Raw genomic sequence first — 136,288 nt, forward strand, 5'->3', positions numbered from 1 at the left:
TTTCTTTAATAGCACCTTGCCTGTTAGTCTCCTCAAAGCAAACCAGTCACCGAGCTCTCCAGGGTAACCTCCAACTCTCGCTGCGACCACAGTCACCTGCTCCCTTCCAGCGGCTCAGATTCCGATTTCTTCCAACCTGGGGCCCTTGACTGACATCACCCCTTATCAGCATGAAGCCGCTAGATGAGCAAAAACCACGCCCTTCTGCACCCCTTAGTCAAAGAGGTCTTCACCAATTGTAAGATTGATGAGCGTGTGTGTCCCCCCAGTCGCATAGAGACACGCGGAGAATCCATAGCAGATATATGAATGCCTTTATTCGTGGGAGATCGGCCTCCAGCCCCCGCGTGGCCGCGGGGGCTGGTGGCGGGGGAGAGCGTGCGTCCCTCCCTCTCGGGCTCCTCTCTGAACTCTCTTCTTCCGGGCCCGGGAGGCCTGGTTCCCTCCCGGAATCGCAGAGCTCCACCTCCTAGCTTCCGGCCCTGCCCCCTGTGGGGCAGGGGCAACTCAGACCTTACACTCATGAGCTGGCCACAGGAGGACAATTAACAAGTTCCACTTGGGGTACTTGGGTCGCTGGGAACCATCTCTCCCTGCACCCTCCACTGCATGCTTGAGATGTGCCTGGAGCTCAGGAGCTCTGGAGCTGGAGGAGGGAGAGGAGTGTGCTGCCTGGGGCCAGGTTGAGTGTGTGCCTGCATGGGGAAGGGGACTCTCTCACCACCCCTGCTCCTCCTGCTGCCCCACCCCTCCCCAAGGGCAAAGTTTGCTTTTCCTTTGTTTTTGCAGAACTGAGTATTAATTCAGAGACTGGCACATTCTAGGCAAGTGTTTTTTTACTTTTTATTTTGAAACTGAAGGACCAAAATGATGCCATAACAGGCTTCAGTTAAAGCTTTAATTACAGTAGGCCTAAGTTTCTGTCCATAGTTCCTGTTCCCCTGTAAACTTTCCCCTATTCCCTGGAAAGAAGCTACTAACTGCAGCTAATCTGATAGGTCTGGAATTAGCAGGTATCCCAGGCAAGGAGACCCCCACCCATCCTGAACATTCCTGAGATAAGCTTCCCAAGGCTTGAAAGCTAAGCCAATGGGGGGGGGGGTGCGACAGCAGACTTATGTGTGTGTTTTGTTTTTTGTTTTTTGTTTTTTGTTTTTGTGGTACTGGGGGTGGGACCCAGAGGCTTTCTACTGTAGGAATGCAGGAAGAAAAGTCTTCCCCAGCTTGAGGTTTTAGTTAAGAAAGCCCTTGCCAATATTAGAGTTAAGGGAATATTATATAAGGTTAGGATAAGAAGGTAGCAATTGGTGTAAGCAATGAATTGAATAAATGGGCAAACTTCTTACTTCTGTTATAACCTGCTTAAGACCCTGGCTGAGGTACTGGAGATAAGTGTCAAGAGATAGCCGTTTGTCCAAGCAGAGGAGATAGCCATTTGTTTCAGACAGGGTGATACGGAAGGAATGTTGGAAGCCATAAAATTTATCTGATGGGAAACATTTGCCAGCTAGGGGCGGCTCCTGAAGCACGGGCGCACATCCCCCATAGGGAAGAAAAAGGAGACCCTTGGCGGGCAATGACTTAGGGAGGCAGCTCTGTGAAACCATTTGCTGTAATTCAAATGGATGTGTGATTGCTTTAAACTTAGTGGTTGTACCTGTTTACCAGTTTAATTGATTGGATGTATCTTTCGCGGGCTTCTCCTTGGCGGGCTCTGGTGTGTGTGCCCACCCCCTACTCCGGCTATAAAGTTAGAGGGAACCAGAGGCTAGGGGCTGCCGGACTGTGACTGACTCCCCCTCCCCACGGGTGAGTGCCGTCGATCCGGGAAGGCCCCTTGCCGGAACACGCTGCAGCAATAAACCCTGCTTGGAATTACATCCCTTGTGTATTCTCCGTTATTTGGGAAAGTGGGCAAATCTCAAACTCTTCATGACCTCCGGGCTATACTCCCAGCCCTTTTTTATATTTTATTTGGAAACAGGGTCTCACTAAGTTGCTGAGAGCCTCACTAAGTAGCTGAGGTTGGCTTCGAACCTGCGCAATCCTCCTGTCTCCGCCTCCCAAGCGCGGAGATTACAAGCGTGCGCCACCATGCCTGGCCAGACTTATGTTTTAAAATATCCAATCAAGCCGGGCGTGGTGGCGCACACTTGTAATCCCCACGCTTGGGAGGCAGAGACAGGAGGATCGCGCAGGTTCGAAGCCAGCCGCGCTGGCGTAAGAGACCCTGTTTCAAAAATATAAAATAGGTCTGGGAGTGTAGCCCGGAGGTAGAAGGGCTTCCAGGAACCCCAGTACCACTATATATATATATATATATATATATATATATATATATATATATATATATATATAGTCTCCAATCAATGCAAAGGTGGGTTGGGAGGCCTTTCTTAGGGGATAAAAGCTTTGTTCTTGGGGGGCAAAGGGCTCTCCTCCGTGCCCACTGCATTGGTCCATGTGGAGAGAGCAAGCTCAAGCTTGAATAAACAGCCCTTATGCCTTCTTGCATCGGACTCGGCTCCTGGTGATCATTGGCAGATAACGGACTGGCATAACAAAACAGGATCTTGTACAGGGCCTAAGACCCTCAACTCTTGGTTGCTGAGGTGTCCTGTAGTTGTCAGCCAACTAAAGGGACTCAACTTGCTTGGAGGGAGACAGCCTGTGACCCCCTCTGCCATGGCTGGAAGACAAAGGATAGCTGACAAGAAGGGACAGCAATGGGAGGTTGTACCTGACACCCTCGCTTAGTTTTCCCTGCAGATGGACAATATGTCATTATTGATTAATAAATAAAGTTCAGCGCGTCCCTCCGGGGGCACAGATATAAGCAGGAGTCCGATATAGATGATATGGATGCCTTTATTGGTCCCCGCTCCTGTGGGAGAGGGCTCCCACGGGAGCGGGTGAGCGAGAGAGAGAGCGCCTGTCTGTATCCTTGTGTGTCTCTCTCCAGCTCTCTCTCTGGGCGGGGCCCCTCTTATAGGAGGAGTCGGTTCCCCCACCCTTGGGAAACAGAACTCTAGCGAGGTAAGGAGGCAGGTCCTTCCTGCCTCCTGGGCTTCCGGCCCTAACCTCCCCATGCACTGGCAGGGGATTCAGACCTTACAATTATTATTGGGATAAACACTGCTATCACCATTTTGGAGTCCAGTCACCATGTTGGGAACCAGCCTGTTTAGCTTTGTTTCCTTAGAAACCAGGGCATTCATTTCGTTTTGTTTTTTGTTTTTTTATTTCTTGTTTTTTTTGTTTTTGGTATGGGAGATGGAACCCAGGGGTGTTCTTCCTTTGAGCTACACCCCCAGCCCTATTTTTATTCTTGGTTTTGAAACAGGGTCACACTGAGTCACAGAAGGCCTCACTAAGTAGCTGAGACTGTCCATGAACCATGATCCTCCTGTCTCAGCCCTGCAAATGCTGGGATTGGGATTACAGGTGTGCACCACCATGCCTGGCTCTATTTTGTTTTCTTAAACATCAAAAGTGACCCTCCCAGAAAACTAATGAATGTGGCAAATCAAACCCGCTCTTCTAGCAAAACCCATTTTGTGTTTGTGTGTGTGTATGGAGTGTGTGTGTGTATGGTGCTGGGGGTTGAGCCTGGGGCATTCTACCTCTAAGATATATCTCAGCCCTATTTTTTATCATTTATTCAAAAACAGGGTCTCATTAAGTAGCTGAGGCTGGCCATGAACCTAGATCCTCCTGTCTCAGTCTCCCAAGTACTAAGATTACAAATTAAACTGCAGTGAATCACATTATCATTGTTTTCCCAAAATTATAATAGAATTTTCTGAAGCCATATCAAATGAAGTACATGTATAAATAAAAAATAAAACTAACTGGCCAGGAATGGTGGCAGAAGCTTGTAATCCCAGCATTCAGGAGGCTGAGACCAGAGGATCCTGGTTTGTGGCCAGCCTCAGCTACTTAGTGAGGATCTTTGCAACTCAATGAGACACTGTTTCAAAGATAAAAGACTATAAAATAGGGCTGGAGGTGTAGCTGGAAGGTAGAATGCCCCTGGGTTCCATCCCCAGTAGCACAAAAAAAAAAGAAAGAAAGAAAGAAAGAAAGAAAGAAAGAAAGAAAGAAAGAAAGAAATGTGCTCTTGACAAATGTCAAAGTCACAAAAATGAGGGACAGTCTCAGGAAGAGCTCCAGGAAAATAAAACTGAATTTGGTGGTACTGGAGGTGGAACCCAGAGGCTTTCTACCTCCAGGCTATACTCCCAGACTTTTTTTTTTTTGAAACAGGGTCTCACTAAGTTGCTGAGAGCCTTACTAAGTAGCTGAGGCTGTCTTCGAACTCGTGAGATCCTCCTGTCTCAGCCTCCCAAGCGCGGAGATTACAAGTGTGCACCACCACTCCCAGCTTAAAATAAAACTGAATTTGAATGGAAAGAAAATTTTCTCCCAGTAAGTCAGGTGGCAAAAGTGAAGGGTCTGCAAATTGGATTCTGTAGAAACCATGTTTTCCTGATTTGGGAGTTATGTGGTGGTTATCTGAGAGTGTCTCTGCTTTAGGTAAAATATACCACAGTGTTTCACATGAAGTTGCAAATCTGGTAAAACAATAACCACTGGGGAATAGAAGAGAAAGAATTAAGAGTGCTTTCCACCACTACATTGTATTATTAGGGGCCATAGTGTGATTTAGTTATCATTAAAGCCACTATATGATTATTAGAGTGGTATTAAACTCCACTGTGTGAATTTGATAAGCCAGAGTGTGGACATTACATTATTATTAAAGCCCACTGGATGGACTTTAATAATTATGTTAAATTATATTATTCATATTATATTCATATTATATTATTGTATTATATTATAAATCATTATATTCATATTATATTCATATTATAAATCCACTGTGTGGATATAATAAGCCACAGTGTGGACATCACATTAGTATTAAAGTTAAGGACACTTTTTTTTGCTTTTTTGTTTGCAGTACTGGGGACGGAACTTAGGGGCATTCTACCTCCAAGCTACACCCCCAGCCCTATTTTTGGTTCTTTATTTTGAAACAGAGTCTCACTGAGTTGCAAATGGCCTCACTAAGTAGCTGAACCTCGATTCTCCTGTCTCAGTCTCCCAAATGCTGGGATTACAGGTGTGTGCCACCATGCTTGGCTAACAGTAACTTTGAATTCACTTTCTACATGAAACCCTTTCTCCCTTGGGTTCTCTGAGTGCTCCCTCCCTGTGCTCAGAATGTGGCTACAAAGTTCTCACTCCCCCTGCACAGCAGGCATGGGACCTCCTCAGTAGTCCTGAGGTGCTTCTGCCTGGAAGCTGAGGGGTTAGGAAAAGCTGTGTGGTGCCCTCTGACAGACCCAGGACTGTGTCTCTCCTCCTTCCAAGTCTACCTGGTGAGGGAAGGTGATGCCCACCCCTCTGGGGAACCCCAAACTCAGTGGACTCAGTGTCTCTCCTCTGAGGCTGCTGGGCCAGGAAATCTGGTGCCGCATCCTCTGGTGGATCCAGGACACAGCTCAGAATGTTACAGTTCCCTAATACATTTGCGCCACCTGCTGGCACGCTTGTAAAATTTATATTAAAAACCATCATTTTGGATGGGGGGAGGAGTTGTTTTGTTTTAATGGTAGAACTGGGGATTGAACCCAGAGGCGATCTACCTCTGAGCTACTACACCCCCAGACCGTGTGTGTGTGTGTGTGTGTGTGTGTGTGTGTGTGTGTGTGCACGCGCGTGCGCACGTAGTACTGGAAATTGAACTCAGGGATGTTCTATCTACAAGCTATATCCCCAACACAATTTTTTTTTTATTTTGAAACAGTCTTGCAGAGTTGCTGAAGCTGATCTCAAACCTGCACTCCTATCTCGGTCTCCCAGATACAAAGATTACAAGTTTGCACCACCATGTACAGCTTTTAGTTGCTTTTTTTAAAAACAGGATCTCAGTAGGTTGCTGAGGCTGTCCTCAAAACTGTGATACTCTTGTCTCAGCCTCCCAAGTACTGGAATTATAGGTGTGTGCCACCATGCCTGGCAATTTTGGAAATTTAAACTGATATTAAGCCCATTGCTCATGTATTTCCAAAATGGAACAAATATTCAGCAACCATATAAAATGCAGATACAAACTGTTAAGTAAAATAAAAATGTGGGTCCGGCAAAGTGTGAAAAACATGAGAGAGGTCTGGTACACGTGGCATTCACTTTAATTGCACGGCTCTCCCGGGGATTAGGGCGAGGTAGTTGCATGGGGCCCGCGTGCCCACCCGAGGCTAGAGGAGGCAGGCTCTCCTTTTTAAGGTATGCATCTCATGAGATGGGGGGGTTTACTCACGGGAACGCCCAATTCTCGCGTGGGTTTTGGGCCCCCCCCCCGCCCGCGCAGAGGTCATGTGATGCAGAGGTAACATGAGGGCAGGACCCGACTTATCACAAACTAAAAAATATATATTTACTTAAAATAATTCACAGTTGAGGCACAATGGAGCACATCTGTAATGCCAGTGAGGAGATAGAAAGGAAATAGGCAGATAGGGAAGAGGCCTCCAACCCCACTCGACTATTAGGAAAAAAAAAAGAGTGTGAGAAGGAACAAGATGAAATTTATATTTAGGCTTGGAGGGACATCGTAGATGAAGCAAGATGGAGTGAAAGCACTTCTGATGGAATGAATATTTTTTTTTTTTTGGTGGTACTGGGGGTGGGGTAGAAAAAGTTAATTTCCTGAGTTTCCTGAGGGGCAACAAATACCTGAAATTCCAAAGGCTCAGAGATAAGAAGGACCAGAGCTTCACAAAAGCCATCGGTTTACTAATCAACAAACCCACCCAACAAGTCTGGCACTGATGAAAGGAGATTCTTCAAGGACTTGCAAATACCCTATGCAAATTCTGAGAGCTGCTTCCCAGAATTCCCAAAGTCACCCTAACCAAAAGAGGTTGCAAAGGGTCAGGCCTTTGCCTTAGTCCAACGGCAAATTGGGGCTTTTTCTTCTCGGGACCCCCTTCCCTTTTGGGAGCTGTTCTCTCTCGCGCGCAGGTCATGTTGGCCCTGAGAGAAGGCAGAGTGCATCTGAGGGCACGTGGCTCGGGCTACTCTTGAGTAGTGACCTGACGGCTTCTGCTGGACATCAAGGCTGATCAGGGCCCCTAGGGGTGACCTGCACCTCTTTTCTGGCAGATTGCGTGGACTCTGGGAGAAAGTAGTTTGCAACTGATGGGCACTTGGCTCAGGCGACACTCGGGTAGTGACCCAAAGGCAACTACAGAACACCAGAAGACCCAACAACCCAAGTGGTGTTCTGCCTCTTTTCCTATTCTCTTCTGGCAGATCGCATGGACTCTGGAAGAAAGCAGCCTGCAACTAAAGGCAATTCGGCTTGGGCTACTCTCAAGTAATGTCCTGAAGGCAGCTGCTGGACCCCAGAGTTCCAGCCCCTTTGGGGGTGTTCAGCCTCCCTTCCCCATTCCCTGCTGCTTCCAATAAACCTTTTACTCCCCTTCCTGAGGTCTGCGGGTCTCATTCTTCACTCACCGTAGACAAGAACCGGGTAAGGAAATGTCGAGCTCCTTCTTAGGAAACTCCTCCATTTCATCTCGAGGAAACGCCGGGTTTCCTCTCAAGAAACCCCCATTTCACCAGCAACTCAAGAGGCCCCCAAAAACATTATAATAAACAGAAATTAATTAAAATAATTTAATATTATCAGGATAATTATCAAACAATTCTCTCAATCAAAAACAAGGTAAAAGCCGGACATGGTGGCTCACGCTTGTAATCCCAAAATTTGGAAGTCTGAGACTGGAGGATCACGCTTCATGGACTGCAGATACCAGCAAAAGCCACGCCCTCTCGGCATCTGCATTATTATTATTCATGCAGTCCATAGGCAGAATCTCAAAGTGAGAAACAGCCCCGAGAGAAGGTGTGGTCGCTGGCCAAAAGTACTCTCCACTTTTAGATATTCTTTCATAACTATTATTCTTCTAGTATTCTTTTAACTCCCCACATGAATTGCTCCGGTGGTGTAAGATCAGGACTGTGAGAGAAACTGAGTCCGTGGAGAATAAAATTTCTAGTAACTTGTCCAAACCTCTAAATGCCTTTGACTTTGTTCAGAAAAGAACTTAAAGATTAGATGCAATAGTAGCATGTCAGTAATGACAAACGCAGATTTCCTCTCAATCTTTGACCCTCAACCTAATCAATAACCAACCTAGAGGGGGAGGCGACCTGATGCCTCCATTTACCTCTCTTTGTGATCCTGACCAGATACGGGAAGACAAACGTTGGGTGTAACATCAAAGCAACCCAGTTTATGAGCAACTAATACTGCCCAATACAATGGAGCTGAAGGCTAGGAAGATTCTTGACCTTTACACCCAGTATGAGCCCTGCCCGAGATGGGAGGGGCGCCACGTGGCCCAGGAAAGGATATTGCAAAGGGTCTGGGACAGGAATATGGATTATTTATAGGATGAATAGTTTTCTAGTAAGACTATCGTTTGGGGAAAAATGTTTCACAGCTAAGGAAGTATATCTGACAACTAAATCTAAATACTACATGGTATTTCTGGTGTTTGTCTGCCAAACTGTGTTGTGAGTTTGCTTAAGAATTCAGATTTTAGAGGGCAAGGCAGCAACACCTGGAAGAACTTTTCATCACATCCACCTGAATCGCCACATCCCCCCATGCCTGCCATATGGACTGAGCCCAAAAGATGGAAAGTTCCAAGAAAGTTAAAGAGGATTCCCCGAGAAGCCTCCAAGCCTTGGGCGTGCTCGTTTCTTCTGGAAGATTGCCCTTTGGAACTGCTTGTCTGCAAGATCAGGGAGAAGATCCGGAGTTAATCTCTTGAAAGCCAAAAGCCAGCTGAAAGCCGGACTAGTTTTTTTACCTTTGTTTACATGTCATTCACTATTGTTTCACAGTGATTGCATTCACTTCCTTTTCTCTTATTATTAACTTTACTGGTGAAGGGTATAAATTTTGGGGGGGTTTTGTAATAAAGTGTCATTGGCTCAAGAAGCCTTTGTCCATGTCAGATTCTTTCTAGAGAGCGCCGTCACTAGGAACTCTTAGTTCCTAGAAGGGAAAAAATCGCTGCAGATAAGAGGCTGCAGTACTTCACTCTCATCCTTCCCCATCTTTGCTGAGACTCTCGACCGCGAGTGGACTCGCGCCCCGATTAGACTGAGCTGGTCCGCGACAATGGATTCAGCTACTTAGTGAATCCCTCCGCAACTCAGTGAGACCCTGTTTTAAAATAAAGAATAAGTCGGGCATGGTGGCGCATGCTTGTAATCCCAGCATTTGGGAGACTGAGACCGGAAGATCGTGGTTGGCAGACAGCCTCAGCTACTTAGTGAGGCCCTTCGCAACTCAATGAGACCCTGTTTCAAAATAAAGAATAAGAAATTGGGCAGGGATTGTAGCTCGGAGGTCAAATGCCTCTGAGTTCCATCCCAGACCTGCAAAAATAAATAAATAAATAAATAAATAAATAAATAAATAATAAACAATAAACAAACAAACAATTAAAAAATAGGGCATGGGGTGTAGCTTGGAGGTAGAATGCCTCTGGGTTCTATCCCCCTCACACACACACACAAGGTAAAGCATTTTGCAAGGTAATCCAGAGACACACCAGACTCCAAAGTGCCAAAGAGGTGGTTTATTACAAAATTAGTAGGAAACAGAGAAGAAAAAGCAGCATGCCCCGAGACACACTGGAGAGCTCGAAAATGGAACTCTGGCCTCCCCTCTCCACCTCCAGCTTTTAAATAGATTTTGTATTGGTATGTCCTTATCAGCATTACCAAGGCAAAGGTGCCTCTTTGCCTCCAGACTGTGCACTAAGTGCAGGGGTCAATAATCCACCTGCTTTCCTCTATTGTAGTAGGCAGTATTGGTTGTTCATCAACTATAGGTGCTTTGAAGCAGCACACAGAATTTACCTTTCCAATATCTAGGCCAGGTCGCAAGAGAGGAGATAAACAGGCACTGATTACCCCTATGTATTTTTAGGGCTAAAAGCTTTCATTGTCGCTAAGGCTTTTAAGGCTAAAGCCTTTCGTTTCCATTACATCCTTACTGTAGATAAACATTAGAACAAAGGGTAGAGAGGAACTCCGCAGTTTAACAGCTACAGCCTCTTTCTGCCTGAGTACCTACACAGCACCCGGGTTCTGACTGCTTTTTACATTTTGGAAATTAATACCAGAACAATTTTCCAATACCAGCACAGCCGGGCATGGTGGCACATGCTTGTAATCCCAGTACTTAGGAGGCAGAGACTGGAGGATCTAAGGCTCACAGCCAGCCTCAGCTACCTAGTGAGATGCTGTTTCAAAATAAAGGATTAAAAAAAAAAAAAAAAAAAAACATAGGGCTTGGGGTGAGACTCAGAGGCAAAATGTCCCTGGGTTCCATCCACAGTACAAAAAAAAAAAAAAAAAAAAAAGGTAAGCTAAACTATGGGATATCTACTTTTGCTGGCTACTCTGCCTATGGGTAACCAGCCACCTTGCTATATTAATCAATGCAATAAAAATTCTTTCTAATCCTCTTTGTTAATGCTGTTTGATTTGTCCTGCAAGGAGCTAGCCTCCGGACATTGACCTCAGGAACCAGAGGCGGACTCACGCCAGGCACTACGCCAGCCACCCGCGTCCCAGCGGGGTCCTTCGGGCGCGCGCAGACAGCCCTCCTGGGGTCCTGGCACGGTTACGTAGCAGCTGCAGGGACGCAACCGGAAGTGGACCGGAAGTGCGGTCTTGGCGCGCAGGCGGTCGGGGCGAGCTGGTACCCCTGCAGTGCCTCGGGCCCTCGTTCGGGCGGTACGTGGGGACGCAGCCTCCCCGCGCTGTTCGACTTCTGCGGTCTGAGTCGCCGACGGTCGGTGGCCCTGGGAGGGCCGGGTCGGGGAAGGACCAAACTGGGTTCGCACGGCATTGCGATGGGTGACCCGCAGTGTTTGTGGAGGGAAGGAATCTGTCCCCTGGGTCGTGAAGACACGGTAGCCATCGAAGGTTTCGACTGTAAAGCGCTGGGCTGAATTTGACCTTTTCCCAGGTCGCTCGGTCTGGGCGGTGGAAGAGTGAATCCCGCGCCGCCCTCCCGCGCTGCACCGAGGCTGAGGGCGCTGCTGGGAGCAAAGGGGCCCTGCCAGTGCAGAGGCACGGCAAGGAAATTGGCCCCTTTGGTGTTTTCTGCTCCTGGCTGCGTGCACCTCCGTTATAGCCCTTAGCGCAGCTGGCGGTCACCATTGTGGCTCACACCCCCGAACCCTGAAGTCCGAGTTACTGCTGCTAGGTCGACATCACAGTATCATCTCTGTGTGCCCACTAGTGCAGAGTCAGGAAGGTGGTACATTCTTAGGAATGTTTGTGAGAGAGTGGAACCCGCTTAGAGATGATGTTGACACTGGATAATGGTGACATGTATAGATGAGAAGGTAGGGTGCAGCATTTGGGGTGGACAGAACTAAAGCTATTTGTGTTTAGCATGTGTTTAGTATGCCCAGCTGTGCTGGTATGGGAAAATTGTTCTGGTATTAAAAAAGCAGTCAGAACCCGGGTGCTGTGTAGGTACTCAGGCAGGAAGAGGCTGTGGCTGTTAAACTGCGGAGTTCCTCTCTGCCCTTGTGTTCTAATGTTTACCTACAGTAAGGATGTAATGGAAATGAAAGGCTTTAGCCTTAAAAGACTTAGCGACAATGAAAGCTTTTAGTCCTAAGAATACGTAGTGGTAATCAGTGCCTGTTTACCTCCTCACTTTTGCCTGTGTGCATTAGTCTCCTATTTACAAAGCTGGCAGGCAGTTACATATGAGTCTGGCACAAAGGGAAGCAGTCTTTATATAGGTCCAGTTGAGCATCATCCTCATTTAGGAGATGCATGCAACCGCTAGAGGAGATTAAAAAAGAATATCCACGTTGAAGGATATAACTGCAGCAGGAGGAAGATTGGAGTGGGGTGAGAGGCACCAGGACAGAGTCAGGAATGGAGGGTTGGCATCTTTGGTTAAGTGATCTGTGTCATTCATTGATGAGAGCTCAGGCTGTTTTTGCCAGACAGTATCTCACACTTACCATGGGACTTGAACACTATTTTTCATTACTCTTACAAGTGAGAAAACTTGTGTGTTGAACTTGGTAAAGCTTCAGCATGACAGGCGGGAGGTATGGCCTGATCATGCCTGCACTAGGGAGATGATATAGGAGAAATCTTGTGGGGACAAGGTTACAGTCTTGAGGCTCAAATCACAGCCAATTTGGTGGTGATGGAGAAGGATATGTACCCTCAGGCTCCTCATCAGCTCTGGTCCAAGAGGAGGAAAAAATAGACTTGGTTGAGGAGACTTCTTATCTCTAACAGCTAACTCTTGTTTACCTTCTCAGACAGTAACAAGACCTCCTGGCTGGGCCTCTCTCTACAGCTAAGAGCCAATGGCAGGGGACAGAACCCCTGAGCTAGACCAAGAAAAATACGATACTGATGACCACGTGAAGATCATCTGCCTGGGGGACAGTGCTGTGGGCAAGTCCAAGTATGTTGTGAAATTAGGGAAGAATGACAAGGCCCAGAATGGGTCTGAGTTGTTAGAAAAGCTTACAGAGGCACAGAGGAGCATGATTTCTATTGGTTGGCAAGGGAGGACTCTTGGCTACAACCCATATGTGCAGGGGAAATGAGGGAATCATCTCACTTGTGTGTGTTAAGGAGGGGATTGGGGAAAAGTCGTAAAGAGAGTGGAATTTGGGGAGGGGAAGAGAGAGACACTGCCTGATAACAGCCTTATGCATTCCTCTTACAGACTCATGGAGAGATTTCTCATGAATGGATTGTATCCTTCAAGGCTCAAGATGCCCCTTATTCCTGTGGCTCTTCCCGTTCACCTGCATCTCCACCTACCGCCCAGCCCAGAGAGGAGCTGTGGGCAAGTGAACCACAGGTTTCCTTCATAGTGGCCTCTCACCAGTCAACCCATGTGACATCACACAATTAATACTCTGTTTGGAATTGCTTTTCTTTTAGGAAGTAAGAATGGCTCACAGCACTCCGTCTTTTTTTTTTTTTTTTTTTTTTTTGCAGGTCTGGGGATGGAACCCAGGGGCATTCAAGCTCCAAGCTACATCCCCTGCCCAATTTTTTTTTATTCTTTAATTTGAAACGGTCTCACTGAGCTGCAGAGGGCTTCACTAAGTAGCTGAGGCTGTCTGTGAACTGCGATCCTCTGGTCTCAGCCTCCCAAATGCTGGGATTACAAGTGTGCGCTACCACGCCCGGCTAGCACTTGGTCTTGATCAAGTACCTGGATTCAAATCCTGCCTCCCCCTTAGCTCTGACCGTGGGCAAGTCACTTAACCTCTGACCTCAAAACTAGAGTCTTATGTTTAATATGTTAATATCTTTAAAAATATTTTAAAAGTTTGATAGGAATGAACTTTATAAAACATAAGCTACCAGCTTCTCCCCTTTCCCATAAATTGTTACACTGTATAGGTGTGGAGTGAAGCTCACCCTACAACTGGGAGGTTTTTAAAAATCTTCCCAGGTGGATCTACCGTGGGCCACAGGTAAGAAAACCTCTCTAACGTGTGTTCTCTGTCCTGGCATCCCAAGGCTGAGCAAGGTAGTCACCCTGGACTCTGAGTCTATTTTGCTCCAAGTCATATCACATGCTCCTGTGCACTCAGCCTACCTCCTTGGTCTTGGCTTTGCCAGTTAAACTATCCAGTATCTTGTGGCTTCAGGCGGCACTACTGCCCAGACTTTTTTTTTTTTTTTTTTTTTTGGCGGGTCTGGGGATGGAACCCAGGGGCATTCAACCTCCGAGCTACACCCCAGCCCTATTTTTTATTTTTTATTTTTTATTTTTTTTTATTGGTGGTACTGGGGATGGAACCCAGAGGCTTTCTACTTCCAGGCTATACTCCCAGACCTTTTTTATATTTTATTTGGAAACAGGGTCTCACTAAGTTGCTGAAAGCCTCACTAAGCAGCTGAGGCTAGCTTTGAACCTGTGCGATCCTCCTGTCTCAGCCTCCCAAGCGTAGGGATTACAAGCGTGCGCCACCACGCCTGGCTTTATTCTTTATTTTGAAACAGGGTCTCACTGAGTTGTGAAGGGCCTCACTAAGTAGCTGAGGCTGTCCACAAACTGCGATCCTCCAGTCTCAGCCTCCCGAATGCTGGGATTATAAGCATGCACCACCACGCCCAGCTCTGCCCAGACTTGTTCAGGTTTCACACATAGGCAGACTCAGTGTATACACAGCCTATTAGTTGTCTGGCTCCTCAGAGCTCTCTGCCATCTTGCTTCTAGAACTAGGGTTTCCTTCAAGCCTATGAGAGGTCTGTCTGCACAGGATTTGAGGCATCCACAGTTGCATTTTCCAGCTTCATGGTGCCACTTATGACAGCTTCTATGTGAATGTTCCAAGTTTCCTCAGACTTAGATGCCCAGGACACACTCCCAGCCCCTGGTGTCCCTGCCCTTCTTTCTAGCTTGTGCCATTGAGAGCCCAATCTTCCAGATGCAAAACCCATTTTATTTAAAATCTAAATAACTCCAAAAAGAAATGGAGGGAGAGGGCCTATTCCATCAAAACCATTCTTCCCATTCCTCACTCCTTCCTTACCTCCTCTTCTACTCATCTTACTCCTTAACCTAAATGCAGCCAGCCACAGCAGCTATCCACGTATGCCCTAACTCTGTATAAGCACACAGCCACAGTGGACGGCAAAACTATCCTCGTGGGTGAGCAGCCCAGGCCCAGCCTTGAGCCTTAATGGGAAGGAGGTGGAAGAGGGGGAGAGGCACCAGGAGACTCGTGGGAGGGACTCAGGGAGAGAGGAAATGGGAAAGCCCACAAGACAGGAGAAGCACAGGACACACAGCTTCTGACCCAGCCCTGGCCAGGACCAGTTTATGGGCTGGGCTTCAGAAGAGCAAATGGAAGATTGTACTTGTGGGAGGAAGAAGCGCACAGAGCACAAGGCAGTAGCTGTCCCCATCAAGGGTTCTCTTTCAGCCAGTATAAGCAATAGTTAACATGGCTTGTACATTACCCCACACACAGGGCTTGGCCGAGGTCACAGCCTCCTCCTTGGCCAGGCCGCTCATCCTACCTGCCTATCCACCATCTGTGCTTACCACACAGGGAAGTTCAGACTTTAGAGGACCCTGCATCTTGAGAATGGAGTGTAATCCACCTACCTTCCCTCTCCTGGGGCCTTCTGTCTGAGTCTTCCTCCTGGCCCTGTGTCCAATGCACACATGTGTACACAGACCCCCCTCCCCCCAGTATATCAAGCACACTGTCCCAAGGACACCTATGAAACTGTGTGATGTCTGTTCCTCCTCATGCTGCACATGTACTCAAACATGGGCTGTTGTTTGTATACCATATGAATGTTGTGTTTCTGCACAGAAGTGCTTGAGACACGGGGTCTTTTTCCCCTTCGGCCCCGTCAGCCAGAACTATGTTCACATTGCAGACTTTTGGGATACAGCAGGCCAGGAGCGGTTCCAGAGCATGCACGCCTCCTACTACCACAAGGCCCACGCCTGCATCATGGTATGAAACTAGGTGGGAGGTGGACAGAGGCACTGGGCAGTTCTGACTTGAGGTGTGCAGGAACAAGGAACTCAGTAGTCCTGTGCCCTCCTAACCAAGCTGGGTGCTGTGAAAGAGGGGGCAGGGCCACCCAGACATATGAAGGCACATGTGCTCCCCAGAGCTGCTAAGTGAGAACAAGCCAGGTAAGCTTGCATTGGGTAGAGATGGGTAAAGGAAAGGTGAAGAGCAGAGGGACAAAGAGCTCAGGGCTTCAGCAGCAGCTGTGACTAAGGCAGGGCCACACCCCCCCTTTGGAGCACACCCCTAGAGAAGCTCCCTGCTGTTTCCTGGGGACCTTTCCCTCTCAGACCAGCCCTCACCTCACTCCCAGCCTCTCGCTGTACAGACTAGGACAGTGGTCAGGATTGCACCCTATAGACAAGGTATAGTAAGTGCCACAAGAATACCTGAAACACAGCTTGAGGAAGGATTGCAAAGTGAGAGAAGGGCCATGAAGACCTGGGTCCTCTAGGAGTTCCTGCTGTGTTCTCTCTTTCCTGGATTGAACCTAGGGCCTCATGCCTGCTTAAGCATATACTCTGATATACTCTGCCACTAAGCTATACCCCCAGCCCAATAAACTGATTTTTTTTTTTTTTTTTTTGCGGATTTGGGGATGGAACCTAAGGGCATTTGACCTCTGAGGTACACCCCCTGCCCTATTTTTTATTCTTTATTTTGAAACAGGGTCTCACTAAGTTGAAGAGGGCCTAAGTAGCTGAGGCTGTCTGAGAACCACGATCCCCCGGTCACACCCAACTAGACTGGTTTTCTTAATTATGAATCCTAGCAATTGTCACCAACGGAAAACCTCAATCACTCAGACTTCTTAGAATAGTATTCAAGGTCTTTTACATAAAGCCCAAAACTTGGTGACACAAAACAACTATTTTCTTTTTTTCTTTCCCACATGTGGAGCTGGGGATAGAACCCAGGCGCTTTCTACCTCCAGGCTACACTACCAGACCTATTTTTATATTTTGTTTGGAAACAATCTCGCTACGTTGTTCAGAGCCTCAATAAGTAGCTGTGGCCGGCCTCGAACTTGCATGATCCTCAGCCTCCCAACCATTGGGATTACAAGCGTGCTCTACCATCCCCAGCTGAAAACAACCAATTTTTTTTTGCTGGGTTGGGAATCCCTAATGTCTGGGTCTCGGTGGGAAGACTCCCCAGGTGGGGTACTAGGCATCTGCGCACACGCTAGCCACTGGCTGGGTTACAGGCAGGTGCTACTGCACGTGTCTTCTGGCTTGGGTCAGTGTGGGCTGATGGCTTGCTTACAGGTGGTAGATTCCAAGCCAGTGCCTGAGAGGAACCAGGAAGTCTGCCTGTTCTTTGTAGCATTTGACACCACTCAGCCTCCCCCGCCCACTTAGCAGTTGTCTTGATTGCAGCCTTACCCTGGCCCCAGTGGGTGTTGCCTCACTCATAAGGAACAGCTACAGAAGGAGCATGTCTGTTTGGCTTTCTGTTGCCCACCCTCTCCTCTAGCTCTCCCACAGTTCACTCCCCTTTACCCTGGTTGGATGCCACCTCCTTCACGCAGCCTCCTCTGGTATCTCATTAGTCAGTCTTTCCTATATGCACCCACAGCGCTCTAACCACTGGTCACATGGACTCTGTGGGGTGCAGGTGGGGTGGGGGCCACACATGCTACCCACAGGAGTTTACCAGCTGGTGGGCACAGTGGTCAGGAGAGAGTTGCCTTCCATCCTGGCTTTTGCAGGTAAGGAAGGGCCCGTTACCTACTCCTCCCACACTACCTTAGGCACAGAAGTAAGGGTTTCCAGAGTTTTATTACTGATAACTAAGGTACTGAACATGCAGGGCATAGTGCACACATCTGTAATCCCAGTCCCTGGGAAACAGACAGGATCGCAGGCTTGAGGCTGGCCTTAGACACTTAGCATGGCCTTCAGCAACTTAACAAGACCCTGTTTCAAAATTCTTTTTAAAAAGGGCTAGGAATGCTGGGTGTGGTGGTACACGTTTGTAATCCCAGCATTTGGGAGGCAGAGACCAGAAGATCACAGTTCATGGACAGCCTCAGCTACTTAGGCCCTTCACAAATCAGTGAGACTGTTTCAAAAATTAAAAGACTAAAATATAGGGCTGGGGGTGTAGCTTGGAGGTGCAATGCCCCTGGGTTCCATTCCCAGTACTGCAAAAAAGGGTGGGGGGCTAGGAGTGTAGCTTCAAGGTAGAACCTCCCTGGGTTTGATCCCCAGTACTTGGGGGGAGGGTAGCAAATGGGGATGGTGTAGAGCCAGAAGTCTGACCCTCAAGTATGGAGGTCAGCCCCAGCCAGTCCAGTTTCAGTCCTGCTCTGGCATTTGTAGTTTGAGCTCACCGCTTTTCCTTCTGCCTGTGACAGTTGTTCATTGGCTCCTCTCGGACCCTCTTCCGAGGGTGCCAGAGTTCCCAGCCTACTCTTATGGGTAGTACCACCCTCACCTGTACCCCACAGACAGAATCCATGTGACCAGTGATCAAAGTGCTGGACACATGCCCAGGCTTGCCTGCTTGGGTATGCGAGTCATCTGGAGGTAGGCTGTGGAGACATGGACACACCTGAACTGTCTTCTCCAACCCTTTGCAGGTATTTGATGTGCAAAGGAAAGTCACCTATAAGAACCTGAGCACCTGGTATGCAGAACTTCGGGAGTTCAGGCCAGAGATCCCATGCGTTGTGGTGGCCAACAAAATTGATGGTAGGCCATCCCTGCACTTGGGTAACAGCATTCTTGGGGACTTGTCACCACGTATTTCTTCCTTTTTTGGGTGGGCAGCCTTTGTCCTCTTTCCCAAGATATTCCCTCCCCAGTAAAGATGCCAGCTGAGCCAACCTTGCCCTCTTGACAAGACACAGACCCTTGTTAACTGAACTCTTGAGAACATCTCTCCTGATTGTTGCTATCCCACTTCTGAAATGAGGCCTCCACTGACCCTCCCTTCAAACCCCTCTCCTTTTCCCTGGATGGACAGGCCAATGTCCTGCTTCTCTCTGCAGCAGACATACACGTGACCCAAAAAAGCTTCAATTTTGCCAGGAAATTCTCTCTGCCCCTGTACTTTGTCTCAGCTGCTGATGGCACCAACGTTGTAAAGGTAATGTGGTAGACTACAGAAGTGATGCGCTGATGTGGGGCCAGGTGGCATTACAGGGAGGGTGTGAAGGGAAGAGCGAAGATGGGTAGGGGAGAGGGTGTGGGCCTAGGCTTGATGAGGCAAAAATCCATTGACAATGCCTGAGTCAGGGGGATGGGGAAAGGTGAATTGAACAATGAGTTTGCTAACTTTAGGGGAGGGTTAGTGCCCCCTGCCCACGGCCACACCTTGCTTCCACAATCTCTGCTTCCCCATTCCTACCACAGCTTTTCAATGATGCAATTCGTTTAGCAGTGTCTTACAAACAGAATTCACAGGATTTCATGGATGAAGTTTTGCAGGAGCTTGAGGTGGGTCAGGTCCAGTTTGGGGTGGGACATAAAAAGCTGGCTTTCTCTTTAGAGATGTGGCTTTTACCAATAGAGTGGCTTTTTTTTTTTTTTTTTTTTTTTTTGCGGGTCTGGGGATGGAACCCAGGGATATTCAACCCCCAAGCTATACCCTCTGCCCTATGTTTTAGTCTTTATTTTGAAACAGGGTCTCACTGAGTTGCAAAGAGCCTCACTAAGTAGCTGAGGCTGTCCACGAACCACAATCCTCCAGTCTCAGCCTCCCAAATGCTGGGATTACAAGGATGCACCACCACGCCCAGCTAGAGTGACTTTTGCCTGCCCTTGCCACCCTAAGCACATCAGAGTTACAGTTGGGCAAATGCAGGGTCAGGTCTCACCTGCAACTTTGTTCACAGAACTTCAAGCTGGAACAGAAAGAAGAGGATGTGCCAGACCAAGAGCAGAGTGGCAAGATGGAGAGCCTGTCCCCCTCCTGATTAGAGGGCAGCCTCTCATGGCTGACTTTGGGGTGTGGTGGGGGAGCCTTTGATTATTCCTACATCCCTGAATGGAGACCCTCCCCAGGCCAACCCTGCTCAGCCTCCTGCAAACCCACCACCCCATAGTATAGGACGAGGCCAGCAGCATCACACACTGAACAGGTCTGAGGATCTGGCAGACCTTGTAGCAGAACTAGGGACCAGCACCTTTCACACCTCCCACCCTACCCCTAGCTGTAAATTAGGAACCACTTATCTCTTGAGTAAATGGTCATTTGGGTGATTGGAGTTTTTTCTTCCTAAAATTGACCTAAGGGACTGTTCCTTGCATTTCTGCCAAGAGAATGATTGCTAAATCCTGATTCCCTGATTCCCCCACTGCAGAATGTATAATGGTTCTGTCCTCTTTCCCCTGTAGTCTCCTGGGCAACTTCTTTAAAATGGTTTTGAGCAGACAGCTCTTCATTCCAGAATTTTGAGCAACTGTTTTAGGAGCTCTTCTAGTTCAGGCCAAGATCAGAGGAACAGGCTTTTTGTTAAAATTACATAAAAGCTGGTGACAAGTCTAGCTGTATTCAGTCATACAAATATGTAGAGAAAAGTAATGGATATTACTGTTGGCAACCAGTGGGTCACAGCCCCACAAGAATACCCATTCAGATTATAGGAAATCCATTTTCAGAACAGCTCCTTTGAAGCCTCTTCATCAGCAGAGGAGGCTTTCCTCCATTGCCTAGAACAAGTTGGACACTGTCTTCTGGGGTGGCTGGTGACTGCTGAGGATTAGCTGTCCTGCGGCCTCTGCTCCCTGCCCCAAATCTGTGGCTTGCTAGAATGCTTTTGTGATCATCTTGAGCATCATTTTCATTGTGGTCATTAATTTATTTTGTTTATATTGTTTCCTTTTTAAAGTAAAGATTCTATTATATAAACATTGGATATACATGTGTGCTTCATGAATGTGAAGTGTGCTGAGGGAAAAAACAAAAAAAGATACAGATCTCCAAAATAGTAATGAGGGAGAATAGCTTTATTTATTTTAAATCATTATTCATTCTAGCCGGGCGTGGTGGCACACGCTTGTAATCCCAGCATTCGGGAGGCTGAGACCGGAGGATCGCGATTCACAGACAACCTCAGCTACTTAGTGAGGCCCTCCACAACTTAGCGAGACCCTGTTTCAACATAAAGAATAACACTTGGGAGACAGAGACAGGAGGATCACACAGGTTCGAAGCCAGACTCGCTGGCTTAAGAGACCCTGTTTTCAAATAAAAATATAAAAATTGGTCTGGGAGTGTAGCCTGGAGGTAGAAGGGTTTCCAGGAACCCCAGTAGCACCAAAATTAAAGAATAAAAAATAGGGCAGGGGTGTAGCTCTGAGGTCAAATGTCCCTGGGTTCCATTCCCAGACCCTCAAAAAAAATTAAATCATTAATAATTGTGCTTTTTGTTTTGCTTTGCTTTGCACTGCTAGAAATCAAACCCAGGCCATGCCAGGAAAGCATTCCACCACTGAGCAACGCCCCTAGCCCAGTGAGAGGTGGTTGTTGTTTTTTTTTTATGCAAACCACTTTGTTTAGACTACACACTAAAATTCACCATTAGTATTGACTTTCAGAGAGTGCGGTAGGCAAGAAGCTAAGCAGTTGCTGGCTCAGCTAGAGGCCGCCTTTAGACGTACCTCCCCACCGCAGGGAGACTGGGGAGCTGGGGACAGATTACCCCAGAGCTGGTCCTCCTGCCTCAAGACCAGGGTCTCTGGTGCCAGTTAGCCGAGGTGGAAGGTGACTCAGCTGCGACACATAGGTCTACAAGTACCCTAGCGTAAGACCACTTCCCTCCACGGCATTTGCAGCCTCTTTCACTGCCTGAAGCTCTTGTGCATTGAATTCCTCTCACCATCTTTCAAGGTCACCCCTGATGGGCAGCAATCCATTTTTGGCAATCATGTACTAAGCTAGCCCAGACCAAGTAAACCTCTAAATTTTACCACTTTAGCAGGACCCAAAATATTTGTATGGCTTACCTTCTACCCTCTGAGGTACATGCATCTTATCAAGGCATCTGGAGTACTTAGATCCCTAGGTCCAGTTAGCATATAATTATCAATATATTGGACAGAAATTTTGTTCTATGAGAGGTCAGAATGGTCCAAATCTGAGAGTAGGAGAATTAACATAGCCTTAAACAGAACCACAAATTATGCAATTATACAGCAGTTGGTCCTGTGTGAAAGAAGTTACTGGTAGGACTGCATTTTTCCAAGTCATAATCACCATGTTTAGAAGGTTCTGTCATTCTGCTTCAGTAAAGACACCAAGTCCTGCATGACAGGTGCAATTAGGCCACTTCTTTAAGTTTTAGAGAATTCACTGTCATCTCTGTGATTTAAGTGGTTTTTGCAGAGGCCAAATGGATAAACTAAGGTAGGGTTATAATGGAGACCACTACTACCCATGAATCTCTTTGTGTGTGTGTGTGTGTGTGTGTGTGTGTGTGTGTTACTAGGGATAGAACCTAGAGGCATTCTACCTCCAAGCTACACCCCCAGCCTATTTTTTTATTCTATAATTTTGAAACAGGGTCTCACTGAGTTGCAAAGGACTTCACTAAGTAACTGAGGCTGTCTGAGAACCTTGATCCTCCGGTCTCAGCCTTCCGATTGCTGGGATTACAAATATGCACCACCATGCCCAGCCCCATGAATCTTTTTTAAATAACTTCTTAAATTCACATAATAATGATAATGAGGCCATCTGCAATTTTATGAGATCTTGTTTCAAAATAAAAGAATAAAATAGGGTTAGAGGTATAGTTTGGAGGAACAATGCCACTGAGTTCCATCCCTAGTACCACAAAAAAATTCACATATTAAGTCAGCCATTGCATGCCTTAACACAGTCATAATATTGTCTACCATCCCTGAAAATGCTTTTGTCACTTTATAGTAAAACCCCTTACTAATTAGTCTACGTTCTGTCTCTGTGGATTGATTCTGGACGTGTGTGTGTGTGTGTGTGTGTGTGTGTGTGTGTGTGTGTGTGTTTTACTGGGGATCGAACCCAGAGGCATTCTACCTTTGAGCTAAACCCCAGCCCAATTTTTAAATTTTTTATTGCAAACAGGGTCTTATTAAGTTGTAGAGGGCCTCACTAAGTAGCTGAGTCTGACTATGAACCTGCGATCCTTCTGTCTCAGCCTCCCAAGTACTAGGATTACAAGTGTGTGCCACCACGCCCTGGCTTTATTCTGGATATTTCATATGAATGAACTCATACAATATGTGACTTTTCGTGTCGGGCTTCTTCCACTTAGCATAATGCTTCCAAGATTCACCCACACATCCCGTGTTACTTCCTGTGTGTGTGTGTGTGTGTGTGTGTGTGTGTGTGCGCGCGCTTACTGGATTGAACCTGGTTGGGGGGGGCATTCTATCACTGAGCCTATATCCCAGTTTCTATGCTTTGTTTTTGTTTTGTTTTGTTTTCCAGTACTGGGGTAAGAACCCAGGGGCATTCTACCTCCAAGCTACACTCCCAGCCCTATTTTTTATTCTTTATTTTTTGAAACAGGGTCTCATTGAGTTGCAAAGGGCCTCACAAAGTAGTAGCTGAGGCTGTCTTCGAACCACGATCCCCGTCTCAGCCTCCCAAGTGCTGGGATTACAAACATGCGCCACCACACCCAGCTCTATTTTTTTTTTTTTAACAAGGTCTGTTACTGTGCGCTGGCCCTGAACCCGCGATCCTCCTCCAGACTTGTGTGTTCCTGCTTATGGCTAAATCAGGTTCCATCATGTGCACACGCAATCTGTTGTCCATTTGTTGGTGAACACTTGATCTTTTTCTAATTATTTTTTAACAGTACTAGGGATTGAACTCAGGGGCATTCTACCTCCAAGCTACAATCCCAGCCTCATTTTTATTTTTTATCTTGAAACAGACTCACTAAGTTGTGGAGTACCTCACTAAGTAGCGAGGCCGGCCGCGAACCTATGATCCTCCTGTCTCAGCTTCCCAAGTACTGGGATTATAAGCGTGTGCCACCATGCCTGGCTTCCAACTTTTATCTATTAAAAATTGTGGTGCTAGCTGGACATGGTGGCACACGCTTGTAATCCCAGTACTTGGGAAGCTGAGACAGGAGGATCTCAGGGTCACAGCTAACCTAAGCTACTTAGGTCTTCTGCAACTTAGACCCTGTTTCAAAAATAAAGAATAGCCGGGCATGGTGGCGCACACTTGTAATCCCAGCATTTGGGAGGCTGAGACCAGAGGATGGTGGTTCACAGACAGCCTCAGCTACTTAGTGAGGCCCTCCACAACTCAGTGAGACCTTGTTTTAAAATAAAGAATAAGCCAGCTGTGGTGGTGCACACTTGTAATCCCCACACTTGGGAGGCAGAGAGGATCGCGCAGGTTCAAAGCCAGCCTCTCTGGCTTAAGAGATCCTGTTTCCAAATAAAAATATAAAATAGGTCTGGGAGTGTAGCCCAGAGGTAGAAGGGTTTCCAGGAACCCAGTACCACCAAAAAATAAAATAATAAAAAAATTGGACAGGGGGTGTAGCTTGGAGGTAGAATGCCTCTGGGTTCTATCCCCAGTACCTCAAAAAACAAAATTAGCATAGAAAAATCCTCAACCTAATAAAGAATATCTGTGGAAGACCCATAGTTAACATACTAAGTGGTAAAAGATTGAATTATTTACCTTTCGACCAGGAACCAATCAAGAATGTCCAATCTCACCAGGTGTGGTAGCACATGCCTATAATCCCAGTTCTTGGGAGGCTGAGATAGGAGGATCACAGGTTCAAGAACAGCTTCAGCAATATAGCGAGACTCTGTTTCAAACAAAATTTTATGTGTGTGGTACTGAGGATTAAACCCAGGGGCATTTTACCTCTTACCCTCCTATTCCTATCTTATTTTTTATTTTGAACAACTTATATGAGCAACTGATTTTCTTGAGGTGTACAGAGCAACTCAGTGGAGAAAGGAGACTCTTTTCAAGCTATGATGCTGTAAATACTGGATGTCCACATACAAAGAAGGGAACTTCAAACCACAGTTCTCCCCACATACAAAAATTAACTCAAAATGTATCATAGCCCTAAATGTAAAGCCTAAAACTCTGAATTTCTAGAAGAAAACATGAAAGAAAATTTCTCTGGTCTCTGGTTAAGCAAAGATGTGTTTGCTCTGACATCAACTGTATGACTTAGTCTGACATGGTGGGACAAGGATCCCAGGTTCAAGGTCAACTTTCAATAACTTTGTGAGGCCCTGATCCAAAATAAAGAATAAAATGGGTCTGGGGATTACCTAAGAGGTAGAATGACCTTGGGTTGACTCCCTGGTACATAAATTATAAATAAATAAATATTGAACCAGTATTGGAATGGCCTAGGAAGATTTGGGAAAGCTCTGATTATTAATATATTTCAAAAGAAAATAATTGGTATATTTCAAAATAGTTGTGTCAAAATGGCGGCAGACATGGGTAAAGAAAGGACTTGATTTCTGCCTAAAACAGGCAGCTATTCCAGTGTAAATTAACCTAGCTCAAAGTAATTAACCAGTCAATAGGAGAGGAGAACTAGGCCTTTTTCTATCTAAAGACAGATCTAGGCCTTTATCTAAAGACAGATCTACATGATGATCTAGGGAGGATAGAGCAGGGTTCGACCTTGCCCTTCAGGAGAGGAGACACTTTGCCACACCTTGCTGGGGGAGGTACCGTACAGGGTTGAGGGGAGGTACCTTACAGGGACATTCACTACATCAGAATCACATAAACAAGATGGAGGTCATGGATATAAGAAGTCTGGTCCACGTGTAATCCCTTTGGTGTATTCATTTTGAGTCACCCCCCCATGCCATTTTGGCATGGGGCTGTATTTCTATTTTCTGTATTTCTATCTTTCTAATAAACTTCTTTAAATCTTCAGCAACTGTCCAAGCTATGCCTATTTATTCTTAGCTTAGGACAAGAACCCGTAGTAATTTTCTGGTTTTTGGTCATTTTGGCTTTTGTTATGGGTTGGGGGAAAGTGTGTCCGGAACCCTCGCAGGGGTCCCCAGGGAACAGTCTCCCCACACCATACTCTCCCTAAATCCGTAACAAATATGACCTATAAAAGAACAAATTGGAGCTGGATGTGGTGTTGTACACTTGTCATCCAGCATGGGAGACAGGAGGTTGCAGGTTTGTGACCAGCCTTAGCAACTTAGTGAGGTCCTCCACAGCTTACTGAGACCCTATTTCAAAATAAAAAATAAAAAACAGAGCTGGGGTTGTAATTTGGGGGTAGAATGCCCCTGGGTTACATCCCCAGTTTAAAAAAAAAAGAAAAAGAAAAAGAAACAAAAAAGAAAAATAATAAATTGGCCAAAAGTAGTGGTGCATGTTTGTAATCTCAGTACTTGGAAGGCTGAGACAGGAGGATTGCAGGTTCATGGCTGGCCTCAGCTACTTAGTAAGGCCTTCCACAACTTAGTAAGACCCTGTTTCAAAATAAAGAATAAAAAATGGCCAGGTGTGGTGGCGCATGCTTGTAATCCCCGCGCTTGGGAGGTGGAGACAGGAGGATCGCGCAGGTTCGAAGCCAGTCGCGCTGGCTTAAGAGACCCTGTTTCCAAAAATAAAATGGGTCTGGGAGTGTAGCCCGAAGGTAGAAGGGCTTCCAGGAACCCCAATACCACCAAAAAAGGGGGGGGGGCTGGGGGTGTAGCTCAGAAGTAGAATGTTTCTGGGTTCAGTCCCCACTACTGCAAAAAGAAAGAAAGAAAAGAAAGCCGGGCGTGGTGGTGCATGCTTGTAATCCCTGCGCTTGGGAGGCTGATACAGGAGGATCGCACAGGTTCAAAGCCAGCCTCAGCTACTTAGTGAGGCTCTCAGCAACTTAGTGAGACCCTGTTTCCAAATAAATTATTTTAAAAATAGGGCTGAGGTGTAGCCCAGAGGTAGAAAGCCCCTGGGTCCCCCCACCCAGTACCACAAAAAGAAACAAGGAAAGGAAAGGAAAGGAAAGGGGAAGGAAGGAAGGAAGGAAGGATGGAAGAATGGAAGAAAGAAAAAGAAAGAATAGAAATAGGGGGCTAGGAGTGTAGCTCTGAGGTAGAATGCCCCTGGGTTCCATCCCTAGTACCAAAAAAAAAAAAAAAAAAAATGTAGAGCTTCTAATCCCAGCATTCAGGAGGCCAAGACAGTTCGCGGACAGCCTCAGCTACTTAGTGAGACCCTCACAACGCAGTGAGACACTATTTTAAAATAATTTGAAAAATAGGGTTGGGAGTGTAGCTCATAGGTAGAATGCCCCTGGTTCCATCCTCATCCCCCCCCCAAAAAAAAAGTAAGCTTCTGTTCCTCAAAAGATACTGTTTAGAGAATTAGAAGGCAAGCCTCTGATAGGAAGAAATGATTTTAAAAGTATGTAAGTGAGCCAGGCATGGTGACACACATACCTGTAATCCCAGTTCTGAGACAGGAAGATCATAGATTTGAACAGCCTCAGCAACTTAGCAAGACTCTTAGCAACCTAGTGTGAGCCTGGCTTCGAACCAGCGTGATCCTCCTGTCTCCGCCTCCCAAGCGCGGGGATTACAAGCGTGTGCCACCACGCCTGGCAGATTTCCTCGTGTGTGTGTGTGTGTGTGTGTGGGTGTGTGTGTGTGTGTGTTACAGGCAGTGGAACCCAAGGACTTCCTACCTCTGGGCTATCCAGCCCTATATATTTTTTTAAATTTGGAAACGATCTTGCTAAATTGCTAAGAGCCTTACTAAGTTGCTGAGGCTGGCTTTGTGCCACCACATTGGGCTTTGCTAATCAAATTTATAGCCAAAGCCTCTTCCTTGAGTCTTTTCATTTGTGTCTGTGGCCCCACCATGACTGCCTTTCTGGACTCAGACTTCTATCCTGTGCAGTTTCATCTGTTGTGAAATCATTTTCTGTAGGCCAGGTATGGTGGCACATGCTTGAAATCCCAGTATTTGGGAGGCTGAGGAAGAAAGATCACAGGTTCGTGGCCAGCCTCAGCTACTTAGTGAGGTCCCTTTGCAACTTAGTGAGACTATTTCTCAAAATAAAGTATAAAAAATATAACCAGGTGTGGTGGCGCATGCTTGTAATCCCAGCATTCAGTAGACTGAGACTGGTTCGTGGACAGCCTCAGCTACTTAGTGAGGGAGGCCTTCCCTTCGCAATTCAGTGAGACCCTGTTTCAAAAATAAAAGACTAAATACTAGGGTTGTGAGTGCATCTTGGAGGTAGAATGCCCCTGGGTTCAATCTTCAGTATGGCAAAAAAAAAAAAAAATTAAATTAAAAGTATCACTTTAGTCGGGCGTGGTGGTGCACACTTGTAATCCCAGCATTTGGGAGGCTGAGGCCGGCAGATCACGGTTCGCGGACAGCCTCAGCTACTTAGTGAGGCTCTCTGCAACTCAGTGAGACCCGGTTTCAAAATAAATTTAAAAAAATAGGGCAGGGGCTGTAGCTCGGAGGTCAAATGCCCCTGGGTTCCATCCCCAGACCCGCAAAAAAAAAAAAAAAAAAAGTAGCACTTTGGCTAACTGGAATGGAAGGACAAAGCAGGGTGCAATAAGGGAAGAGGCCTGGGCCTAGCCCAGTTCAGCTCGCAGTGGCTCTTCCAAGGCACATGTTCCTGAATTGCAGATGCAGAGACTGCCCTTCCCTCCAACATCTGGCAATTTCACTAAGTGAAATAAAGATCAGTCCTGGCCTATGGACCTAGGATGGACCTAGGCCACCTTATTCCATGAATGTACAAGCAATTCCACCTCAATGGAGAGTGAAATAGAGGGGGGTAGATTTGATGGAGGGGGTTTGTGTTGAGTTTGGGCCAGTAGATAGAAATCCAGAAAGCATCTCTTCACATATATATACATATATATATTTATAAATATAGATCTGTTTATTTTATCTCTTTTTCTCAGGAGTGAAGGGTTCGCTGGGTCTGTAGAAAGCAGAGTTGTGTCAGGAGAAGAAGGTGGGTTCTGGGAGCTCCAAGATCTCTGCCTCATAAGAGCTCCTTGCTCCAGAATAAGCCTTCCCCTTTAGGATCTCTATAAGCTGCTGGAGGCGCTTGGCAAAAGAAAGTGCTTGGGGATGTTTGGTGGGAGGTGACGGTAGGGGAGGGGGTGGAGGAGGGGGAGGGGGAGGGGTTGGGGGTAGGGGAGGGAGGAGAGGTGGGGCTGCAGGGGCTTGGGGGCGCTGTGGAAAAGGTTGAGGTGGTCTTGGTTGAGAAGGAGGACGAGGAGAATGTTGGAAATACCAAAGAGGTTTAGCAGTGAGAGGGCGGGAGTTAGGGGGTCGGGCAGGGATTTGTGGCTTAGTTGTGGGAGGAGGACGGGTGGCAGGCTGAATTGAGTGCAGGGCATTAGGACCGATCTTGGAAGCAATCCAGTCCAGATAGTCCCAAGTAGCTGTGTAGATTCCAGGGCGCTTAGCACGGGCACAGCCTACCCCCCAGCTCGTAATCCCCACGATCACAAAGGGGCTCTCCTCGTTGTCTCTGCACATGAGAGGACCGCCGCTGTCCCCCTGCCCAAAGGACACAGAGGTCACTCTCAGCCTGAGTCACTCTCCAGGCCCCGGAGGACAGTTTCTGCAACTACAGGGCTTCTGCGGCCAGGAATGGATGGGAAAGTCTGAAGGGTGCCAGCAGCTTCTGCTGGATTGTGGGGTATGAGCTGTCAGGCTCCTACTGCCTCTGCCTGCACACAAGCACGGGCAGCTTTGGACCCTTCACACACTGGGGAAGAGTGGTACCCTCTCCTTCAGGGCTAGGTTTGGGTGACATGTCCTGTGTGTAAAGATGGGACAGGTACTGAGTGTGGTGACCAGTCCTCTGTGGGGCAGCTGATGGGTATCACCTCCCGTCCTCATTGCTTTTGTTGTTGTTGTGGTGGTGGTGGTGGTGGTTGTACTGGGAATGGAACCCAGGGGCATTCTACCCCCGAGCCACACCCTCAGCCCTATTTTTTATTCTTTATTTTGAAACAGGGTCTCACTGAGTTGCAAAGGGCTTCACTAAGTCGCTGAGGCTGTCTGTGAACTAAGATCTTCCTGTCTCAGCCTCCTAAATGCTGGGATTACAAGTGTGCGCCACCACGCCCAGCTTCCTGTCCTCATTGTGACTGTTGGTGTGGGAGAAGGACCAGGAAGGTGTCACTGGAGCAGGGCTCTGAGCAAGGAGCTGAGCCTGTAGAGCTCGGAGACCCACCCTGAGCTTTCCTCAGGGGCTGGGAAGCCCTGGCATCAGAAGAAGGGTTACCTGGCAGGTGTCGATCTTTCCTTCAGGATACCCTGCACACACATTGGTTGACGTCACGCGCCCATTGTACCACTGGGTGGAGTTACAGAGATCGAGGTCAATCAGATTCACACGGGCCTCCATCAGTATAGGCGAGGGCCTGGAGCCTGCAGCCAGGTCACTCAATGGTCAGTGATCTGGAGGACATGGGTAGGAGGGGGAGCCCACCTCCTCCCATCCCCATCTCTTTAAACACTCCTGAGGGTGAAGGTGGGGACTGTTACCTGGGTGAAGGGAGAGAAAAGGGAGGGAGGACGGGCACATGTGTTGCTGGCAGATGGGGTTAGGTGGAGCATTCACAAAGCAACTCGCAAGTGCCACTCACTCGGAGTCACAGATCCTGCTGGTCCTCTTTTGGGTCAGGGACAGGAGCACCACCCACCTAACGTGAGAAGCTGGCCAGGATTGCCCCCCACAGGCCCAGGTCCAGTGTACAACTCCCACCCCACAGTTTGGACAGCAGTCACATTCCTTGCTGTTGATCCTCATCGGGACTCCTTTGTCCAGTTGTGGACAGGACTTGCTGGGGCCAGATGAGTGAGCCCCTCCCAGTATGCCTCAGATCTGCTTTGAGGAGATTTTAGGAGCAAGAGAGTTGAGTCAGGGCCTCCTTCACAGCTCCAGACCCCGTCATGACAGCATCTCATGTGGTCGGTATGGCCCTGGCTCAGACACAGCCCAGTGTAGGAGCCTTTCCCTCCACCACCACCCCCAAAAAAGAGAGAGAGAAAAGCCATCAAGTTCCCGGAGATTGTAGAACAAAAAGGTCTTGCTTGACATCCAAAGTATATCTCAGAACCTACAGTCCTCTTGAGCAATAGGATAGCAAAGGGGGTAACAGTAGGGATCCTAAGGTCGGCCTTCTAGGGACTATAAGAAACTCTGAGCTTTGGACAGAAGAGTAGACAGAATATCAAATAAGAATAGTGACTATTCTCACTCTGGACACCAGGGTGTCAGCCCCTAAGATGGGGCTGCACCCCCAGTGCAGGAAGTGACAGCCACCTGGAAGCAAAGGCCAGTAAAGAAAAGAGTGGCTGAGACAAGACCCCCTTCTCTGAGGGACAGAACAGGTAGCAAGCCTGTCAGAAACTAGATCAATCTTCAAGAGAAAAAAGCAAGTCTGAAGGAAAATTCTGTTACCAAAAAGGCTGTTTTAAACCCCAAATGCCTACTTTGCCTTGAATAGGAAACCTAAACATTCCATTGTCAGGAGAGAGTGAGAGCTGACTTGCTCCAGTCCCATTTTCCCATCCCTAATGGAACTGGATGAAAACTCACTCGGCCCTGTAAGTAAAGCCAAAAGTGTGGGTCCCCTGTGCCTGCTGGCTAGCAATGCTGTCCTATACTGCCGCCTCAGGGGATCCATGATTGCTGGGCAAGCAGTGCCCCTGGGCTCATGGAGAGCAGCCAGCAGTCACATGGCGCTAGGCCCTCACTCGCGGGCTCTGTGAGCTGGCTCACTGTGGAGGGACTTCCCTGCTCACCACTCACCTGAGACCAAGTGAGCCAGGGGATAGAGGCAGGTAAGAGATCTAGGGCTGGGGAGAGGCAGACAGATTGCCAAGGACAGAGAGGGTTAGAGAGGCAGCTACAGCCCTCTCAAACTGCATGGGACTGCTGGACAGCTCCAAGGGGCCTGACACACTAGAATGTTTAGGACCTGCAGAACCCCACCCTTTGCCAGCCTGCCTCCCAGGCTCTGAGAGAAGGTCCAGTGGCTCAGATGGAAGGGCAGTGGTTGGCGCTATGACTGCCCAAGGACTAGGAGCCCTTGCTGTTGCCGGTAATGAAGGCATCCCAGGGTTGCAGAGAATGGGAACATTTCACTCAGAGGCCATCGGATCCAGCCCTTCTTTGTACAGATGAGAAACACTGGCCTGTGGCCACAAAAACCACATGCTGCCTTAAGAGGACATTCCTAATTTCCAGAACCCAGCAACTGGGACTCCCAGTGCCAGATAGCAACATAGAATGGACTCTAAGACACATGCGAAGTTCTACCTGAGACTGCCACTCAGACTCCCCTTGGCCCCTGGCTGCCCCAGGTGAGAACTCAGGTCCCCTTGCAGTTTCTCCAGCCATGAAAGGATACCGTGATAGGCTCTGTTCATGGCAATGACTGAAAATTGTTCAGCAGCTATCAGCACTAGTCACACCTCGGAGACCCCTACAGAGCGCAGGCAGTGCCTTTCCCAAGCTCACCTTTCTCACTGATGTAACCCCAGCCAGCCACGTAGCAGGTCTGGGGAATTCTGGGAGGGCCTGCCTTAAAGTTGGGCAGGCAGCCCTGCCCAATGAAGCGCGCGCAGGGGACTGGAGGGGTGACCTTCAGAAGAGCGATGTCGTTCCCCTCAGTCACAACGTTGTACTTCTCATGGATGATGACTTTCTCCACGTATCTCTCCTGCAGAGGCGCCCGTACAGGTTTATTGTTCCCATACTCAATTTCTTGAGCTCCAAAAACCAGCCTCCAGTCATAGACTTTTCTGTGGACACAAAGGCCGGCCAGAAGCCTCTCATGAAAACAACCTTCAGAGCCTTCCCCGGCCCAGCCCAGAACCCCGGGGAGCCCCTGCACAGAGCCCCTGGGGAGCAGCCCTCCCAAGGACAGCGTCCAGGCCTCCCACCATGTGTCCCCACATACTTTTTGCTGTCGAAGCAGTGGGCTGCTGTAAGCACCCAGTGGGAGTTCAGCAGGCTGCCTCCACAGGCATGGTACCTGCGGTGGTTGTGGGACATGAAAATCTGGAGGCTGACCATCCAGGGCCAGGCCCCTTGCTCCGCTGCCTGCCCTCCGACGACCCGGAAGCCCCCTTGTGGGTTCTGCCTGAACCGTAACCCACAGGGGCCACTGAGGAGAGACCGGGACACCATTCAAGCCAACAGGAGCACAGCCAGTTTGGGGCCTCTACACCTGGGGGAGGCAGGGACACGGGGTTGGGGAGTGTGGCAAGAGATGCAGGGTCCTATGGAAGGGGAGCCTGGGTGTGCCTGAGGAAGCTAAAGAGTTAGGAAGCGGTTTGGGAGGGCAATTTCTTGGGTCTTGTAGGTATCAACACAAGGTGAGAAAGGGGGGGGGCAGACCTGGGGATGCATGAAGCTTGGAGTTGTGGGGGTCCCTGGGCAGAGCAGGAGGGTAGAGGGGTTATGGGGCTCTGTGGGTCCCGGAAGTGGGAGGAGTCCTGTGTAGAGCAGGAAGGTAGAGAGGTCATGGGGCTATGTGGGCTCTGGAGATGTGGACATCTTGGGTAGAGCAGGAACTAGAAACATAGTTAAAGGTCTGGACAGGGGGACAATGGCTTGTGGTCTTCAGAGCCCATCTTAGGAAAGGCTCATAGGTAAGGTCAGTTTATTGAGGGGGTCTTGGGGCTACAGGGGTTTTTGTGACAGGAGCTTAGAGCAGCTGCAAGCAGGCACAGTGGTCCCCAGGCATGGCGGCACACTAGGAGCAGTGGGGATCCAGAGACGGTGTTCTGGGAACTGTGTCACAGGAGAGGCCTCCAGCATTTGGGGAGTTATTGGCATCATGGAGTCTCAGGGTGAGTCTACAGGTGTATGGTAAAGTCCTCCATGGCCAACTGAGAGACAGGAGGTGCTGAAAATCAGGACTCGATGTCTGAGAGGTAGTGGGGTCAGATCTTGGAAAAGTGGGGAGCACAGACATAGTAGCAGAGGGCTCCCTCTCAGGAGAAACTGCAGAAAGCTGATGGTTCTAAAAGCAGAGACGGTATGAACTGGGGATGCAGGTCACAGGAAGTGAGAGACCCAGAGAATGCTAAGGCCCAAGCTTTCCCCCTCCCCAGCCTTGGACAGGACCTACACACCCTTCCCCCACCAAGGCAGCCGGACACTTACTCACACGTGGAGTTATCTTTGGCAACTGCAGACACTGCCACGGCCAGCAGAATGGCAGTTGGCAGCATCTCTACCATACTCCTACCCCTGCCTGGCCCATAAGCTGTGACCTCACAAAGCCCCATGGCCTCCTGGCCAATCAGCAGGGGTGGCCTTCCCACCCACCCCAGCAGGCCGACCAGACAGGCCTCTGGCTTAACTGATCCATGCCGGCCTAACTTCTCTGGGTGAGGGGCCCCCACGGCCCACCCCTTCACCCCACGGCAAGGTTTCCATTGCCAATGGCTCTTTCTAGGTCCTGCTTTGTTCAGGTTCAGGGTCTGCAGACCCACAGACTGAGGAGCGTCACCCCTGCTGTGGCAAGATGAAGCAGCTCTCTATGGCTAAAAGGAGACTGATTCAGATCAGTGGATCCTCATTATTTGCTGGGGGAAATACTGTCTTTTCTCTGCCAAGTATGTACTCTCAGCATACTTTCCAAAGAGCCATTTTGATTTCCCTGATTTCTGACTACAGAGCACAGTTTCCTGCTCGTTCCAGAGTATCACAAGGTCTCATCCTCTCTGGGATCTAAGTGCAGCAAGGTATTATCTCTTATACTTGAATGTCAGGAGTTCTCATCACAGCTACCTGCCGGTCATGAAGCATCACTTTTTCTATTTGATCATTGGGAGACAGCGCCTTGCCTACCCGTGTGACAAACGCTCCTTGCATCTTCCTGGGTGTGAGAACATTTCTTCTCACCTGCAAGAGTGTCAGATGGTCTTATCTGCCCCAGCCACATGATGGGCAGTCGTTCTCCTCTTTCTCAGTGTAAGTCTTACCAGCCTATCAGAGGGCTTGTCTCCCAGGAGTGCCACGATATTCCATGTCTCCTGCTCATCAGGATGGCTCATCCGCTCTTCCTGAGTGTTCAGGTTTTGGATTATGAGGTGATCTCGACTTCTCTGCTCCTGTCTCTTCTGTAACTGAATGTCATGTTTCTCATTTCATCTTTCAGGAAGTCACATGGCCCTCTGCTGGTATCCGATCAGTCTGGAATATCTCAGCTGAGTATCAGGGAGCTAGCAGCTCCACTCCTATATGTGAGAACATCTTTCTTCCACCTTGGGGCCAGAGGCCTTATCTCCTCCACTCATTGGCTAAGAAGTCTCAACCCAGCACCTGAATGTTAGCTCGTTGATCTTTTTTTTTTTTTTTCTTTCTTTAAGGTACTGGCAATTGAACCCAGGGCACTCTACCTCCGAGCTACACTCCCAGCCCTATTTTTTCCCTTTATTTTGAAACAGGGTCTCACAGAATTGCAAAGGGCCTAAGTAGCTGAGGCTGTCCACGAACCACGATCCTCCTGTCTCAGCCTCCCGAATGCTGGGATTACAAGCGTGCACCACCATGCCTGGCTTCTATTTTTCATTCTTTATTTTTTTGTGGGTCTGGGGATGAAACCCAGGGGCATTTGACCTCTGAGCTACACCCCCTTCCTTATTTATTTTATTATTATTTTTTTATGTGTGTGGTACTGGGGTTCCTGGAAACCCTTCTACCCCCAGGCTACACTCCCAGACCTATTTTTTATATTTTTATTTGGAAACAGGGTCTCTTAAGCCAGCGAGGCTGGCTTTGAACCACCACGATCCTCCTGTCTCCGCCTCCCAAGCACAGGGATTACAAGTGTGAGCCACCACACCCGGCTCCTGCCTTATTTTTTAGTTCTTTCTTTCTTTATTTTTTGGTGGTACTGAGGATGGAACCCAGGGGTCTACTACCTCCGGGTTACACTCCCAGACCTATTTTATATTTTAATTTGGAAACAGGGTCTCTTAAGTCAGTGAGGCTAGCTTTGAACCTGCATGATCCTCCTGTCTCAGCCTCCCAAGCGTGGGGATAACAAGTGTGTGCCACCACGCCCGGCTTTATTCTTTATTTTGAAGCAAGGTCTAACTGGGCTGCAAAAGGCCTCACTAAGTAGCTGAGCCTGGCTTTGAACCTGCGTGATCCTCCTGTCTCTGCCTCCCAAGCGTGGGGATTACAAGCATGCACCATCACTCCCGGCTCATTATTTTATTTATTTATTTGTTTATTTATTTATTTATTATTTATTTATTTATTTATTTATTTTTGTGTGTGGTGTACCAGTATTGGGAACGGTCTAGGAAGATTTGGGAAAGCTCTGATTATTAATATATTTCAAAAGAAAATAATTGGTATATTTCAAAATAGTTGTGTCAAAATGGCGGCAGACATGGGTAAAGAAAGGACTTGATTTCTGCCTAAAACAGGCAGCTATTCCAGTGTAAATTAACCTAGCTCAAAGTAATTAACCAGTCAATAGGAGAGGAGAACTAGGCCTGTCTCTATCTAAAGACAGATCTTAAGAGAACTAGGCCTTTCTCTAAAGACAGATCTACTTGATTGGATAAGCTAGCTAAGATGGTAGGAGGGGTCGACCTTCATGAAAGGAGACACCTCACCACACCTTGCTAGGGGAGGTACCTTACAGGGATGTTCACTACGTCAGAGTCACACAAACAAGATGGAGGTCATGGGTATAAAAGGCCGAGTCCACGTGTAAGCCCTTTGGTGTATTCATTTCGAGTCACCCCCTCATGCCATTTTGGCATGGGGCTGTATTTCTATTTTCTGTATTCCTATCTTTCTAATAAACTTCTTTAAATCTTCAGCAACAGTCCAAGCTATGCATATTTATTCTTAGCTTAGGACAAGAATCCACGGTTTTTTCCTTCTGTTTGGGGTCGTTTTGGGTTTTGTTATGGGTTGGGGGAAAGTGTGCCCGGGACCCTCGCAGGGGTTCCCGGGGAACAGTTTCCTCAAACCATATTCTCCCAATCCATAACATGTGGTACTGGGGGTGAAACCCATGGGCTTTCTACCTCCGGGCTATACTCCCAGACCTATTTTATATTTCTTTTTGAAACGGGGTCTTAGTAAGGTGCAGAGGGCTTCACTAAGTAGTTGAGGCTGGCCATGTACCTGTGATTGTCCTGTCTCAGCCTCCCAAGTACTGGGATTACATGCGTCACCATGCCTGGATCACTTTTTATTTTTTATTTTGAAACAGAGTCTTGCTAGGTTACTGAGGGTCTCACTAAGTTGCTGGGGCTGGCCTCAAACCAATGATCCTCCTGTCTCATCCTCTCAAGTACTGCGATGACAGGCCTGTGTCACCACACCCAGCAGTATATCTCATTTCTTCCAAGGAATGTCCAGAGGTCTCACCTCACATATCTGATTCTTAGGGACTATTATTTTCCCCACAGAGTGTCCCAACACTTACTCTACCTACAGGTCTGAAGTTCTCTGCTATTAACTGGGCCAGAACACCTCATCTTTACCACAGAGTGACAAGACCTATATCTACTGAGTGGCAGGGTGACTTAACTCCCCTATCCGAGGGTTGAGATGTATTATTTCCCTGCCTACTAAGCAAAAGCTCTATTTCCTGAGATAAACGTAAGCAGGTCTCAATCATAGCAATTATCTGAGTATCATGAGGTTTTTTATCCCAGTTACCTGCATATTAGGATGTTTTTGCTCCTCTCCCTGAATGTGAGGATGGGTCTTCCCTTTTTTTTTTTTTTTTTTGTATTTTGTGGTACTGGGGGTGGAACCCAGGGGCTTTCCTACCTCTGGGCTATACTCCCAGACCTATTTTTATACTTTATTTAGAAACAGAGTCTCACTAAGTTGCTGAGAGCCTCACTAAGTAGCTGAGGCTGGCTTCGAACCTGTGCGATCCTCCTGTCTCAGCCTCCCAAGTGCTGGGATTACAAGCGTGTGCCACCACGGCCGGCTTTGGTCTTCCCTTTCTTTGTCTGAGTCTCTGGAGCTTAAGTCACAGGACTTAAGAACGAGTCCAGCGTGTGTCAGAAGGGCTCTTACCCCTGGTAGTGTGAGATCTCTCTCTTTAACCTTGGTCAGGCATCTCATCTTCTCTATCTGAAGTTCATTTCATCAACCTGAGTATGAACAGGTTTTTCCTTACCTACCAAGGGTTTAGAAGCCCCCTTATTTTAACTGGGTGTCAGATTGTACCTGATAAGAGCTGAAAAGTACTCTGGAAATATAGTTCAAGAAATGGCAATAAAATCTGGGTGTGGTGGTGCATGCTTGTAATCCCCGTGCTTGGGAGGCTGAGACAGGAGGATTGCACAGGTTCGAGGCCAGCCTTAGCTACTTAGTGAGGCTCTCAGCAACTTAGTGAGACCATGTTTCTTTTTCTTTTCTTTTTTTTTTTTTTTTTTTTGGTGGTACTAGGGGTGGAACCCAGAAGCTTTCTATCTCCGGGCTATACTCCCAGACCTATTTTCTATTTTATTTGGAAACAGGGTCTCATTAAGTTGCTGAGAGCCTCACCAAGTAGCTGAGGCTGACTTTGAACCTGTGCGATCCTCCTGTTTCAGCCTCCCAAGCGTGGGGATTACAAATGTGCGCCACCACACCCGGCTTGTGAGACCATGTTTCTAAATAAAATATAAAATAGGTCTGGAAGTATAGCCCGGAGGTAGAAAAGCCCCTGGGTTCCACCCCCACTACCACCAAAAAAAAAAAAAAAAAAAAAGAATTCAAGAAGTAAGCCGGGCGTGGTGGCGCACGCTTGTAATCCCAGCATTTGGGAGGCTGAGACCGGAGGATCGCGGTTCACAGACAGCCTCAGCTTCTTAGTGAGGCCCTTCGCAACTCAGACCCTGTTTCAAAATAAAGAATAAAAAATTAGAAAGGGGGTGTAGCTCGGAGGTCAAATGCCTCTGGGTTCCAGCCCAGAAAAAAAAAAAAAAAAAAAAGCAAGAAGTGAAGCCAGGCGTGGTGATTGTCATCTCAGCACTCGGGAGGTTGAGACAGGAAGGACATGGTTCATGACAGCCTCAGCTACTTAGTGAGGCCCTTTGTAGCTCAGTGAGACTCTGTTTCAAAATAAAGAATAAAAAATAGGGCCGGGGTGTAACTTGGAGGTAGAATGTCCCTGGGTTCCATCCCCGATACCGCAAAACAAAACAAACAACAAAAACTCTTGAACTCTTAAAAGAATTCAAGAAGTGATATTAAAGTTTTTACTATTAGGGCTAGGTGTATAAGTGATAAAGCACTGGATTAACGTATGCATATACCTGGGTTCAATACCCAGGACTTAGTGAGGCACTCCACAACTCAGTGAGACCCTGTTTCAAAATAAAGAATAAAGCCGGGCATGGTGGCACATGCTTGTAATCCCTGTGCTTGGGAGGCTGAGACAGGAGGATCGCACAGGTTTGAAGCCAGCTTCAGCTACTTAGTGAGGCTCTCAGCAACTTAGTGAGACCCTTTTTCCAAATAAAGTATAAAATAGGTCTGGGAGTATAGCTCGTAGGTAGAAAGCCTCTGGGTTCCACCCTCAGTACCACAAAAAAGAAAGAAAGAAAGAAAGAAAGAAAGAAAGAAAGAAAGAAGAAAGGAAGGAAGGAAGGAAGGAAGGAAGGAAGGAAGGAAAAAAAAATAGGGCTGGGGGTATAGCTTGGAGGTAGAATGCCCCTGGGTTTCATCCCCAGTACTGCAAAAAAAAAAAAAAAAAGGATTATTCACCTGTTTTTATGTGTGTGTGTGTGTGTGTGTGTGTGTGAGAGAGAGAGAGAGAGAGAGAGAGAGAGAGAGAGAGAGAGAGAGAGAGAGAGAGAGAGAGAGACTGGGATTGAACTGAGGCATTCTATCTCTGAGCTATACCCCCAGCCATATTTTATTCTTTATTTATTTATTGCGGGTCTGGGGATGGAACCCAGGGGCATTCGACCTCCAAGCTACACTCCTTGCCCTATTTTTTATTCTTTATGTTTGAAATAGGGTCTCACTAAGTTGCGTAGGGCCTCACTAAGTAGCTGAGGCTGTCCACGAACCGTGATCCTCCGGTCTCAGCCTCCCAAATGCTGGGATTACAAGCGTGTACCACCACACCCAGATTTATTCTTTATTTGGAAACAGGGCCTCACTAAGTAGCTGAGGCTGGCCAAGAACCTATGATCCTCCTATCTCAGCCTCCCAAGTACTGAAATTACAAGCATGCGCCACCATGCCTGGCTATTTTATTTTTTTATTTGGAAACGGCCTTACTGAGTTTGTACTGGGATTATAGGCATGCACCATGATGCCCAGTGACAGTACCTAGTTTTTTTTTTGTTTGTTTTGTTTTGTTTTTGTTTTTTTGTGGCACTGGGGGTGGAACCCAGGGGCTATTCTACCTCCGGGCTATCCTCCCAGATCTCTTTTTATATTTTATTTGGAAACAGAGTCTCACTAAGCTACTGAGAGTCTAAGTAGCTGAGGCTGGCTTCAAACCTGTGCGATCCTCTGTCTCAGCCTCTCAAGTGCTGGGATTACAAGCGTGCACCACCACGCCCGGCCTTCGACAGTACCTAGTTTTAAAAAATACTTAGAAGTCTGTATACCCAATGTCTAGGTCCTGGAAGATGATTCCTGGTTGCCCCTGCAGAACAAGCCCACTCCAGTTAGAGAGGACACAGGCCTAGCACCTGCCCTGCCTCATTGTGGGATGAGGTATGTAGCCCAGCCAGGCTTGAGAGTCACCTAACCTCAGCACAAACATCTCCACTGAGTGTGACTGACTGCCTCTTATGTGCTGTTCAAGAGGAAAGGAGGCAGGAAGGAAGGAGGGAGGGGTGAACTACAAGACTATCAGGTTTTGGAGAAAAAGAACAGCTTCCTGGCCACCTCTGGGGGCTTGGCTCAGGCAGATGGTGAGCCCCACTCGACCTCAAACCTCTCCCTGTCCCCTGTTCCCATTTGTTCCCCCCAAGGCCCCTCCTGCCTGCCCACTTATCTGTGCAACCCCCTCCCACCCCTTGTTCTGTAGGAAGACCTTTTGCACAGCCCAAACTTCCTCCACTTGGCCTCAGCACCCTGGCTCACTAGAATTATCACAGAACCTTGGGTGGCTGATGGCACGGGGGAGCTGGAGCCACAGATTCCAAAGAGAGTTGGCGCACAAGGAATGTTCTGAAATCCTATGGAGAAAGTGCCCTTGGGCGTTCGGGAGCTGGGCTCTTAGCTTTGCCTCCTTCTGCCATCTCCCCGACACAGGTTTCTGTGGTTCAGGCCTTTAACCTCCTGACACATCTTCTGAGGCTTTTGGCCTAGGGAGATACTCATCTGCTCCCCCCAAATTTCTTAGGAACCAGAGTGGGTGATGTTATTTCCAGGGAAGACAGGCTCCCCCTGCTCTTACTCAGAGGGCAGCCAGCCTGTTCTGTTCCTCCTTCCTGATGGAGGAGCTGCTCTACTCCAGGCATGAATCTCATCAGGAGATATCAAGGGTTGCAGATACAGCTCAGAGAAGGCTCAGGCCCAGGGTGAATCTGGTCCCCTTGGCCCACGGGCCCTCCCACAGCCTCTCTCATTGACTTCCTGGGAGATGACCACAGTTCCTAACCTGAAAACACGACACACAAAAAATTAAATGTTGAACATTTGGAATTATGGGGCCTGCCCCCAGCTCCAAGAGGCCTTCGCCTGCCCCTGAAGCCAGTCTCCAGCACACCTGCTCTCCGGCCATCCCCCCAGCCTCCTCGCCCTCCAGATTTGCACCTGCTTCTAGGGATAAAAGCCCATGGTGCTTCCCGGCCCCGAGCAGGTATAACCTGGGTCAGATCTGTCTTGCGGTGCTCACACTATCCCTCCACCACTGGCGCCGAAGCCCCTCCCCTCAGGCATGTCCCATCGCTGAACTCTTGGTTCCTTCTCAGCTGTTCATCCTCCTCCAAATGCCTCTGCCCGCCTGCGAGCTGGCCACTCCATCAGGTGCCACACAGGCTGCAACTACCTTGCCGTGTTATTGGCCAGAGACAGCTGGCTGCTCACATGCCCATGCTCTCAAAGGACAAAGTCTGTTGGTGGCCCTGGCTCAGGCAGTAGGAAGAGCTAAATCTCACATCCTGAAGCGCTCGTCCCCAGGGGGCAATCTAAGAGGAGCAGCACTAGCCTCCTCTAATTTGAGATGATGCCAGGGCTGTGAGGATACAGAGGGGAGGGCAGGGCAGGAAAGGCTTCATGAAAGAGGGATCCTTTAGCTCAGCCACAAGGATGGTAAAGGGCAGGCAATCCAGGAAGGAGGTGGGAATGGGTGGCAACCAGCTCCAAGAGGATGTGCGCAGTGGGCTTCAGGGCTGCAGGAGTGTAGAGGGCCCTGTGGGCCAGGGAGGAGCAGGCCAGGGGGCTTAGGAGGACCCTCGCTCATTTGCAGAGATAGTCTGGTGTCAGTGAGCACGAGGGTGGACAATGGAACCAGAAAACCACTGCATCAGCTTGGGGTGAAGTGAGGCCCAGTCATCCTCAGCAGCCATGGACAGGACAGCAGGGAAAGACAGGAGACGGCTGGACATCAAGAATTTATAAACAGACACTGGAGGTAAAAGGTGTTTACGCCCTCCTAGGTTTAAAAATGTGATGGGACTGGGGGCTAGGATCAGTGGGACAGTGCATGCTTCAGCATGTGTGAGGCCCTGGGTCCTATCCCCGGCACCTAAAAAAAAAGACGAGGTGACAGATTATGAGACACCACTAGGTTTCAAGCTTGGGCAGCTCCTGGTGAGCTGCTGAAGGGAGAAGCACAGGCAGGAGGCAGCACACTGGGGAACAGCCAGGCACCAGAAGAGGCCAGCAGAGGCTGGCGTCAACAGGGTTGTGAGTTGGCTGCACATGTGGCTAGGGCTGGGGGATAATGCGACCTGTCCCAGGAAGGGAAAGACTGCTCCCACATCCCTCTAACAGGCAACAGAGACGTGGCATCATTTCTTATAAATTTATTACATAATATTATAATAATTATTATCAATAATAATATAAGAAACATAGATCTCTGTGGGGTGTATCACAACGTCAGGGTCAGGAGGCCTCAGGACTGGAGCAGGGGGTGAAAACCCCCGATGGAACTCCATACAAAAGGAGGGGTGAAGCGGAACTGACCCTGTAAAGTTAAAAACCCAAACTGAACGGAACCAAAAACCCACAGGTGAGTGTGAGACTGAGTGTGTGGCAGTCTATTACAGTGACCACTGCTGTGTGACCTGGTCTGTTGGTGGGAGGGTCAGTGGATGTGACTCTGTGCCCAGGGAATGAGGCCGGGGTCTGGGAGGGGCGGGTGGGCACAGACCGGCGTGCCAGGCCCCTGGGCTATGAAAACTTCTGTTTTCTGTCTTTTTTTTTTTTATTAAAAAAAGCTAGAAATATAAACAGAAACTTGTGAGTGACGTGGATGGAGCTTAGTCCAGACTCCAAACCCTAGGTTTAAAAACGCCCCGGGCCCCCCACCCCACAGGTCATTACTGAGTGTGAGGAGTCACAGTAGGGGGGCTGGGGCACCCTCGAGGGTCTCTACTCTTCCCAGGGCCTATTGTGGGCTAGGGGGCCCCATGATTCCCCAAAAGCCCAAAAGGGGGCATTGCCTCCAGGGGCCTTTGAGCCTCCCCAAGCGGCAGGGACTCACAGGAACCCCGCGCAGGCTATGGGGGAGGCTCTTGGAAGGGCAGGCTGGGTGCACAGCAGGGCACGGGGGCAGGGTGGCCTCTGGCTTTCTTTGGAAGAGGAGATGGTGCCCTCACAGGCACACACCCCTGCAGGCTACCCCGCATGCTCCCGAGGCCACGCACCTGCCACAGCAGCCTGGGGCCTTTCCAGGATCAGACACTCACAGGACTCCCACACGCCTGCCGCACCCAGGTGGCACACAGCACACAGGCGTGCACACACACAGGGCAGGAATGGGAGACTCTGGGGTCCCAGGCAGGGAGGCATCTCTGCTGTAGTTGCCCAAGAACGTGGGGAGGAGACTGGACCTCTCCTGGGGGAGGGCCCCTGTGAGGAAGATGGCTGAGGGCAGTGCAGTGCCAGGGCCCAGCCCCAGGCGATGGCCCTGCCACCAGCCCTGCTGATGTCCAGCAGGACACCAAGCCTGTCCCCTGCCCCCACCCCGAGCAGCACCTGAAGGGTGGATGGGGCACACTATAGCTCAGCAAGGGAAGGGGGCTGAGTGGGGCCCCTAGGTAGGCCACCAGGACCCTGGCCAACCCCAGACCAGCTGGAGCGCCCCTGCCCTGTATGGGGTGGCAGTGAGGGGCCAGAGATGGAAGACTGGGCAGCTGCAGCGGGACCAGCAGGAGGGCTAGAGGAGGAGGAGGAGGCGGGAACTACTACGGACAGAGATATTTGTTCCTTTTCTGTTCCAAATATAGAGTGGATTAAGATATGCAAAACAGGGGGCTCCTTGGCCCCCATCGAGAACCCCAATGTCTCCCCCCACCCCCCGAGTCACCAAGGCGTGTCCTGACCTCGCATGCTGGGCTAGGTTCCCCCTTGGGGAGAATGGCCACCAGGAGCCGGGAAGGAGGCAGTCAGGCCAGAGAACCCCGCCCCCGACCCCTCCCGTCCCAGCTTCCCTGGTCCGTGCCCTTCCTGTGTGCTGGGTGGGCTCGGCGGCAGGGGAGGGCACTAAGCAATGTACAGGGCAAGTCTCCGAGCAACAGCAAACAGGACGATTCATGCAACATTCCTGGCCCGGCACCGTCGTAGGGGGCAGGCCGAGCCCGCGGCCCTGGTCGGGGTGGGGGGCCCTGCCGGCAGGGCGCAGCCAGGGCGGGGGTGGGGACGGGGGTCAGCTGCCATCCAGCTGCCTGAGCGCGCGCTCGATGTTCATGCGGTGGCCCACGCGGGTGACTCCCAGCTCCACGAAGTCATCCTTGGTGAGCGCGGGCAGGTGCGCGCCCTCGATCTCATGGTCCTCGAAGCGGTCGCGGTGCTCGCCTAGGTGGATGCTCTCCAGCCAGTCGCCCACGTCGAACTTGCTCCAGAGCTGCAGCGGCTTCTGCTGGAAGGGCCGCCGGGGCCCGGGGGCTCCGGGGCTGGGGCCAGGCGAAGGAGAGGGCAGCGGCGACGGCGAGGGCGAGCGGCTGCGCGCGCTCACGCTGCGCACCACAAAGCGCACCTCCTTGGGCTCATGCGGGATGGAGAGGCTGGACGACTTGAGGATGGTGGGAGGCGTGAGGCCGAAGGGCCGCCCTACACCGCCCGCGCCCGCCCCCAGCCCCTCCACCCGCTCCAGCGACGCGGGCTTCACTGGGCTGGGGGCGCGTCGCGCCACGGGGTAGCGGCCGCTGGGCCGCACTGGGTAGGAGGCCCCGCCGTCAGGGCCCCCAGGGCTCCGCTGCGCTGAGATGGTGCTCAGCTCACTGAGGCTGCTGAAGAGCCTGCGGAGGGAGAGGGGTCAGGGCCAGGTGAGGGGCGCAAAGTAAACCGAGGACAGGCAGAAGGGAGCAAGGCAGGGGCTGCGAGGGTGGGCCGGGAACAAACCCTATAGGCACCCTGCCCCCCCCCCCCCCCGCAAAGCCAGGGTCCTGCCCTGGGGGACCCCTGACTGGCTGGAAAGTGAATAAGGTGGCCTTGCCCCCCCAACACACACACACACACACACACACACACACACACACACACACACACACACAGTGGAGGCTCCAAGGGCATGGGAGGAGTCAGCCTCTCAGGGCAAGGTCTGGCTGCTCCTCCCTACTGGCCTCCAGCATTGACTCTAGGCACAGCCCCTCCAAGGGTGCCTAGGACAGGGACTGGGCAATACCCGCACCACTCCCAAGTTATGCTCTCTTGAGGAGACCCGGAGAAACCTGTCTGGCTTCAGGGACAGCTCAGTCATGGTGAAGGCTGGCAGTGGCAGACACTGAAAAGGTCCATGACACTGGAGACAGATAGCAAGCAGCGCTCACACCCACACTGGGCAGAGTGCATGCAGGTGTGAGGCAGCAGCACCCACAAGGCCGAGGCAGCCTCCCTGCACAGGACGATGATGGCAACGGGCCACATGGATGCAAGCATGCAGCGGCAACGGCAGGGATGCAGCAATTCCCCAGACACGTACACAGGATATCAGGCACCTCATTCCCTCACCTGCGCCTCTGGCCCCGCCTCAGCCTGGCCATGGCAAGAAGCCTGTCTGTGGTCACAGCTCCAGAGCAGGTCCACCCCTGCAGCCCCTCACTCCCATCCCTATCCCAGACTATGGCCAGGGACAGCCTCAAGGGCTACCAGTGGCACCAAAGCCCCACACAGCCATGCAGAGCAGACCCGGGCAGCCAGGCACAGCACGTGGACCGTGAGGCATGGGATGGGCATGCTCACTTACACAGCCGGCGCTCAGGACCACCGCGCAGCTAGACAGAGCAGCCACATGCAGATGGGCGGGAGAGAGCAGTGAGAGAGAGTGTTAGCAGGCCAGGCCACGCAGCCCACACTCACACCACACAAGGGGCGGCCAGGTGAGGCACCCCTGCCAAACACCCTGTGCAGGGGCAGACTCAGGAGGTGGCCCAGCTGCCGTGGAGGTGCTGAGGTGCCTGAAAGTACAGGTGGACTGGCCAACTGGAGTGGGCCCCTGACCTGGCTGCTGAGAGCTGCTGCCTACCTGTGCGCAGTGCAGACCAGTGTTGCTTAGCAGGCACCTGGTGGTGCAGTCCCCCGACACCCTCTCTGCTGTCTGACTGGACTCTCTCCAGCTGTCATCGCCCTCCCTGGGCTGGCCTCAGGACTCCTCTCCTGCATTCCCTGCCCACCCTCAAGCTGTCCTCGCCACACAAAACCACCATGCCTGTCCTGCACCAGCATGCTCCCTCAGCATCGCCCGTTATTGAAGCAGGTTTCATCTTTCATCTACCTGGGCAAGGCTAGCCCCTCCATGGGGATCCATCTTTCCCACTCAACCTCATTCTTGTCCTTTCCACTGGCTGTCCTTCCTCAGCTTGTCCCTACTGCCTCCTCAGCTGCTCAGAACCTGAAAGGTCTAGACGAGGCCCCCAGCAGAAAGGGGGGGGGGTGTCCCAGGAACACCTGAGGTTGGCACAGGGAATGGGCAAACCACCAGGAGAAACGCCTTGCTTCCAGGGAACCTGGCCTCATGGAGACAGCTGCACTCTGGGGCAAAGCGTGAGTCGGGCGGGCAGTTTCCTGGGAGTGGTGCCCAGGGCTGGGGGATGATTGCTGGGAGGGGTGCTGGCTAAGACCATAATGGAATTATAACTGTGAGGCCAGACTGTGGACACCCACAGGGGAGCAGAACCAGGAACATGCATCTTGCTCTCAACCCGCAGATGTACACAATGACCCTGGCCTGGGCATCTGCATCACAGGACAGATGCTGCTCAGGACCCACCCAGAGGTATAAGTTTCCTTGTTGCTCTGAGGTCAGATGTACCTATAGTTTCAGGTGAGACAGGAATGCACTGCCAAGTCGGGGCATAACGGGGCAGTAAAGGCAGAAGGCCCAGTGCAGAGGCTGGGCAGTGCACTGGGGAGGTCCAACCAGACCCTGCTCTGAGCCCAGGAGTTCTGAACTAGGCAGAACACAGCTGTGCCTATCTGGGTGGCCTGAAGCCCTCCTGACTGAGGGGTGACCTGGAGGCCTGGGATGGAGGCAGGCAGTCAAGGTGCCCAGGGGCCAAGAAACAGCAGGCCACCGAGCTGGGAGTGGGAGAAGCCAGTCACATCCACTACCTCCCACATGCGGGAGGTGTCAAGTGGCCCAGAATAAAAGCCCAAGCCAGGCCACCCAGAACCTTCCTCTTAACAGAGTACTGCCCATTACCCTAGCAATGTCTAGATCTGCCTTCCATTCATCTTTGCATCTATCCAATACCATTTGTGGCTGCCTGACCAACTCCCTGGGTAGGTGCCTGCCATTGCACAGCCACCTCTTAATGGCCCTGGACCACCTACCGAGATACAATCCCACCAGGCACTGTCACCCCAAAACCTCAGCAGCCTCCTTCCAGAGGCCAAGTCCAACTCGCTCAGGTGAGCATCCACAGCTCCCAGTGCCTCTTTCCCCCGACGCCTGGATCTTGACTCACTGTCCGCAGTGACCCCTGGCCAGTGGGCCTGGCTCCCCACACCCCCAGCAGTTGCCATGCTGCCAACTGGACCCCACTGCCCTTGGAGGTGCCCTCCTTAGCCTTCTTCCTGGAAAGGTTTTCTACTCCTGGCTCCTGGTCCAGACTTTCTCCTGGGCTATGCTATCTATCCCACCCTTTACTGTAGCTGACATGGCCACAAATGCCAATGTGGGGCCCACTGAGTCTCTCCCAGACCCTCTACTGGGGTCTGCTAACATGCCCCCACCCTGCCTCAGTGACTAGTGTCCATCTTTCCCACTGGAGGAGCCTGGAAAGCACTAGTGGCTTCTCTATCTGTCCATCTCTTCATCCTATGGCCAATGAATCACCGATTCCCGACATTAACCTGAGGCTTCATCACCTCTGGGTCCACACTCTCCATGTCTCAGGGACTTTTTTTAGGTACTCCACCACTGAAGTCCATTCCAGGCCCTCACTTTCTCTCTTCTCCCCGACTCCTGGCACTTGGCACAAAACCAGGATATGATGCACACTGAAAAAATCACCGTCAGATAAAAATAAAAAAGCATTTCCCTCCCCGGGCTGCAACTAGCTGGCAGGGAAAAGTCCACACTCCAGCCCCAACTCCACCTCGGACTGTCTGCCGCGGCACACCCACAGGGCAGGACTCGCCCATGGCCTTTGTGATGTGCGGGCCTCACTTGGGGAAATGGTTCTGAGTGGGAACACTGTCCCAGAAACAGCTCTGAAGTTCTGGGACCGTCCCCTCTGCCGCTGACACCCCGCTCATCTCCCAGGCCTGTCCACAGCTCCAAACTGACATACCCTTCCTCTGGGACCCCTCCTGTTCCCCAGCAGAGTTCAGGGCTCTCCCAACGACACCTGCATGTGCCCAGCCAGGGCATTCTAGCCCCAACGCCTGGAGGCCTCCAGGCATCTGCTGGTACAGGGCTTTGCCCAGACCCCTGTGGACATGCTAACACTCAGGGCCTCTGCCAGCAACCGGGGCAGGCTCTCAGCCATCTTGAAAAAAGTAGATCTCCTACAGGATCCAACTGGTGACCCTAACAGTTCTGGAGAACATGGCATGCTCTGTCCTCCTTGATACAAGCTAACCAAAGGGGCTGGGAAGTACCACAGCAAGGAAACTTCTAATTTGTATTTCCAAAATTACTTCACCATGAACTTTTTCTACAGAAGCAGATATGAAAGTGAGGCCGGTATGGTAGAAAACTGAGAGCCAAGTGCACTGCTGTGGGGGTCTGGATCCCCTGTGAGATTCAAGACCCAGCACAGGCCCTGGAAGACACGTGGAGGTGTGGGGCCAAGACAGCCTTAGTCAGGTGTGAGCTGAGCAGATGAATGGTCTGTTTGGCAGGGCTGGAGTGTGGGTAGGACCAACTGCAGATGGAGAGCCCAGGACCAACATTTCAGAAAGCCACGTTCCTGACCACCCTTGAGGCAACACCAAAATGTCCTGCAGCTGCCACCCAAAAATCAAGGATGGTGCCGTGGACGTAATCTGCAGGTTTTCCTACAAGTCACTGAGCTTTGGCTTCATGATATACAGGGCAACTAACCCAAAAGATCTCGGGCTGCAGAGTACCTAGCAGCTAAAGAATATCGGAGCCAGGGCTAAGGCATTTATGGGGAAGGGCTAGAGAGGGTGTGTTCTTCCCACGCTGTCCACCAAGGGAGGAGAACAGTGGGCTTGGGGCAGGACCTGAGGGTGGCTGTGGCTGATGATCGGGGACTTCTAACAGAATAGGAGCTGGCATGGCCAGGTGTCAGAACTTCCCCCACTTCAGACATTTCCCTAACAGATCACTAGCAGATTCAGCCCTAAAGGAGAGGGACTACCAAACTCCAGGCATCACTGGTTACAGGACAGGAACCAACTTGCAGCTCCGATGACCTGCACCAAAGACCACAGCTGAAATGGAATGGGACACAGATGTGGCCACAAGCATCCTGTGCTTAGCCTCTGCCTGCAGCCAGAAGCAACAGGGCTGTGGTGGGCAGTGGGACTCACTCCAGGGAGCTGTGATTCTGCCCAGGTCTCAGAGAAAGGAGGAGCAGAAGAGCAAGCAGAGGCAAGAAGAGAAGGAAGCCAGGGCAGCGGTGTCCTGATGCAGCAGGGTAAGCAGGTGCAACAGGGTGCTGCGTGTGTTACACATGCCTGCAAGTGCAAGTGTGTGAGTCTGTGCTGCGTGGCGAACATGCCTGCCACCTCTGCGTGAGGAGACTGCTGAGCAGGAACCCAGTGCCTCACACTAGACGGCCCAGGGCAGAGCCCCCAGGTTATGGCAGATGCAGAGGGGCCTGAGCTCAGACCTGCTACCACTTACTCGACGGAATGACTTTCTGGAGTCTCAGTTTGACTGTCTGGAAAATGGAGGTTGGTTATTTTCCATCTATCAAAATGGTTACAAAGATAAAATAAGGTGATGGGAGATTCTCTAGTGTCCTGTCTAGCATGCTTACGTTCCCACAGAGGACTCTTAACACTTGGCCAAGTGGCCTGAGTGCCTGGGTATCACTGACAGTGAAGGCCCTGCTACCTCACACATGTAAGGACCTGTGCCCTGGCCCCATGCTTGCTCGGTGCTTCATGGGTGGTGCTTCCTGACATCCTGGAGGGAGCCCGGAGGTCCCATCACTATAGTATCCATCTTAAGGGAAAGGACAGACAGTCACAGAGGATGATGGCCTGCCCAAGGAAACACTTGAGATGTGGCCTGCTGAGGACTGAAATCTAGGGCCATCTGATGGCACCAGGCAGACCTCAGGCGGAGGTAGGTTCCTGAGCTGATGAGGGGGATGTCAAGAGGCACCTGGTTGGCCCTGGCTTCCATCTAGATCGCCACCTCCCCTACTCTCAGCTAGAGACATGATGCCCACTCTCCCCACCCTGCCATTCACACCTGGCCAAGGACCCCAGTCATTGGTTGGGAAAGCAGGGCCACAGAAAGCCAAGCAGAGGCTGGAACTTTACAGGAAATACCAAGCAAAAAGGCTCACTTTCCAGCAGCCTGCAGACAGATGGAAGGGTTGGCGTTCTAGCTTGCTTGCCTTCCCCACCCATACCCAAGAAAGAAAACACAGGGGCGTGGCAAAGCACGGAGCCACAGGCTGAGAGAACCTTACCCCAACTGAGATGAGCGCCCAAGAGCACAGTGGGAGAATGAATCTAGAGAAGAAGCACGCCGGAAGGTTCCGGCTGAGGAATCACTTGGATCCTGCTCTGCTGCTCAGGCACCCTGTGGGAGCCAGAGCCAGTGATGAGGACCAGGCTCCCCTGAGCCGCACTGTGGACGCTGGGCTCCCAGCAAGCTGAGCCGCTGTGTCTGTTCTTCTATGGAATTTGTCCTAAGCTACTGCCTTGGATCTCAAAAAACCAAACCAAACCAAAAAATAAATTAAAATAAAATAAAAAACCATCCATCCACTTAACAAATGTTTATTGAGGGCCTGCATGGGGCCAGGCACTGTGTATGCATTTTAAGTGGCTTTGACTTTCATCAAGACCAAGGGACAGAGAAGAACAGAGAGGCTGACTGGGAGAGGAGGAGAGAGGGAGGGTCAGGAGGCCCCTGCATTCTCAGGGATCTAGTCTGCAGAGAGGCTGGAACCAGCCCTCATCCTGACTGTTCCCTGCCCAGTGCCCAGCTAAGGGACCTTCTACACTGCACTGGAGAAAGAGGCTTTCAAACTTAGCTAGGAGTTGAAAGAGGTAAAAAGGGGAGAAGGCCCCTGACCAAACCCCAGGATGAAAAGAGTTAGGGGGAGCATTCCTGCACCTCTCAAGCTAGAAGGAAGTAGGAGAGGCAGGCCCGGATGAGTCAGACCTGCAGTCTGTGCTGTGTGCGCCTCAACACTGTGAACTCTGCCTCCCAGGTGACAGGGGCCCCCTGGCCACCAGGCAGTCGGGGCAACAGAGAGACGTCAGAAAGTAGAATCCTGCCCAAACTTGAAGAGGGAAGACCTTGGGCACAGAGGAAAAAGCAACTTGAGAAAGCCAGACAAGAAGCTGGCCAGATGTCACCAGCATGCATGCAGCCCACAGGGAGCTTGGGAAAGAATCCCTGAGGAAGAACCCTGTAGCCTGGGGCTCTGCAGATCCTGTCAGATGAAGAAGTGACAGCCTTGGAGGCACCCAGCACCTAGCTCAGCCCTCCCCAGGCCAGCATCCTCTCAAGTCCCCACAGTGGGAAGCAGGACAGACAGAGAGACAAAAAAGGGAGGGTGAAGGGGAGAGGGCAGACTATATGGTGTCCACCTATCATCATCTTCTTCTTCTTCTTCTTTTTTCTTCTCCTCTTCTTTTTCTTCTTCTTCTTCTTTTCTTCCCTCCTCCTCCTCCTCCTCCTCTTCTTCCCCTCCTCCTCCTCTTCCCCTCCTCCTCCTCCTCCTCCTTCTTCTTCTTCTTCTTTTGTGGTACTGGGGATGGAACCCAGGGGCATTCTACCTCCGAGCTACACCCCAGTCTTATTTTTTATTCTTTATTTTGAAACAGGGTCTCACTGAGTTGCAAAGGGCCTCACTAAGTAGCTGAAGCTGGCTGTGAACCCAGGTCCTCCTGTCTCGGCCTCCTGAATGCTGGGATGACAAGCGTGCACTACCACGCCCGGCTTCCACCTACCTTCTTGATGCACTTTAAAAATTACACACAGGAGTTTAAGGGGCATTAAGAAGCTGCCAGGAGTAAGTGTTTCTGGGGCAGAAAACAGGAAGTTAGTGGCAGGACCCTGAAGGAAAGGGAGCAGTTTGCTCCCGACCTTGAAAGGCAGCAAGGCAGGTGGCAACCAGGAGAGGGCACCAGCCGCGTGGGGAGCGGGCAGGAGTGGAGGCCTGAACAGGCCACACAGGGCCACAGAAAACCAACAGCTCCTGCCCAGGTCTCACAGACCCCAGCCCCACTTCCAGCACCATCAAGAATGTTTAGAACAACAGTCCTAGAAAGCCTTATAACTCAGACAGCAGAGCAAGAGCAAACAAAGAGGTGGATGCTGGGGTGGAGGGCAGGTGTGCCACTGACAGGTGAGAGACAGGACAGGATGAGGGACAGAGGGGAGCCCGAGGGTGAACGAAAGAGACGGATGACGAGGACCAGTCCCGCCCCACACTGCCCTGCTCACCGAGCTGCTGCGATGGGCGACTTCTTGGCAGGGTCCAGCAGACCACCGAGGCCGCCAGCCGGCTCCTCCCCCAGGGAGCGCGTGTCTTTGCTCAGCTGCTGCAGGCGGGAGCTGAGCTCACGGATTACAGTTGGTTTGTCATCCTCAGGCCCGGGGAGCCCCCGGCTCTCTACGGGGTCCCCCCACAGCTTGGACCTTCTCTGGAAGAGGTAGCGAGGGCGAGCAGGCCCGGCGGCAGAGGCCAGCCCAGCAGAGGCGGCGTGGTGCTGCTGGGCCATAAGCTCGCTGTCCGAGGACTGCTTCAGCAGTGGGTCCCTGAAGGTCACCGGCCCCTTCCCCAGCGGGGACTTGAGCTTGGGCTTGGGAGGCACTGGTGGCTTCTCGAGTAGAAAAGTGTGTCCGTCGGCGAAGGAAGTGTGGGTGTCGGTGAGTTCCCCGCTCTCCGAGCTCAGAGTGGACATACTGGACACCGTGGAGATGGTGCTTGTGGTCTCCAGGTGGGGGTCACTGGAACTTCGAGTGTCAGCCTCCTCCACCCCAGAGTCCGCTGCAGACTCAGGGGCAGGGGGCGGCTCGCTGCTGGGCTTTCCTGAGGCCGGGCTGGGCACCGTGGTGGGCAAGGGGCCCGGGCCAGGGGGTGGGGTGGCCAGCAGGATCCCATTGGCAAACTCTTCAGGGGGTGGCACCAACCCGATGCGGGCCAGTTCTTCCCTGGTTTCCTCGTCGCTGGAGGAAAGCTGGGCCGGTGGCAGGTTCACGGCAAACACCAGCTCTGGCTCCTCTTCTGAGCTTCCCTGGCCCGGCCCGGGGTCTGCTGGGGTGCTTCCAGGGGGCTGGGCCCGGGGGCTAGGCAGGGGCTCTGCCACAGCTGCCGTCTGCATGGGGGCTGGGGCCAGCTCCGGGGTGCCCGGGCGCTCCTCTTCAGCCCCCAGCCGGCCGGGCTCCTGCCCATTGCTGGTGGCGTGTACGACGATGAGGCCCGCTGGCCTTTGCAGTGACGTGTCCAAGACGCTGAGGATCATGGACTTCTTGTCTTCGGGGGACTTCCGATCCTCCCGGGGGACTTTCTCGGCCTCCCTGCGTGCAGGCACAGGAATCCAAGCCGGGCTCCGCGGGGAGAAGGCTGGGGAGGCCAGGGCCCCTCGCTCCGCATCCCGGGCCTGTACATCCACGAAGAGGGGTCCAGGCCGGTCGGCATCAGGGCTGTGCACGGGTGTGGGCGATCGGGAGGGCGCCTGGGATGCCAGAGCCCGCTCTCTGGCAGCCAGGGCAAGGGCCAGGGGCGAGCTAGGGTCCAGGGGCTTGCCGGTGAGCGGATGGATGAAGGTGGAGCCCGAGGGCCCAAGGCTTGGACCGCTGACCAATGGCTTCAGAGCAGAGACGGGGGAGGGGAGCAGCAGGTCGCGGCCGGCGGTGGGGCCAGCCCCCAGAAGGCGCTCGTCGATGGAGCGGGACGGCTGCAGGGAGGGCAGCTCGGCGCTGGGCGGGCTGCCCTCGATGGCGCCCACCGACAGGAACACAGTGGAGCGGCGCCGTTCCTCCAGCCGCCGCTCCTTGCCGGGGCCCGGGCCCGGGCCGCCGAACGCGAGCCCCACGTCGCCGGCGCCAAAGTCCAGGCCGCCCAGGCCCTGCCGCGGCCCGCGGTGCGTGGGCGAGGGGTCCCGGGCGAAGCTGCCGCCGCCGGGCCCGGGGCTGCCCACGGCCAGCGCCGCGCGCTCCTGCGCGTCCTCCACCTGCAGCTGCTTCACCAGCGGGCTCTTGCGGCGCTGCGGCTTGGACGGCGCGAAGAGGCTGGCGCTGAAGGCGCCCAGGTTGGCGTAGGGGCTGTCGGCGCCCGCGGCGCGCGGCCTGCGCTTGGGGCGCTCGGGCGGCGTGGCGGCGGGCGCGGGCCGCGGGAGCTCGGCCGCCTCGGGCGCGGAGTCCTGCAGGATGATCATGGAGCGCGCGCGCTTCTGCCGCTCGGGGTAGGGCAGGGGCCCGAGGGCCGCGCCCGGCTCGTACAGGCCGGGGGGCCCGGCGCCCAGGCGCGCCTCCAGGCCGGGCTTGAAGCTGGAGCGCACGGTGTCGTAGGCGCGGCCCGGCGGGGGCGGCGGCGAGAACGCGGGCGGCGGCCCCGAGTCGAAGTAGTAGGGCGCGGGCGGCGGCGGCGGCGCGGTCTGCGGCGGGGGCGGGATGCCGCGGCCCTCGCGCCCCGGGTCCTGCATGGACGAGCTCCGCGGGAAGCGCCCTTCCAGCAGGGACGCCAGCTTCTCGTCCTCCCCTGCAGAGAGAGGGCCCGTGAGCGCGGCCTGGCTGCGGGGTGCTTGTGCTTCCGCAGGCCCCTTTGGACCCTGGCCCCCCTTCCCACAAAGGCTGGTCCTGCCACCCCAGGGCACCCATGGGAGAACGAGCCAGGGCCTGCAGAGGCCCGGGACTGTGCAGAGCCCCCAGATCAGGTACTCTGGGCAAGATACCAGCCTGGGCTTTCCCAGGAACACCCTGTGTACCCACAGGAAAGGCTGCTGTGCAGAGCTCAGGAGTCGGGTCAGAGTGAAGGAGGGCCGGGCTGGTTCTGGAGCCAAACACTCCCTGCCTAGGTTGGGACTAAGGCTTCCCCAAGCCTACAGACATGGAAGAGCCCTGACACTCCATGGAGATATGGTCAGTTTTGTTCCCACCCAAGACAGCAAGCACCTGCTGTCCATCAAACAAGCAGGGGCAGTGGGAGGCCCTGGTGGCAAGCCAATCGGGAGATGGACAGAAAGGAGCAGGTGTGCACTGACTGTGGAGGGCGGCAGACCGGAGCCATGCACTGGGCATCCTGCTTACCCTGGTGGGCGGGGACTGTGAAAGAACCCTGGGGCGATCAGGGAAACCGTGTGGATGGCCCTGAGAGTGTGCCAGGAGGCCACAAGAGTGGCTGAAACAGATCTGAGCGAGGAGGAACTAAAACAGAGCTGTAGGCCAAGCACCACGAGCACGTTTGGGGTTCATTTTTGTGCTAATAAGGATTGAACCCAGGGTCATTCTACCTCCAAACGACACCCCCAGCCCTCCCCCTTTGGTGGTACTAAGGGATGAACTCCAGGGCATTCTACTGCCAAGCTAAATCCTCAGCCTTATTTATTTATTTATTTTTTATTTATTTATGCGGCACTGGGAATGGAACCCAAAGGCATTCTACCTCCAAGCTACACCCGCAGCTCTAGTTTTTGTGTGTGTGTGTGTGGGGGGGGGGTTGGTGGTACTGGGTTTCCTGGAATCCCTTCTACCTCTAGGCTACATTCCCAGACATATTTATTTGGAAACAGGGTCTCCTAAGCTAGCAAGGCTGGCTTCGAACATGCGCGATCCTCCTGTCTCTGCCTCCCAAGCACGGGAATAAAAGCATGCATCGCCATTCCTGGCTCCCAGCTCTATTTTTATTCTTTTTATTTTTGAAACAGGGTCTCACTGATTTGCAAAGGGCCTCACTAATAATTAATTATCTGAGGCTGTCTTTGAATCAAGATCCTCCTGTCTCAGCCTCCCCAAAGCTGGGATTATAAGCATATGCCACCACGCCCGGTTCCCAGCCCTATTTTATAATTTTCACTTTTGAAACAGGGTCTTGCAAGGTTGATGAGTCTATTTGCTAAGGCTGCCCTCAAACCTGCAATCCTCCTGTTTCAGCCTTCTAAGAACTAAGATTACAAGTGTGCACCACCATACCCAGACTTATTTTTTGTTTTGAAATGGTCTCGCTAGGTTGCTAAGAGTTTTACTAAGTTGCCAAGGCTAGTCTCCACCCAGTCATCCTGTCTCAGTATCCCAGATCCTGGGAGGATTACAGGTGTGAGCCACCACCCCAGCTGTTTAAGTCTTACTCCCTAATGGCTGTGTGACTCCACACTAGGCCCTGAATCCTGCTCAGCCTGTCCTCTCAAGAACTATACAGGCTTAACATGAACCTCCTCCTCCTATCTGCAGGTGTCATTAGGGTCCAGTGCTCTGCCCTGGCCTCATCAAGCTCATCAAGAAGTCCCCACAGTACAGGCTGCGTGTTTGACCACATCAGGGCTAGTCCACTGCAGTGCCAGGGAGGCCTCCCGTCCTAGGCTGCCTCCTGCCAGGCATGGTGGCTCAGCTGCCTCAGGCAAGGGTAGGCATTTGAGGCAGACTTAGTCTTGGCCAGCCCTAACAGTCACCTCTAAAAATTTCAGGCTCATTTCAGAAGGGCTGCCTGTTACTGAGTTATTTCAGATGTGCAATACAGGACAAAACAGGTGGCGGCACCCTGGAAAGTAGCTAAGGTTATTTTCATCTGGTTAGGTCTCTCCCTCTCTCCACTGGACACAGAACCTGGCCAGGCTGGTCCTAGGTCCTCTGCGCTCTGTTCCTGCACAGCACATGAACACACACTGAATACCCCCAAGCCTGTGAATTAGAAAGATCTATGCAGGAAGAACTAGTGCACCTCGGGGGTGCAGAGGGCTGGAGTGACATGTGAAGATGAAAAGGGGAAATTTAATGCTAATAGCATGCCGAGCTCTGCCTCAGGATAAAGAGAGTCACTTGCCTCAGCACATAACAGGGCATCTGCTCTGCTGCCTTCTAGGGTGAGGCAGACAGATGAGGATAGCATCTGCAGCACGCATCTCCTGAGCATCCGTGGTCTCAGATGGACACAGGACCTGGTTCTACTATCCTTAGCAGCAGCTGAGTGGCCCCTGTCTGTCCAAGCTCAGGCTGACAAGGCCCACTGAAGAACCTGAGTAGTCCTTGGGGGAGGGTGCCAGGCAGTCGCCACGTTTACTGGTCAGAGTTCTGAGGTCTGAGGGTTGCACTGTGCACCCAGGGCCACACAGCCAGGATGGGGTGTAGGAGCCCCGGGAGCTGATAGCTCAGCCAATGCTCATGTTGGCGACTGGAGGTGTGCCAGGCCGCGGGGGATAAAGATGAGTGCCTGTCGGCTCACTTGTCACGGAGCATGGGAGGGACCAGAGGGAGGAGTTGGCAGGCTCATCAGGAGGCTCCAGGCTTGCAGACCAGCTGCACAGATCTGGACCTGTGATGGGGCAGCACTGAAGGCCAGGCCATCCAGGCAGTGAGGCTAGGTGGAACACAGCAAGTGCTGGAAGACCCAAGTCAGAGGAGGGTGAAGGTAGATGTCCCAGGTGAGGCAGGAGAGGACCAATTTGACCACAGAGGGTCAAACTGGAGGGTATAAAGTAATAATTGTGCTACAGAAAGTCTCCTTGACCAGAGGGATGGACAAGAAGGGCCAGAGGCCTGGATGAGAAAAGCTGTGTCCAGGTACAAGACAATGGGCCTGTGCTGGACAGAGCTTAGGGTATATGGGGAGGCAGCCCACCCCAATTTGTCAGGTGAGGCAGAAGAAGGAAGAAACCACAGAGAATGCCCAGGAGCTCCTCTTGGCTCCAAAGTAGATACAGTCTCACCAGCCTTCTTTCCTATCTTCCCACCTACAGAAATGACCCTTGGCAGTCCATGAAGGATCCTGCCATACACTCATCTCTTTATTTTATCAGGGGGGCAGGGGATACTGAGGATTGAACCAGGGACATTCTACCTCTGAGCTACACCCTCAGCCCAATTTTTCATTCTTTATTTTGAAACAGGGTCTTACTAAGTTGCAGAGGACCTCACAAGTTGCTGAGGCTGTCCGAGAACCTGCAATCTTCCTGTCTCAGCCTCCCAAGCATGGGGATTACAAGTGTGTTCCCCCATGCCTGGCTACCCCCATGTGTTTTATTTATTTATTTATTTATTCATTCATTCATTCATTCATTCATTCATTTATTTTTGTGGTACTAGGGGTAGAACCGAGGGACTTTCTACCTCTGGGCTATACTCCCAGACCTATTTATACTTTATTTGGAAACAGGGTCTCACTAAGTTGCTGAGAGCCTCACTGAGTAGCTGAGGCTGGCTTCGAACCTGTGCGATCCTCCTGTCTCAGCCTCCCAAGTGCAGGGATTATTAGCGTGCACCACTATGCCTGGCTCTCCTCCATGTGTTTATAAACACTGGCCTTTGTCAGAGATTTGCCTCACTGTCCCCTGGATTGTAAGCTATATTTTAAGTCCAAATGCCCTCCAACCAGCATGGTTGGAGGCCTCCCTGTCAGCTCCATGTGCATGTATGCCTTGACATACACATCATATAACTTACAGCTGATCCATTTGCAGATATGTTGCCTTCCCTAGCTAAGCCCCAGACCCAGCCCATGGGGGAAGCAGAGTTCTGGGATAGGTGAGGGACTAGATTTTGGGTAGCTGCTTGGCTTCATGGTGGACAGGAGAGACAGAAAGGACAGCCATGTGACCTTGGACAAGTCATTTTAACTCTGCTTGTTTCAGTAAAATAAATGATATGCCCCTGATATGGTTATTTTAAGTACTAAATGGGCCAGTGTGCACAAATGCTCGGTGTCCGACCTGTAAGTCCTGGTCATGGGTTTGCTCTGATGTGGACAGATGGTGGGTATGGTGGGAGGTCTATAGACAGGCAGATGCCCAAGTCGGCAGGTGGGGGAGATGGAGCCTGTGGGTGTCCACCTGGGACAAGAGAGGAGGCGGCCAAGTGTGGGTTGACAGAGGCTGGGGGCAAAGAGGCCATGAAGTGAGAAAGTACAGAGGGAAGAGGCTGAAGACATGGCCTTGAGGAAGCCCACATTTGTCAGGCTGAGGGCAAGGACTGAACAGGTGCAGCTTGAGGAAGGAAGAACTAGGACTGCCCCAGAACCCTGCGAGGAGAGTTTCAAAGAGAGGCAGAGAAAACCAATGCCAACAAGCGGGACCTGGTGATGCATCCTCTGGGAGACACTTGGGAGACCACTGGAGATCCAACTTTGGATATGGAGAGACCTTGTCTGCCACAGGCTTAGGAGTAGGTGGGGCACAGGGGAGAGACAGCAGGTACAGGTGCCCCGAATATAAAGGGAAGGGACAGACAGCCTGATGGGGGCAGATCCAAGGAGAAGATGGTTTCAGGAGAAGAAACTGGGCATGCACTTAGGCTGCAAAGGAGCAGCTGATCTGGGGGCAGGGACACTGGTGCAGGTGGGAAGCAGAAGAGATAGAGGCTGCCTGGTGGATGGGGAACAGTGGGCAAGGTAGGGATCTCAAGGGCATCTTTCAGCAGCCCATTTCTGGGTGGATGAAGGACTAATACACATCCACAAATTGGATCCTGGAGCTAAGCAGGGAGAGGAGGACTGGGGGCAACTGTAGACCCAAGCTGGGAATAAGGAGAGGGAGCATCCTCCAACCAAGTCTACCCGGCCCAGCCCATCCCTCCCAGCCCCATGCAGCCCCTCAGCCCAGCCATACCTACAGACTTGGTTCGTGGAATCCCCTTCCGCAGAGAGCCCGGCAGCTTCTCTGGGCCCGGGAGGCCCTGGCGCTCAAACAATGACTGTGGGTTAGGGAGGGGGACATGGAGGTTCTAGGGCACTGGCCCCAGTTCTCCATTCAGCCCCACCCACCTTCCCACACGCCACACTTTCTCCAACACACTGGTGCCTGGGCCCAGGAATCAGCTCTGAGCCCCCGTGCTCAGGTGGCAGAGCTGCAGCCAGCGGGTGTGGGTGGTATAGGAGGTGACACTGTGTGGACAGTAGGTGCAGACCCTGGGCATGGTTGGAAGGCATGAGGCAGGGGAGCAGGCAGGGACAGGGACATGCTGCATTGTGGCCCCAGGGACAGGGTCAGGTGGCCCTGGAACAACCAAAAGCTGCCTGGGGTCAGACACTGCAGGCAGCAGCTACAGAAGTGACACCTGGAGGCTGAGATGGTCTGAGGGGTCTCCAGGAGAGCCCTACCCAGGAGGAGCCCTGATGAGGACCATCCCAGAGAGGGGCATGACCCTGCTACCCAGGCCCGCCTGCCCAAGCTCACGCTGATCTCCGCAGGGGTGATCCTCCGGCTGGTGGGCCGCTGCTTGACGGTAGCTGCTCTCGAGTCGGCATCTGCGATGTCGGGCCTCAGCGCTGGCTCTGCAGCAGCTGCCAGGATCTCATCCAGCTTCTCTGCACAGTTGAGGAAAGGCCATGTCAATTTTCTGACCCTCCCAGGCCTGTTTGCCTCATGGTGCTGTGGGGGCCACTGAGACCCACCCATCCCTAGGGACTCCATTGCTAAGGCTCACAACCTGAACCCCAGCAGAAGGCCCCTCATACCCCAGGACTCTGACCCAGGCTAGCCAGTCCCTCTATCCTCAAGCAGACTCGCAGTATCCCCATGAACCCACGCCAGGAGTGGCCATTCTGACGATGAGGGAGGGATCAGGGTAGGGACAGAGTTTAGAGCCACTACTCCCTGAATCCCATGCCTCTCTCCCACTGCACCCAAAGGCAAGCTGTCTCAGTGGAATCAGTCCTGGGATAGAGCTTGATGTATAAGTGAGGTCCACAAGGGCTGACTGAACAGGTGAGTAAGTTAGGAGTCACTGGGGGATACTTCCTAAAAATAGCTTAGGCTGGGAATCTAAAAAATGATACAGAACAAGAGGCCAAAGAATTTTTCTCCCTAATCCTAACCCTCCCCACCCCCAGGGAGTCAGAGGAGCTTAGGTGAGGAGGCCCTTGTGGGCTGGCCCCCAGCAAGGCACCAGGAGGCCTCAGATTTCAAGTCTATTAGAAAAAGAAAGGCTTTGTTTGTGAAAGTAAGCCTGGTATGGTGCCATACACTTGTGATCCCAGTGCTTGGGAGGCTGAGCCAGAGGATCACAGGTTTACCATCCGCCTCAGCAACTTAAGTGAGACCCTGCTTCAAAATAAAAAAAAAAAAAAAAATCAGACTGGGGTTGTAGCTGAGATAGAAAGTCCCTGGGTTCAATTTCCAATACGAAAAAAGTGAAATGTTTTAAATAGTGGTACTACTTTTGTTTATCGAAAGGATTTGGAAATGTTAAACTAATGTGTGTCTGAGGGCTATCAGAAGTATGGCCAGACAACCTCCCCAGAGGTAGTGTCTCTGGCCCTGGAGGGTCCTCTCAGCTCTATCCCTGAACACACACAGGGCCAGTGTGCAGAGTGTGCAAGGGGGGATGGGGATGGGGGTGGTACCCATCTCACCTGGCTGCTCCATCTGCCCTCTCTTGGCAGCCTCATGGAATCCCACCCATGCCCAGGTCCTGCTCACTCAAGGGCTGTGCCCACCCTCAGGGGACACTCATTCCGGCACTCTTTCACTTCAAGTGGTTCAGCCTGGACCCTCCCTGACTCTTCCAGCCCCGCCTGTGGCTGCTACCAGCACCTGCTTGTTCCACTGGCAATCAGCTGAACAGTTGCTGTGGGGAAGTAAATTAAGCCCATAACTGGACCCGACCTGCTTTGTACACTATCCACTCTGGGCACCTAAGAAGAGAGCACCTGCTGAGCTCTGGGGAGAATCATCCAGAGGGGCCTACACTGCTGGCCAGTCAGGGCTGAGCACACCAGAAAGAGTCTGCACTGTCTCCCCAAGCAACTCCTGAGCCCTTCAAGAAGAGGACAATTCTCTGTCCCATAGGTGCCCAAGCCTGTGCCTGAACACCAGGGTGCCACCAGCTCCCCCCATGGCACAGTTCACAGGGCTCTGTGTAGCTCCTGGATGTACCAGGTCCTGGCACAAACCAGGAATTGCTGGGTGAGGGGTCTTCCCATTTGTTTTTGTGTTAAAGTAAATGGTTTCCTTCTGGAAGGTGATATCATCATCGCCATCCGGTGTTAAGTCCTTGCTGATGTTCAGAGTGTGCAGGGCTTTATGCAAATCCCACAGCAACAACACAGAGAAGATCCTATCACCACCCCAGGAGCAAACTGAAGTAGAGAGATAAACTGCCCATATCACAGACTTAATTGCCATGCTATCCAGAAACCATAGAAATAAAGACACGGTGGCGAGGGAACTCCGTGGAACACTGATGGCATGTCTCCTAGTGACACGCTGCCACCTGAGCATGGAGTCAGAGAAGATGCCTCTCCAGGTCAAACAGAGCTTGCTCCCAGAGGCCCACAGCAATATACACAAAGGTCAGCAAGGCTGCTATTCTGGGTCATGAGGCAACAGTACTGGGGCCAAGCAAGAACTTTCAAAAAGGAAAGAATCGAGAATTCTGCAAACAGCCAACAAAATTGGAAAACGTATTCCTAAATGAACTGATTTATATACTGAAAAATGAAATGAAGCCCACTAGGAACCAGGTCCAGGCATTCCCACATGGGCCAGCTGGGTGTGGGGCGGGACACGCTGGGGCTCAAGCAGGCTGACAAATCTGTCACTTCTTCCCCAGCTGTGAGAACTCGGCCATAGCACAGCACCAGGGAGCCCGTTACTGCACTGGACAGCAGAACCAGAATACCCCAGAAACAGCTCGAGACAGGTCCTTGGAGGAGATTTTGTCATCTGTTTGTAATACCTGAAAGGACAACAGGCCTAGGCAACAGGAGGCTGTGGGGAGGGGGACAGAGCTGTAGGCTGTGTACAGGAGAGCCTGTATCAGCCAAAGGAAGCCAATGGACACACTGGTGGACAGAAGGGTACTGGGCGTGTGGCAGACACTGGGCCTGACTTCCATGCACTCCAGAGGCAGAGGAGCCAGAAATCAGGCCCCAAGACCTCAACAGATGCTAGAGCTTAGTACCAGGCCCAGTAACTCTGCCCCACTTGGACCATGTGTCTTCTGTGGCCAGGCTGGACACACAGACATATAGGAAGGACCCTGAAAGGATATAGGGTGGTCAGGCTCTGAATAGGAGTGGCAAAGTCAACAGCCAGGGGATGCTGGACAGGGGAGCTCCGAGCTCCCTTCCCATGCTCCGGGACTCAGATCTCTCCTTCAAAGGGACTCCAGCTTGGGCTTAGCCCAGCAAGTAACCAGAGCAAGAAGGGCCACACCCCGGGCAGAGGCCACCCGTAGAGGACATGCAGAGATGCGGCACAGGCCAGAGCTGAGCACCCCAATACTCCCATGTTACCCAGCTCCCCAAGCTCCACAGGGGGGCCTTAGAGCTTTCCCCCTGCCCCAACCCTAGGCCAGGCACACGCACAGCCTCCACTGTCAATCTCCCCATAACTCCTGCAGACTCACTTAAGCCCCGGCCCACGGCTGTACCTCCCTATCATAATCTCAGATGCCCGCACTCCTGGGAACTCCCCATCCGCCCTTCCCAGCCCTTCACCATGCCCCTACCAGATTCCCAGGGAGAAGGCCGCCAGGACCTGGCTGTGCCTGGGATTCCAGACCACCCAGGCTTGGACCAGAGCCTCCTTACACACCAGTGCCCCAACAGGAGTCAGGCAGAACTGGACTTGGGAACACAAGCAGATGACTTACCCCCTTTCCTTCTCCGAATGGAGGCTTGGAATCAAGAAACAGAGCAATGGGGATAAGAGGCATGCTTCATCCATTGGCACTCAGGCCCATTCTCCATACCCCACCCTATACGTCCAACCCCACAACCAGGCCCTCAAGGATCTGCCCCTGGCCTACATCTCCTCACTGTGGGTACATGAAAATCAAGGAGAAACCTCCAGAGCAGGAGCACACCCCCACACGCCACCTCACACATGCACACACAGGTGCAAACATGGAAACATGCACAACTAAACTACACTTAGTCCAGTTGCATGTGCTCAGAAAAAAGGCAAAACCCCTTAAAAATCAAGTTCAGAGGCCAATGAAAACCAGGATGATCACCCTTGAGCACTCTGTGCGAAGTAGGGGTATTTTTGTGCTGTTGGGGACTGAACCCTGGGCCTTACCACACCAGGCAAACACTACCATTAAGCTGCATCCTAGCCCCTGAAGCTGTTTAACAGAAGGCTGGGAAAGTGTTTAGCAGAGAACCTTTTCCAGACTGAGATCAGTGACAGAGAAACTGAGTATGGCACCTAACTTCTCTTAGTTATACTGGGCATGGTGCCACATGCCTGTAATCCCAGTACTTGGGAGGCTGAGACAGGAAGAGTATAGGTTTAAGGCCAGCCTCAACAATTTAGTGAGGCCCTCAACAACTTGGTGAGACACTGTTTCAAAGCTATTAAATAAAAATAGTGCTGGGGGTATAGCTAAGAGGCAGAATGACCCTGGGTTCAATTCCCAGTACCACAAACAAAAAGACCTAGTTACTATAGGAAACTGGCTTCTCTTAAGAAAGGGAGGAGGGCTTTGGGCCCATCAGGGTCTGCCCTGGCCTGGTCAAGCTGAGCAGAGTAGTGGGGGAAAGCACCACCAGGAAGAAAACAAGGAGTCTCTCTGAACTTCCTCCTCCACCTACCCTCAGGAGGCCCTCATCGGTTACTGCCAGTCACCAACACCTCTGTTCCTGGGACCAGCCCTGCTCACAGGAGCCCTTTCCCCTCTCCCTCCCTGCCCGTGCACACTGTAGGGCTGCCTCCACAGGAGCCTGCCTCCTTTGGCTTTCCCTGGCTCACACCTTCAGCTCTCCAGGTGTTCAGGCCATCTTCTCAGTGGGCCCTGTCAGCTCCTAACAGCACAATGAGAGGACTGACAGGTTTGTGCTGGTGGTAAACCAACACTTCTTCTTTGTACCTCTTGAAACCCCGGAGTGTGGGCCAGCCCCTCAGGCACCCAGCAACCCTGGTACTGGCCTGCTCCCATATCCAGGCATTTCCAGAGGGGACTGGTCAGGTGGTAGGCCAGCCTCCTGGGACAGCTGTGCTCTGGGAGCAGGGCTCCCAGCCCCCTGGCTGCCCAGCCCTTCTCTGAACACAACACCATGAAGATCCTGGGTCCAGCTTTAATAGAAGCTGTGAGGCTGGGGCCCAGAGGTGTGGGTAGAGGTTCCATGCTCAGCTGCTTTCCTGTCCTCCCCCAGACTCCACACAGGGAGAAGCCTAACACCATGAGTGAGCTCCTCTGGACCACCAGCCCCAGCACAGCAGCACAGCAGCCCCTTCCTGAGGCTTCTGGAACAGAGGGGACAATCTGCCTCTTCCACTCACTGTTTCTGCAAGCAGAAACAAGAGCAAGAGCACTCTTTAACCTTCGCAGTGCAGAGTCCCTGCATTACAGCACTCAGGTTGCCAGAAAGTACCTGTGCAGACAAGGAGTTCCCTTCTGCCCAGGCAGCATACCATGGCTCCAAGGAAGCATCTGGCAGGAGATTCAGGGACCCACCCAGCAGTCCCACACACAGGTCAGCTCTTGGTGACTAGCCTTGGACCTCTAGGACCTGGGGCCAGAAGTCTGCTAGCATCTCTGCTCACTCAAGTGAACGGTTTGGGTAAGGGTTAGTCCTCCCATCGTCTCCTTTCTTCCATTACTGCTGACAAGGAGTCAGACCCAAATGCCCTCGTAACTTTTTTTTTTTTTTTTTTTTTTGCGGGTCTGGGGTTAGAAACCAGGGGCATTCTACCTCTGAGCTACACCCCTGCCCTGTTTTTTATTCTTTATTTTGAAACAGGGTCTAAGTTGCAAGGGCCTCACTTAAGTAGCTGAGGCTGCATGAACCTCCATCCTCTGGTCTCAGCCTCCCCAATACTGGGATAACAGACATGCACCACCACACCCGGCTCTCATAACTTTTAGTATTTTTCTTTTTCTTTTTTTCTTCTTTTTCTTTTTTTTCTTTTTTGCAATACTAGGGATGGAACCCAGGGGCACTGCACCTCCAAGCTACACCTCTAGTCTTTTTATTTATTATTTATTTATTTTTGTGGTACTGGGGATGGAACCCAGGGGCCTTCTACCTATGGGCTACACTCCCAGACCTATTTTATATATTTTATTTAGAAACAGGGTCTCTTAAAGCCAGTATTTTTTTATATTTTTATTTTAATTTTTTACGGGTCTGGGGATAGACCTCTGAGATATACCCCCTGCCCTATTTTTTATTCTTTATTTTGAAACAGGAACTCACTGAGTTGCGGAGGGCCTCACTAAGTAGCTGAGACTGTCCGCAAACCCCAATCCTCCGGTCTCAGCCTCCTGATTGCTGGGATTACAAGCGTGCACTACCACACCCGGCTGTCTTTTTATTTTTTGAAATAGGGTCTCACTGAGTTGCAAAGGGTCTCACTAAGTAGCTGAGGCTGTCCGCGAACCTCCATCTCCCGGTCTCCACCTCCCAAATGCTGGGATTCCAAGCGTGCATCATCACACTCAGCCTAGGTTTTTCTTTTTATATAACATTCTAAAATTTTATTCTGATCAAGGTTTAGATTGAGGGGGAGTGGTACCATGGACTGAACGTAGGGGCATTCTACCTTTGAACAACACTCCAAGCCCCTATTTTATTTTTTATTTTGAAATGGGATCTAAGTTGCTGAGGGCCTCGTCATGTCTTCCTGAGCTGGTTCTGGGTAATCTCAGACTTACCTTCTAACTCGCTGCTTCTTTATTTATCTGGGTCTAGTATTCTGTTTATCCCAGTTATAGAATTTTTTTTTTAAATCTGTGTTTTTTGTTTCATTAAGAGTCCACAGCCAGCCAGGCATGGTGGCACACACTTGTAATCCCCGCGCTTGGGAGGCTGAGACAGGAGGATCACACAGGTTTGAAGCCAGCCTCAGCTACTTAGTGAGGCTCTCAGCAACTTAATGAGACTCTGTTTCCAAAATAAAATATAAGTCTAGGAGTATAGCCTAGAGATAGACAGTCTTTGGATTCCACCCCCAGTACCACCAAAAAAAAAAAAAAAAAAAGAGTCCACAGCCACATCTCCTGGCCTTGTGGGGTCCAGAACCTGACCTCTGCCCCTGGAGCCTTGGTCAGGAGCTAAGGGAGCTCAGTTACCCCTGATTTCCTGGCTTTGACATCCCTCCTCATTTCTGAGACCTGGGATTCCTTTTCCTTTGTTTTGAATTGTGTATTATTGTTTTTGCTTTGGGGTTCTTTATTTGGTGGGGGGGGGGTAGTGCTGGGACTGACTCCAAGAGCATTCTACCTCTGAGCTACACCTCCAGCTTTATTTTTTCTTTCTTTCTTTCTTTCTTTCTTTCTTTCTTTCTTTCTTTCTTTCTTCCTATCTATTTACTTATTTATTTTTATCTTGAAACAGTCTCACTAAGTTATGGAGGGCTTAAGTTTCTGAGGCTGTCTCATCCTCTCAAGTACTGAGATTACAAATGTACACCACCATGCCTGGCTATTTTTTTTTATTTTATTCAGAATATTTATGGCAAGGAAAATCCCAACTATGTCATCACAGTTTATCTTTTTTTTTTTTTTTTTTGTGGTACCGGGGATTGAACTTAGGGGCATTCTACCTCCGAGCTAGACCCCTATCCCTATTTTTTATTCTTCATTTATTCTAAAACAGAGTCTCACTAAGTTGTAGAGGGCCTCAATAAGTAGCTGAGGCTGTCTGAGAACCTGATCCTCCTGTCTCAGCCTCCCAAGCACTGGAATTACAAGCATCCAAGTAATCCAATTTGTGGCCAGGATATGGTCAGGACTCAGTCCATAAACAAGGCCAGAGGGAGTTCTGGGGGCCAGAGTTAGGGTTCCTTCTATGACTGCTGCCAAAACAAAGTCTGGGACTGAGTCTGAGCTCTGATTGTGGAAGGAAAGAACATGTCAATTGTCATGTGCACTGGCTACATCTATAGCAGGCTGTCAATGACTGGAATATACCCACAAAGCTCTCAATGGTCATGCTCCCAAGATGAGGATAAAGGCCATAAATATGGGACATGCCCAGGATGAGACCCTTTGTAGTCAATCTGGGACTGTTTCCTCAACATGGCCATCAAAGCTCAACAGTCTTGTTCACCCCCCACAGCTCAGAGGCGCAAGCCCATCATTAAACAGACCTGCTCCCAGAGGCGAGGTCAGCAGGCTCACCTGACCACAGTGCGTAGGCACAATCGCATTGTAAGCACAACCTAGCCCGGGCCTGGTGGAGCGGGAAACAGGCCCCAGATGCCTGACCACTGCTCCTTTCTCACTCCGATGAAACACAGGCACAAGTCAGACTGGAGACATGGATTCAGGGGCAGCAAGCACATGCACACACACATGCACATGCGTGTGAACATGCTCCAGGGGCAGCTACTCCCGAAGTCTGTTCTGACCGCCCACTGAGTGTCCAGCCCCACTGTTCTCAGCCCTCAGGCCACCCTCTGCATGCCACAGAACCGAACCCCCACAGCTCCAGCAACAGCCGACCTTGGCCTGCTCTTCATGCTCTTCCTTTTTTCTTCCCTCCCTCCCTCCCACCTCTGCACCCTTGGCCTCTGCTCAGCCCGTCTACCCTGCCCTGGCCTGCCCATGTGGGCCTGAGGACCACCCACCCTAGGGCAGGGCCTAGTGCTCACCAAGTTCCTCGAGCTCAGCCGTCATGGACTTGGAACGCAGGGTCAGCGTGGTGCTGGGAGCCCTCTTGGGGGGCGGTGGGGCTGCAAAGAAGAGGGAGGCCTTGGACCTCCTGTCCAGCAGCAGGCGGCGCGGTGTGGCCAGGTGCAGATGCCACTTGCGCTCCACCGCCTGGATCTCCTCGTATTCCCGTGAGGACGAGTCACACTGTGCCAGGATCTTGTTCAGGCTGCGGCTGGATGCAAACTTCTTCATGGCGTGGGGAGCTCAGGGGGAATGCTGGATGGGGTGGTGGGGGCCTCTGGGGACCCCCAGAACCCAGCCGCATAAGGTGGTCAACAGCACCAGTAGGGGGCCAGTTTCCAGCTGGTTCTAGTCTGAGCACCCGCCCTGCAGGCTCTGAGGGCCCAGCAAGGGGGCACCGGAGCCATGGAATGGGGGCTGGGAGGGCCTTCTGTCCAGCAAGCTCCCGCAGCTGGGATCTCTCAGGGCCTGGGTGCCCACTGACCCCAGGAGCACCAGGGTGTGGCCAGCCAAGCCACAGGCCTTGACCCTGCTGAGGCAAGGCTGCTGGGCCCAGGCTGTGTCTCTGCAGCGTCGGCGCGGGGAGAAGACGCTTTTCCTCTTCCCTCAGGTGCCGCCTCCCCCTTCCCTCCGACAATAAGCAGCAGCGTCAACCTCACAGTTGCCATGACAACCCCGGCCTCCAGGCAGCTGCTGGTGTTGGGAAGGAGGGCTCTGCCACCCAGGGCTGGGAGACTCCAGGAAGGGAGGAACAGGGATCCAAGAGGGCAATCTGGGGTCAGGGGTCTGAGGCCTGGCAGGGGGCCAGGGGCCTAAGGTCAGAGCCTGGAAGTGACCGAGCTGTTAATGTGGGAATTTCATCCAGGAGCAGAATCTACTGTGAGCAGGGTGGAGTCAGGCGTGGGAAGAGGAACATGGGTCTAAGGTCAAAGGACTAAGGGCAGGAGCCAAGGGGAGAACCCACGAACCTCAGCCTCACCTCTTCGACGAGCCCCATCCTCCTCTGGCTTCCTGGTCACAGATACAACTTTCATGACCAGGCGGTTGCCACCCTGGCGGATCAAGGCCACCACCTGCTTATGCCCGACCTTCACGACGTCCACTCCGTTTACCTAGGACAAGCATAAACAGGCTGCTGGGTGGGCACCCACATCACCTTGGAGTCTGGGCACCAGCAACCACCAGACTGCCCAGGACAGGGCAGACTCACCTCAATGAGGAAGTCCCCCGTGCGCAGCCCAGCCCTCCAGGCCACACCCTCCACATCCACAGACTCCAGGTACTGCAGTGCTGGGAAGGCCGGTGTGGGCGTGAACTCCTCAATGGGGGTCTCTGCTGCAGGGGCAACAGAAAGGTGCCTCACCAGCATGGCTCAGGGAGGGGGGCAGCCCACAGCACCTCCAAGAGCACAGGAAGAGAGGTGCAGGCACCCTGGACGGGGAGGCAGCAGGTGGGGCAGCCCAGCCCAGGAATCCAGCAGCAGTCCATCTGCAAACCCCTCTCACCCCACGGCTAACTCCCTACAGCCAGGAGCAAACAACAGTGAAGGGAGGGCACTGCTGCCTCCTACCAAGACCAAGACCATCACCACCACAGCAGAGGGAGGGTGGGGCACAGAAGACCCTCGGCAGTGGGAGCATCCCTGTAGCCCCCTTACCTTTGGCCCCCCGGAGCACAAAGCCGAAGCCCTCGTGGTCCCGTTTTTGCAGAATAGCCACTTTGTCATCGATGACATAATCACTGACAGGGGAGAGCAGGAGGGTGAGGTAAGTGTGGCCGCCAGGCAGATCCCACAGGGTTCTGCAGGCACAGGCCACCCCAAGGCTGCTCCTGGCCTGATCTGGACAGCGGAAGGCAGAAGCTGCTGGGCACCCCCTCTTCACCCTTCTCTAACTTCCCTCCTCACCAAACATCCCGCCCATGTCCAGTGTCCCTGCATGCCCACACCCACCCCACCTGCTGGTACCTGTGTGACGTGAGGCTGTCATAGGAGCCCACTGTGTAGTGGCGGAAAAGCCTCTTCGTTCGGTCCTCCCGGGTTTCTGGGGGGAGGAGCAGCAGCTGAGGAACAGCATGGTGTCCGACCGGCTGAGGTGCCCTGACTGCTGTTCAGGGGCTATGCCACACACACCCTCAGCCTGGGTATACTCAGATGGAAGTGGGGTCCTGGGCTGAGGTCCTAAGGAAGGATGGCTAAGAAGGGGTCATGCAGCAAACTCTAGCCTGTGGTAGTCAGGACCCAAAGGGCAGCGGCCGTGCTCATCTCTCTTGAGCAACTTAGAGCTAAACACAGTAGGGCTAGGGTTGCGAGTGTGTGGGGCAGGCAAATGTGCATTCGTGCTTGTGTGTCTGTGACCTGTGACATGAGTGTTCACATGTGCGTGACCCACGCCATCTTCACTGAACCCTCACAGCAGTTCCGATACGCCATTCCAGTGTCTCTTACTGCAGACCCTGCCTCGGAATGGGGAAGGGCTCTGGCCTCACTGCATCCCATGGAACTCTACCCCTCTCTGTGATCACTGTTGGGATGGCCAGGTCTACTTCGTGGTTCCTGAAGGCCTGGCCACCCCAGCCCCACTTCTGGTTCTTCACTGGCCACAGGTCTTGCCCTTCTGCGTTCATGCAGCTCACAAGCCTCGAGGCCCCTGAGTGGCACCATCACTGCTCCCTCCAGCCTCTCTCCTACTCTAGCATACTTCTCAAGACACGTTTTCTACTTCAAGTATTTTAAGCCCCTACTATGTACACTGTTTAGGCTCTGGGAATACAGCAGAAAATAAAGCCAAGTCTCTGGCCTTGTGTAGTTAATAAGCTATTCTGGGAGATAGAATAAACAGACAATAAATGCATGACACGTCAAATGCTGGCAAGCACTTAAGAGAGAAGCAAGCAGAGGGGGTATAGAGAGCATAATTCCAAGGGAACTCTGAAGGCCTTGCCGGCGAAGGCCCGGGGTGGAAGAGGGCAGCCCAGAGACATGGAGGGCTTCACACAGCAGGCACCAGCCTGGAGCATTCGAGGGACAGCATGGAGCCCATGAAGCTGGAGCAGAGAAAGTGGGAGGCAATGAGATCAGAAGGAACCTACAAGCTGGATGTGGGGGCACATGCCTGTAATCCCAGCACTTGAGAGGCTGAGACAGGAGGGTCACACAGGTTCAAAGCCAGCTTCAGCTACTTAGTGAGACCTGTTTACAAATAAAATATAAAACAGGTCTGGGAGTATAGTCTGGAGGTAGAAGAGCTTCTGGGTCCCACCACCAGTACCACCAGAAAGAAAAAGAGGAAGAAGGAACCCAGCCTGGCGTGGTGGCGCACGTTTATAATCCCAGCGTTTGGGAGGCTGAGGCCAGGGGATTGCAGTTCGCGGGCAGCCTCAGCTAGTGAGGCACTCCGCCACTTAGTGAGACCCTGTTTCAAAATAAAGAGTAAAAAATAGGGCAGAGGGTGTAGCTTGGAAGTCAAATGGCCCTGGGTTCCACCCTCAAACCCACAAAAGAAAAGAAAAAAAAAGGAACCTATAATCCTTTATGACCTGTCTCCCAGTAACTATGAGCTCAGATATGGAAAGGACCGTATCTTATCATCTCTGGTCCCAGTGCCCAGCATGGCAGCTGGTATGTACCAGGCAGAGGAGACAGTGCACAACTAATCAGAAGAGCAGGTAGATCTATGCTGCACGGACAGAAGGGTGGAGAGAGCATGAGACCAGAAGCAGCTGGGCCTGGTGGCGCACACTTGTAGTCCCGTGCTTGGGAGGCTGACAGGAGGATCCGGGTCCATGGCCAGCCCCAGCTACTTAGTGAGGCCCTCCACAACTTAGTGAGACACTGTTTCAAAATAAAGAATAAAATAGGGCTGGGGTGTAGCTCAGAGGTAGAGTGCCCCTGGGTTCAGCCCCCAGTACTGCAAAAAATAAGAGAAGGAAGGAAAGTAGAAAGAGAGGAAGGGGACAAATGGAGAGCTAAATGATAGAAGAAAGAAGTAGAAGGACAGGGTCAAAAGGTAGATGGACATGAACAGAAAGATGGATGGACAGATGAATAGATGGACAGACGAATAGATGGACAGACAGATAGACGGATGAACAGATGAATGGACGGACACATGGATGGATGGATGGATGGATGGATGGATGGATGGATGGATGGATGGATGGATGGATAGATGGATGGATGGATGGATAGACAGATGAATGAACAGATAGATGGATGGACAGATGGATGGATGGACAAACAGATGGACAGATAGATGGATGGATGGATGACAGATGGATAGATAACAGGCAGATGAATAATGGACAGATGAATGGACAGACAGACAAATGGACAGATAGACGGATGGATGAACAGACGAATGAATGGACAGATGGCTGGATAACAGATGGATGGAAAGATGGAAAGATGAATGGACAGACGGATGGATGGACGGATGGACAGATGGATGAACAAATGGATGGATGGATGGATGGATGGATGGATGGATGGATGGATGGATGGATGGACGGACGGACAAATGGACAGAAAGATGGATAGACAGATGGACAGATGGGTAGGTGGGCAGATGAATGGACAGACTGATGGACAGATGCAGAGATGGATGGATGGACAGAGGGATGGACAGATGGACAGATGGACTGTGTGGATGATGGGCCCAGGGATGAATGGATGGGATGGATGGGTACAGAAGGGTGGGTGGTGGATGGATGAATGATGACAGGAGAGACTGGATGGGCTAGGTGGACTGCTAGATTAATATTAGGTGGCAGGATGTGCAAGTGAGTCAAAGAACAGAAGGAACCTGGGCATCATGGTGCACACTTGTAATCCCAGTAGTTGAGAGGCTGAAGGAGGATCGCAGGTTGGAGGACAGTCTCCCAACCTAGAGAGGTTCTCAGCAACTTAGCAAGACCCTTTCTCCATATAATAAATAAAATATATCTAGGGGGCTGGGCATGGTGGCGCATGCTTGTAATCCCCACACTTGGGAGGCTGAGACAGGAGGATCGCACAGGTTCAAAGCCAGCCTCAGCTACTTAGTGAGGCTCTTAGCAACTTAGTGAGACCCTGTTTCCAAATAAAATATAAAATAGGTCTGGGAGTATAGCCCAGAGGTAGAAAGCCCCTGGGTTCCACCCCTAGTACCACAAAAAAAAAAAAAAAAAATTGGACAGGAGGTGCAGCTTGGAGGTCAAATGCCTCTGGGTTCCATCCCCAGACCTCTCCCTCCCAAAAAAAGGGCTGGAGGTGTAGCTCAGAGGAAGAATGCCCTTGGGTTTCATCCCCAGTACTGAAAAAAAAATACATATGGGTATAGCCCAGAGGTAGAAGGCCCCTGGGTTCCATCCCTAGTACCTCAATCAATCAACCAGTCAATCAATCAATAGGACAGAAGGGTACATACAGAAATGGAGCAGTAGCTGGATGGAAGAAGAGAGTACCTATTCACACCAGAAGACACAGATCTATTCACACCAGAAGACACAGATGCCAAGGGAAGCACAGGCCCAGACTTGAGGTCCTTCCATGAAGGTGTGTGATTCTCATAAGGCAATCAAACATGCCCTTTGAGTGTCTCCTTACGGAGCGGGGAGGTCCACCTGGGTCCTGGTGGCCTATTATCACCCTGGCATGCTCTGAGCATGCATTAGCTCACTGTGGCCAAGGCCCTCTGCGACACACACCATCCTGAGGCTCAAAGGTCAGCACAGGCAAGACCTCATCACCATGCGGGGACACAGACCCCTCCTGGCAGCTGCCATGCCCTTCTGCAGACTGGTCGCTACACGAGTGCTCAGAGTATGTCTGCAGGCCTCCGAACTTGTATCTGCTAGCCTCTAGCTGTGAACTAGCCTCTCATTTTTAGATTTTTGTCAACCAAACAAATTGTATTACATAACACAAATTCATCCTTTGGTTTTATTAATCAGACACATAAAAAGCCAGCTGAAGAGAAAATGTCCAGCACCAGCCCATAAAAGTGAGGACTAAACTGGAAGGGGAGCAGCACACTGAGTGTCCAGGTATCTCCTCCCATGACAGCACTGTAGGAGGTCTGTACTCTGCTCAGCGAGTGCCCAGATCCCCTGGTCCTTTGATAGGTGCTGACCCTGAGCACCAATCTGGCCTGTGCACCTCGGCACGATGTCTCCTCCTTGGCCTGTAAGTCTTCCATCCCCACTAAAGCCCTTGAATCAGATATTTTTTGGATCTGGGCCTGCTGGAAGCAGGTTCCTGTTGCTGAGTTGCCCTCTGGCCTCTGGCAAAACTCTGCCTGAATCCCAGATGGGAAGTTCTGCCCAGAGTGGCTGACTGGGCCTGCAGCTAAGGGCAAAGGGAGGCCAATGCTGCTCCTACCCACATCCAAACATCCCTAGATGTTTGCTAGGTTTGCCTCTTGCACGTTGTGCTGGCATTGCAGGCCCCTCTCTCTGTCCACCATGGAGCTCCCATCTATCCACGAGCCTCTGAGGCTCACTGCGCCCCAGTGGTAATACACCTGAGCTGCAGGTCCATCTAGGCACCTGCAATACCTGGAGGCCTTGGCTTCACTGCCCCACACCAGTGCTCCTGCAGCCCCCTCCCTTCTCTGAGCCCTGGCCTGCCCTGCCCAGATCTTGACCCTGACCCTTAAAGACCTGCACAATCAAGTATCCCTGGCCAGGTCAGCTCCCACCACAATGCTGTCCTTTCTCCTGACTCCATGGACAGCTGACTGGCCTCAGACTCCCCACTGGGCTTGCCACCCATCATGAGGCTGGCTGCTGACATAAAAGAGAGATTCTGTCTCAGGGCCAAGGCATCCCCTTGGAAATGGATGAATAAGAACTGGCCCCACCGCCCAGGACTGCTAGGCCATGCCAACAACGTCTTACATGTAGAATGATGAAGCCGTGCCAGGTGCCCAGCACCGCACGTGAGACCTGTGACTCTAGACACCACACTGGAGACCTGCAAACACAGCTCCACCTAAGGACCCGGCCCCAACCCACCTCTGCCTGGAAGCCTAACTCCTCCACCAAGCCAGGGTGTTCCTCCACTGCCAGCAAAACATGCAAGGGACAAGCCTAGCAAACATCTGCTCCTCTCGAGTTCAGACTTTAGCCCCAACTCTCCCCCCCCTCAGCTTCAGACTCGGGTCCAAATGCATTTGGACCCACAGTTCTCAAGCTAGAACCTTGGTCACCTGCACCAGAGCAGCAGAGGACTGGCTGCTTGCAGCAGGTGTGCAAACACCACCCTCCTCTCCTCTGTCCTACAGGAACAGGGCCCAAACCTCTGAAATAATTTCCCCCCTGGAACCCATGGCATCCACCTTCACAGGCAGAGAAAAGGGGCCTAGCTTGTCCCTTCCACACGCCTGGCCACCAGGAGGGCCATCAGAGCAAGCCAGGGAGTAAAGGAACCTGGCCAGCAGTGAGTTGGCAGCTTCTGCCTCCCTGGGCCTCTGCCACACTGGGCTCCCAAGGAAAAAATCCCAGTGAAGGAGACCCAGCAACCTGGGCCAGAGCCCTCCATGTACAGACAGAGAGACACTTGAACCTGGATCCATACACGCCACTGGTTAGTGCCAGTAACCACTACTCAGGAGATCCACTGTCCTGCCAATTTTCTAAGACAAAACCAACTTGGTGGGCCAGGGCCTCCTATGACCCAAGAGCAAAGTACATCCCAGACATTCAGCTAACTCAAGCAGTGGGCTCCAAAGGACCAGCCTCTGCCTCTTCCAGGAGGATTCCCTTAGATCACAGCTCCCAGAGGGAGCTCTTGTAAGCCAGGTGTTCAGCAGGGTTCTCCTGCGGTTGCTTGCCCTCACCTTCATGTCCTCCTGCTGCCTGAGGTCGGGGCCATCCTTCACTGGCTGCCCTCAGACCACCCTGGCCCCAGGGTACCCACGACTGCCCCTCAGGGCCCAAGTGGCCTCATTTCCTCTTGGCTGGTCCAGGCCTCCTGCTCTGCCCACTTGGACAATCTGTGCACTTTGGAAAAACGCCTCTTTTCTCACACTGACCTCCTTACTGGTCTGCCAGCCACACATGAATCGCAAGCTCTGAGCACCAGGTACTTCGGTGCAGTCTGTGCTGGAGGAGTGCCTACAGTCACAAGAGTCATGAGTGTGTCCAGAGGTGTGGTTGCAAGTGTGTGCCTGCTAGGGGCTCAGCACGGTGTCCCACTACACGTGAAGTGTCAAGCTACAAGCGTGTTCATGGCGCACAGCGTGTGGGTCATGTGTACAAGTTTGCATCTGCTTTGGGTGTATCTGAGGGTACCTCTCGTCTTCCCTGTGAACATCTTTCCTCTGTGAATGGCCACACTTAGCACCCAGGGAGGCTGGAAGGGACGGCGCCCTTGGGCAGCGGGGGACAGGGTCACTCACCACGCCGGGTATCACAGTGTCGCATCTGCACCTCCTCCACGCAGTCGGCCGGGAACCAGCCTGTGCGGCCCTTCACGGTCCCCTCCCAGAAGCCGCCCTCCCCGATGCTGAGCACTGGAGGGACAGAAGCCAGACAGAGCTGCAGGGACCCTCACTCACCCTGCTCTCCTTCCCTTCCCACATCCTCCCTGCTTCTTCCCTGGGGAGATTCTGGGATCCACACAGGAGAGGGAAAGGGACAGATGGTCTCAGCACAGGATGGGCACGTGGGGGACAGAGACACAGATGGACACATTCAAGGGAGACTGAAGGCAGAGGCAGGGGCCACACTCCTGCCCTTAGTGATCACCACCCCACATCCTGGCCCTGACATCTCTGAGGGTCACCGCCAAGAACTCAGGCTCATCATGCTGTGGCCGGTGGACTGATCCACATGATGTTGCAGGACAGTTTCTACCTTTGGCTCCATGGACACAGAGCATGGGCGATGGGGCCCCAGGGAGGACACAGAGAACCCCAGGATGAGCGAGCCTGTCCCCAGAAACAGGCGGCCGGTGACAGACACATGCACACTACACAGGCACCCGCAACTGCCACAGACCGCCCAACGGCAGGGCCCCCATCCCAAGGGTGTCCAGTAAGAAGCGCGGCAGGGACGGGGGACCCGATGCAAGGAAGCTCCGCGGGCATGGGTCCTGGGGGTGCGGCGACACCGGCCCGGCCCGGCCCGCCCCTCACCCTTCACGGCCTCGCCGCGGTGCAGCGGGATCTCGCCCTCGCCCTGCGGGCTGTGCGCCTTCACGGCGATGAACTTGCGGCCGGGCACGGCGCTGTAAAGTTTCCGCTTCGGGCCCCGGGGCGGCGGCGCGGGGGGCGCGGGGGGCGCCGGGCCGGGGCCGGGCGCGCCGCTGGGGCTGTAGACGAACACGTAGGTGACGGACGCGATGCCGGGGGGCAGCGGGCACGCGAAGCCGGCGCCCGGGGCCGCCATGGCCGCGGCCGGCCGGCCTCACCGCAGCCGCCGCCGCAGCGCCCGCCGCCCGCCCGCCGGGGGCCCGGCCCGGGGCCGCGCCATGGGGCCGCGCCGCCGCCCACCAGCCTGCTCAGGGCTCGGGGGCCGCGGGGCTGCGCCGGGCGCGCCGGGCTCGCTCCATGCCGCGGCCGCCCGGCCCCGCCTCCCCCGGCTCCTCCCTCTGCGGGCGGCGGCGCGGACGCCTCCTCCCGCCCGCCACGGCGCCGCCTCGCAGGGCGGCCAGGGCCTCGGCCGGCGGGCGCCGCACCGCGCGGAGCTGCCCCCACCCAACCCTCCCTCCAGGCCTGCGTCCCCTCCTCCCGGCCACCTTCCTGGGACTATTCCTCGGACCTGGCACAGAGCCGGAGATCGCGGCCTTCCACCTCCACTCTGCTCAAAAGCATGCTCTGGCTCCCTAGTACCTAGGCCAAATTAACACTGTGGCCAGCGCCAGGCCAGGGTGGGCAGCTTTCCTTTCCCGCCTCTGGGCCCTTCCTGCTGTGGCTGACAACTGATCTACTCTGATCCTGCCCATTCAACCGGGAACTAAGTTACCCACTCTCAGCTCCTAACTAGCCCTTTTGGGATCAGCTGTGTGGTATTTGGGCTGGACCCTGCCGACCACATTTCTGGGCCTCCGGGGGCTCCAACAGGGGCACCAGGCAATCCTGCAGCCCAACACAACCACACAAATGCTATATCCTCTGTACTTTGATCATTGTCTCCCAGGTTATCCTCAGTGTACCAAACTTCTGAGACCCCTCCTGAGGGCTGCAGACCCCTGTACACTCACCGGGGCATCCCCGACCCTAGGTTACTGCCAGCCTAACGGCTTCGTCACCCTGGGCCCAGCTGCCCCATCCTGGGACCCAGTCAGGACCCCTGCTGTTAGCTCCTGTCATATCTGGCACACTCAGCACAAATGTTTGTGGGGAAGAAAAGAAACCTGCCACCCACAGAGGCACGGAGCTGGGGCTGCCGTGGGTTTCATCTGGGAGCAGACACCCTAGAAACTTGCAGCATCCAGAATGTGCTCTTTCGGCCATCACGCCACAGGACCCTGGGAGCGCCCAAGGAGCTTCAGGGGAGAACTGCTATTTGGGGCTGAACAGGCAGCTTTGGAAGTCCAACCATCTGAGGCAGAGACATGGGCGCACACCAGGACAGCACCGATACACACTGAGCAGGGGCTACAGTTCCCATCGCACCCCAGGCCCTCGGCCCAGCAGCTGGCCCGGGTAAACCGATCCCTAACTCTGTGACTTCTCTGCCCTAACATGGTGCTAACAGGGCACAGCCTCCTAAGTTGGGAACAACTGAGAAGACACACTTGCTGCTTTTCTCAACTGGAGAGCTGGCCGCCATCAGGACACACACTGTTACTATAACACAAGTCACTCAACAACTCCAAACACCTCTGGGTGCCTGGCTGGGGAGACAGTGGGAAGCACAAAAGACTGTGCTGCCCCACATGCCAGGCACAATTCCCAGAGCAGGTAGTGGCGAGAGGTCCAGCAGGTGCTCCTGCCAGGCCTCCCAGGCACTTCCCCAAGGGAAGCCCCTACTGAGAAGGAGCGTGAGCACCAGTGCTGCCCTGGCCCTGTGCAGCCTACAGGGGTCAGCTCCGGGTCATGCTTGCTCTGGGGACACCAAGTCACTGTAATGTCCCTGATTTCTCAGGCCCCCAGAGACCCAAGGGGCAGGTAAAGCATCCTGTAAGTATACAGGGCCAGGGCTGGGAGGAGGCCAAGATTCCCCAGTGGGGGCAGGGCTGGGTGTCACCTGTAGGTTTTGAGCTCTGGTATAGCGACTCTCCCACCCCCTTGCACCAACCCTGACGCTATAATGAACTTTCTAGTCACAGGCTGGACCACATCCTCTCTGCCTGACACATTCCTTCAGCTGCCCACCATCTTCAGAGCAAACTCAGCTTCATTCAGAGGCCAGTGGGCTAAGTCTGGCCAACCCAAAGGACCTGGTCGCTTCCTCTCCTCCTCCTAGGGAAGCCTGACTGGGGCCTGGGAGTCCCCACCTCAACCCCAGGCCAGCCCCTCCAGGACACCCAGCCCTACCTGATCTTGCTCTGGCCGCTCCTGCCTGCTGAAGAGCCACCAATGTCATCCTCCTGGTCACCATCCCGGTCACGATCTTTCTCTTCCTGCAACCGCTGGAGCAGCAGCTGATGCGGGAGGCTCCGCAGCGAGGGCCCGGGAGAGGCTGCTGGCTGCACCTCGCCCTTCAGGTTGATGTCACTGGCCGAGCGCTGCAGAGGCCGAGGGGACGCCAAGCCACTGGGGCCAGCCAGTCGCCGCCGCTTGGCATAGCTGGGGGTTTCCCTGAATGGTACTGCGATGGAGAGGCACAGTGAGACTCTGAAGGGCCAGCAGAGTACAAACTGTCCAGTTTGCCCAGGCTTTCCAGAATTGAAAACAAAAGCCCTGTTCTAGGAGCCGCCTCAGTCGCAGACAACCCAGGACAGCTGACCACCATGTGTGTGACCGACCCAGAGGGCTGGGTCCCGGTCTAGCTGCCCCTCATTCTAGCTTCAGTGGTAGGAGCCTGCCGGCCTTTCAGCCAGATGAGGCCTCGGGATGCCCAGGTCTGGTGTCACAAGCTTCAGGAGGCACCAACAGGCTTCTTGTGACGCTACTATGCGAGGTGTTTAAGATTAGCTACAGCCCGGGGGGCAGAAAACAACAGTCTAGGCCAGGGTCAGCAAGCCTTTCCGAATGAATCAGATGGTAACTATCTCAGGCTGTTTCGCAAGCCATAGTCTCTACTGCAAAGACTCAACTCCACCACATAGCATAAAACAGCCACAAGCATGGGCATATCTGTGTTCCAAAACAACTTAATTTAAATAGCGAATAGTTGGGAGGCTGAGACAGGAGAATCATGGTTCACAGGCAGCCTCAGCTACTCAGTGAGGCCCTCTGCTACTTAGTAAGACCCTGTTTCCAAATAAAGAAAAAAAATTGGCCTGCAGGTGTAGCTCAAGGTAGAATGCCCCTGGGTTCCATCCCCAGTACCACAATAAGAAAAAAATAAAAAGCAGATGGTGAGCTAGAAAATATGATCCAGCTATATGCTATTTACTAAAGAATCACTTTAGATCCAAAGATATAAACAAGTAGAAAGTTAAAAGATTTTTTAAAAGATATCTCATATAAATAGTAACCAAGAAACAGCTGGGTAGCTACATTAATATCAGACAAAAAAGATCTTAAAATTAAAAAAATGCAAAGCCAGGCTTGGTGGAGCACGCTTATAATCCCAGTATTTGGGAGGCTAATACAGGAGGATCGCGGTTCATGGGCAGGCTCAGCTACTCAGTGAGGCCCTTTGCGACGCAGTGAGACCCTGTTTCAAAATATAGACTAAAAAATAGGGCTGGGGGTATAGCTCAGAGGTTGAATGCCCCTGGGTTCCATCCTCAGTACCACACAAACAAACAAACAAACAAACAAATAAATAAATAGACAAGGCTGAAAAAGCCAACGCATGAAGAATATCACCAATTGTTAACATATATGCACCAAACAACAGAACACCAAAATATAAGAAAAAACATTTGCTCCATTGAAGAGGAAGATAATCACTCCCTAATTATAGCTGGAGATAGCAAGAAGAAGAAATAAGTCCAAGACAGAAGAAATAGGAGCTGGATGAAAGTCCTAGAGGAAAGATGGAGGACAGGGGAAACTGTACCCAATCGGACCTACCTGACACGTGCTGGCACTCTGCCAATAGCAGCAGAACATCCTGAATTCCTGAGCACACATGGGAGCATGCGCCACGTGGCCTTGGGTGTGGCCAGAAAACAAGTCTCCATAAATTTTATTTTGTGTGTGTGTGTTTGTGGTACCGGAGGTGGAACCCAGGGGCTTTCTACCTCCAGGCTATCCTTCCAGACCTATTTTATATTTTATTTGGAAACAGGGTCTCACTAAGTTGCTGAGAGCCTCACTCAGTAGCTGAGGCTGGCTTCGAACCTGTGCAGTCCTCCTGTTTCAACCTCCCAAACTCTGGGATTACAAGCGTGCGCCACCACGCCCGGCTTCAGTAAACTTTAAAAGACCAAAATCATACTAGGTATCGTCTACAACCTCAGTTGAATGAAGCTAAAAACAAAGAACAGAAGAAAACCGGGAAGTTGTATGTGGAAATTAATTACCATGCTTTTTTGTGATATTAAAGATTGAATCTGGGATGCTCTACCATGGAGCTACGTCTCCAGCTTCTTTAATTTTTTTTTTTATCTTGTTAAATTGTCCAGGTTAGCCTCAAACTTGTGACACTCCTTCCTCAGTCTCCAAAGTAGTTAGGATTACAGGTCTGTGCCACCACATCTGGCTTAAACACCACACTCCTAAAAAACCATGTCTAAAAAGATAACACGTGGCGCACGCTTATAATCTCCGCGCTTGGGAGGCTGAGACAGGATCGCACAGGTTCAAAGCCAGCCTCAGCTACTTAGTGAGGCTCTCAGCAACTTAGTAAGACCCTGTTTCCAAATAAAAATATAAAATATTTTTATAGCCCGGAGGTAGGAAGCCTCTGGATTCCACCCCCAGTACCACCAAAAAAAATAAAATAAAATAATAATAATAATACATGAAATTAAAAATACTTCAAGACAAAAGAAAATGAAAACACACCATAATGAAATTTATGGTACTCAGCAAAAGCAGTACTTACAGGCAAATTTATGGCTATAAACACCTACATTTAAAAAGGAGTGGGGGGAGCCGGGCGTGGTGGCGCACGCTTGTAATCCCTGCACTTGGGAGGCTAAGACAGGAAGATCGCGCAGGTTTGAAGCCAGCCTCGGCTGGTTTAAGAGACCCTGTTTCCAAGTATAATAAAAAATAGGTCTGGGAGTGTAGCCCGGAGGTAGAAGGTCCCTGGGTTCCATTCCCGGGTGCACGCTAGTAACTGCACGCTAGTAACTTGTAATCCCAGCATTTGGGAGGCTGAGACAGGAGATCACAGTTCACAGACAGCCTCAGTTACTTAGTAGAGGCCCTTTGCAACTCAGTAAGACCCTGTTTCAAAATAAAGAATAAAAAACCCCCAAAGAACTGGGGGTGTCACTTGGAAGTAGAATGCCCCTGGATTCCATCCCGAGCACAGCAAAAAATAAATTAATTAAAAATTTTAAAAATAAAAACGAGTGGGAACTGAAGGTAAAGCTTAGTGTGGCATGAGAAAGGACCGGGGTTTAATCTCTAGCACCAAAAAGATGGTGGTGGGTATGATGGCGCACACCTGTAATCCCCGTACTTGGGAGGTTGAGACAGAAGGATCACAGGCTCAAGGCCAGTCTCAGAAACTTAGCAAAACCCTATTTCAAAATAAAATGGGCTGAGGGCGTGGTGGCACATGCTTGTAATCCCGTATTTGGGAGGCTGAGACAGGGGGATCGTGGTTCACAGACACCCTCAGCTACTACTTAGTGAAGCTCTTTGCAACTCAGTGAGACCCTGTTTCAAAATAAAGAATAATTCACATTATGATGTGGGACTATAGTGCACCAATAAAAAGAGAAAGAAGGAAACAAAAGAAACAAAAGAAACAAAGAAAGAAACAAAGGAAGGAAGGAAGGAAGGAAGGAAGGAAGGAAGGAAGGAAGGAAGGAAGAAAGAAAAAAAATAAGGCTGGGGGTGTAGCTTGGAGGTAGAATGCCCTTGCCCTTGTCCCCAGCACTGCAAAAAATAAATAAATTAATTAATTAATTAAAATAAAATGGTCTGAGGGTGTAGGTTGTGAGTAGAATGCCCCAGAGTTCAATCCTCAGTACCAAAGGAAAGGAGAAGGTAGGGGGAGATCTCAAATTAATAGCCTAGTACACACCTTAAGGAACTAGAAAAAGAAGGGTACACCACACTAGCAAAAGGAAGGAAAGTAAGCAGAGGAGAAACAACACATTCGTGCAAAGATAAAATAGAAAATAGAAAACAGAAAACAACACAGAATCAATAGAATGGGAAGCTTTTATTATAAAAAGTATCAACAATCGCCGGGTGTGGTGGCGCATGCTTGTAATCCCAGCATTTGGGAGGCCAAGACCGGAGGATCGCGGTTCGCGGACAGCCTCAGCTATTTAGTGAGGCCCTCTGCAACTCAATGAGACCTGTTTCAAAATAAAGAATAAAAAATGGGCAGGGGGTGTGGCTTGGAGGTCAAATGCCTCTGGGTTCCATTCCCAGACCCGCAAAAAACAAAAAGTATCAACAAAATTGACAAACCTTTAGCTAGACTGACTGAAAAAGAACAAAAACAGCTGGAATCATAAGTGGCATATGGGACATTACTATCAGTCTTTCAGAAAGAAAAAGGACTCTAAGATAATACGATGAACCACTGCATGCCAACAAATTAAATATGCCAGAGAAAATGGATGAATTCCTAGAAAAACACAAATTACTGCAACTGCCTTAAGAAGAAATGGAAAATCCAAAAAGACTTTAACAAGCAGATATTTGATTAGCAAATCACAAACCAGAGCTGGAGGTATGGCTCCTAGCAGGTGTGAGGTCCTGAGTTCCACGGTGGGGGGGGGGGGTTGCACAAACTTCACAACAACAAAAGTCTACCACCAGATAGCATCACCGTGAATTCTAACATTTAAAGAAGAATTAACTTTAATCCTCAAACAGAACAGAAGGGAATACCTCCTCAGTCTATGAGGCCAGTTTACTCTGATACCAAGGAAAGAGAGAGGTGTAGATAGATGGATAGATCGATCGGCCAAACCAGCTGTGGTATCCTGGCAACTAACTCTAAGGCAGGAAGATTCCAAATTCGAGACTAGCCTGGGCAACACAGGAGATCTTATCCCAACAAATAAAAGCTAGGCACGGTGGTGTACACCTATAATCACAGCACTGGAGAGGCTGAGACAGGAGGATTGCAAGATCAAAGCCAGCCTCAGCAACTTAGTGAGACTCTCCGAAACCTAGTGAGGCCTGTTTCAAAATAAATAAATAAAAATGGGCCAGGCATGGTGTCGCACGCTTGTAATCCCGCAAAAAAAAAAAGAAAAAAAGAATAAAAAATAGGGCAAGGGGTATAGCTCGGGGGTTGAATGCCCCTGGGTTCCATCCCCACACCTTAAAAAAAAAATGGCTGGGGTGTAGCTCAGAGGTAGAATGTACCTGGGTTCGATCTCCAATACCACAAAAAAATAATAATAATAAAAAGGAGCTGGGAATGGTGACACATGCTCAGAATCCCAGTACTTCAGAGGCTGAGACAGGAGAATCACAGGTTCTTGGGACAGCCTCAGCTACTTACTGAGGTCCTATGCAACTTAGTAAGACCTTATCTCAAAATAAAGAATTAAAAATAGGGCTGGGGGTATAGATCGGAGTTAGAATGCCCCTGGGTTACATCCTCAATACCACAAAAATAAAATAAAATAAAATAATAATAATAATAATAATAATAATAATAATAATAAAGGGCTGGCCAGATATGGTAGCACATGCTTGTAATCCCAGTATTTGGTAGTCTGAGACAGGAGATATCTGGTTCAAAGCCAGTCTCAGCAACTTAATGAGGCCCTCAGGGACTAAGTGAGACCTTGTTTCAGAATAAAATATAAAATAGGGCTGGCCGGGCGTGGTGGCGCACGCTTGTATTCCCCGCACTTGGGAGGCGGAGACAGGAGGATCGCGCAGGTTCGAAGCCAGCCGCGCGCTCTGGCTTAGGAGACCCTGTTTCCAAATAAAAATATAAAATAGGTCTGGGAGTGCAGCCCGGAGGTAGAAGGGCTTCCAGGAACCCCAGTACCACCAAAAAAAAAAAAAAAAAAAAAAAAAAAACAGGGCTGGAGGTGTAGCTCACAGGTAAAATGCTCCTGAGTTCAATCCCCCGTACCAAATAAATAAATAAATAAATAAATAAATAAATAAATAAATAATCTGGAGACCACTGTAACCAATTTATACCTTGCACTAAGAGAACAAATGGGAGAAATCCCACATAATCCTTTCAATTAATACAGAAAAGGCATTTGCTATAATCTAAAAGCACTCAAAAAATAGAGAAAAAATATTTTTCTCTCAATCACATCAATGCTTGTTCCCAGCAGGAAGACCATTAGTTCAATAAAGAATAAAAAGAAGTAGTGCACGGTGACACACACCTGTAAATCCAGGTACTTGGGAGGTTGAGACAAGAGGATTGCAGGTTCATGGCCAGCCTCAGGAATTTAGTGACACCACATTTGAAAATCAAAACAGGGCTGGGAGTGTAGCTCAGAGGCAGAATGCCCCTGGGTTCAACTGCCAGTACTACCAAAAAAAAAAGGGCAAGAAAAAACTTCAAATAAACCACCATATTTGTATATAAGTAAGAGAGAGAGAGAGAGAGAGAGAGAGAGAGAGAGAGAGAGAGAGAGAGAGAGGGAGGGAGGGAGAAGGAAGGGAATGTCTGTATGCAAAGGAAGAAAGACAGATTGCCTCCTCACACCACATACAAAAATTAACTAAAGCCGGGCGTGGTGGTGCACACTTGTAATCCCCGCACTTGGGAGGTGGAGACAGGAGGATCATACAGGTTCAAAGCAAGCCTCGCTGGCTTAAGAGACCTTGTTTCCAAATTTAAAAAAAAATTTAAAAATTGGTCTGGGAGTATAGCCCAGAGGTAGAAGGGTTTCCAGGATCCCCAGTACCACCAAAAATTAACTAAAAAAAAAAAAAGATCAATGATCTAAATATAAGAGCTAAACCCATAAAAATTCTAAATTGGGCCGGGTGTGGTGGCACACTTAATCCCCGGGTTTGGGAGGCAGAGACAGGAGGATCGCGCAGGTTCGAAGCCAGCCACGCTGGCTTAAGAGACCCTGTTTCCAAATAAAAAGTATAAAATAGGTCTGGGAGTGTAGCCTCAAGGTAGAAGGGTTTCCAGGAACCCAAGTACCACACACACACACAAAAAAAAATCTAAATTGGAAGCCTGGCATGGTGGTACACACTTGGAATTCCAGTACTTGGGAGGCTGAGACAGGACGATCGTGCAGGTTCAAAGCCAGCCTCAGCTACTTAGTGAAACTCTCAGCAACTTAGTAAGACCCTGTTTCCAAATAAAATATAATAGATCTGGGAGTATAGCCTGGAGGTAGAAGGCTCCAGGGTTTCATCCCAGTACCACACACAAACAATTTTTTAAATTGGGAAGCAAATAGATGGAGGTGGGGCTGCACTTCAAATTCTTACATAAACAACCAAAGTCTAGTGAAAACATTAAACTGAAACTAGAAATAGCACCAATCAGAAACTATTAATTAACTTTTTTTTTTTTTTTGCGGTACTGGGGATGGAACCCAGTACCTCTGAGCTACACCTCCAGTCCTATTTTTTATTCTTTTTTTTTTAAACAGGGTCTCATGGAAATGCAAAGGGCCTCATTAAGTAGCTGAGGCTGTCCTTGAACCACATCCTCCTGTCTCAGCCTTCCAAATTCTGGGATTACAAGCATGCTTGTCTCTATACCCAGCTCTACCAACTAACTTCTAACCAATCAGTCATTTCTTCCTGATTTGGCAAAAAAAAAAAAAAGTATATATACACATACATATTTGTATAGCTTTCCCTTTGCCCCTCCTGCCAGAGTGGTATGCCCTCCCCCCAAATTCATCTGGAGTTACCAAACACTCAAACTAAATTTCAAATGTGCTTAAGTTTTTCTCTTATTAGATCTGGAGTGAAAACAGTGAGGACCTACAGAAGTGACAAGCAGAGAGCTGGCCCCCACTGAGCTGATGCATCTGGAGGTCGCCTCCCGAGCTCTCTGGACTCTGCGACTGCCATCATGCCATGCTCTCAAGTTTATTTCAGCGTTCCTTGATCTACACTGGGCTCTGAAGTTAAGAGAGAAACTGCACTGGGTCCCACAGAGAGTCTTCAGGTGTCTCACTAGGTTTAATTAAAGACCTCGGTTAGAGGCCTCAAACCTACAATCCTCCTGTCTCAGCCTCAATGAGGAGGTTTTAACCTAAACAAAACTATTCTTCTATTAACACACACACACACACACGACAGATACATGGTGCACGTCTGTAACCTTAGTCACTTGGCGTAGAAGGCAGGAGGATCATAAATTCCAGGCCAGCCTGGGCAACTTAGAGACCTTGTCCCAAAATAAAAATAAAAATAAAAAGGGCTAAGGATGTAGCTCAGTGGAAGAGCACCACTGGGTTCAATCCCCAGAAACACACACACACACACACACACACACACACACACACACACACACGGGGATCCCTGAATCATCAGAAACTGTGCTAATCTGTCCTCCTCTGCCTACTCAAAACATTGACTTTTCACTGGTTTACAGGACTACCCCAAAGGAATAGAAAAGAATGAATTAAGCAAGGAGTTATAGATGGCTGTCAGTCAACCAAATCTGCTTTTAACACCCTTATGCTTGGGTCAAAATCTTGAACTCCGAGCATATTAAAAGGTATCGCAGCCAGGCGTGGTGGCGCTTGCTTGTAATCCCAGGATTTGGGAGGCTGAGGCAGGAGGATGGCAGGTTCACCACCAGCGTCAGCTACCTACTGAGGCCCTCCACAACTTAGATCTTGTTTCAAAATAAAGAATGAACCAGGCATGGTAGCACACGCTTGTAATCCCAGCATCTGGGAGGCTGAGACAGAAGGATTGCAGTTCCCAGACAGCATCAGCTACTTAGTGAGGCCTCCTGCAATTTAGTGAGACCTTGTTTCAAAATAAAGAAAAAAAAAAATAGGGCTGGGGGTGTAGGTTGGAGGTAGAATGCCCCTGGGTTCCATCCCCAGTACTGCAAATAAATAAATGAATAAATAAACAAATAAACAAACAATAGGGCTGGGGGTAAGTGCTCAGAGAGGTAAAAGGCCCCTGGGATTCAATCCCCAATGCGACAAAAGGAAGGAAAGAAGGGAGGGAGGGAAGGAAGGAAGGGAGGGAGGGAGGGAGGAATGGAAGGAAGGGAGGGAGGACAGAAGGAAGGAAGGAAGGGGGTAATGGAAGGAAGGAAGGAAGGAAGGGTGGGTGGGTGGGAGGGGGGACAAAAAGAAGGAAGGGGGGAACAGAAGGCAGGCAGGCAGGCAGGCAGGCAGGCAGGCAGGCAGGCGCTGTCTGTCTTGCTCCTGGGCTCCACCCTGAGCTCCTGTGTATAACCTAAATACATCATGTTAATAGGACCTGGCACGTTGCCCTGAGGACATCTGTGGTCACCAGCCCCCATGGGGTACATGGATGGTCCAATGTGGGCCAGAAAAAGCCTAAAAAACCACAGATAACCCATGGAAAGCCACACCTAGTGTTTTTAGTATGTTGACTGGTCAATCCACCAAACCTACAGACAAAAGACGCATCTGTTACTGACCTCAGAGTCCACTTGCTGGTTGGTGTTCTTGTGGAATCCCAGTCAATTCAGTGGTCTCAAATGTTGTTGGGGCAAAAAGGGCATGGGCAGCCAACCCAGACCCTTGTGCACGAAGCAAGCACTTACCACTGAGCTACACTCCCACCCTTGTGTGTTGTGTATATATCTTTGCATTAATGCTACAGGTATGCAATTTGTGTGTGGTGGTACTGGAGACTGAATCCAGGAGCACTTCACCACTGAGCTATACCCCAGCCCTGTTATGTGTGTGGCACTGGAGATTGAACCCAGCGGCAGTTTACCTCCGAGCTGCACTCCCAGTACTATTTTATATTTATTTTGAAACAAGGTCTCACAAGGTTGATAAGAGTCTATTTGCTGAGGTTGTCCTTGAACCTGTAATGCTCCTGTCTCAGCTTCCCTAGTACTAGGAGTACAGGCATGTGCCACCATGCGAGCTTATTTTTTATTTTGAAGCAGGGTCTCTCTAAATTGCTGAGCCTCGACTTATAAGCTTCTGTCTCAGCTTCCCAAGCACTAGGACTTTAGGTGTGTATCACCATACTTGGTCGACGTGTGTATTTCAGATGGTATTACTAAAAAAATTTATAAAAATCCTATATGATAGCTCTATTTGAATTAGCTCAGGGATAAATCAACAGTCATGTAAATTATTCCTGAAACTCTCAGAAAAAGAAACTGACCCAATTGTGCCCCCCCCCGGGTTGATATAATACAGGCATATCTCTGGCAAGTAAATCTGGTTTTTAAATTGTTGGTAAAACAAGAATAGGAACTTTTCACAATTTCCAGTTTTTCCTGGGTTGCTGGTCAGGCAGGAGTATGGTGTCTGCTAGATGCTTAAGATCATAAACCCATACGTTAACCTAAAAGTAATGTCCACAATAAAAATGCTTGATACATGACAGTCACAGATAAAAAAGAGAAGCACGCTTAACTTTTTAACTTCTCAGCTTCTATGATAATTTGAATCGTGGCTTATCTGTCATCAGAAATGAAGCAGTATGAGATGACGGTGAAGCCCTAGATGCTGGGAGCAGCGGCTTCAGCGGAGCCGGGCGTCTTGGGGCCTCACCCCACCTGCTCTCTCGGGCGCCTCCATCGCCAAGTACCAAAGTGCCCAGGGACATCCTTTCCTGAACACCTTCAATGGTGGACTTTGCTTAGTGGCTCATCAAATTTTTCATAGACAATTCAAGAATAATTATTAGCCGGGCATGGTGGTGCACGCTTATAATCCCAGTATTAGGGAGGCTGAGACAGGAGGATCACAGTTTGCGGACAGCCTCAGCTACTTAGTGAGGCCCTCTGCAACTCAGTGAGACCCTGTTTCAAAATAAAGAATAAAAAATGGGGCTGGGGGTGTAGCTCAGAAGTAGAATGACCCTGTGGTCAATCCCAAGTACCATAAAAAAGAATAATTATTAATAACAAGTAAATTAGGCGTGGGCATAGCTCTATCATAGACTGCTTGCCTAGCACACATAAGGCCCTGGGTTTGATTCCCTAACCCTGCCGAAAAAGAAAAAGTTAGGCAAATATAAGTGAAAGAAAAGCCTATCAGTAAACTTGTCAGAAATAATTATGTTTTATAAAATATGTCTACTTAAAAATAGTTTTGGCGGGGCATGGTGGCACACACCTGTGACTCCAGTACTTGGGAGGTTGAGACAGAAAAATCACAAGTTCACAGCCAGCATCAGCAATTTAGTGAGGCCCTCTAAAACTTAGTGAGACCCCGGTTCAAAATAAAATATAAGGAGGCTGAGACAGGAGGATCTCAGGTTTGCAGCCAACCTCAGCTACTTAGTGAAGCCCTCTAACTTACTGAGACCCTGTTTCAAAGTAAAAAATAAAATAGAGTATAGCTAAGAGTATAGCTAAGAGGTAGAATGCTCCTGGGTTCAGTCCCCAGTATCACACACGCAAAAAAAATTCAAGAATCCTTCTTTGGTCATTTAAAATCTTAGAATTAAGCTGGGCATGGTGGCAACACTTATAATCCCAGTACTTGGGAGGCTGAGACAGGAGGCTCACAGGTTCGAGGACAGCCTCAGGAAGTTTTAAGACTCTCATCAACCCAGTGAGACCCTGTTTCAAAATAAAAACAGGGCTGGGGTTGTAGCTTGGAGAATGGTCCTGAATTTAACCCAGAGTACCACCAAACACAGAAAAGAAAGAAATCTTAAAGTTATGTTAAATCAAATACTAGATATTCATTAAATATCTGAGTTCTTTCTAAGTAAGCTAAAATACAGCATGCCAGGTGTGCTGGCGCACGCTTGTAATCCCAGTACTTGGGAGGCTGAGACAGGAGGCTCACAGGTTCATGGCCAGGAAGCCTCAGCTACTCAGTGAGGTTCTCTGCAACTTAATAAGACCCTGTTTCAAATAAAGAATAACAAATTGGGCTCAGGGAATAGCTCAGAGATAGAATGCCCTGAGTTCAATCCCCAGTACCACAAAAAATAAAAAATACTTAAGCATTAGGCAGGGGTGGTGGTGCATGTCTGTAATCCCAGTACTTGGGAGGCAGAGAAAGGAAGATTAGGTTCAAGGACAGTCTCAACTTAGTGCAACCCTGTTTCCAAAAAAAAAAAAAAAAATTGGTCTAGGGGTATAGCTTAGAGCTAAAACACCCCTGGGTTTCAATCTCAATCTCCAATGCCAAAAAAAAAAAAAAACTAACGCATTAGCATTAATTGACAAACATAAGTTTAAAGTACATATACTCTGGCATCTTGTCTTTTTATTTTTTTATTGAGGATTGAACCCATGGTCATTCTATCTCCAAGCTATACCCCAGCCATTTTTATTTTTATTTTGAAACAGGGTCTCACTGGGTTGCTAAGAGTCTTACTACATTTCTGAGGCTGATCTTGAACCTGTGATCCTCCTGTGTGAGGCTCTTAAGTACTGGAATTACAGGCATGTACCACCATATCTGGATGCAACATCTTATCTTTATATTGTAGAGAAGCTACATTTATTTAGGTCTGTTAATGAAAGACATAAAAACTTATAAGGTAGTATTCATCTACAAAATGTGCTGAAAAAATAATCCACAGTGCTTACCAGTTTTCACTAGAAATTAAGGTTACAAAAAGTTGAAAATTCTAATATACATAACTAACACTTCGTGTGTGTGTGTGTGTGTGTGTGTGTGTGTGTGTGTGTGTAGTACTAGGAGTGGAACCCAGGAGCTTTCTACCTCCGGGCTATACTCCCAGACCTATTTTATATTTTATTTGGAAACAGGGTCTCACTAAATTGCTGAAGCTGGCTTCAAAACTGTGCGATCCTCCTGTCTCAGCCTCCCAAGCACGGGGATTACAAGCGTGAGCCACCATGCCTGGTTCATAACTAACACTTCTAAAAATAATACAGAAGATACTTCTGTGTGTGAAAGAAATAAGGTATGTTTTATAAAGAAAGTTGCAACTGGAAGGATGTGTTTTGATTAAGGGAAGAAAAGCAATTTCCGAGCCTAGTCTGGTGATGAACACCAGTGCTCCCAGTTACTCCAGAGGCTGAGGTGGAGTCCAAGATCAGCCTGAAGGCATACTAAGACCTGTCTCAAAGAAGGAAAAAGAGAAGGAAGAGATCTGTGTGTATACAAGTAGTGCTGAGCCCTGAACCCAAGGACACTTTAGCACTGAGCTATGTGCACCCCCGGTCCTTTTATTTTTTGTTTGAAGCTGGATTTCTCTAAGACACTGTGCACTAGTCTCGAACCTACCTTAAACCTCCTGTCTCAGCCTCCTGCAATGACGGTGCTAAAGCAGAGGGACTGTGCCACATGGAAAGAAGAGTAAGGAAAGCTGAGTGATTATAAGAAAGTTGCAGAAGTTTGTAAAATAGAAAATGTGAAGCTGGGCATAGTGGTGGTACACACCTGCAATCCCAGTACTGGGGAGGCTGACAAAGAGATCACAGGTTCAAGACCAGCCTCAGCAATAGCGAGACTACCTGTTTCAAGACAAAAAATAGTCGGGCATGGTGGCACCTGCTTGCAACCCCAATACTTGGAAGGCTAAGACAGGAGGATCGCAGGTTTGAAGTCACCCTCAGCAACTTAGTGAGACCCGGTTTCCAAATAAGAAATAAAGGTGGGCTGGCGGTATAGCTCAGACATAGAATGCCCCAGGGTGCAATCCCCAGTGTCACAACGAAAATAAAATAAGAAAAACAAAGAGTGTTAGGCGTGTAGCTCAGAGGTAGAACCTCTGGGTTCAATCATCAGTATCAAAAAAAGTTTACCTGATGAAAGGTTTTCCTTACCTTTTAAGTAACTGACCTAGAAAACAAAGATTTGTGTGCTTTTTTGTTTTGTTTTGTTTTGTTTTGGTGGTACTGGGGTGGAACCCAGAGGCTTTCTACTTCCTGACTATACTTCCAGACCTATTTTATATTTTATTTAGAAACAGGGTCTCACTAAGTTGCTGAGGCTGGCTTCAAACCTGTGCAGTCCTCCTGTCTCAGCTTCCAAGCGCGGGGATTACAAGCGTGCTCCACCACGCCCGGCTAAGATTTGTGTTTTGTCAAGATAATTTCCTGTGCTTTGTGTCATCTTTATTGGGTTGTTGGTCACTAAAGAAAACTGAGCTGGGCAAGGTGGCACACACTTATAATCCCAGCTATTCAGGAGGCTGAGGTAGGAGGATCACAAGTTTAAGGCTAGCCTCTGCAAATGAGTGAGACCCTGTCTCAAAATAAAAAGTAAAATGCACTGGGCATGGTGGCGCATGCTTGCAATCCCAGCATTTGGGAGGCTGAGACAGGAGGATCGCAGATCATGGCCAGCCTCAGCTACTTAGGCTCTCTGCAACTCAGTGAGACCCTGTTTCAAAATAAAGAATAAAAAATAGGGCTAGAGGTATAGCTCAGAGGTAGAATGCCCCTGGGTTTCATTCCCAGTACTGCAAAAAAAATTTTTTAATAAAATAAAATGAAATAAAATAAAAAGTAAAACGGGCTGGGGAAGTAGCTCAGTGGAAGAGAGCCCCTGGGCTCAATCTCCAGTGTAAGGAAGGAAAGAGGAAGAGGAGGAGAGAGACGAGCAGGAAGGCGGCAAGTGGTCTATCTTGCATATCTAGCTGGCTACAACATACTCTCTATTAAAAGAACTAATATTTTCCTGTAACTATGTAACTTACTGTTTTGCCTTCAAAATCTTTCAGTTATCAGCTGGGCAGCGTGCTATAATCCCAGCATTCAGGAAGCTGAGACCTGAAAATCACTATTAGCACACAGCCTCAGCTATTTAGTGAGGCCCTCTGCAACTTAGTGAGACCCTGTTTCAAAACAAAAATATAAACTAGGAGCCGGGTGTGGTGGCGCTGGCTTCTAAGCCCAGCATTCAGGAGGCTAAGACCAGAGGGTCTCGAACAGCCTCAGCTACTTAGGCCCTCTGCAACTCAGTGAGACCCTGTTTCAAAGTAAAGAATAAAAAATAGGGCAGGGGGTGTAGCTCAGAGGTCAAATGCCTCTCAGTTCCATCCCCAGACCCACAAAAAACAACATCAACAACAAAAGAAATATGATATAGGGCAAAGGATGTAGCTCGACCCATACACACCCAGACCCATACACACAAAAAAATCTTCCAATGATCACTTTGGTTAAATGAATATTATTTGACAATAATTTGTGATCCTACTTTGACCAAGTGTTTTTGTTTGTTTTGTTTTGGTGGTACTGGGGGTGGAACCCAGAGGCTTTCTACCTCTGGGCTATACTCCCAGACCTATTTTATATTTTATTTGGAAACTGGGTCTCACTAAGTTGCTGAGAACCTCACTAAGTAGCTGAGGCTGGCTTCGAACCCGTGTGATCCTCCCGTCTCAGCCTCCCAAACGTGGGGATTACAAGCGTGCACCACCACGCCCGACAAGTAGTTATTTTTGTGCGTATACATATATATATTTTTGGTACTGAATATTGAACCCATTCTACCTTCAGGATATACCTCCAGCCTGATTTTATTTCTTATTTGTAAACAGAGTCTCACTAGGTTTCTGGGAGCCTTGCTAAATTGCCAAGGATGGCTCTGAAATTTGCGATGCCTCTGTCTCAGCCCTCCACATACTGAGATTACAAGAACACACCACCATACCTGGATTTCTTCTTTCTTTCTTTCTTTCTCTTTTTTTTTTTTCAGTGCTTATGATCAAACCCAAAGCCTCTTAAATGCTAGGCAAGTACTCTACCACTGAGTTATTCCCTCTGCCTTTAAACCTTCTTTAGAGCTGGGCGTGGTGGCTCACGCTTGTAATCCCAGCATTTGGGAGGTTGAGATGGGAGGATCGCAGTTCGCAGCCAGCCTCAGTTACTTAGTGAGACCCTCTGCAACTCAGTGAGACCCGGTTTCAAAATAAAGAATAGAAAAAAAATAGGGCAGGGGGTGTAACTCGGAGGTCAAATGCCCCTGGGTTCCATCCCCAGACCCACAAAAAAATAAAATAAAAATAAAAATAAATAAACCTTCTTTAGTTCTATTTCTGGATGTATTACTGAAATGAGTCCTTCAAAATCATATGAAATTCCTAGAAACCTGAAATGTCTTGATATAATGCTACCAGTCATAATTACAATTACTATTTTAAGAAGTTTTATACCACAGAGAATAACCAAATTTCCTTGTCAACTCCAACATTATAATAATGAACCCTCATCAGAATTTAACCATGGCCATCATTTGGGGGGTACCGGGGACTGAACCCTGGGGCATTCTACCTCTGAGCTATACTTCCAGCCCTATTTTATTTATTTATTTATTTATTTATTTATTTTATTTTTTATTTTTTGGTGGTACTGGGGTTCCTGGAAGCCCGTCTATCTCCGGGCTACACTCCCAGACCTATTTTATTTTTGGAAACAGGGTCTCCTAAGCCAGCGCGGCTGGCTTCGAACCTGCGCGATCCTCCTGTCTCTGCCTCCCAAGCGCGGGGATTACAAGCGTGCGCCACCACACCTGGCCTATTTTATTTATTTTAAAGCAGGGCCGTGAAAAACCACCAAGGGTCTTGCTACTCTGCTGAGCTGGCCTTTAACTGATCCTCTGGTCTCTGGGATGGCAGGTGTGAGCCACCACACCCAGCTGACCATGGCCAACCTGTCTTGTCATCCATAGACTTACTATATTCATTCTCCTCTAGAATCATTAAGAACCAGCTACACTCCAAAATTGCTTCTCCTAAAGAGACTAATGGAAAGGACTTTGACAATACTGTGGAATATAGGTTTCTGACCATTTTAAGATCAATCACTAGCCTGAGTAAGAAACTGATACTGTGCATGGTGGCCCATGCCCATGGTCCCAACTACTCAGGAGGCTGAGGCAGGAGGATCCTTCAAGCCCAGGAGTTTGGGGCCAGCCCAGGAAACATAGCAAGACCCCATTTCTTTTTTTTTATTTTCTTTTTTGCAGTACTGTGGGTTAAACTCAGAAGCATTCTACTTCTGAATTACACCTCTAGCCCTATTTTTTTATTCTTATTTTTAAACAGAGTCTTACAAGTTTCAGAGGGCCTCACTAAGCATCTGAGGCTGACCATGATCCTCCTGTCTCAGCCTCCCAAGTACTGGGATTATAAATGTGCAACACCATGCCCAGCTAGCAGAATTCCATTTCTTTTTTTTTTTTTTTTTTTTGGTGGTACTAGGGTTTCTGGAAACCCCTTCTACCTCCAGGCTACACTCCCAGACCTATTTTAATACTTTTTTAAATTTGGAAACAGGGTCTCTTAAGCCAGCACAGCTGGCTTCGAACTTGCACGATCATCCTGTGTCCGCCTCCCAAGTGCAGGGATTACAAGCGTGCGCCACCACGCCTGGCAGAATCCCATTTTTTCTTCTTCTTTTTTTTTTTTTTGCAGGTCTGGGGATGGAACCCAAGGGCATTTGACCTCCGTGCTACAGCCCCTGCCCTATTTTTTATTCTTTATTTTGAAACCAGGCCTCAGCCGGGCGTGGTGGCGCACGCTTGTCATCCCCGCGCTTGGGAGGCAGAGACAGGAGGATCGCGCAGGTTCGAAGCCAGCCGCGCGCGCTGGCTTAGGAGACCCTGTTTCCAAATAAAAATGTAAAAATAGGTCTGGGAGTGTAGCCCGGAGGTAGAAGGGCTTCCAGGAACCCCAGTACCACCAAAAAAAAAAAAAAGAAAAGAAAAAAAAAGAAACCAGGCCTCACTGAGTTGCAGAGGGCCTCACTAAGTAGCTGAGGCTGTTCGCGAACTGTGATCCTCTGGACTCAGCCTCCCGAATGCTGGGATTACAAGCGTGAGCCACCATGCCCGGCAGAATCCCATTTCTTAAGAGAGAAAAAAGAATAAAAAGAAGACACTTGTGTTTTGGTGAAGCTGCTAACAAAAATCAAGGCAGAACAAGAATTAATAATAATATGTAACTGAAAACTGACAAGGACAATGATTTTCTGCCTGTATCTAATTTTTTGTGTGTGCATGCATACAGCACTGGGGATGGAACCCAGGGATATTCTACCTCTAAACTACACTCCAGTCCTCTGTCACTTTTTGAAACAGGATCTCACTGGTTAATGAAGAGGCTCACAATGCTAAGACCATCCTCCTGTCTTAGTCTCCCAAGTACTGGGATTACAAGCGTGCACCACTACACCTGATTCTTGAAAGTTTTTATGGCAGTTTTAATGTTTTATTCTACAGGTATAAAAATAGATTTTCCTTTTCTTTTGAGCTATTTATAGGTTGCAATATGATAAATTGTACTTTTGTGAGTATATATGAAAATATTTTCCCTACCTGATCCTCTAGAATTTGGAAAGCAAATCATATGTTTTTTTTTTTTTTTTTTTTTTTTTGCAGGTCTGGGGATGGAACCCAGAGGCATTTGATCTCTGAGCTACACCCCCTGCCCTATTTTTCATTCTTTATTTTGAAACAGGGTCTCACTGAGTTTCAGAGGGCCTCATTTAGTAGCTAAGGCTGTCCGCGAACCCTGATCCTCTGGTCTCAGCCTCCCGAATGCTGGGATTACAAGCGTGTGCCACCATGCCTGTCATATGCATTTATACTAGACAATAATTATTTGCATGTCTTTGATAAAATATGTTTTCTTTACAATGGGTTACACCTGGAATCACCAGTTATATTACCAGCTTTGACTGCAAAGTCTCATCCGATACAGTGCAGGGATGCTGCCTTCGCGGGTTCCCCACCTCACAGTGGGTGAATAAAAGCCGTGCTTTCTGGCAAGTCCAAAACTGTTGAGGTATTATGAGGAACTCAGGAGACAGAATTCACCTACATCTCTAAGTACAGCAGGCAAAGCCTAAAGTTTTCCTTGACGGGCTTTTTTTGTTTGTTTGTTTGTTTGTTTGTTTTTGCGGGTTTGGGAATGGAACCCAGGGACATTTGACCTCCGAGATACACCCCCTGCCCTATTTTTTTTTTTTTATTCTTTATTTTGAAACCAGGTCTCACTGAGTTACAGAGGGCCTCACTAAGTAGCTGAGGCTGTCCGTGAACCGTGATCCTCCGGTCTCAGCCTCCCTAATGCTGGGATTACAAGCGTGCACCACCACACCCAGCTCAGGATGTTTTATTCTTGAAAGACTTTTTTCAAAAATCCATTCTAGCTGGACATTGTTGTGCACACTTGTAATCCCAGTACTTGGAAGGCTGAGACAAAAGGATTGCAGGTTCGAGGCCAGCCTCAGCTACTTAGCGAGGTCCTCTGAAACTTAATGAGACCCTGTTTCAAAATAAAGAATAAAACACAGGGCTGGGGTATAGCTCGGAGGTAGAATGCCCCTGGGTTCCACCCCCAGCACAATAATATTAATAATAACAATTAATAATTAATAATAATAATAATAATTCTAGCAAAACAAACTTAAACAGAGCCTATATGGCCAGGCATGGTGGTGCAGGCCTGTAATTCCAGTACTAGGGAAGCTGAAACAGGAGAATCACAGTTCAAACCCAGCCTCAACAACTTAGTGAGACCCTGTTTCAAAATAAAATAAGCCTGGGGATATAGCTTAGGGATAGAACTCCCCTGAGTTTAATCCTTAGTACCAATAACTAAAATAAATAAATAAATAAATAAATAAATAAATAAAGCCTATGTGATCAACTATTATTCTTGCTGCATGTTTGTAAATAACCAAGCTTTATGAAACTAAATTATTTTTCAATCAAATCAGTTTTACTCATTGTCTTTGGTAGAAACTGGGATGACTATAGACAGAAAAATATGCTTCAGAAGTAAACTACAGCACACCTGTTATTATACTGTAACCTTGCTCTTGTTTCGAATTTGTCTACCTGCAGACAGAACTGGATTCTGAATTTTTCTAGATTCCTCTGATCTAATTTTCTCCCATTTTTCCAACTTGGAATCACTAAGAATAACTTCTCTGTTCCTGAAACCTGACAGGTTGGAAGAAGACACCTTGATACAATTTCAGGGACTGACCTCACACCTGAGCCTGAGCCCCAGGAGAGAGTTCAGCAAGATGCCCAAGACCATACCCCGGATGTTCAAACTGCAAGTGAACATGGGCTTTGTGCTGAATCTAGAAATCTCAGCTGACTTCCCTGAACTCAGGCTGAATCTACAATTTATTACAGTCGCTGACCTTGGCTTTCCTTTGGTTCCATAGAAATATCAGTTGCTTTAGCTGGCGGGGAACCTGGCTCAGGACACCTGCAGGCCCTGGGGCCAAGGGCATCTCCACTGAGTCTGCTCTCTCAAGGGCCTTGAGTGTGCTCACAGCCATCAACAGGATGTCAGCTGCTCACAGTGGTCAGAGCGGCAGACGCAGATGGATGACAGAGGACCTCTTCTCCAGCCTCATGTGCGCTGCACTATTCCACTCACCAGAAGACAGCCAGCAATGGTGTATTTATGCCCAGTTTTAGCCAGTTTCACATAAATCACTAAGAGAGGGAAATTGGATTTTTTTTTAATTCGTGTGTGTGGAGGGGGTACTGGGGTTCCTGGAAACCCTTCTACCTCAAGGCTACACTCCCAGACCAATATATATATATTTTATAATTTGGAAACAGTGTCTCTTAAGCCAGGGCAGCTGGCTTCGAACCTGCGTGATCCTCCTGTCTCCGCCTGGCAACCACAGGGATTACAAGCGTGCGCCACCACACCCAGCTAAATTCTTTTTCTTTTTTTAATTTTTCAGTACTGGGGGTAGAACCCAGGGGCATTCTACCTCTGAGCGTCAACCCCAGCCCTATTTTTTATTATTTATTTTGAAACAGGGTCTCACTGAGTTGCAAAGGAACTCACTAAGTAGTAGCTGAGGCTGTACTCGAACCGCAATCCTGTTTCAGCCTCTCAAATGCTGGGATTACAAGCATGTGCCACCATGCCTGGCTTTTTTTTTTTTTAATTCTTTTTTTTTTTTTTGCGGGTCTGGGGATGGAACCCAGGGGCATTTGACCTCCAAACTACACCACCTGCCCTATTTTTATTCTTTATTTTGAAACCGGGTCTCACTGAGTTGCAGAGAGCCTCACTAAGTAGCTGAGGCTGTCCGCGAACCGTGATCCTCCAGGTCTCAGCCTCCTGAATGCTGGGATTACAAGCATGCGCCACCACGCCCGGCTTATTTTTTAATTCTAATAGAAAAAAATATTCTAATAGAGAAGCCATTAGATGGGGGTGGCTCTGCTTCAAATTCCCATATGAACAAACCTCAGCCCCACAGAAAAAGAAAACTAAAAGTAGAAACACCAGTCAGAAACTGCCAGCTAACTTCTAACCAATTAAAATATTTGTCCTGCCTCTGCATAGACTTTTAAATTTCTTCATCCCTTGTACCCCATTCATGAGAATATCCAAGTCTTTAAAATTGATGCATGCTTAAGTTTTCCCCTTATGATAGTAAACCCTAGTGACCTTGGGTTTGGATGCTTAGATATGACATCAAAAAACATGTATAATAGCCTGGTACATTGACACCCACCTGTAATCCCAGTACTTTAGAGGCTGAGACATGAGGATCACAGGTTCAAGGCCAGCCTCAGCAACTTAGCCAATGCCTCAGCAACTTAGTGAGACCCTGCTTCAAAATAAAAAATAAAAAGAGTTGGGGATATAGCTCAGAAGTAAAATGCCCCTAGGTTGATCCCTAGTACAAAAAAAAAAAAAAAAAAAAAGAGCCAGGCACAGTATGAGAGTGAGGGCTTGCAGCCCCAGCACTCAGGAGGCTGAGATGGGAGGATCCCTTGAGGCCAGAGTTGAAGACCAACCTGAGCAACACAGGGAGACTACAAGTCAAAAACAAAGAGATACACTGGATTTCATATTGTTAAAAAAACATTATCAAGAAAGCACTAGGGGCCGGGCGTGGCGGCACACTTTATAATCCCAGCATTCTGGAGGCTGAGACTGGAGGATTGCGGTTTGCAGACAGCCTCAGCTACTTAGTGAGGCCCTCTGCAACTTAGTGAGCCCCCGTTTCAAAATAAAAAATAAAAAAAAATAGAGCAGGGGGAGTAGCTCGGAGGTCAAATGTCCCTGGGTTCCATAGAGTGTTTACTTAGCATATGCAAGGCCCTGAGTTTGAGCCCAAGCACCACAAAAGAAAGAAGAAATAAAAAATAATGTTACAAGACAACCTACTAGACAGAGAAAATACTTATAAACCACCTACTTGATAAGAGGTTAGAATTCAGAAAATGTAAAGAATTCTCAAAAGTCAACCAAAAAAAAAGGAAAAATGGACAAATTAGCCAGGCATGGTGGTGCACACTTGTAATCTAAATACTTGGGAGGCTGAGATAGGAGGATCACAGGTTTGAAGCCAGCCTCGGCAACTCAGTGAGGCCCTCCACAACTTACTGAGACCCTGTTTCCAAATAAAATATAAAAATAGGCCTGGGGGTAGAGCCCAGATGTAGAAAGTCCCTGGGTTCCATCCCCAGTACCAAATAAATAAAGTAAGTAAATGGCAAAAGACTTAATATTTTTCCAAAGGCACACAAATGACCAATAAGTTCACCAAAGAATTACTATTCCCTGACAATTCCACTCCTAAGTACACACCCAAAGGAACTGAAATCAGGTATTCATATAAACACATGTCCACACATGTTCATGATAACAATACTGGTAATACTTAAAAGGCAGAAATAAAGCAGGTGTAGCCAGGCATGGTGACACACACTTGTAATCTCAGTACTTGGGAGGTGGAGACAAAAGAGAATCACAAGTTTGTGGCCAGCCTCAGCTATTTAGTGAGGCCTTCTGCAACTTAATGAGACCCTGTTTCAAAATAATAAAAGGGAGGGCTGGGAAGCAGGGCATAGTGGTAAATGCTTGTAATCCCAGCATTTGGGAGGCTGAGACAGGAGGATTGTGGTTCGCAAACAACTTCAGCTACTACTTATTGAGGCCCTTTGCAACTCAGTGAGACCCTATTTCAAAATAAAGAATAAAAAAATAGGGCTGGGGGTATAGCTCAGAGGTAGAATGCCCCTGGGTTCCATCACTAGTACTGGAAAAAAAAAAAAAAAAAGAAGCCAGATGTGACCATGCACACCTGTAGTCCTAGTAACTCTGGAAGCTGAGACAGGAGGATCCCAAGTTTGAGGTCAGCCTGGGCAACTTAGTGAGAGCTGTCTCAAATTCAAAAATTTTTTTAAAGGGTCAGGGGTATAGCTCAGTGGCAGAGCACTTGCCTAGCATGTATGAGGCCCTGGGTTCCATCTCCAGGACCAAAGGGGTCAAAAAAGGTGGAAACAATCTACATATCTATCAGTAAATGAATTTACAAACAAAACGTTATATATACACACAATGAACTTATTCAGCCATAAAAAGGAATAAAATAGTGATATACCCTACAAGGTAGATGAAACTCAAAAACATGTTGAATAGTGGGCATGGTGGCACACACCTGTAATCTCACTGCTTGCGAGGCTGAGACAGGAGGAGCACAGGTTCAAGGGCTATCTCAGCAACTTAACAAGACCCTCAGCAATCTAGTGAGACCCCATTTTGAAATAAAAAATAAAAAGTGTTGCCAGGCATGGTGGTACATGATTGTAATCCTAGCATTTGGGAGGCTGAGAAAAGAGGATAGCTTGCAGGCAGCCACAGCTAATACTTAGTGAGGCCCTTTGCAATTCAGTGAGACCCGGTTTCAAAATAAAGAATAAAAAATAGGGTTGGGGGTGTAGCTTGGAGGTAGAATGGCCTTGGGTCCAATCCCCAATACCACAAAAAATAAATAAATAAAAAAGTGTTGATGAAGCTTAGAGGTAGAATGCCCCTGGGTTCAATCCCCAGAATTAAAAAATTAAATTAAATTAAATTAACAAACATGTTGAATTAAAGAAGGCAAACAGCCGGGCGTGGTGGCGCACGCTTGTCATCCCCGCACTTGGGAGGCGGAGACAGGAGGATCGCGCAGGTTCGAAGCCAGCTCCACTGGCCTAGGAGACCCTGTTTCCAAATAAAAATATAAAAAATAGGTCTGGGAGTGTAGCCCGGAGGTAGAAGGGCTTCCAGGAACCCCAGTACCACCAAAGAAGAAGAAGAAGAAGAAGAAGAAGAAGAAGAAGAAGAAGAAGAAGAAGAAGAAGAAGAAGAAGAAGAAGAAGCCGCCGCCAAACATAAAGGGTCACATTGTATTATTCCATTTATAAGAAATAGCAAGAAAAGCCGGGCGTGGTGGCGCACGCTTGTAATCCCCGCGCTTGGGAGGCAGAGACAGGAGGATCGCGCAGGTTCGAAGCCAGCCGCGCGCGCTGGCTTAGGAGACCCTGTTTCCAAATAAAAAAAAAAAATGTAAAAATAGGTCTGGGAGTGTAGCCCGGAGATAGAAGGGCTTCCAGGAACCCCACTACCACCAAAAAAAAAAAAAAAAAAGAAAAAGAAATAGCAAGAAAAGGTAACTCCAAAGAGACCAAGTATGTTCGCGGCTGACAGAGTGGGGAGAGGGTAATACAGAGTAACTGCTTACTGCAGCTGAGGTTTTCTTTCTTTTTTTTTTTTTTTTTTGGTGGTACTGGGAATAGAACCCAGGGGCCTTCTACCTCTGGGCTATACTCCCAGACCTATTTTATATTTTATTTGGAAACAGGGTCTCTTAAACCAGCTGAGGCTGGCTTCGAACCTGTGCGATCCTCCTGTCTCAGCCTCCCAAGCACGGGGATTACAAGCGTGCGCCACCACGCCCGGCTTGAGGTTTTCTTTTAGGGAGAAGAAAATGCTTTAGAATTCAACAGAATTGGCTGTACAACACTGAATATAAGAAATGCCACCGAAAGCCATGTGTGGTGGCGCACGCTTGTGATCCCCGCACTTGGGAGGCTGAGACAGGAATATCACATAGGTTGGGAGCCAGCCGCAGCTAATTAGTGGAGACCCTGTTTCCAAATAAAATATAAAACGCCGGGCGTGGTGGCGCACGCTTGTAATCCCCACGCTTGGGAGGCGGAGACAGGAGGATCGCGCAGGTTCGAAGCCAGCCGTGCTGGCGTAAGAGACCCTGTTTCAAAAATATAAAATAGGTCTGGGAGCGTAGCCCGGAGGTAGAAGGGCTTCCAGGAACCCCAGTACCACCAAAAAAAATAAAAAAATAAATAAATAAATAAATAAATAAATAAAATAGGTCTGGGAGTATAGCCTGGAGGTAGAAAAGCCCCTGGATTCCACCCCCAGTACCACAAAAAAAACAAAAAAGAAATGCCACTGAACTGTTCAACTAAAATAATTAATTTTATGTTACCTATATACAGACACAATTAAAAAGGAGAGAGAAAGAAAACACAGGCTGAAGGCTTGGCTTTGGCCTGGGGACATCCACACCACTGTTACTCCAAGGGTCCTGGAGGGCCACGGAGCTTCCACCCTCAGACCCACCCAGGCCTGCGGAGTCAGAGCCGCACTGAGCCACCTCTGGGGAGTTGCCATGCCGGCACTTTCTGCTCCACTTCTGACTTTTGTCACACGTGCTGTGGGAACAGCAAGTTTGTGAACACATGTGTGCACACCTAAGAGACAACACGCCCCGGTGACAGAGGCAACCACTGCCAGGCCAGGGTCACTGCAGGAGCCCTGCGGGCCTAGGGGATGTCCTGCCTGCGGGGGGCACAGCTCCCCCTGGCAGTGGGGCCTCCCTGAGGAAGAGGGAGCAAAGCAGGTGGGCAGAGCCCCTCCCGCTCCTGTGTGCAGGAGCAAGTGTCCCAGCAGTGATGTGCACAAGGACAGACCTGGATCCCCAGGCAAGCACGCTGGCCCTGCCATATACTCCCCACCCCAGGCCTGGGCTCCCTTCTCTGTAACAGAGCCCCAAAATCACGCTTCAGGGGTTTTAAGAGACAGGGCTCGCAGTACATCTCATCCCGAGTGCCTCACCCTGCACACAGGGATATCTGGCTGTCACCCAAATGTCTGTGACATCCAAGAGGGGAAGGACGAGTGGCCGGCGGAGCTGAGATGCACAGAAGCGTGGGGGATGCAGATGCCCACTCTGTACTGCTCAGGGGCGGAGTGCATCACTGCAACAGAGCAAGCACAGCCAGGCCAGGGGAACAGCAATCCCAGAGGCCCTGGGTAAGAGGCCTGGATCATAAGCAAGAATGCCCTCCAAACCCCTGGACAAAGGCAACCTACCCCCAGACTCCAGCCCCACGCAGAACTGAATGCCAAAGGAGGCCACAGTGGGGAGGGGATGCAATACCACCATACAAGACCACATTCTCACTTGGAGAAAAGTAGGCACCTGAACCTAGGTAGCTTTTCCTTAGCTGCAAAGTCACAGGCAAAAGAGAAGGCCCCACAACATCCACAAAGGCTGCCCAGGTAATTGCCACCTCCAGCACCTATTAACCAAAGCTGACTACAATTGTCTCCTGCCCTAATTCCAATCCCAAACTGCACCACAGTTCTTTCCTGGTCTGAACCTAGCTAGCTTGTAAGAAGCCAGCTCTGCTAGCTTTTAAGAAGCTCCACACAGATGCCTCAGTCCTGTGGAGAGTCCACCCACACCCCAGGCAGCATCCCAGCCCTCCACCTGCTGGAGCTGGAAGGATTCGTAACCAGGCTTTATAGGGGAAGAATTTCAGGGACATTCCAGAGAGGAAGGGACCCTAACCGTGACATTAACCTTAAGCCCTGTCAAAAGTGCAACCTGGGCCCTGACCACAATGCACATTAGAACCAAGTGAGATCCTAACCTACACCAGCTCCAGCTCAGTCCTGTACACTGTCACATTTTAAAAAAAAACTAAAAGGGATACAACAGGACATCCCAAGAAAACACTCATGGCAGGAAGGAAGCCAAGGGCCCAAGTTCCAGAAAGAGACACAGGCAGGAAAAGCCAGATCCAGCCAAGGAATGGAGGGACCCAGGTGGCTGAGGGGCGGCCAGTCCCCTTTCCCAGGCTCCACCAGCCCCAGCCACCACACACAGATCAATCCAGCCTGGCACCACATGCCCTAGAGGTGAAGGCTGGGCCCTCCACCCAGCCCTGGGCCTGCACTATACAAGCAGAGGCCAATCTTCCCTCTATAACCACAAGTCACCCTCAAACCAGGCCTCCCTTGACACACTGCCACCGCAAGCTCAAAGCCCTCACCCAACCTCAGCCTTCCTGTAATCACCGTGCTGTTTTCTGCGTGTTCATTCATGATACCTTGTCAGAGCAGAGCATGATATGGCCACCGCAGTGCCACTCATGATCCAGGCTCAAGTCAGGTCCATGGCCACATGTGCCCAGAAAGCCCTTCCTAGGACCCAACAGAAAATACCTGAACCTGACCCTAATGTCCATCCTAAGCCCAGTGCCAGCCCAGTCCACAGCCCAAACCTAGCCATGGTTGGCCTTGAAACTTTTGTCCTGTTGGCACAGGCGTGTCTGCATGCATTCCCAGGGTCCAAGGGCCACCCACAGATCACTGGCTTGGGGGTGGGGCCCTTGTTACGCTGCCACTGCCCCTGACTACTGCACAGATCCACATTGGACAGGAACCCACAAGTGGGCAGAACTCACCGACATCTGAGTCTTTGTGGGTCTTGATGACCTCTGCAAGCTCAAAGTTCCCTGCAATGATGGCCACCTAGGAGACAGGAAGGTCAAGGCATGAAGGGCCGGAAGGAGGCCTGCATACTTAGACACTTCCATCCCAAATACTCCTTCTCCATCCAAAGTAGGGTCTTCCTCTCCAGGCTGCCTCCTTCTCAAGTCACAACACTCCTGTCTAGTGGGGATATAACCAGTTACAGACAAGAGGTGCCAATGCCACATGCATACCTCCTAACTATAACTAGGGTGACCCACCAGCAGTTCTCCTAGGGTAGAGGGGCTTCCGGAACAGGAGACAGAACTAAAAACAATGGGACACTAACCTGCTATGAAAACTGGTATGCCTTACACGACTATCTTTCCTGCCTCAGCCACAGCCCCAGAGGCCCAAGCTGTCACCGGCTCTTCTCTCCTGTGCCCCTGCGCCTAGTCATCTGACAGGCCCTAGCGAATCTACTGTGGCTTATATCCCCTTGACCACACAGCCAGGCATCCTGGCCTCTCCTGCACCTCTGAGAAACCATCCCCTTAATGTCCCTGGACTGCCCCGACTACAGGCCCTGGGCTAGGCATCAGTCCAGCTGTCCTCAAGAGTCTAACCAGCCTGGACACACAGAGGACTCAAAAGCATCACCTGGGTCCTACCCATGCCTGCTCTTCTGTCTTCTTACCTCCCTCACCCTCAGCCCTCCAATCCCTCTCTCCCTGGACAGGGGATACGGAGAACCACACATCCATCACCCTACACATGTAGGTGGGCACAGCAATGGCCCACCCCACCTCCACTTCCTATGGCAACCTGGGGTGGGCACATCCTTCTTCCTCCCATGTTCAGAAAAGCAGTTACACCAAGACAAGCAGGTACCCCCAATTCATACACCTGTGAACTACCATGTACCTGGAAGGCTGTCTGGCTGTTGTAATTGCGGACATCCTTATTGGCTCCTCGGAAAAGCAGGACCCGGGCACAGCTCTCCTGTTGGGAGGCAAGGGTCACACTGGGTGGCTGGAGAGATGGAGCTGGGGTGTGTGAGTACAGGAATCACACACACAGATTTCCACGCCACACATGGGCCAGAGATGTAGACATGGCAGGTCCTACCTGCCCAGAGGGCCTACAATGCCTAGCTCACACCCGCTTGTTCAGAACACACACACACACACACACACACACACACACACACACACAAAACATGTATGTGTGTTCAGGGAACAGACTACACGTGTAGACCCACAAGGCCATCCTGAAACCACAACTCACCACAGAATACAACACACACAGGAAAGGCCTGCAAGCTGGGATATAGAGACTCCTGTATGCAGACACACGTGTGCATGTGCACATATACGCACACACTTTGCTGCACACAAGGTAGGCAGTGTGCCCCACAGGGATAGCATGCATAGGCGCACCTGGTTGTAGAGTGCACAGATGTGCAGGGCTGTGTTCCCCGAGGCGTTCTGGGCGCCCATGTTGGCTCCATAGAACAGCAGGTGTTCCAAGTGCTGCACATGCCCGAAGCGGCAGGCCTGGGGAGGAGGGGGGTGCTGCGGCGTCCAGGGCAGGGCCGGTCCCCACCCAGCCAGGCCAGGCCCAGGCCCACCCTCGCGCTTCCTCCGCACCTGGTGGATCTCCTGCCAGCCATTTTCGTCAGTGGTCCCCAGCTGTGCGTGATCATGGAGAAGCAGCTCGCAGCAGAGGGCGTCCCCGCCTCCCAGGGCACTGTGGTACAGGGGCGTCAGGCCTCGGCTGTCTTTGTAGTCGGGAGAAGCGCCCAGGTCCAGCAGAGTCTGAGAGTGAGGCAGCTCAGCATCCCGGACGGGCCCAGCCTCCCCCCCTCAGGCCATGCACCCTTCCAGCCCAGGCCCCTGCTGACCGTCAGCGCCCCCGCATTCCGCTGGCGGGTGGCACAGTGCACAGCGGTTAGCCCGTCGCGGGTGCGGAAGTCCAGGTGAGCACCGCCGTTCCTTAGCACCTTCAGCAGGTCTGTGGCATTATCCAGCTGGGCCGCCAGGCTCAGAGGGCACTCTGCGTTCAGGACGGATGAAAGTTAGGGTCTAGCCACTCAAAGGACAGACCCTCCCTGCTCTGCTTCTCACCTCCTGAATCAGGGTCGTGGAAATTGGGGTCCAGCCCTTTGTCCAGCAGGCGAGCTACCTTCTCTGTGCTGTGCAGCTGGACATAGTCCATGAACTTCTTCAGGTTTGCCTGGAATACCAACTATCCTAGTCAGCTGGGTGCCAGGGCCATGACCATCCAACCACGCCACCCCTTCTCCAGCAAACCTCAGGCCACCTGCAAGGCGCCCACTGCTGCACCCACCAGTCTGACCTGTCACCCTGCCAGCTCGCTCACCCTGAGCGCCACACTTCACACCAGCTCTGACTTATAGCTGCCTGAGTTGATGGCACTGCTCAACACCCTTCCCTACCTCCTAATGCCTGAGCGCACCCAGCCAGCCCCACCACAGCTAGGTTGCCTCATCGTTCCCACACAATCCATGCCCTCCACCTCAGCAGCTTCCCCAGCTGTCTTCTGGCCCCCGTGCCTCACCCTGCACAGACCGGAAGAGACCCAAGTCCACTGGGCAGGAGCCAGTCCTTAGCAGCCCCAAATCAATCACTCCCAAGGCTCCTCCCCTCCCCTCCTTGGTCATCAACTCACACCACAGCCCCGCAAGGGCTGCTGTACCAGGACTTCTCCTTTACCTGCTCACCCAGTCATGCATCAGTTCACCCAGCAAAGCCTCACTAGCCCCAGCTGGTGGCAGGGATGCCACACACACAAGATAAGGCAACTGGGCCAGGGACTCCGGACACATGGGTGTGCGTCTGAGGCAGGAGAGCACCTGAGGAACGCTGCCACAGGCTGGGCAATGCGACGGGAGGGAGGGTGTTCACAACACGAAAGGGCCCGTGCAAAGCTTCGGGGTGGGGGGACCCCTCAGCAGACCCAGGGGCAGGCCCGCTGGAACCCAGGCAGACAAGACTCATCCCCAAACAAGCATAACTCACTGGGAAGCAAGGTGCTCAGAGGAGAGGTCTGGGGAGAGAGGGAACCTCAGGGCAGGGACCCAAGGCAACAGGACCAGTGCAGAGAGACAGGGACCTTTCTAACGTGGTCTCTGCCCAGCCAGAACCAGGCCACTGACCAGCCTGGGGTAGCAGAAAAGCTTAGCACAAGCCAGGCATGGTGGCACACACTGGTAATCCCAGTACTTGGAAGGCTGAGACAGGAGGATTGCAGGTTCAAGGACAGCCTCCGCAAGTCATGAGCCTCTCATCAACCTAGTGAGACATTGATTCGAAACAAGAATAGAACAGGGCTGGTGATGTACCTGGGAGGTAGAAGGCCCCTGAGTTCAAGCCCCAGTACAAAAAGGAAAAAGAAACAAAGGAAGGCCCGGCACAGCCATCTGAAGATCTGGGGTCCCAGGGCATGAGGACCCCCTTCTGGCTCCAGAGCCATCAGTGAAGTGTCCAGCAAGCAAACACAGCCTAGCTGGGGCAGGGCTCAGAGAGTCTGCCTGTGCCAAGGGGCTGTGGCACCTATCTTGCCCCCAAGAAATTCAGAGGAGGTAGCATGGTAACCCCAAAGAGTATATGGGGTCAGGCCCCCTTGGGTGGCACCCAGCAGTAAAGACACCTCACAAGTGTGCCAGGGCAAAGGCATAAAGACAGACCATCTGGGCCCAGCTGTTTGGCTATACAATCACAGCAGGTGATCTGACCCCCCCAGCGCCATTTCCTTGCCTGTGAAATGTGGTAAGAGCCCCAAGAAAAGACTTAATGCCTAGTCACAGTAGTGTCCATCAGCTGGACACTAGCGCCGCGGCCTCTCGTCCCCAACGGTCACCCATCAGAGACTCCTATGCTTCTCTCCCACCTTCACAGGACACTCCGCCCCAGGCCAGACACCAGCAAGGGTCTAATCTGACTGGCGCACACTGGGACCAGCCACCTAAATGTAGGCCTGGTATCTGTGCCCAGCCCTCCTGAAGGCCCTGAGCCCTGCTCTGGACCCCTGACAATAGGAGACAGCAGAATGGCCAAAACTGAAGGGACCACTCTCAGCCCAAGCCAGAGTGGGGGCAGGGGCTATGGGGTACCCCTCCCCACAACAGGCCCATTACCTTGGTGTGCAGTTTTGCAAACTGCTTGTCATCAATGAGGTTCTGGGCATAAACCCGCCGCTTGTATCGAAACTGGTCAGAGAAAGAAAAGGGGGAGAGAAGGCGCCACCCCGGTGAAGTGAGCAAGTGAGCCCCCACCACGCCACTCTCTGCCCTCACCACACAGATCCCCTGCCCACACCTCAGCCAGGCGCCACCCCAGGGCCACACAAGCCCGGCACAGGGAGCCAGGGAGAGAGCCGCCTCCAGAGGCGTGGTGAGTGCCCAGCTGTCCTACCCGTAAGCCCACCCCTGCCTCCTTCCCGTCCCAGGAGTCCCGGGGACCCCACTTCTCTCCCAAGAGCTGACCCCTCCTCGACTCGCCCTCTCTGAGCAGAACCGCCCTTTTCCGCGGCGGCCTATGGAGTCCAGGTCGACTTCGAGCTCGACTACCCTTAACCCTTGTCTCAGTGCCCATCTGGGTTGTGCCCTCCCGCAAACTCCAGGCCCTCACTGTCCGATCTGCTCCGTGCCTGGGAGAGCCTATAGCCTCGACTGTTCAGAGGACAACACAGGCCCGTTTTAGGAGACCTGAAGTGGGGACAGAGGTAAAATGTGCACACGGGCAGCGCCGCTCACACCCACGCCCACTCGGGTACTCCCTCCTCACACTTCTGGATGCCCACGGCACGAGCGGCTCAAACCGCTCCTGCACACGCTCCTGCACACGCTCCTGCACACGCTCCTGCACACGCTCCTGCACACGCTCCTGCACACGCTCCTGCACACGCTCCTGCACACGCTCCTGCACACGCTCCTGCACACGCCGCGACTCCGCGCCGGGCCGCGCTGCGCGTGCGGCACACAGCTCGGCCCACGGGCGCCCCGCCGCCGGCCGGCCCCCTCCGGGCCGCACCCAGCGCCCCCGCCGCCGGCGCCCGCACCTCCAGGTAGGGCAGGGGCGTGTCCAGGTTGGGCGGGTAGTCCTGCAGCAGCCGCTCCTCGTCCAGGAACTTGCCGGCGCGGCCCCGGGAGGGCGGCTGGAAGAGCCCGTAGTTGAGCGCGTCCTGCAGGCGGTGGCTGAGCGCGCAGAGCACGCGCTGCTTGGCGGCCCACACGGGCGCGGCGGGGTCCAGGCGCAGGCACTTCTGCGGGGAGCGGGCCGTGAGCCAGGCCCCGCCCCGGGGCGGGCGCCGAGGGTCGCGCGGGGGAGGCGGGCGCGGGGGTCCGGGCGGGGGCTCACCGTCTGCTGCAGGTCCGGGATGCCGACGCGCACGACCGCGGCGCTGGCCCCGGGGCCGTCCATCCCCGCGCCCGGGCCCGGGCCGCTCGGGGCCGCAGAGGGGGCGCGCGGGGACTCGGCGCGGCGCCCCGGCCCCCCCTGGCCCCCCGCCGGGGCCCCGCCGGCCGCGCTGCGCGGGAGGGGGCCGGGGGGGGCCGCGGCGGACGGCGGCTCCGGGGGCTCGGCGGCGGCGGCGGCGGCGGCGGCGGCGCGGCTCAGCTGCATCGGCCCCGGCTGCGCTCGGCTGCTGCCTTCCCGGGCGGGGGCGGCGGGGGGAGGGGTCGGGCCGGGCGCGGCGGGGGCGGGGGCGGGGGCGGGCGGCGGGGTCCCGCGGGCGGGGGCGGGGGCCGGGCTGGCGGGCGGGGGGGGCGGGGGCGGGCGGCGAGGACGGCGCCGCGCTCCGGCTGCAGGCGCCCCGCGGACCACCGGGCGAGGGGCGGCGGGTCCTGGACCTAGGTGGGGGCCGCGCCGGGCACGAGGGCCCCCGGCGGGCGGGGGGAGACCGCGGAGTTAGCCTGGGCGGGGGCCCCGCGCCTCGCCCCAGGCGTGGCGGCCCAGCCCTGCCGGCCCTGGAGTCGGGGGCAGCGGGTCTGGGCGGGCTCGCCGGGCGAAAGCGCCCCCGCGCCGGCTCGGGCCGCGCCCGGTGGGGTCTACAACGCCGGCCGCCGAGTTTGGGGAGTTCACCGCGGACCCCCCAGGACCCGCCGCCGGGCCTCCCTGTCACCTTAGCGACGGCAGGGTGGGGCGCGACCCACGAGAAGGGCCAGGGGAGGGGGCGCCACTAGTCTCCACCTCGACGGGGAAGTGAATTTTAGTTTCGCGCGTTGTCGTGGCAACGCGGGGGGGGTGCGAGTAGGCGGGGAGCGGCGAGCATCAGCTCGGCGCCGCCCGCGGGCCTGCCAGCCGGAGGGGGCGGCCCTGCCCGCCCGGGGTCCCCAGCCCGCTGCCTCGCACCCTTACCGGCCCTGACCCCGCGGGGAGGCGTTCACCCCGACTGCACACGCTGGCTCGGAGACAGCCGGGCCCGGAAGCCCTCCGCCTGTGGTGGGAAACAGCCCTCAGCCCAGCCTGTCCCACCCTCCCCACGGGCAGCCCTGGATCCCCACAAAACTGGTTCTTTCGGGCTCTCGGGTATAACCTTGGACTGCCCGGGGCCATGCCCACAGAAAACCTCCCCACCCCTCCTTACGGCCACGGGGGTCATCCCAGAAATACTCTGACACCACACACAGCAGTGATTGACACTCCCAGGAGAAGACTCCACTCCCCACAGACTCACCTGCCCCCACCACGGAGCCCTCCCTGACCCCATACAGGGGACTCTGACCATCCCAACCCCAACCCCAAAGTAGCACTGTCTTCCCAAGGACCACCTGGCACTCCTCCCGCACTGCCACCCTGCGAGGGACAACCTGGGCCTCCCCAGGAGCCACTGACCCGCAGAGCTGAGGCTCCAGCGCCGTCCGTGGGTCTGGTCCTGCCTGCCCTTGAGCCTGGGTGGACCCTGCTGGGGAAGTAAAGCCCCGGGAGGCCCCTCCCAAGGCCACCGGTCTGGCCTGAGCCTTGCAGCTGAGGGTCCCCAAGGGGATGGAGCAGGATGGGAGGAGGGGGCTGGGAGGAGGGAGCAGGAAGGGGCTGCTGAGGCTCCCTTATCTGCAGGAAGCACGTCGGGAAGCAGGAGGGCCGGGTATCCTGTGGCCCAACCCAGGAGAGGAAACTAGGGCTGTCCAGCCCTGGCGTCTCCACCGTCTTCCTGCCCTGTTTCTTTCCCCTCCCCCTTGGCCCTAGCCACCAGTCCCGCAGCCTCCCCCACCCATCCAACCACAACCTCCACCTGCTGGTGAGCCCAGCCTTTCATCCCCCTGGCAAGCTGCCCTGCTGTGGTAGACCACACTCACCATTACAAGACTGGAAGGAAGGAGGCCTCTCCACAACCAGAGCTGCAGGCCCAGAGCCTCCTTACTCTTCCTCAGTGTCCCTGCAAACCTGACCTCTCCCGGGTTGACCCAGAGGCCCTGTTCATGCTTGCTCTGGCCCACCTTCCCAGGCTGGAACTCCCGAGGCCTCACTGGCTGGTTTGGTAAATCCAGCCACCCCTTCTGGCAGCCCTTGCTGCCCTGCCTTTGGGTAGAACATGTCATGTCTTTGCCACCTGGCGGCCAACAGATTGATAGTCTTGGCCCTCTGCTGGCCCTCAGACTGCCCAGGGTGACACTGCGTCTGTTCTGCCCAGTGCCTGGCTCTTAATGAATGAATCTCAGGCCACAACAATCCCCTAGCTCCTCCAGGCGTGGCAAACTGAAAACGAATACCTAGATGTGCTTACACAACATTGTCCACCGTGGGTTCCTGCAGGGTGGCGAGGGTGTCTTTACCCCTCAGTTGTTGGGAACAGCCTCGGCCTCCTCCCCTGAGCCCTCTGAACAGGACTTCCAGATGGCTCCTGGCCCACCCTCAGATTCCAAGCCCTTCTGCTATGCCCTCATTCCATAGCGATAAAATTCTGAAAAGGTCCCTATTTTCACCATTCCCACTTCACCCCCACCACATTTTATGACACAAACCGGCTACTGGGGGCCTGGAGGAACTTGTAGACACAGTGCCCAGAACAGTGCCTGGCATGGGAGCCAGGCACACGTACCCTGCAGCCACCCCAAGCCCAAGGCACTGCCTGGGGTTTTTGCACTCGGCTCTGTTCACTCTGAGGCACCTTTTGGTCAGTGTTGACTCTCAGGCCACCTCGCTTCACCTTCTGCAGCCCCTCTCCTAGGGAGGTGGCTAGACTGCTCTAGCCTAGCTGGGACATGTCCCTGCCGCCCATCACTCCTGCAGGCACTCTTCCTCACCAACCCTACCCTGCCTTCTGGCCCCTGGAAGGGCCCCGGCATGCAGCTGTCCTGACTCCTCCTTTACCAGATGGCTGGGAAGGGCCTGTTCCCAAGCCCCCCCCCCCCCCGCCCCACTGCCTTCCTCTCCCAGCCTGCACCCTTTTCTGGACCCACTCAGCTGTGCCCCTTCACCCCATGATGCTGATGTGCTTTCCCTCTAAACTGCTGCTGACTCCCAGCACGCTCGGTGGCTCACTTGTTGCCTAGCATCTGTCTTTCCTTGCCAGAAGGTGGGCTCCCATGGAGACAGAGCTTTGCCTGTCTAGTTTGCTGATGTGTCCAAACCCACTGCTCAGTGTATGTTCAACTTACCTCTGAGGGGATACATTAGAGCTTACACCTTCATGCACAAGTCACACCCACTTTCTCCCTTCAAATTAGACTACCCCAGGCTTCAGAGCAGGCTGTGTAAGGCAGGAGCCTGGAAATGTTCAGTTGACTATAAAACTCAGAATCTAGTGTAGATTTTATTATTATTATTATTATTATGTTATTATTATTATTATTTGCAGTACTAGGGATGCAACCTAGGGCAGGGTCTCACTGAGTTGCAAAGGGCCTAAGTAACTGGGATTGCAAATGTGCTGGAATTTCAGGCATGCACCACCACACCCAGCTTGGTGTATATTTTATACATAAATTATTCAAAGTTTGTTCGTGTTTGGCGCTGGGGATCAGACTAGGACCTTGCACATGATAGGCAAGCACTCTAACACTGAGCCAGACCCCAACTCATTTTTTTTTTTTTTTAACAAGGTCTTGCTGAATTTCTAAGTCTGGTCTCAAACCTTCTATCCTCCAGTCTCAACCTCACAAGTACTGGGATTACAGGAGTGCGCCACCATGCCCGGCTTAAATTTTCAACTATATATAGTTTGTTTTTGTTGTTGTTGTTGTTTTGCTTTGGGGTTGGTTTTTGTTTTTGTTTTTGTTTTTTTTTGCGGGTCTAGGGGTGGAACCCAGAGGCATTTGACCTCCGAGCTACACCCCCTGCCCTATTTTTTATTCTTTATTTTGAAACAGGTTCTCACTAAGTTGCGGAGGCCTCACTAAGTAGCTGAGGTTGTCTGCAAACTGCAATCCTCTAGTCTCAGCCTCCCCAATGCTGGGATTACAAACGTGCGCCATCACGCCCGGCTTAGTTTTTTTGTGGACTAACTCTTTGTTACTGATTTTTTTTTTTTTTGGTGGTACTGGGGTTCCTGGAAGCCCTTCTACCTCTGGGCTACACTCCCAAACCTATTTTTACATTTTTTTTTAATTTGGAAACAGGGTCTCCTAAGCCAGCACGCGCGGCTGGCTTCGAACCTGCGCGATCCTCCTGTCTCTGCCTCCCAAGTGCAGGGATTACAAGCGTGGGCCACCACGCCCAGCCTTTGTTACTGATTTCTTACGTTATTCATTGTGGTCAGAAAAGATGGACTAAATAATACTAATATTGGGAGTTCTGTAAAAAGTCTTTGTATTCTTGTATGTGGCCCATTTTTTATAAATATTTTCTCTTTATTTAACAGGAACTGTCAGGTGCAGGTTCATATATCCTTGCATCTCATAATTGATATATATTTGATATATATGTCATACCAGGCCTGGTGGCACACACTTGTAATCCCAGTAGTTGGAAGGCTGAGACAGAAAGATCGCAGTTTGGGGCCAGCCTCAGCAACTTAATGAGACCCTCTGCAACTTAGTAGTAAGACCCTGTTTCAAAATAAAGAATAAGTAGTGCTGGGGGTGTAGCTCAGAGGTAGAATATACATGGGTTCCATCCCCAGAAATGAATATATATATATATATATATATATATATATATATATATATCCTATTAGATCAAGCTTTTGGGGGGTAGTAATGGAAATTAAACCCAGAGGTGCTCTACCACTGAATTCACTCTAGCCCCCCATTTTGGGGGGCACTGGGGATGGAACCCAGGGGCATTCTACCTCTGAGCTACACCCCCAGCCCTATTTTTTATTCTTTTTTTTTTTTTTTTTTGGCAGGTTTGGGGTAGGAACCCAGGGGCATTTGACCTCCAGTTACACCCCCTGCCCTATTTTTTATTCTTTTTTTTTTTTTGGCGGGTTTGGGGTAGGAACCCAGAGGCATTTGACCTCCAGTTACACCCCCTGCCCTATTTTTTTTTTTATTCTTTGTTTTGAAACCAGGTCTCACTGAGTTGCAGAGGGCCTCACTAAGTAGCTGAGGCTGTCCTCGAACTGCCATCCTCTGGTCTCAGGCTCCCAAATGCTGGGATTACAAGTGTGTGCCACCACGCCCAGCTATTTTTTATTCTTTATTTTGAAACAGGGCATCACTAAGTAGCTGAGGCTGTCCACAAACTACAAACCTCCTGTCTCAGCCTCCCAAATGCTGGGCTTACAAGCATGCGCCACCACGCCAGACACCCCAGCCCTTTTTTACTTTATGTGTATGTATGGTACTGGGAATTGAGCCCAGGGCATTCTACCTCCAAGCTATACCCCCAGCCTGTTATATTTTGTTTTGTTTTGTTTTGAAACAGAGTCTTGCTGGGTTGCTGAGAGTCTAGTTAATTCTGGAGCTTGTCTCAGACCTGTAGTTCTAAGCCAGGTGTGGTGGCGCACACTTGTAATCCCAGCATTTGGGAGGCTGAGAAAGGAGGGTCACAGTTCACAGACATTCTCAGCTACTTAAGCCCTTTGCAACTCAGTAAGACCCTGTTTTGAAATAAAGAATAAGCCGGGCATGGTGGCACACACTTGTAATCCCAGCGTTTGGGAGGCTGAGACAGGAGGACTGCACAGGTTCGAAGCCAGCTTCCGCTACTTAGTGAGGCTCTCATCAATTTAGTGAGACCATTTCCAAATAAAATATAAAATAGGTCTGGGAGGATAGCCCAGAGGTAAAAAGGCCCTGGGTTCCACCCCCAGTACCACAAAAAAAAAAAAAGAAGCCTGACATGGTGGCGCACGCTTGTAATCCCCGCGCTAGGGAGGCAGAGACAGGAGGATCGCGCAGGTTCGAAGCCAGCCGCGCGCTCTGGCTTAGGAGACCCTGTTTCCAAATAAAAATATAAAGTAGGTCTGGGAGTGTAGCCCGGAGGTAAAAGGGCTTCCAGGAACCCCAGTACCACCAAAAAAAAAAAAAAAAAAAGAATTAAAAAAATAGGGCTGGGGTGTACCTCTGGGGTAGGATGCCCCTGCGTTCAATCCCCAGCACCTCAAGAAAACAATCAAACCTGCAGTCTCCTGTCTCAGCCTCCCAAGTATCAGGATTGCAGATGTGTACCACCACACCCAGTAAAATCAAGTGCCTTAATGAGGTTGTCTAAACATTCTGTACTTGGAGCATGGTGGTGCACACCTGTAATCCCAGTATTTGGGAGGCTGAGACAGGAGGATCACAGGTTTGAAGCTAGGGTTCCATCCCTAGTGACAAAAGGGGGGGTGTAGCAAATACTCTATACCTTTCTAATATTTTGTTTGTTTGACTTAAAAAGGCTGAGGGTAGCCAGGCATGGTGGCGCATGCTTGTAATCCCTGCCCTTGGGAGGCAGAGACAGGAGGATCGCGCTGGTTCAAAGCCAGCTTCGCTGGCTTAAGAGACCCTGTTTCCAAATAAAAAAATATAAAATAGGTCTGGGAGTGTAGCCCGGAGGTAGAAGGGCTCCCAGGAACCCTAGTACCACCAAAAAATAAAAATAATAAAAATTAAAAGGCTGGGGGTATAGCTCAGAGGTAGAATGCCCCTGGGTTCCATCCCCAGTACCACAAAAAAATTAAGAAAAATTTCTGCTTGTGAGCCAGGCTTGGAGGCTCACAATAACAGTCTCCGCAACTTAGCAAGACCTTATTTCCAAATAAAGTAGGGCTGGGGGTGTTGCTTGAGAGCAGAATGCCCTGGGTCAGTGTCCGGCACTCCAAATATCCTTCCCTAGCCTGTCGTGTCACCTGACCTGCTTAGGAGGCTGAAACAAGAGGGCTGCCTGAGTCCAGGAGGTCGGTGCCAGCCGGGGCCACAGAGTGAGAGTCTCAAACAAAATTAAAAATATCTCTATTGTGGTAGTAGCCTTATGAGTCTTTCCTTGAAATTTTGCCAATTTTGGTTTTATATATTTTGGGACTTTGTGTAATTAAATGCTAATAGTTTTAAAATTACTACAGCTTCCTGATAAATTGTTCCTTTTATCACTATATGGCCATTTTTATCCCTAATTATGTTTTATGCCTTAATTTATTTTTCTCAAATTTAATATAGCTATAATACTTTTCTACAAGTGTTGACCTAACATCTCTTTTTCCTTCCTTCTTTATCTTTTCCATCTGTGTATATATATATATATTTTTTTGGGGGGGTGGTACTGGAGTTCCTGGAAACCCTTCTACCTCTGGGCTACACTCCCAGACCTATTTTATATATATTTTATTTGGAAACAGGGTCTTTTTTTTTTTTTTTTTTTTTTTGGTGGTACTGGGGTTCCTGGAAGCCCTTCCACCTCTGGGCTACACTCCCAGACCTATTTTTTATATTTTTATTTGGAAACAGGGTCTCTTAAGCCAGCGCGGCTGACTTCGAACCTGCGCGATCCTCCTGTCTCCGCCTCCCAAGCGCGGGGATTACAGGCGTGCGCCACCACGCCCGGCGGAAACAGGGTCTCTTAAATCAACGAGGCTGGCTTCGAACCAGCGCGATCCTCCTGTCTCCGCCTCCCAAGTGCAGGGATTACAAGCGCGAGCCACCACGCCTGGCCATCCCCAATCCTTTTTAAATTTTACTTTGAGCCAGGCCTGGTGGCGCACGCTTGTAATACCTGCGCTTGGGAGGCGGAGACAGGAGAATCACACGGGTTCGAAGCCAGCCTCAGCTACTTAGTGAGGCTTCCAGCAACTTAGTGAGACCCTGTTCCCAAATAAAATATTAAAAAGGTCTGGGAGTATAGCCCGGAGGTAGAAAGCCTCTGGGTTCCACCCCCAGTACCACCAAAAATAAAAAATAAATTTTATTTTGAGAGAGAGTCTTGCTAAATTGACTAGGTTAGCCTTGAACTTATGACCCTCCTGCCTCAGCTTCCTGAGTAGATGGGCTTACAGGCATGGCCACCACACCTGGTTCCAAAGCAGCTTGGGTCCCTAATTTTAGTTACTGAAAAATAACAACTCTTCTACTTTTCTTACAGTTTGTTTTCAAGAGCCAATAAAATTCCTTCCTTCTAGGTTGAACGTGTACATCGTAGGTCGAAGGGCTAGCCTTGGAATAGGTGTGCTGACTGGCATCCCAGCTCAGGCACCAAGTCCCCAGGTGGCTAGGAAAGCTGCTTAGCCTTCCTATGCCTCCATGTCTGCTCAGATAAATTGGGATAAACCCTTGTAATCCAAGTACTTGGGAGGCTGAGACAGGAGAATTGCGGGTTTGAAGACAACCTCAGTAAACAGTGAGACTCATTAACCTAGGGAAAAATAGGGCTGAGACTACATCTTAGAGGTAGAATTCTGGGTTCAATCTGCAATATCACACACAGACACACACACACACAAAGATTTAAAATTATTTTCACATTGAAATGTGAAGTTACAATGAAAGAATATTAGCTGCACTTGCAATCCCAGTGCTTGGGAGGCTGAGACAGGAGGATCCAGGCCCTTGGCCGCCTCAGCTAGCTACTTCCTGAGGCCCACTGCAACTTAGTGAGACCTTGTTTCAAATTCAAGAATTAGAAAATAGGGCAGGAGGTATAGCTCAGAGGTTGCATGCCCCTGAGTTTCATCCCCAGACCTGCAAAAATAAAATAAAATATAGGGCTGGGGGTGTAGCTCAGATGTAAAATGCCCCTGGGTTCAGGCCAGGCGTGGGGGCGCACGCTTGTAATCTCCGCACTTGGGAGGCGGAGACAGGAGGATCGTACCGGTTCGAAGCCAGCCTCAGCTACTCAGTGAGGCTTCCAGCAACTTAGTGAGACCCTGTTTCCAAATAAAATATAAAAAAGGTCTGAGAGTATAACCCGGAGGTAGAAAGCCTCTGGGTTCCACCCCCAGTACTACAAAAAAAAAAAAAAATGCCCCTGGGTTCAATCCCCAGCATCACACACAAAAATAATTCTATTTAATCTCACATTTAGGATTTCAATTATACTTTTGTCCCCAGCCTTTTTTTTTTTTCTTTGAAACAGGATCTCATTAAGTTACCATACAGATCCTGTGACCTGTCAATCTATCTCAACTTCCTGAGTACTGGGGTTACGGCATGTACCATTTGTCTGGTACCATTGGCAATTTATGACCAATGTACATGTTTTTATAATTGTGTAAAAAAACCATAAAGCTTGCTGCTTGAATTTTAAGTGTACAGTATAGGAGTAATAAAAAGAACTACCTAAATTTCAAAATAATAAATCCATCCCATTGTTGGAAGACGGCACAGGTTGTGAATGGAACAGTAACTTAGAAGGATTCTGGAAGACGGTAGAGATGGGATCAGAGATGGGAAGCCAGCAAAAGCCCAAGGTGGCCTCGTACCCTGATTGGCAGACTGGCTACCAGGGAAGAGACTTAGAATGGTAAACCTCTTGTCCCCAGGGGACAGGATTGCTCCCTAAGTACCGAGGACGGGGCTAAAACACCCTCTGGCCCAGAGAAACAGAGCTGTCACTGCAAGCGGGGCTTAGCTGTAAAATAAATAAGCTAGGCATGGTGGCACACGCTTGTAATCCCAGTACTTGGGAGGCTGAGACAGGAGGATTACAGGATCACGGCCAACCTCAACTACTTAATGAGGCCCTCCATAACTTAGTGAGACCGTTTCAAAGTAAAGAATAAAAAATAGAGCCAGGCATGGTGGCTCAGGCTTGTAATCCCAGTATTTGGGAGGCTGAGACTAAAGGATCGCGGTTTGCGGATGGCCTCAGCTACTTAGTGAGGCTCTCCGCAACTTAGTGAGACCCTGTCTCAAAATAAAGAATAAAAAATAGGGCAGGGGGTGTAGCTCAGAGGTTGAATGCCCTGGGTTCCATCTCCAGACCTGCAAAAAAATAAAAAAATAAAAAATAAATAAAAAATAGGGCTGGGGGTGTTGCTTGGAGATAGAATGCCCTTGGGTTCAATACCCAGTACTGCAAAATATAAAATAAAATAAATGAATGAAAGCTGGGTACAGTGGTACATGCTTATACTCCCAGCTACATGAGAGTCTTAGACAGGAATAGTGCAAATTCGGGGCCAGCCTCTGCAACTTACAAGATTCTACCTCAAAATAAGTTTGTGAGCCAGGCGTGGCACGGTTCGGGGACAGCCTCAGCTACTTAGTGAGGCCTTCCACAACTTAGTGAGACCCTGTTTCAATATAAAGAATAAATTTAAAAAATAGAGCAGGGTGTGTAGCTCAGAGGTCAAATGCCCCTGGGTTCCATCCCCACATCTACAAAAAAAAAAGTTTGTGTGTGGGGAGGAGTGGTACACCCCAAGCCCTATATTTTAGTCTTTTTTTGGGGGGGTGGTACTGGGGTTCCTGGAAACCCTTCTACCTCTAGGCTACACTACCAGATCTATTTTATATATATATATATATTTTATTTTAGAAACAGGGTTTCTTAAGCCAGAGATGCTGGCTTCAAACCTGCGCGATCCTCCTGTCTCTGCCTCCCAAGCGCAGGGATTACAAGCGTGCGACACCACACCCGGCAGTCTTTTATTTTTGAAACAGGGTCTCACTGAGTTGCGAAGGGCCTCACTAAATAGCTGAGGCTGTCCGTGAACTGCGATCCTCCTGTCTCAGCCTCCCGAATGCTGGGATTACAAGCCTGCACCCAGCTTCATGAACTTTTATTTCTGTTGGGTAAAGACTTGGCAATAGAATGGTACTCTGCTTAGGGGGTTGGCAGTCCCTGGTGGCAGAACGTTTACATCCCAGCTTGTCCATTTCCTCCTGTCTTGCCCAGCTACCTCCGTCCCTACCCCTCACCATTGGTGATGTGAAGTGCTACCTCACTGCAGGTTTGAATTTGCATTTCCTTGATGACTAATGCTATTGAACTTCCTGAATGTTCTTATGGCCATTCAAGTGTCTGTTCTAGTGGTTTGGTTGTTTTTGAGCGGTGCGGGGCCTGCAACTCAGGCCTCAGCGTGTGGGGCCAGTGCTCTCCCACTGAGCTGTGCTGTGCACAGTCACACTGTTATGCAACCACCATCCATCTCCAGAAACTAAAACCACCACGACTGCTCCCCATCCCCTTCCCACCCGCCCCTGGCAGCCCGTCCCACTTTCTGTCTTTATGTATCTGACTATTCTAGATGCCTCTCAGCGCAGTTTAAAACACTGCTGCTCACGGAATTGCCCTTACACCTTCGTTGAAATCATTTGACCGCATCTGGTCTATTTCTGGACTCTCTATTCTTTTCCACTGATCTATATTTATATATTTTCTTTAATACCACCCTGTTTAATTTCTGAAACTTTATACTAAGTTTTCAAATTGGATAGTATGAGTTCAACAACTTTGTTCTTTTTAAATTCTGTTGACTATTCTAGGTCATTTACATTTCTTAACAGATTTTAGAATGTTTGTCGATTTCTTTTTGTGTGTGTGTGTGGGGGGAATGCTAGGGGTGGAATCCAACCTCTGAGCTACAATTCCAGCCCTGTTTTATTCTTTTATTTTGAAACAGTGTTTCACTAAGTTGGGGAGGGCCTCACTAAGTTGCTGAGGCTGGTCACAAACCTGTGATCTTCCTGTCTCAGCCTCTCAAATACTGGGATTACAGGCATGCGCCATAACACCCAGCTGCAAAACCCCATCTTGAAAAAAAAAATATATATATATAATACATATATACACATATATATTTGTGTGTGTGGTACTGGGAATGGAACCCAAGGGCATTCTACCTCCAAGCCACACCCCCAGCCCTATTTTTTATTCTTTATTTTGAAACAGGGTCTCACTGAGTTGCAAAGGGCCTAAGTAGCTAAGGCTATCTGTAAACCACGATCTTCCTGTCTCAGCCTCCCAAATGCTGGGATTAGAAGCATGCGCCACCATAACTGGCTGTCTGATTTATCTATCTATTTGTTTGTTTGTTTGTTTGTTTGTGGGTCTAGGGATGAAACCCAGGGGCATTCTACCTCCAAGATACACCCCTGCCTATTTTTTATTCTTTATTTTAAAACAGGGTCTCACTAAGTTATGGAGGGCCTTAGTAGCTGAGGCTGGCCGCAAACCTTGATCCTCCAGTCTCAGCCTCCTAAATGCTGAGATTACAAAAGTGTGCCACCATGCCTGGTTTGTCTGATGTATTTTAAATCAGCATTTCCAGGAATTTTTTTAATTTATTTTTTATTTATTTATTTATTTGTTTTTTGGTGGTACTGGGGTTCCTGGAAACCCTTCTACCTCCGGGCTACATTCTCAGACCCATTTTTATATTTTTATTTGGAAACAGGGTCTCTTAAACCAGCGAGGCTGGCTTTGAACCTGCACGAAACATCCTGTCTCCGCCTCCCAAGCTCGAGGATTACGAGCATGCAACACAACGCCCAGCTATTTTTTTTGTTTTGTTTTTGAAACAGGGTCTTGCTAAGTTGCTAAGAGTCACACTACATCGCTGAGGCTGTCCTTGAGCCTGCAATCCTCCTGTCTCCGCCTCCCAAGTACTGAGATTACAGGTGCCACCATACCAGACTTACATTCTGCATTTTTTTTTTGGAGGGGGGTATTGAGGATTGAACCCAGGGGCATTCTACCTCCAAGCTACAACCTCAGCCCTGGCCTCAAACTTGTGACCTTCCTGTCTCCGCCTCGCAAGTACTGGGATTACACGTGTACACAACCATGCCTGGTTACATTCTGCATTTTGTGTGTGTGTGTGTGTGTGTGTGTGTGTGTGTGTGTGTGTGGTACTGGGGATGGAACCCAGGGGCTTTCTACCTTCAAACTATACCTCTAGTCCCATTTTTTATTTTTCATTTTGAAACAGGGTCTCCCTGAGTTACAAAGGGCCTCACTGAGTAGCTGAGGCTGGCTGTGAACCGTGATCCTCCTTTCTCAGCCTCCCAAATGCTGGGATTACAAGCGTGTGCCACCATGCCAGGCTAAATAGCCAGAGTTTTGTGTGTAACAAGAGATTTAAAATGCAGAATGTAGCCGGGCGTGGTGGCACACGCTTATAATCCCTGCGCTTGGGAGGCAGAGACAGGAGGATCGCGCAAGTTCGAAGCCAGCCACGCGCACTGGCTTAGGAGACCCTGTTTCCAAATAAAAAATGTAAAAAATAGGTCTGGGAGTGTAGCCCGGAGGTAGAAGGGCTTCCAGGAACCCCAGTACCACCAATAAATAAATAAATAAATAAATAAATAAATAAATAAAATGCAGAATGTAGCTGGGTGTGGTGGCGCATGCTTGTAATCCCAGCATTCAGGAGGCTAAAATAGGAGGATCATGGTTTGGGGCCAGCCTCAGTTACCCAGTTAGGCCCTTTGCAACTCAGGGAGACCCTGTTTCAAAATAAATAAATAAAAAAAAGGGGGCTGGGGGTGTAGCTTGGAGGTAAAATGCCCCTGGGTTCCATCTCCAGTAACACACACACACACACACACACACACACACACACACACAAAATGCAGAATTTCTGAATAGAAAATATCTATTCAGAGCCAGGCATGGTGGTGCACACTTGTAATCCCAGCATCTGGGAGGCTGAGACAAGAGGATCGTGGTTCGCGGATAGCCTCAGCTACTTAGTGAGGCCTTTTGCAACTTCAGGAAGATCCTATTTCAAAATAAAGAATAAAAAAAAGGGGGGTATAGCTCAGAGATAGAATGCCCCTGGGTTCCATCCCCAGTACTGCAAAAAGAAAAGATCTATTCAAACAATATGTTTGAGTCACACATGGTGGCACATGCTTGTAATCCCAGTACTTGGGAGGCTGAGACAGGAGGATTGCAGGTTCAATGACAGCCTCAGCAAAATAGTAAGACTCTCATTAACCTAGTGAGACCCTGTTTTAAAATAAAAATAAAATAGAGTTGGGAGTGTAGCTCTGAGGTAGAATGCTCCTGGGTTTAATCCCCAGTGACACACACACACACACACACACACACACACACACACACACACAATCTATATGCTTGAGAACCTAGAAATTAACACAGAATAAATTTACATACCCACTCTGTCTATTGTGAGATGGACTGAGGTCCAAGATGTGTGTCTTACCTGCTCTCCAAAGTCCCTCTGACCTATTATTTTCTTTGTGGTACTGGGGGTGGAACCCAGGGGCTTTTCTACCTCCGGGCTATACTCCCAGACCTATTTTATACTTTATTTGGAAACAGGGTCTCACTAAGTTGCTGAGAGCCTCACTCAGTAGCTGAGGCTGGCTTCAAACCTGTGTGATCCTGTCTCAAGCCTCCCAAGCGCGGGGATTACAAGCATGCGCCACCACGCCTGGCCAGCAGGGTTCTGATATGAAGCAGGGCCCAACACCACTGAGCCTGAGACATCCCCTCCCCCAGGGCCTGGCCATCTCCGGGCCCTTTAGGAGAGGCTGGGGGAAGACAGTATAACCTCCGTGTTTCCTGTTTCCGCCAGGTCTGTCCCCAGGCAGAGGGCTTGGGGCCCTGGGATGACTCACATCCAGGAATTGCGAGAGAGGAACTTCAATCCCCCGCTTTATGACCAAGTCCAAGACACATTCACCACCCCACCCCATCTGCCTTCAGCTTTGTCTTGGAGGTGACCCCCTGGCCAGCGAGCAGAACCACAGGGCTCTGCTCGCCCACCACAGTGGCCTCTCCCACCTGAGCATCTCTGCCCCTTGGCGGGAGCACTGCCTCTTCATCCCTGCCCTGCGGCCAGCCTCCCCAGAGCTTTTTGGGGTGCTGCTGCTTGCCATCACCCCCCCTTACAAAGCATACCACTTTACTCTTTTTTCCCTTGGATGCAGGACATTGTAAATATTGGTTGCATTGTTGAGTGCCTGAATTTTTTTTTTCCTATCCTGGGGATTGAAGCCAGGGGCATTCTACCTCTGAGCTACATCCCCAACCATTTTTTTATTCTTTATTTTATAACAGTGTCTCACTAAGTTGTTGAAGGCCCCACTAAGTAGCTGAGGCTGACTATGAACTTGCTATACTCCTGTCTCAGCCTCCCAAGTACTAGGATTAGAAACATGTGCTACCATGCCCTGTTTATTATCTTTTTGTTTTTAATTTTTTTGTGTGTATATGTGATACTGGGGGTGGAACCCAGGGGCTTTTCTACCTCCGGGATATACTCCCAGACCTATTTTGTACTTTATTTGGAAACAGGGTCTCACTAAGTTGCTGAGAGCCTCACTACGTAGCTGAGGCTGGCTTCGAACCTGTGTGATCCTCCTGTCTCAGCCTCCCAAGCTCTAGGATTATACCACACCAGGCTTTTTTTTTTTTTTTTTTTTTTTTTGCAGGTTTGGGGATGGAACCCAGGGGCATTCAACCTCCGAGCTACACTCCCTGCCCTGTGTTTTATTATTTTGAAACCGGGTCTCACTGAGTTGCAGAGGGCCTCACTGCTGAGGCTATCTGCAAACCGCCATCCTCCAGTCTCAGCCTCCCAAATGCTGGGGTTACAAGCGTGCATCATTATGCCCGGCCTCCAGCTTGTTTTTAATTTTGAAACAGAGTCTTGCTTAGTTGCTGAGGGTTTCAAGATGCTGAGGCTAGCCTTGAACTTTCAACTCTGTGTCAGTTTCCTGAACTTGCAACCCTGTGTCAGTCTCCTGAGCACTGAGATTACAAGCATGTGCCACCATGGCCAGTTATGGCACACCTCTTAATGTTTTGGTGAGGGTTCTCCTCCAGGCACTCTCACAGGACTGGGAACAGCTAAACAGGTACGGCACACACACATTTGTCTTCCTGTCTTTGGGAACTTTTTCTCCATTAAACCATGACGTTTCTAATATCTCACCGTTAGTCCCATGAGCTTAAAGAACCCACGGGGGAGGGTGTTGGAGATTGAATTCAGGAGTGCTCTACTAGGATTAGAAGCATGCGCCTATACTGATCTATACACCCCCTGCCTTTTTGTGGTACTAAGAGTGGAACCCAGGAGATTTTCTACCTCCGGGCTATACTCCCAGACCTATTTTATACTTTACTTAGAAACAGGGTCTCACTAAGTTGCTGAGAGCCTAAGTAGCTGAGGCTGGCTTTGAACCTGTGCGATCCTCCTGTCTCAGCCTCTCAAGTGCAGGGATTATAAGCATGCCACATGCCCAGCTCCCTTTTTTTAATATTTTATTTTTAAACAGGGTCTCACTAAGTTGTTGAACCTGACCTCAAACCTGCAGTCCTCCTGTCTCAATCTCCCAAGTACTGGGTGTGCACCACAGCATACAGTGCATGAACTCGTCTTAATTATCAAAGTACAAACTGCCCCTACTGGGTGTTTTCCTGCCTTTGCAACCCTATATCTGTAGCCATCACATCAGTCTTGCTTGATTACTACCCTCATCCTTCAGAGGCCATTCCTCAGGACTTTGCTGAACAGGATTTGCAAAATGGTGCAATTGTTTTGATATCCATGGTTTTTCTTCCCAGACTTTTTTCCTTTATCCCTAAATACTTTGTGTGTGTGTGTGTGGGGGGGGTACTGGGGATAGAACCCAGGGGCATTCTACCTCCAAGCTACATCCCCAGCCCTATTATTTTTTATTATTTTAAAACAGGGTCTCACTAAATTGCAAAGGGCCTAAGTAGCTGAGGCTGTCCACGAACTGCGATTCTTCTGTCTCAGCCTCCCAAATGCTGGGATGACAAGTGTGTGCCACCATGTCCAGAGACAATTCACTATTTAGCCCATAGTTTACACTCAAGTTTGATCAATTTCCCCAATAATATCCTTTATTAGGATATATTTATACTTATATTTATACATTGGTGCACTATAGTCTCCCATCATGATGTAAGTCATAGTGATAGCGGCACACATGCACATAGTACCCAGCGCCCCTCCATCCTCCCCCTCAGACTTACCTTAAATGGCCCCTGCCCTGGGAGACCCGAGTGTGAGCTAGTCACCCCCACAGACCTTGCATTCCTCAGGTGGTAAGGGTGGCTACCTCTCAGCCCACCCTGCCAGGCTGGCATTGGGCTCTATACTATGGGATTCCTGTCTGCTGTAGATGCTGTCTGTGACTACTTTGGCACCTATCTGCTCAAAAAGGTCCTACTTGTGACCTCTGTCTAGTTCCTAGAAAACACTGGAAAAAAGAAAACCTGCTTGGGAGCTGGGCATGATGGCACACACCTGTAATCCCAGTACTTGAGAGGATGAGACAAGAGGATCACAGGTTCAAGACCAGCCTCAGCAATGTAGTGAAGCTTTCAGCAACTTAGCAAGATTCTGTTTCAAAATTTAAAAAGAAAGCCAGACATGGTGGCTCATGCTTGTAATCCAACATCTGGGAGGCTGAGACAGGAGGATCACGTTTGTGGACAGCCTCAGCTACTTAGTGAGGTCCTCTGCAACTCAGTGAGACACTGTTTCAAAATAAATTTTCACTTTTTTTTTTTTTTTGTGAGTATGAGGATGGAACCCAGGGGCATTTGACCTCTGAGCTACACCCCCTGCCCTAGTTTTTTTATTCTTTACTTTGAAACACCAGCCTCAGCAATTCACGGAGATTCTGTTTCAAAACAATCAATAAACTGGATGTGGCGCATGCTTGTAATCCCAGCATTCGGGAGGCTGAGACCGGAGGATAGCGGTTTGCAACCAGCCTCAGCTACTTAAGTGAGGCCCTCGCAACTTAGTGAGACCCTGTTTCAAAATAAAGAATAAAGAGGGCAGGGGGTGTAGCTCAGAGATCAAATGCCCCTGGGTTCCACCCCCAGACCTTCAAAAAAAATTAATAAAAACAACTGGGGGAGCTGGGTGTGGTGGTGCACACCTGTAACCCCAGTACTTGGGAGACTGAGACAGGAGGAAGGTTTGCAGCCAGCCTCAGCTACTCGTGGGGTTCTCCCCAACTTAGTGAGACCCTGTTTCAAAATAAAGAATAAAGCCAGGCATGGTGGCGTATGCTTGTAATCCCAGCATTCAGTAGGGAGAGACCAGAGGATCATGGTTTGCAGATAGTCTCAGCTACTTAGCGAGGCCCTTCGCAATTCAGTGAGACCCTGTTTCAAAAATAAAAAGATTAAAAACTAGGGCTGAGAGTGTAGCTAGGAAGTATAATGCCCCTGGGTTCCATCCCCAGTACCAGAAAAAAAAAAAAAAAAAGAATAAAAAATAGGATGCATTCAGAAGGCTGAGACTGGAGGATCACGGTTCGCAGACAGCCTTAGCTACTTACTGAGGCCCTCTGCAACTTAGTGAGACTCTGTTTCAAAATAAAGAATAAAAAATAGGGCAAGGGGTATAGCTTGGAGGTCAATGCCCCTGGGTTCCATCCCCAAACCCGCCAAAAAAAATAAATAAATAAATTAGGGCTGGGGGTGTAGCTCAGAGGTAGAAAGCCCCTGAGTTCAATCTCTAGAACCAAAAAAAAAAAAAAAAAAAAAAAAAGGGACTGCAAGTACAGTTCAGAGGTAGAACGCCCCTGGGTTTAATCTCCAGTAAAATACACACACACACACATACACAGAGAGAGAGAGAGAGAGAGAGAGAGAACCAGAACGGGGTAGAACCACCATTACTGATAAAATACTTGTAAAATTTTCTGTAATTGTGTGAACTATAATCATAATAAGATGTGTTCTGGGTACTAGTCACCCGCCTAGCTGGCTATCAGTGATGGGTAAAGTGATTTGTAACCAGAGGTAATTTCTTTTTTCTTTTTTTCTTTTTCTTTTTTTTTTTTTTTTTTTTTTTTTTTTTTGCAGTACTGGGGATGGAACCGGGCATTCTATCTCCAAGCTATACCTCAGCGCCATTTTCTATTCTTTATTTTGAAACAGAGTTTCACTGAGTTGCAAAGGGCCTAAACTGCTGAGGCTGTCTGCCAAATGTGATCCTCCTGTCTCAGCCTCCCAAATGCTGGGATTACAAGTATGTGCCACCATGCCTGGCTCAGAGGTTATCTGTATCTAATCTGATCCTGAGCAGGGCATGGTGGTACACATGCCTACAACCCCAGTACCTGGGAAGCTGAGACTGGAGTAGTACAGGCCGGCCTCAGCAATTTAGCAATGTCTCCTGTAACTTAGTGAGAATATGCTTCAAAATTAAAAAGGGCTGGGGATGTAGCTCAGAGATAGACACCTGGTTGGGCATGGTACTCTTGTAAACCCAGTATTTGGGAGGCTGAGACAGGAAGATCACAGGTTCAGGGCCAGCCTCAGCTACTCAGTGAGACCCTCTACAAGTGAGCCCCTGTTTCAAAATAAACTGTACCTCTGAACTGTACTTGCAGTCCCATTTTTTTTTTTTTTTTTTTTTTGGTTCTAGAGATTGAACTCAGGGGCTTTCTACCTCTGAGCTACACCCCCTATTTTATTTTTTAGTTTTTGATACAGTAAGTTTCTGAGGGCCTCACTAAGTTATTGAGTCTGACCTCAAACCTGCAACCCTCCTGTCTCTGGCCCCAAGTACTGGTATGTCAGGTGTGCACCACCACACCCAGCTCTGGGTGAAACTTTAAAGGGCTCTGAGGGTCCTCCCCTGCATTTAAGATTGCAACAAAGCCCACCTGGAAAGCTACCTTCACCAGTCCCATGCAGTCTCCTCACCTTTCCACCTGACCTCACTGGGGTCATCTCCATCGAGCTTCAGGCTTCCAGGTTCTCCGTTCTCAACTAAAACTCTCTGGCTGGAGGACTGTCCTGTCTGGAGGTTCTCATGGCCCTGCCCAGCACCACCCATTACAGCACCTATAAATGTCAGGAACATTCTGCAGCAGGCCCACGTGGGTGGGAGAGGAGGGGGTGTCAGCTGGTCCCAGGAGCTACTGCAGAATTCCTTCGCCCAGGCCACGTGTTCCTACGAATGGTGCTCAAACACCTCGCCTTCGCTTCACAGAGACCTCTCCATTCCCTGTCCAAGGTGCAGAAAGAAGAGACCTGCTGCTCAGCGCAAGGCCCCTCTCCTAACTGTGGGCATTTATCCCAAATTAGCAATGCCCCAGGTATCCAGAGCTACTTCCTGAACCCCAGCAGGCTGCTTCCAACTGGGGCTCTGTCGATGCAGAAAATGAATTCACATTCCCAAAAATACAGGCCAGCCCGCAGAGCTTGGCTTTGAAGAGAGCTGGCAGCACACACCCCCCCCAGGCCTGAGGTCAGGGCTGGGTGGGGGCAGCCTCACGTGTGCACACACCTGAGGGTCACACACAGCCTCACGTGTGCACACACCAGAGCCCACAGGGTAAATGCCATCATTTGCATTAACATCACAACCCCACACATGCTCTCCCAAGAACAACAAGAAAGGAAAAGCAAAACGGGCAGGCCTGGGGTAGTCCCCAGCTTGCAGTTCAAAGACAAGAAACGCTTCTGGCTGATTCCTTTCAAACTCCCAATCACAGTGCGGACCAACTGTGACAGCTGCAATTACAGGTTCAGAGATTTCTAGGCCAGAGAGGTGCTTTCTGTCCTGCCCAGAGAGGCACCTGCAGTATCCACCCCCTGCACTGGCCCAGAAACCACACTGGAATATGACTCAGGGAACACTTGCTGGACTGCCCCGCGAGGGCAGTAGTCTCTGGCCCAGCCTCTCCCCACCCATCCCTCTGAGACCTGCCCTTAAACCCTGCTCCCCACACTACCTGTGTGGGTCAGCTTCTCACCACTGGGATCCAAATGCCTGCCATAAACAAGCTAGAGAAGGAAAGGTTTATCTCGCCACATAGTTTCAGAGGTTTCAGGCCATGGTCAGTTGGTTCCAAGCTGGAAACACGTGGCAGAAAAGCATGTGGTGTAGCCAGGTGTGGGGGTGGCTCATGCTTGTCATTCCAGTACTCGGGAAGCTGAGACAGGAGGACTGCAAGTTCACAGCCAGCCTCAGCAATTCTGTGAGGCCCTCCGCAATTTAGTGAGACCCTGTTTCAAAATAAAAAAATAAAATAGGGCTGAGAATGTAGCTCAGGGGTAAAATGTCCCTGAGTTCAACCCCCAGTGCTACACACACACAAAAGAGCAGGTGAGTGGGGCAAAACCGTTCAGCTCACGGCAGCCAAGGAGAGAGAGCCAAGGAGAGAGAAGGAGAGGAGAGGAAGTGGCTGAGAACAAGACGCAGTCCACCTCCCACAGCCTCCACCACCTCCCAGTATCCGGCCTGCTGCCAGTGGCCAGCACCTCCATCACTTCCCCAAAGCCCACCTCCGAGCACTACTGCTGTGGAGAACACACTCTCAACAAACCTGGGAGGAGCTCCAAATCCAACACTGCCTCAGCCTGGGAGCTTCACCTTTCATTGGGAACACACCAGCTCCCCAGGCAGAACTGGGCCTCAGTGGAATTGAAGTCCTGGCACCCCACTCTAGTCCTGAGCCCCTTCCAGAGCCCTGTCCACCTTCCCCCTTGGCTCCAGGGTTAGTGACCAGGAATCTGCCCAGGGAGCTGCCCAGTACAGGCACAGCCCTGGAGGGCCCGTTACTGCACTGCACTGACGTCCCCACATTCAAGTGCACCAGAGTAAAATACACAGCTTTCCACCCTCTGCGGCGTTTACAGAGAAGATAGTGGTCGTTCCCTTCCTTGCTTGACAGTAAACAAACTGGAGAACGCAAAGGTTAAGTCCAAGGCTGGCCAAGGAGGGCACAAGAACCAACCATGTCTCCGATAGGTTCCTCCCCACTAGCATTACCCTGAGTCACACAAGACCTGGGACCCCTCAACAACCCTCCCACCTCAAACACTGTAGACACACACAACTTACCTCAAACACCACACACACGCACACACACACACACACACACACCATGCCCCTACACACATAACACCTCAAACATCATAGATGCCAGACACGGTGGCACATACCTGTAATTCCAGTGCTTGGGAGGCCGAGACAGGATTGCAGGTTTGAGGACAGCCTCAGCTACTTAGTAAGACTCTGTTTCAAAACAAAAAATAAAAAGGGCTAGGGGTATAACTCAGAGGTAGAATGTTCCTAGGTTCAACCCAAAGGATTCTTTATACATATATAAATTCCACTTGAAAGACACAACCCCACCTCACTTCAAACATCACATACACACACCCCACCTCAAAGACCACGTACATGCACTCCACCTCCCCTCAAACACCACCTACACCTCACCTGAAATACCTCATACCACCCAAACACCACACTTACCTACCTGAACCACCACACACACCCTCAAAAACCATACACCCCCAAACATCACACACGCCCTACCCCAAACACCATACATACACGTAGCCACACACACACACACACACACACACACACACACACACACACTCTAAAACAACACACACCTCGGTCACCCCACCTAAAACACCACCAGATACAGCACACATCTCACCCCAAACACACACACACAGACAGAGTTTAAGATTTGGAAGAATTCCCCATCTAGTGTTTCCCGGAGAGCACTGAGGTGGCTGTGGGGGAAGAGCTAGCAGGCGCTTGGGCTTCCCAACTCTCCTCCGCTGTCCTGGCCACAGCACTCTGGAGCTCAGGGCCTTTGAACAGGAAGGGCCGAGTGGGCAAAGTGCGGTGGCCCACGCCTACAATCGCTGTATTTGGGAGGCGGAGACAGGAGGATCACGGTTTCAAGAATAGCTTCAACTTAGAACCTCAGCAACTTAGTGGTACTTTGTTTCCAAATAAAAAGAAGACGAGGAAGAGCCTCCCGAGCCGCTGAGCTCGGGAAAGCTGCAGGCCGAGCCGCCCCTCCCCGGCAGCCCCCAGGGCCGGGGCCTGGCCCGCGCCCGCCCGCGCCCCCGGCCTGAGCCCGCGGTCGCCAACGGTGTACAGCGCGTCCCGGGCTCCCCGGCCCGCCTGGCTGGCAGGTAAGCTCCGCTCCACCCCATAACCTGGCTCTGCGGGAGTAAGCCCCGCCAGCAGACCGCCTCCCAAGGCGCCAACCCGCAGGGCCCGACTCCACCCTCCAGCCCCAGCCTTCCACGCGGCCCCGCCCCGCAGGCCCCCGCTCCGCTCGCCAGCTCCCACCCCGCAGGCCCCGGCT

At 50.6% G+C, this 136,288-nt stretch overlaps 3 protein-coding genes across 4 annotated transcripts; 1 reads left to right on the forward strand and 2 right to left on the reverse strand.

The window, feature by feature from the left end:
* Window positions 1-12,443: 12,443 nt before the first annotated feature.
* On the forward strand, window positions 12,444-19,560 carry RABL2B (RAB, member of RAS oncogene family like 2B; the record flags this gene model as incomplete). Its single annotated transcript, XM_080705125.1, has 8 exons — window positions 12,444-12,544; window positions 12,812-12,841; window positions 14,679-14,758; window positions 15,499-15,578; window positions 18,223-18,334; window positions 18,634-18,731; window positions 18,998-19,081; window positions 19,480-19,560. The coding sequence occupies 8 exons, from the start codon at window positions 12,444-12,446 to the stop codon at window positions 19,558-19,560; spliced, it is 666 nt and encodes a 221-aa protein (XP_080561251.1).
* A 9,471-nt stretch (window positions 19,561-29,031) lies between these two features.
* Window positions 29,032-33,836, reverse strand: ACR (acrosin; the record flags this gene model as incomplete). 2 transcript variants are annotated; one of them, XM_080705764.1, is made up of 5 exons in its annotated part: window positions 29,032-29,100; window positions 29,863-30,008; window positions 32,107-32,390; window positions 32,549-32,755; window positions 33,760-33,836. In XM_080705764.1, 5 exons carry the CDS (start codon window positions 33,834-33,836, stop codon window positions 29,032-29,034), a joined length of 783 nt encoding a protein of 260 aa, XP_080561890.1. The 2 variants fall into 2 exon arrangements, with proteins under 2 accessions (XP_080561890.1, XP_080561889.1); XM_080705763.1 differs by having other exon boundaries at window positions 29,032-29,121.
* Window positions 33,837-44,410: 10,574 nt separating this feature from the next.
* SHANK3 (SH3 and multiple ankyrin repeat domains 3) lies at window positions 44,411-113,519 on the reverse strand (the record flags this gene model as incomplete). The annotated part of the gene is made up of 22 exons (XM_080706225.1): window positions 44,411-45,002; window positions 52,811-55,070; window positions 60,124-60,208; window positions 60,691-60,821; window positions 64,112-64,135; window positions 69,058-69,138; window positions 70,059-70,191; window positions 70,290-70,414; window positions 70,737-70,819; window positions 71,046-71,121; window positions 77,458-77,571; window positions 78,196-78,371; window positions 80,542-80,815; window positions 107,868-107,934; window positions 108,799-108,876; window positions 109,314-109,430; window positions 109,524-109,691; window positions 109,778-109,929; window positions 110,001-110,109; window positions 112,034-112,105; window positions 112,957-113,160; window positions 113,256-113,519. The coding sequence occupies 22 exons, from the start codon at window positions 113,517-113,519 to the stop codon at window positions 44,411-44,413; spliced, it is 5,385 nt and encodes a 1,794-aa protein (XP_080562351.1).
* Between the last annotated feature and the right edge of the window lie 22,769 nt (window positions 113,520-136,288).

This window comes from Muscardinus avellanarius, assembly GCF_963383645.1.
Source record: "Muscardinus avellanarius genome assembly, chromosome: 11".
Lineage (NCBI taxonomy): Eukaryota > Metazoa > Chordata > Mammalia > Rodentia > Gliridae > Muscardinus > Muscardinus avellanarius.